The 119215-nt window shown below is 45.7% G+C and overlaps 1 protein-coding gene and 1 non-coding gene across 2 annotated transcripts; both read left to right on the plus strand.

Annotated features, from left to right (window-relative positions):
• Positions 1-1494: 1494 nt before the first annotated feature.
• Positions 1495-118458, plus strand: SLC22A3 (solute carrier family 22 member 3). The gene is made up of 11 exons (XM_038769981.1): positions 1495-1917; positions 69745-69848; positions 72745-72899; positions 79433-79601; positions 84542-84659; positions 94508-94605; positions 94857-95071; positions 109854-109962; positions 113183-113295; positions 115998-116097; positions 117930-118458. Exons 1-11 carry the CDS (start codon positions 1495-1497, stop codon positions 117982-117984), a joined length of 1659 nt encoding a protein of 552 aa, XP_038625909.1. The 3' UTR covers positions 117985-118458.
• On the plus strand, positions 95400-95532 carry LOC119924883. Its single transcript, XR_005449563.1, has one exon. It is a non-coding gene; the product is annotated as a small nucleolar RNA SNORA7 (small nucleolar RNA).
• Positions 118459-119215: the final 757 nt, after the last annotated feature.

Here is a 119215-nt window from a genome sequence, read left to right on the forward strand (position 1 = left end):
AGGAGGAGGAGGAGGAGAGGGTGGAGGAAAAAGAGTAGGGAGGAGGAGGAGGATAAGGAGGAGGATGAGGACAGGTAGGAGGATGAGGAGGAGGAGGATAATGAGGATTAGGACAGGTAGGAGGACGGCAGGGAAGGGGAGGACAGGTAGAAGGATGACAGAAGGGGAGGAAAAGGGGGAGGAGGAGGACAAGGAAGAGGAGGACAGGGAGGAGGAAGAAGACGGTAGGGAGTGTAAGGACAGGTGGGAGGATGACAGGGAAGAGGAGGATGAGGAGGAGGAGGGCAGGGAGGAGGAAGAAGTTAGGGAGGAGGACAGGGTGGAGGACAGGGAGGAGGAAGAAGATGGTAATAATAATGTTGGTGTTAAGTGCTTACTATGTGCCAAGCACTGCTCTAAGTGCTGGAGTAGATACAAGGCAGTTAGGTTGTCCCACATGGGGTTCACAGTCTTCATCCCCATTTTACAGATGAGGTAACTGAGGCACAGAGAAGTTAAGCCCAAAGTCACACAGCTGGCAAATAGGAGGACAGGGAGGAGGAGGGCAGGGAGAAGGAGGACAGGGAGGAGGATTTAGAGGGTAGGGAGGAGGACAAGGAGGAGGAATTAGGGTAGGGAGGAGGACAGGGTAGGGAGGAGGACAAGGAAGAGGAATTAGAGGAGGGTAGGGAGGAGGACAAGGAGGAGGAATTAGAGGAGGGTAGGGAGGAGGACAGGGAGGAGGAATTAGAGGGTAGGGAGGAGGACGAGGAGGAATTGGAGGAGGGTAGGGAGGAGGACAGGGAAGAGAGTAGGACAAGGAAGAGGAATTAGAGGGTAAGGAGGAGGACAAGGAAGATGAATTAAAGGGTAGCGAGGAGGACAAGGAGGAGGAATTAGAGGAGGGTAGGGAGGAGGACAAGGAGGAGGAATTAGAAGGTAGGGAGGAGGACAAGGAGGAGGACAGGGAAGAAGAGGACAAGGAGGAGGGATTAGAGGAGGGTAGGGTGGAGGACAAGGAGGAGGAATTAGAGGGTAGGGAGGAGGACAAGGAGGAGGACAGGGAAGAGAGGATGATGAGGAATCAGAGGGTAGGGAGGAGGACAAGGAAGAGGAATTAAAGGGTAGGGAGGAGGACAAGGAGGAGGAATTAGAGGAGGGTAGGGAGGAAGACAAGGAGGAGGAATTAGAGGGTAGGGAGGAGGACAAGGAGGAGGACAGGGAAGAGAGGATGATGAGGAGGGATTAGAGGAGGGTAGGGAGGAGGACAAGGAAGAGGAATTAAAGGGTAGGGAGGAGGACAAGGAGGAAGGATTAGAGGAGGGTAGGGAGGAGGACAAGGAGGAGGAATTAGAGGGTGGGGGGGGGTGGGCGGGGTGTGGGGAGGCGGGTCCGGGGCGGTCCCGGGGGCGGTGCCGGGGGTGCGGGAGCGGGTCGCGGGTCCCGGGCGGGTCAGTGGGTGAGTGGGTGGGTGGGTGAGCGGGCGGAGGGGTGCCGGGGCCCAGGGGGCTGCCGATGCCGTCGCTGGAGCAGGCGCTGGGGGAGGCGGGGGAGCTGGGGCGGTGGCAGCGTCGGGCGCTGGCCCTGCTGGGGCTGACGGGGGTCCCGTTCGCCTTCCTGTTCGTCAGCGTGGTGTTCCTGGGCCCGCGGCCCGAGCGGACCTGGTGCCGGGGCCCGTGGGCCGCCCGCCTCGCCCGCCGCTGCGCCTGGAGCCCCGCCGACGAGTGGCAGCGCGCCCTGCCCGGCCCCGCCGCCGGGGAGCCCCCCGACGCCCGCTGCCGCCGCTACCTGCTGGACCGGGCGGCCCCGGACAATGCCACCGCCGCCGACCCCTGCCAAGACCCCCTGGCCGCCTTCCCCAACCGCTCGGCCCTGCCCGTCGGGCCCTGCCGCGGCGGCTGGACCTACGTCCAGAACCACTCTTCCATCGTCAGCCAGGTGAGGACCCTGCCTCGGACCCTTTCCTCACCCCCTCCCTCTTATCCCTGTCCCCTCTGCCCCTTTCCTTACCCCCCAGCTCTTATCTCTCCCCCCGTGCCCCTGCCTCTGCCCCTTTCCTTACCCCCTAGCTCTTATCCCTGTTCCCTCTGCCCCTTTCCTTACCCCCTAGCTCTTATCCCTGTCCCCTCTGCCCCTTTCCTTACCCCCCAGCTCTTATCTCTCCCCCCGTGCCCCTGCCTCTGCCCCTTTCCTTACCCCCTAGCTCTTATCCCTTTCCCCTCTGCCCCTTTCCTTACCCCGTAGCTCTTATCCCCATCCCCTCTGCCCCTTTCCTTATCCCCCAGCTCTTATCTCTACACCCTCTGCCCCTTTCCTTACCCCCTACCTCCTCTGACCCTTTCCTTACCCCCTACCTCTTATCCCTGTCCCCTCTGCCCCTTTCCTTACCCCCCAGCTCCTCTTATCTCTCCCCCCGTGCCCCTGCCTCTGCCCCTTTCCTTACCCCCTCCCTCTTATCCCTATTCCCTCTGCCCCTTTCCTTACCCCGTAGCTCTTATCCCTGTCCCCTCTGCCCCTTTCCTTACCCCCCAGCTCTTATCTCTCCCCCCGTGCCCCTGCCCCTTTCCTTACCCCCTAGCTCTTATCCCTATCCCCTCTGCCCCTTTCCTTACCCCCCCAGCTCTTATCTCTACTCCTCTGCCCCTTTCCTTACCCCCCAGCTCTTATCTCTCCCCTCGTGCCCCTGCCTCTGCCTCTTTCCTTACCCCCTAGCTCTTATCCCTATCCCCTCTGCCCCTTTCCTTACCCCCTAGCTCTTATCCCTACCCCCCTGCCCCTTTCCTTACCCCCTAGCTCTTATCCCTACCCCCTCTGCCCCGTTCCTTACCCCCCCAGCTCTTATCTCTACTCCTCTGCTCCTTTCCTTACCCCCCGGCCCTTATCCCTACCCCCTCTACCCCTTTCCTTACCCCCCAGCTCTTATTTCTACCCCTCTGCCCCTGTCTCTGCCCCTTTCCTTACCCCCAGCTCTTATCTCTCCCCCCGTGCCCCTGACTCTGCCCCTTTCCTTACCCCCCAGCTCTTATCCCTTGCCCCTCTGTCCCCTTCCTTACCCCCATAGCTCTTATCCCTGCCCCCTCTGCCCCTTTTCTTACCCCCCTAGCTCTTATCTCTACCCCTTCTGCCCGTCTCTACCCCTTTCCTTACCCCAACTGCCTCTGCCCCATTCCTTCCCCCTCCAGCTCTTATCTCTCCCCCCCGCCCCTTCCTCTGCCCCTTTCCTTACCCCCAGCTCTTATCTCTCCCCCCGTGCCCCTGCCTCTGCACCTTTCCTTACCCCCCAGCTCTTATCCCTACCCTATCTGCCCCTTTCCTTACCCCCCCAGCTCTTATCTCTCCCCCCTCTGCCCCTGCCTCTTTCTTTACCCCTCAGCTCTTATCTCTACCCCTGCCTCTTTCCTTACCCCCCAGCTACTATCTCTACCCCCTCTGCCCCTGCCTCTGCCCCTTTCCTTACCCCCAGCTCTTATCCCTACCCCCTCTGCCCCTTTACTTACCCCCCCCAGCCCTTATAATAATAATAATGGCATTTATTAAGCACTTAGTATGTGCAGAGCACTGTTCTAAGCGCTGGGCATTTATCTCTACTCCCTCTGTCCCTGCCTCTTTCCTTACCCCTCAGTTCTTATCTCGCCCCCCTCTGCCCGTGCCCCTTTCCTTACCCCTCAGTTCTTATCTCGCCCCCCTCAGCCCCTGCCCCCTTCCTTACCCCCAGCTCTTATCTCGACCCCCTCTGCCCCTGCCCCCAATCCTATCTCTACCCCCATCCTCCTTTGATCGTTTGCATCCCCCTTGCCCTCCTCTGCCCCTTTCCTTCCTCCCTCCAACCGTGCCCCCATTTCTTCCTCTACCCCCCTGCCCTCCTCTGCCCTGCCTCTGCCCCTTTCTCTCCCTCCAGTCCTGCCCCTGCTCCTATTCCTAACCCCTGACCCTTCTCTGCCCCAGCTCCTCTCCCTCCCCCATGACTCTCCTCTGCCCCTCTACCATAAACACTCAGGACAGGCCCTGGCATGGGCTTCTATCATTCCTCAGACCTCCAGGCTGGCAGGTGAGCCACAGTCAGACACTGAGAACCCTTTCTCTGCCCACCTCCATCCTCTTCCCCCTCCTCCTCTTCGCCCTGGGGCCTTAGGGTTAAAAAAAAAATCAAAAACCCTGTTCTGATCTGAGTGGGGGGAATATCAATCCACTTTATTCTAAAGAGGGGATCCGGGAAATGATCGCCCAAGCCAGAAACTAAGGGAGCCAGTCGGGGTGGGGAGGGGGAATCTGCCACATGGCATTGGCAGCCGATCCGTGGGTGTTAGGGAAAACCCAATCTCCATCCTTCACATGGCGCAATCGGGCTACCGAGGAGAGTTCCCGGTTCCAGCAGGGGTGAGGGAGTGGTTGGGTGGGGAGCGATCAGAGCACGTTTTTCCTCATCAGAGAGCTTGGCATTATCTGGAAGTCGGTCAGTGCACGAGATTCCATTTCTCCCAGTCCCACCTGGGCTCTGAGGAAGCAGAGAAAGAGCGTTTCCACGTGCAGTTTTAAGGGGCGGAGCTTCTCAGCCAAGGGAAATTACATCGGGTAATCAGAGGCGAAGGAAAAAAATAAATCAGATGGAGTTTTTCCACCCGTAAAGAAGCTTCTCGGGATCGAGAGTTTGGCTGGAAATGAGATCGGAAAATCGGTAACTTCTGTCCACTTAATAATAATAATAATAATGGCATTTATTAAGCGCTTAGTATGTGCCCAGCACTGTTCTAAGCGCTGGGGAGATTACAAGGTTGATCAGGTTGTCCCACGGGGGGCTCACAGGCTTAATCCTCATTTTACAGATGAGGTAACTGAGGCACAGAGAAGTGAAATGACTTGCCCAAAGTCGCACAGCTGACAATTGGTGGAGCCGGGATTTGAACCCATGACCTCTGACTCCAAAGCTCGGGCTTTTTCCACTGAGCCACGTTGAAGTTCAGCTTGTTCTTATAATAATGATGATAGTGATGGGAAATTTGTTAAGCGCTTACTCTGTGATAAGCACTGTTCTATGTGATGATCGGCCGCTGGCTGAAACAAGAAGGCAACTGGAAATGGATATGTGTGGGAGAACGCGTGGTGAAAGGAAATCACAGCACAAAAGAGGAGACACACCCACATATATATTATATAATATATATTATATATTTTATATATATATGCGTGGTGAAAGGAAATCACAGCCCAAGAGAGGATACACACACACACACACACACACACACATATATATATATATATATATATATATATGTATACATATATATGTTACATATAGGAATAGCGGACTAGGTCATTTTAGTAATTGGTCATTTTCCCTGGAGGATTATGCATGCGCAGGGATAAACGTTTGTCGTTTCAGCTTAAAGGTAGAAAGGCCAACCCATTTTAGTCCAGATTTTAAATGTCAAGGAGCATCTGAGAACGGAGAAGTCGACCTAGGTTAAAAAAAAAAAAAAATCACCTTTGGAGAATATTTGTTAAGAGTCCTGAGCTCACGAAAAATCATTCCCTGAACGTTTGTACAACTCTACCTTTTTCAAGTGTGTTTTAATTTTAAATGAATTCCTCATGATAGTTGCAGTTACGGCAACCCAGGTGCAGAGGACACTCTAACAAAGTGAATTTTGGAACAACTCTGCTTTCTTCCCGTGGGCTATAAAAAAAGCACACTTCCCACGGGTGAATTTCACCTTGGGGGACTGGGGGCCGGGGTTGGGGGGGAATGGCCCTCTTCGAATTTCACCTTCAGTGACAGGGACAGAGGGAAGTCCTGATAAACGTGTTCTGATTTACCTCTGAGTTACCCACGGTTTGACCATCTATTCCCATAATCCAGATCCACAATATGGTGGGTGGATTTGGGGGATGGAGTCGTGGCTCTGAAAATCTAGACACGGGATGTTTAACGTCCAGTTGTTCACTTTTCTTCTGGCCAAGGTAGTTTCTATTTTGTAAAAAAAATAAATGAATAAACACATTTATTTATAGAGAAGCAGCGTGGCTCAGTGGAAAGAGCCCAGGCTTTGGAGTCAGAGGTCATGGATTCAAATCCCAGCTCTGCCCATTGTCAGGTGTGTGGCTTTGGGCATATTTAACTTCTCTGGGCCTCATTACCTCATCTGAAAAATGAGGATTAAGACTGTGAGCCCCCCTTGGGACCACCTGATCACCTTGTAACCTCCCCAGTGCTTAGAACAGTGCTTTGCACATAGTAAATGTTTAATAAATGCTATTTTTATCATTATAGATTTAGTGGGTAGATTTCTCCACCCCTCCTCCTTTCCAGACTCCTTCCCCAACCCCGACACGAGACCGTAGTAGAGATTCATGGCAATTGAGACTCTCCAAATGATATTTTGGCCTATTGAAGCTCAAGTCATTTGCTTGATCTTTTTCATTAAGGTTATGCTCAAAGATATCTGTTGACATTTTGGATTCTCGAGGAAATGGTGACCCTGAAGGCTTCTCAGAGGCTGTAAAGTTTTCTCTCTGATATAGTTGCCATTCTTTGAGTGACTGTGTTTTCCCTCCCTAGATAGTGAGTGCCCCCCAAGCCCCCCGCCCCTGCAGGCAGACTAGGCGGTTCTGTCTGAATGAATGGCTCAATGAATGGCTCTTTATTCTCATTCCCTCCAGCTCTCAATGGGGCTCTGCAATGGGTAAGCGCTTAATAAATGTTTGTGATGGTTGTTTATTCAGGTGCTAAAAATGGAATGATAACATTCGGCTGAAATGAATCTTTAAACTCCATTAACTGTAGTTATTTTTAATAATAGTAGTATTTGTTTAGCATTTACTCCGCGGCAGGCACTGTACCAAGCACTACATGTAGTTGGTGAAGCGGGCTGCCTCCCACCCGAAACAAGGATCCCACCTTAGTTTTTGTGTAGCCCTTTTGTACCCCCAAAGCCTCCTCCCATCACCTGTGTCATTGTTGGCCTGATAGGTAGGAAAAAAGGCAGATGATGTTATCCCTGTTTTGCTGATAAGGAAACTGAGGCAGAGAGAATCCAAGTTCACTCATTCATTCAGTTGTATTTATTGAGTGCTTACTGTGTGCAGAGTACTGTACTAAGCTCTTGGGAAGTACAAGTCGGCAACGTATAGAGACGGTCCCTACCCAACAATGGGCTAACAGTCTAGAAGGGGGAGACAGACAACAAAACGAAACATGTGGATAGGTGTCAAGTCGACAGAACAAAAATAATTAAAGCTAGATAATAATAATAATGATGGTATTTGTTAAATGCTTACTATGTGCAAAGCACTGTTCTAAGCGCTGGGGAGATACAGGGTGATCAGCTTGTCCCACATGGGGCTCACAGTCTTAATCCCCATTTTACAGATGAACATCATTTTACAGATGCACATCATTAACAAAATAAATAGAATAGTAAATATGTACAAGTAAAGTAGAGTAATAAATCTGCATAAACATATAGACAGGTGCTGTGGGGAAGGGAAGGAGGTAGGGCGGGGGGATGGGGAGGAGGAGAGGAAAAGGGGGGCTCAGTCTGGGGCAAGTGACTTGCCCAGGGTCACACAGCAGGCTGGTGACGGGCCTCGGCCTCAAACCCAGGTCATCTGGCTTTTGGGTGGACACTCTCTCAAAGACTGTCCATGCTGCCTCAGAAGGGGCTAGTGTTCATTCAATCATATTTATTGAGCACTTACTGTGTGCAGAGCACTGTACTAAGCGCTTGGAAAAGTACAGTACAGCGGTAAAGAGAATTAGTCTCTGTCCACAACAAGCTCACAGTCTAGAGGGGGGAGACAGACATCACTCCAAGTAAACAGGCATCAGTATAAATAAAATGACAGATATATGCATAACTGCTATGGGGCAGGGAGAGGGGGGGAAGAGCCACGGGAGCAAGTCAGGGTGAGGAAAAGTGAGGCTTCGGTTGGGAAGGCCTCTTGGAGGAGATGTGCCTTCAGCAGGGCTTTGAAGGTAGGGAGGCGGTGGGTGGGAGGAGGAGGAGGAGAAGAGTCATTGGTGGATTTGCGGAGGGAGGGCATTCCAGGCCAGAGGTAGGATGTGGGAAAGGAGTTGGAGGCAAGATGGAGCCACAGTGAGATGGTTAGTACCAGGGGAGTGAAGCATGCGGGTTGGACTGTAGAAGGAGAGAAGGGAAGTGAGGTAGGAGGGGGCAAGGTGATGGAGAGCTTTGAAGCCAATGGTGAGGAGTTTTTGTTTGATACAGAGGTGGACAGGCAACCACTGGAGATTTTGGAGGGGGCTAGGGATGACATGCCCTGAACGTTTCTGTAGAAAGGTAATCCGGACAGCAGAGTGAAGTATGGAGTGGAATGGGGAGAGGCGGGAGTTTGGGAGGTCAGAAAGGGGGGCTGATGCAGCCATCTAGGCAGGATAGGATGAGTGATCGTACCCATGTGGTAGCGGTCAGGATGGAGATGAAAAGGCAGATCTTGGTGACGTCGTGAAGGTGATATGTTGCCAACTTGTACTTCCCAAGTGCTTAGTACAGTGCTCTGCACACAGTAAGCGCTCAATAAATACGATTGATACCGACAGGATTTGGTGACGGATTGGAAATGTGGGTTGAATCAGAAAGCAGAGTCAAAGATGACACCAAGGTTATGGGCTTGTGAGATGGGAAACATGATGGTGCCGTCTACAATGACGGGAAAGTCAGGGAGAAGACAGGGTTTGGGTGGGAAGATAAGGAGCTCGGTTTGGGACGTGTTAAGTTTGAGCTGGTGGGACGACATCCAAGAAGAGCTGTCCTGAAGGCAGGAGAAGATGCGAACCTGGTGAGAGGAAGAGAGATCAGGGGAGGAGGTGTAGATTGGGGGTGTCACCCGCATAGAGATGGTGAGATGGTAGTTGAAGAATGGGAGCGAATGAGTTCTCCAAGGAAATGAGTGTAGATGGAGAATAGACCTAACCTCTTCTCCATGGTCCAACCTGGCTATTTTATTCTGTACGTGCTTCAAGGAAGACTTTTTAAAAATCCCGGTCTGCTGACTGTAGCATTTATTTACTGATTGAGCGCTTACTTTGTTCAGAGCAGTGTACTAAGCCCTCGGGAGAGTACAATACGACACGGCAGACACGTTCCCTAAAGTCGGCCGCTGAGTATTCCATTATGGTCTCTGTGGCACAGTGATAGTTTCGGGACATCGGTGACGGGGAAAGCAGAAATATCCCACAGGCCCCCCCTCTAATAACTGAAATTTGGAGTCACTGAAATCACCACCACTGTCAATCACTCAAAGGCATTTACTGAGCATGAACTGTGTGCAGACAATTCTATTGAACACTATGTTTTTTCCCATTAGGGGAATCTGATTGTTTGCTTTCGCATAGTGAAGACTGCACGGTTAATGATGATGATGATGATGATAATGGCATTTGTTCAGCACTGGGGTGGACACAAGTTAAACAGTTTGGACAGACAGTCCCTGTCCCGCATGGGCTCACAGTCCAACTATGCGGGAAAAAAATATGATTGAATGAATGAAACCCTGTTTTGTAGATGAGAAAACTAAAGCACAGAGAAGTGAAGTGACTTACCCAAGGTCACCCAGCAGACCCGTGGCAGAGCCAGGATTAGAATTCCGGGGGTCTTCCCGACACCCAGGCCTGGTGCTCTCTCCACTAGGCCACACTGCTTCCCAGTTCTCAAAAACCACAGAACTCAGAAGAGCACAGGAACAGATTCAGGGAATCTTGTGCTGCAGCAAATGGTTTCGTGCTCCCCAGTTTGTTTTATGGTAGTCGGGACTAGTCAGTTAGGTTGGGCATAGTCCCTGTCCAGTGTGGGGCTTACAGTCATGAGTAGGAAGTCGAATAGAGATTGAAACCCCACTTTACAGTTGAGGAAACTGAGGCACTGAAAGTTAGGTGACCCAGAAGCAACTGGCAGAGCAGTTGGCAGAGCCCTAGGATTCCCAGGTCTGTACTCTGTCTCCATACTCTCCGTGCTCCATCCACGCTGCTTCTCTCGGATCACAGAAACCCCTTTAGGGGTGGCTTGGCTTTCCACATGCTCAGTGTGAGTAGCTTCTAGCACAGAAGGGAGGCTTTTATCTACTTCTGAATTGCCCCCGTACAATTGGGAGGTACTTTTATTCAGTTGTATTTATTAAGCTCTTACTGTGGGCAGAGCACTGTATTCAGCCCTTAGGAGAGTACAATACAGCAATAAACAGACATATCTTATCAATCGATGGCATTCGTTGAACACTTACCACGTGCCAAGCATTTTTCCAAGCACTTGGGAAGCTACAAGACTACAGCGTTGCTCCTCATCCACTAGGAGCTTATCCTCTAGAGGAGGGGAAGCAGGCTTTGAAATCATTACGAATATGCACTTGGATCTGTAATCTTTGGGCACTTGGCATTCACCTCACCCTAAACCCCATAGCACTTGTGTACCTATCCATAACTTATTTCTATTTATGTCTGTCTGCCCCTCGAGATTGTAAGCTCACTGTGGGCAGAGAGTGTTTCTACCCACTGTCCTGTATTGTACTCTCCCAAGCCCTTGGTACAGGAAGCACTCAATAAAATTCCATTGATTGAGATGTACGAAAGTGCTCCGGGGCTGAGGGTAGAGTGAATATCAAGTGCTTAAGGGGTACAGGTACAAGTACATAGATGATGCAGAAGGGACAGGGAATACAGAAAATGAGGGCTAAGTCTGGGAAATTTTGTTGGAAATGATGTGATTTTAGGAGGGCTTTGGAGGTGGGAAGGTGGGGGGATGGCAGTTAGGAAGGAGGCAGAGAGCTGATGGAGTGTTTTAAAGTTGATGGCATGTCCTCTACAGCCACGATTTCCAGGGACTTCCCAGAGAGGAGAGAATCAAGCCAACCATGTAATTAAAAAAAACAACGAAAGCCAAGACTAAACCTCTTTATTTCCCTTCTTTTCTTGACAGTGTCTGGAAGGGAAAGTTAGTTTAAACGCTGAGAGGGAAGAGAAGGCTTCTGATGTGGTTTGTCAGAGATCAAAGTGATTGATGCTAAGTTCCAGCAATTGTTGATATTCTCCCTCTTTGAAGGATGAGTATGTCAACATTCCTTTATCGGATAATGACCAATGGCTGTTGTTTTTAGTTGCAGAAGGACACCCATACATATGTTTACCTTACATTCCTTATCTGATTTAGCCATTCTAGTATAAACATACAGAGACTGTGGTTTTTTCATTCAAAGACTGCTACTGCTACTTGTAGAAATGTGTGTGTGTGTATATATACATATATACACATATATAATCTATATAAATATATAAAAACACATTTCTACAAGTATATATATAATATGTCTCTGCGGGGGGGGGGCACTTAGTGTTGGGAGTTGATGTTGAAGGTATGGAAGGTGAGATTTTTATCAAGGTGTGCAGTGTGGCAGATATCTCTAACAAGTCTCTGAGACAATCCTTCCCACCTGGTAAGTCTGTAAAGTCTTTTGCTGTAATGTTGTGCTTGTTTCCCCCTCTTGGTGTCATGATGTTCTTGAAGGCTTTACTCTAAGAAAATTGGTCTCCTTTATACCACTCTTCACCAGGCCTCTACACTTTAAGCCTGTCCTCTAGAATGTAAGACCCTTGTGGGCAGGGAACGTGTCTACCAACTCTGCTATATTGTTCTCTCCCAAGTGCTCAGTGCAGGACTCTGCGCACAGTAAGTGCTTCAAATATAGATGTGATTGATTGATAAATCATCTGCTACTCCCTCCAGATTGCCCTGGCCCATGCCGCATCATTTCAGTTTCCCTTCACCGTATTTTATCAATCAATCGATTGTGTTTATTGAGCATGTCCTGTATGCAGAGCTCTGTACAAAGCACTTGGCAGAGGGCAATACGACAGAGTTGGTAGACATGTTCCCTGCCCGCAGTAAGCTTAGAGTGTAGCTGGGGAGAGAGGCATTGATATAAATAAATTAATTCATTAATTACAGAAATGTACATAAGTTCTGTGGGGATGAGGGAAGGGTGAATAAAAGGAGCAAATCTAAGTGCAAGGGTGACGCAGAAAGGAGTGGGAGAAGAGGAAAGGAGGGTTTAGTCAGGGAAGGCTTCTTGGAGGAGATGTTTTCAATCAGACTTTGCAGGTGGGGAGAGTGATTATCTGTCAGATATAAAGAGGGAGAGGATTTATTTGGTCTTCCCTGCATCATTTTGCTGTTTCATCTTAGAGCAGTGGTCTGGTTACCTTTCGATCACCCATTTTCCTCACATGTTCTGCCAAAAAAGGTATGACTTTGACCCTGGAGGACTGACTTCTTCCCAGCTTTGCAGTCCAATGGGCTCTCGATGCTTGAGCTTCCCACCGGACTGTAAGCTTGTGAATAATCAGGGTAATAATTGTGGTATCTAAGCGATCACTTTGTGCCGAGCACTGTACTAACCGCTGGGATGGTTGCAAGATCATCAAGTCCCACATGGGGCTAACAGTCTAAATAGGAGGGCAAACAGGTAACAGATCCCCTCTTTTACACATGAGGAAACTGAGGCACGGAGAAGTTTAAGTGACTGGCCCAAAGTCACCCAGCAGGGATGTGGCAGATCCTGGATCCAACTCCGAGGCCCAAGCTCTTTCCACTAGACCACACTCGTGGATGTGGTGGGCCGGGAATGTGTTTTCCAAGTCTGTCATATTGTGCTCTCCCAAGCGCTTAGTACTGTGTTCTGCCTGCAGAAAGCACTCAGTAAATACCATTGATTGATTGGTCGATTGACATGAAGGGCTGCACGGTGGTGTTGGTGGTTTTGTTTTGTTGTCTGTCTCCCCCTTCTACACCGTGAACCCATTGTTGGGTAGGGACCGTCTCTGTATGTTGCCGACTTGTACTTCTCAAGCACTTAGTACAGTGCTCTGCACACAGTAGGCACTCAATAAATACGATTGAATGAATGAACGAATGTGACAGATCCGTGTGGATGGTTAAACCCCTTAGTTCTCCTGCAGATCTTCAGTTTGGTTGGAATCTTGGTTCCCGATCTGTGCCACACTCAGTCATCCTAAAGACCTCTTTGCTTTCTGGAATTGATTTTCTATCTCTGTCACTTATTGCATCATTAGACAGCGTTAAGCGCCGAGTACAGTGCTCTGCACATAGGCAGCGACCAATAAATAGCCCTGATTGATGGATAAGTGTGCTGCCTAGGAAGTAGAATCAAGTGACCAGGTTGTGCCCTATCGCTGCTGACCGTAGGGTTGGCTTGCTGTGGGCTGGTGGATAATTTTGATCTTTCCTAAGCACTTTGAACAGTCCTCTGCATACATTAAGCACTCGATACATACTAGGGGTGATAGGGATGATCTTTCTCAGGTTTATTGTCAATCCATATACACAGCCGTTTGTGTGTGTGTCTATGTCTGTTTCCGAGTCCTGTGTTTGTGTGGGTGTGTACGTGCCTGAAGGGGAGTAATCACCTTATAGCAATTCCCAAGTGAGTGATTCAGGTGATGTTGAGAATAAAGAACGTGTTTAACCACCTCTGTTATATTCTGCTCTCCCAAGGGCTTAGTACAGTGCTCTGCACACAGTAAGCACCCAGTACATGCGATTGATTGATTCGTTCATTCATCGATGCTCTTAGCTTGTTAAGTGGGTCAGGGAATCTGAACTGTACTCTGACACTGGTCTCCAAATTGTTTGTTACGCACTTGAGCCTGGCTGCTTAGAATAAGTCGTACAGGATAGAATCCAGGACACAGAACCAATTTATCACAGAGGTGCCCCAAGTGTCAAGCAAGAAATCGGCCAGCTGGTGGCCTCAGATAGGGATTTGGCAAAACCCTTCCAATTCCGATGTTTCCGTTCTTATCATCCTGAGGTAGCCTTAGGTTATTCATGAACTTCCAGGGCACCAAACTTTTTTATATGTAGTAAAGTCACAGAAAATTAAAGATCAGCTCCTCACTCCTCCTGGGTGTATTGGGCAAAAAGATGATGTCTCCTGGGTCCTGCCTCTCCCCAGCGCCTTTTCATGTTCTGTCAGTGGCCCTGGGCAATATTCTTCAGTAGCTGGTCATTGGGGGCTCTGGCCAGGGAGAGCCCTGAGTGGCCTTTTCCTCCTGGAACAAGGAGACGGTGGCATTGTCTTTGAAGTGTTGTGGCACTGGCTTTCTAATTCCCGTGTACAAAAATAGCCCCAGAGAGCCCAGCCGAGCCTATCTTGGGCTTGGGTTGGGAGAGGGTGGATCCAAGGTGGGAAGGACAGGGGAATGGAGTGGGAAGGGAGTGAAGGGGAAGCAGAGGGAGGGCAGAGCAGGAGGGAGAGAGGAGATGGGAATGGAAAGGAAGGGGAATCAGAGTGGAAAGGAGGGAGAGAAGGGGTGGGGGAAGCAGGAGGAGGACAGGAAGCACTTGGCTCAGTGGTTTTGCCCCGCAAACCCATGCAGGTTTCCCGCGGGATCCCAGCCCCTTTTGTTTCCACAGGCCAGAGGTGGCAGAGTGGAAGGAGGGGCAGACAGGTGGCGGTTTTGCCCTCAAACCATTGGCAAAGTGCTCCTGCTGCAGTGGCAGGGAGAAAGAATGAGCATCCACGGCAACAACTTTTTTGAGCAGGAGCTGGAGTGAGCGGGAGTCAGAGCTAGCGATGTCATTGAGCTGCCTGACCGCCCAAGACGATAGATGAACCAAAAGCCATCAGTCAGGGGGTTTACTGAGAGACTTTCGAGCACCAGGCCCTGCCCTGAAAACCCGGGCAAATGCATCAGTAATAAGGCACACGCTCCCTGCATTTAAGAGCTAACGCTTCAATTGCGTAAACCAACAAAAGTTATTCAAGGACAATTAAAGCAAGTGGCAGAACAAGGGTAAAACAGGAAGCGGTACAAATGCATCCGGACAAAACTGCTGACTGAATGTAATTATTTATTATAAAGTGCCGTCGAGGCTTTTCCGATTCATAGCGACTCCATGGATATCCTTTCTCCAGAACATCCTGTCCTCTGCCATAATCTGTAACCCTTCTAATGGTTCTTCCGTTATCATTGTTATGGTCCCTGGCCATCTAGCTGCTGGTCTGCCTCTTCCACTTTTTCCCCGGACTTTCCCTAGCATTAGTGTCTTCTCCAGAGAATTAGTCTTCCTGATTATATGTCCAAAATACGCTTATCTAAGTTGAGTCATTTGGCCTGCCAAAGACCACTTTGGTTTAATTTGCTCTAAAATCCGTTTGTCTGTCTTTCCGGCAGTCCGTGGTATTCGCAGAAGCCTTCTCCGACATCACATTTCAAAAGAATCGATGTTCTTTCTATCCCGTTTTTTCACTGTCCAGCTTTCGTCGGATCTGTACATTGTCACTGGAAACACCGTAGAGTTGACAGTATGTATTTTTGTGGCAATAGTTACATCAGCACATTTCATGACTTTTTCCAGGCTCTTCATAGCAAGTCTTCCTATCATTAATCTTCGGCTTATTTCTTGGCTACTATTTCCTTTCTTATTGATTATCGGTCCCAGGAGAGAAAAATTGTCAACTACTTCAATCTTCTCTCTGTCCACTATGAATGTGTTAAAACTTTTATTTAGTATAAAACTATCTGGACTGAATGTACAGTTTTATATATAAATAAATGTATGCAGATGTACAAGAATGCTGAGGAGAAGAATACGATGCACAAATTTGAAGAGTAGGTATTGGGCTGAGGCAAATCGAGTGTTAAATCAACAGGGAAGGCTTGATGGAGGTGGGGTTTTTTTTCTTTCCCATCCCAAGTAGGCTTAACTAGGAGGGTCTTATTTTTTCCTGTCAATCAATCAGTCATCTTAGTGCTTAACCGTGTTCTTGGTCAAATACAAACAGGCTTCCATTGAGACTGAGCTCCTGTTTTCATTTCCCAAGGGGTTTCTTTTCATTACCACTTGTTGATATACTTTTCATCATTCTGTGTAGTTCTCAGAGGCACAATAAGAGCAGTGTACCCAGATTTCCGTTTCAGCGCGTTTATTGAATAATAATAATAATGACATTTGTTAAGCACTTACTATTTGCAAAGTACTGTTCTAAGCGCTGTGGGGTGGGGGAATACAAGATGATTAGGTTATCGCACATAGGACTCACAGTCTTAATCCCCATTTTACAGATGAGGTAACTGAGGCACAGAGAAGTTAAGTGACTTGCCCAAAGTCACACAGCAGACAAGAGGTAGAGTCGGGATAGAACCCATGACCTCTGACTCCCAAGCCCGGGCTCTTTCCATTAAGCCACGCTGCTTCTCTAAGAAGCGAGAAAGGAAATTGAAGGAAAATGAATGAAGGAAATGAAGGAAAAATGAAGGAAAAGGAAAATGAGAGGAAACTGAAGAGTGAAAGGCTTCCTTCTCTGAAGTATCTTTAATAATTTAGATTCCTAAAAACAAGACCTAAAAAGATGTGCCTGAACAGGATAGTGTACAGTGAATTACTTTCTTGCCATGTAAGAAATTGCCACGGGCACATTAAAATGAATCAGTGATACTGTCAACCGATAATAGCATTCTCAAGGAACCAAGCATTGGGCTAAATTCTGAAGAGAATCCATGGACACTTAATTCTGCCACAATCTCTGGTCCACAAGGGAGCTCATATCTAAAACAAGGAAAGACCCGTGGGGAGGAAATGAAAACACATAGCGCTTAACAGATACCATTATTACTATTACCTTGTATCTCCTCCAGCACTTAGTTCTGTGCTTGATACAGAGCAGCCACTTACCAAATGCCATCCTTCATTCATTAATAGTAATAATAATGATAACATTTATTAAGCACTTACTATGTGCAAAGCACTGTTCTAAGTGCTGAGGAGCTTACAAGGTGATCAGGTTGGCCCACGGGGGGCTCACAGTCTTAATCCCCATTTTACAAATGAGGGAACTGAGGCCCAGAGAAGTGAAGTGACTTGCCCAAAGTCACACAGCTGACAAGTGGCGGAGCCGGGATTTGAACCCGTAACCTCTGACTCCAAAGCCCGGGTTCTTTCCACTGAGCCACGCTGCTTCTCTAATAATAGTGTTCGTTAATGCTCACTGTGTGCCAGGCACTGTTCTAAGTGCTGGGGTAGATGCGAGGTAATCAGATCGGACACAGTCCCTGTCCCACAGTCTTAATCCCCAGTTTACAGACGAGGGAACTGAGGCACAGAGAAGTTAAGTGACTTGCCCAAGGTCACACAGCAGGCAAGTGGCAAAGTGGAATTAGAACCCAGGTCCTTCTGATTCCCAGGCCAGTGCCCTATCCCATAGGCCTCACTGCTTCTCTGTACTATCAATCAATCAATCAATCAATCAATCGTATTTATTGAGCGCTTACTATGTGCAGAGCACTGTACTAAGCGCTTGGGAAGTACAAATTGGCATCACATAGAGACAGTCCCTACCCAGTGCCCAGTGCTTAGAACAGTGCTTGGCACATAGTAAGCACTTAACAAATGCCATCATTATTATTATTATTATTACTACAGATGCTGTGAGCCCTATCTTGGACCGGAACCTGATTATCTTGTATGTACTTAAAACAATGACTTAAAACGTGCTTGGCACATTATAAGAGCTTAACAAAGATCACAATCATTATTATTTGTCACTTCCTCGTCAAGCTAGTTCCCTGCCATCCCCTCTTGCCCCTCCCACATAAATGGAAACCACCACAACTTCTCACCAATGTAGATGGAATGAAGGAGGTTCTCCCTAATTTAGGGGAAATGGGGAACTTCACTGTTGCAATGTTGTCTAGCTCATAATACAGTGCTGTGTGCACACCTTAAGTGCTCAATAAATGCGACTGATTGGATGGGAGAGGGTGATCTATCCATACCCAACTCCTCTCCGATCCTGTATTTTTGCTGCAACAGGAAATGCATTTGAGTGCATATCCCACCCTAAGAAGTAATGTGCTCACCCTACCCCGAGTCAGTCAATCATATTTATTGAGCGCTTCCTGTGTGCAGTGGACTGTACTCAATGCTTGGGAGAGTACAATATAACACATTCCCTTCCCACAAACCCAAAGCACTGATATCTGTGTTTTTTTACTTGGTAGCTAACCTAACCTATAATGTATTTTAGTGTCTCCGTTCTGTGCTACTCCTCAAGGGCAGGGATTGTGTCTCTACTCCTCTGTACCCTCCCAAACACTTAGTACAGTGTCCTGCACAAAGGAAACGCTCAATAAATACCATTGAAAGAAAGTGGCATCTTGCCAGAAAATACATCTACTTGGTTTCTTCCAGGCCCTCCAACTTTCTCATTTTTTGCGGGGGGGGGAAAACAAAACAAAACAACATACTGGATGTGAGGTGGCAGGCTCAGTTTCAAATTGAGGGAATCTGTGTGCCTGGATGAATGCCTTAGATCCAAATTTATCTAAAAGCATCCAAAAGCTTTCTTGATTTCCCATGTGTCACTACTACCTTGGCCTCGTGAAACGAGTCTGGGCTTGGGAGTCAAAGGACCCAGGTTCTAATCCCCGCTCTCCGCTTGCCTGCTGGGTGGCCTTGGGCAAGTCATTGAACTACGCCTCAGTTACTTCATCGATCAAATGGGGATTCAGTACCTGTTTTCCCTCCTACTTAGACTGTGAGTCCCATGAGAAGCAGGGAGTGTACCTGACCTGACTATCTTGTATCTTGAGAAGCACTGTGGCTCAGTGGAATGAGCGCGGGTTTCGGAGTCAGGGGTCATGTATACCTGTGTATATATCTATAATTCTATTTATATTGATGTCTGTTTACTTGTTTTGATGTCTGTCTCCCTCCTTCTAGACTATCAGCCCGGTGTGGGCAGGGATTGTCTCTCTCTATTGTTGAATTGTACTTTCCAGGTGCTTAGTACAGTGCTCTGCACACAGTAAGCGCTCAATAAATACGATTAATTGAAAGTTCCAGGCAGTAGTGTATGGAGATGGTTTCGGATTCTGTAGTTCACTAGTTCTCAGACCAGTGGCAGCCTGCTTGTAAGCTTAGACTGCCAGCTCCTTGAGGATCACCACGTCTTCCAACTCGGCTGTATTGTACTTTCCCAAGCTCTTAATTCAGTTCACTCATTCATTTGATTGAATTTATTGAGCGCTGACTGTGTGCAAAGCACTGCACTGTTTGGGAGAGTACAATATAACAACAGAGACATTCTCTGCCCTCAACGATCTGGCCTCCTACTTCATTAACAAAATTAAATCCATCAGGTCCGACCTCCCCAAAGTCTCTTCCCCCCTTTCTCCATCCCCCCGGCTCTCAACACTCTCTGCTACTCTCCCATCCTTCCCAGCGGTATCCTCAGAGGAACTCTCCTCCCTCCTCTCAAGTGCTACTCCGGCCACCTGTGCTTCTGACCCCATTCCCTCTCATCTTATGAAATCTCTCGCTCCATCCCTTCTCCCCTCCTTAACTTCCATCTTCAACCGCTCACTCTCCACTGGTTCCTTCCCCTCTGCCTTCAAACATGCCCATGTCTCTCCCATCCTAAAAAAACCCTCTCTTGACCCCACCTCACCTTCTAGTTATCGTCCCGTATCCCTCCTACCATTCCTTTCCAAACTCCTTGAATGAGTTGTCTACACGCGCGGCCTAGAATTCCTCAATGACAACTCTCTCCTCGACCCCCTCCAGTCTGGCTTCCGTCCCCTTCATTCCACGGAAACTGCCCTCTCAAAGGTCACCAGTGACCTCCTGCTTGCCAAATCCAACGGCTCATATTCTGTCCTAATCCTCCTCGACCTCTCAGCTGCCTTTGACACTGTGGACCACCCCCTTCTCCTCAACACGCTATCTGACCTTGGCTTCACAGACTCCGTCCTCTCCTGGTTCTCCTCTTATCTCTCCGGTCGTTCTTTCTCAGTCTCTTTTGCAGGCTCCTCCTCCCCCTCCCATCCTCTTACTGTGGGGGTTCCCCAAGGTTCAGTGCTTGGTCCCCTTCTGTTCTCAATCTACACGCACTCCCTTGGTGACCTCATTTGCTCCCACGGCTTCAACTATCATCCCTACGCTGATGACACCCAGATCTACATCTCTGCCCCTGCTCTCTCCCCCTCCCTCCAGGCTCGCATCTCCTCCTGCCTTCAGGACATCTCCATCTGGATGTCCGCCCGCCACCTAAAGCTCAACATGTCGAAGACTGAGCTCCTTGTCTTCCCTCCCAAACCTTGTCCTTTCCCTGACTTTCCCATCTCTGTTGACGGCACTACCATCCGTCCCGTCTCACAAGCCCGCAACCTTGGTGTCATCCTCGACTCCGCTCTCTCATTCACCCCTCACATCCAAGCCGTCACCAAAACCTGCCGGTCTCAGCTCCGCAACATTGCCAAGATCCGCCCTTTCCTCTCCATCCAAACTGCTACCCTGCTCATTCAAGCTCTCATCCTATCCCGTCTGGACTACTGCACCAGCCTTCTCTCTGATCTCCCATCCTCGTGTCTCTCCCCACTTCAATCCAGACTTCATGCTGCTGCCCGGATTATCTTTGTCCAGAAACGCTCTGGGCATATCACTCCCCTCCTCACAAATCTCCAGTGGCTACCAATCAATCTGCGCATCAGGCAGAAACTCCTCACCCTGGGCTTCAAGGCTGTCCATCACCTCGCCCCCTCCTACCTCACCTCCCTTCTCTCCTTCTACTGCCCAGCCCGCAACCTCCGCTCCTCCACCGCTAATCTCCTCACCGTGCCTCGTTCTCGCCTGTCCCGCCGTCGACCCCCGGCCCACGTCATCCCCCGGGCCTGGAATGCCCTCCCTCTGCCCCTCCGCCAAGCTAGCTCTCTTCCTCCCTTCAAGGCCCTGCTGAGAGCTCACCTCCTCCAGGAGGCCTTCCCAAACTGAGCCCCTTCCTTCCTCTCCCCCTCGTCCCCCTCTCCATCCCCCCCATCTTACCTCCTTCCCTTCCCCACAACACCTGTATATATGTATATATGGTTGTACATATTTATTACTCTATTTATTTATTTATTTATTTATTTTACTTGTACATTTCTATCCTATTTATTTTATTTTGTTGGTATGTTTGGTTCTGTTCTCTGTCTCCCCCTTTTAGACTGTGAGCCCACTGTTGGGTAGGGACTGTCTCTATGTGTTGCCAATTTGTACTTCCCAAGCGCTTGGTACAGTGCTCTGCACATAGTAAGCGCTCAATAAATACGATTGATTGATTGATTGATTGCATAGGGTTAGGGCACGGGCCTGGGAGTCTCAAGGTTTGCTGCCATTTGTCTGCTGCACAGCGATAGGGCATGGGCCCCACTGTTGGGTCGGGACTGTCTCTATATGTTGCCAATTTGTACTTCCCAAGCGCTTAGTACAGTGCTCTGCACACAGTAAGCACTCAATAAATACAATTGATGATGCTGATGATTTGTCTGCTGCATAGGGATAGGGCACGGGCCTGGGAGTCAAAAGGTTTGCTGCCTCACTGTTGGTTAGGGACTGTCTCTATATGTTGCCAAATTGTACTTCCCAAGCGCTTAGTACAGTGCTCTGCACACAGTAAGCGCTCAATAAATACGATGATACTGATACTGAAGGAGCTTACAGACTAGTTGGGGAAATAGACATTAACATAAATAAATACATTACAAATACCTACGTAAGTGCTGTGGGACTGGGAGTGGGGATGAATACAGGAAACAAGTCAGGGTGACGCAGAGTGGAGTGGGAGAAGAGGAAAGGAGGATTTAATCAGGGGAACTTCTTGGTCTGCACACTGTAAGAGCTCAATAAATACTACTGATTGATTGATCGATTGAAATCTCAAGGAAGCAATGAGGTTTACCACCACCCCTAGTCTCCCATCACCTCATCCTTGCTTGAAAAAGTCAAAGGCTTGGGTTTGGGGCCTGGGTTCTAATCCCGGCTCTGCCACTTATCCACGGTGTGACCTCGGACAAGTCCCTCAACTCCTCTATGCCTTAGTTCCCTCATCTGCAAAATGGGAATTCACTATCAGTCTTTCCTCTAATCACAGCTCCGCCACTTGTCTGCTGGGTGATGTGCATATAGCTTTAATTTGTGCATATAGCTTTAATTCTATTTGTTGTGACGATTTTGACACCTGTCTACATGTTTTGTTTTGTTGTCTGTCTCCCCCTTCTAGACTGTGAGCCCGTTGTTGGGTAGGGACCGTCTCTATATGTTGCCGGCTTGTACTTCCAAGCGCTTAGTACAGTGCTCTGCACACAGTAAGCGCTCAATAAATACGATTGAATGAATGAATGAATGATGTTGGACTTAATTTCTCTGGGCCTCAGTTGCCTCATCTGTAAAATGGGGATCAAGCCTGTGAGCCCCTCATGGGCCATAAACTGGGCCCAACCTGATTTGCTTGTCCCCACTCCAGTGCTTTGTAAAGTGCCTGGCACATAGTAAGCGCTTAACAAATGCCATCATTAATTAATTAGTTATTTAGACTTTGAGACCCATTTGGGACCGATTACCTTGTATCTACCCCAGCGCTTAGTACAGTGCTTGGCACAGAATAAGCGCTTCACATACTCCCCCTTCTAGACTGTGAGCCCACTGTTGGGTAGAGACCGTCTCTATATCATCATCATCATCATCATCATCAATTGTATTTATTGAGCGCTTACTCTGCGCAGAGCACTGTACTAAGCGCTTGGGAAGTACAAGTTGGCAACATCTAGAGACAGTGCCTACCCAACAGTGGGCTCACAGTCTAATGTTGCCAACTTGTACTTCCCAAGCGCTTAGTAGAGTGCTCTGCACACAGTAAGTGCTCAGTAAATGCGATTGAATGAATAACTCCACAATTATTATAATTTTCCTCTGCATGGATGATTCTTTTAATTTTTTCTTTCCACTGCCTTCCAAGGTATCCATCAGGTCTGTGGACTTTGAGAAGCATGTCCCATGTGGTGTTAGGTTTTATCTACTTCTTCCCACATGCATTTGTTGACTTTTCTTGGTCAGTGGCTGGCTACCACAACCTGAGACTCAGTTCCTACTTTGATTTCTCATAGTCCCATAGAGATTTTCTTCTTTTTCGCACTCCCCTTTTAGTTACCACTTTTCAGGCTCTTTTTTTCAGATCCCTTCACTTTTCACGGAGGCACATAGGAATGACGCACCCATCTTCCGCTATTAGCTTGCATACAGTAAATGGAAAAACTTATTTGGTGGGCATGACCCTGACAGTTCACATCTAGGTGTGTTATCTTTTTTCCGGTGCCTGATTCACAGCAAAATCTTGCTGATAGGAGAGGGGCTTCTTGTGTTACTCGTCAGGGGTGAGGCTGTGGAAAATTTCCAGAGGGAAATTTTAAGAGACAGAGGTACGTCGTTTCGATGCTTTATACCTCTCCAAGCTTTGCTTTTGAAAAGCCTTTTCGGTCTTAATGTCACTGTATAAGCTGCTCATTTTTTCCTCTTTTGGTTTTTGATGCTTTTAAGTATTTACTATGTCAGTCAATCATATTTATTGAACGCTTATAGTGCACAGAGTACTGTATTGAGTGCTAGGGAGAGTATAACGGACACATTTCCTTCCCACAGCCATGCACCAAGCACTGTACTAAGCGCTGGAGAAGTTCGATACATAGATGCAGCATGGCATAGTGGATAGAGCACAGGCCTGGGAATCAAAAGTCATGGGTTCTAATCCCAATTCCACCCCTTGTCTGCTGTGTGACCTTGGACAAGTCACTTCCTTCCTCTGTTTCTGTTACCTCTTCTGTAAAATGTGAGCCCCACTTGGGACAAGGACTGCGTCCAACCCGATTTACTCGTATCCACCCCAGCGCTTAGTACAGTGCCTGGCACATAGTAAGCACTTCACAGAAACCACAATAATTATTATACTGTTATTATTACACAGTCCCTTGGACTGTGGACGTGGACTATATGGGGCTAATAAGAAGGAACAAGGTTTGATCCATATTTTACAGATGAGGAAGCAAGGCCAATCAATCGGTAGTATTTATTGAGCGCTTGTTTTGCACAGTGCACAGAGCACTTTTTAAAATGGCATTTATTAAGCGCTTACTATGTGCAAACCACAGTTCTAAGTGCTGGGGTGGTTGTCCCACGGGGGGCTCACAGTCTTAATCCCCGTTTTCCAGATGAGGTAACTGAGGCACAGAGAAGTTAAGTGACTTGCTCAAAGTCACACAGCTGACAACCGGCGGAGCCAGGATTTGAACCCGTGACCTCTGACTCCAAAGCCCGGACTTTTTCCACTGAGCCACGCTGCTTCTCACTTGAGAGAGTACAGTACAACAGAGTTGATAGACAGATTCCCTGCCCACAACGAGCTTACAGCCTAGAGGGGGAAACGGACATTAATACAAAAAAATAAATTACGGATACGTACATAGCAGACAAGTGAGATTAGAACCCAGGTCCTCAGGCTCCCTTGTCTGTGCTCTGTCCCCTAGGCTACGCTGCTTCCCAGTACATTCAGGAGTCTAGACTGTGAGCCCGCTGTTGGGTAGGGACCGTCTCCATATGTTGCCAACTTGGACTTCCCAAGCGCTTAGTACAGTGCTCTGCACACAGTAAGCGCTCAATAAATACGATTGAATGAATGAGTCACATCCTGCAGTCAGCCCTAGACCAATTTCAGGAGCTGTAGATGTCGGCCCCGGCTGCTAAAGGAAAGATGGAGAGAAGCGGATAGAGCACAGGCCTAGGAGTCAGAAGGACCTGGGTTCTAATCCCGCCTCCTCCACTTGACTGTTGTGTGATGTCTGGCAATGTCAAACTAGACGGACAGGGAACGTTTCTGCCACTTTGGTTATACTGCTGTGTTGTACTCTCCCAAGTGCTTACTACAGTGCTCTGCACACATCCATTCATTCATTCCATTGTATTTATTAAGTGCTTACTGTGTGCAGAGCACTGTACTAAGCGCTTGGGAAGTACACGTCAGCAACCGTAAGTGCTCAAAAAATACCACTGATTGATTGATTGACCAAGGCATGCGTCTGCCACCTCTGTTGCATTTTTACTCTCCCAAATGTTTAATACAGTGCTTACTTAACTTCTCTGCCTCAGTTACCTCATCTGTAAAATGGGGATTAAGACCGTGAGCCCTTTGTGGGACAGGGACTGTCCCCTACCTGATTACTTTGTTTCTCCCCCAACCCTTAGTACAGAACCTGGAGCGTGGCTAAGTAGAAAGAGCCCAGGCTTGGGAGTCAGAAGGTCCGGGGTTCCTACTCCCACTCTGCCACTTTTCTGCTGTGTGACCTTGGGCAAGCCACTTCACTTCTCTGGGCCTCAGTTACCTCATCTGTAAAATGGGGATTAAGACTGTGAGCCCCCATGTCGGTCCGACCTGATCACCTTGTATCTACCCCCGACCCTTAGAACAGTGCATGACACACAGTAAGCGCTTACAAAATACCATTATTATTACATGATACCACACAGCCAAACATAACCGGCTCATTTAGGGATCTTGCGCCTTATCGGAAGAATCACTCCCACTCCTTTCTGCATTGCCTTGACTCACTCCCTTTATTCATCCCCCTCTTCCCAGCAAGCTGGCACTTACGTCCATATCTGTAATTTAGTTATATTAATGTCCCCCTCTAGACAGTAAGCCCACTGTGGGCAGGGAATGTGCCTGGCCTATTTAATGATGGCATTTATTAAGCGCTTTCTTAAGCGCTGGGGAGGTTACAAGATGATCAGATTGTCCCATGGAGGGCTCACAGTCTTAATCCCACTTTACAGATGAGGTAACTGAGGCCCAGAGACGTTAAGTGACTTGCCCAAAGTCACACAGCTGACAGTTGGCAGAGCAGGGATTTGAATCCCTGACCTCTGACTCCAAAGCCCGGGCTTTTTTCCACTGAGCCATGCTGCCTCTATTGTTGCATCGTCATCTCCCAAGCGCTTAGTCCAGTGCTCTGCACCTAGTAAGCACTCAGTAAACACGACTGACTGACTAACCCCAGAATGCGGAGTCTTTCCTCTGCGAGACTACCTGACAACCAACGATTAGGGAGTCTTTTGGACTCCTTCCACGCTAATTGGTTTGAGTGGGAGCAGAGGTGTTGCCCGGACCCTGTACCGGGAACTTCAATCAGATACCCGGATTTCTACAGCCGGAATTGTTTCAAAGGTGGCTCGGATAGAGATCCTATCAGCATGATGGCCCAGTTGTACGTCCCAATTAGGGTGTTTAGTGCAGTATCCGGCACATAGTAAGCGCTTAAGAAACACTGGGATAGATACAAACTAATCAGGTTGGACATTGTCCGTGTCCCACAAGGGGGTGGGGGGTCACGATCTTAATCCCCATTTTACAGATGAGGGAACTGAGGCACAGAGAATAAAATGAATTACCCAAGGTCACACAGGTCCTCCAAGTGGTGGAGCAGATTAGAACCCAAGTCCTTCTTAATTAATTAATGATGGCATTTATTAAGCGCTTACTATGTGCAAAGCACTGTTCTAAGCGCTGGGGAGGTTACAAGGTGATCAGGTTGTCCCACGGGGGCTCACAGTCTTCATCCCCATTTTACAGATGAGGGAACTGAGGCCCAGAGAAGACTTGAACCCGTGTCCTCTGACTCCAAAGCCCGGGCTCTTCTCCACTGAGCCACGCTGCTTCTCAAGTCCTTCTGACTTTCAGATCTGTGCTCTGCCCACTAGGTCATGCTGCTTCTCATAAGGGGTAGGGACAGGCCTTTTTTTTAAGGAGGGAAATCAAAATTTAAATTCCAGTCCCTTAGGGAATAAAAAGCGTATGAACTCGGGGTGCCAGTCTTCTTGAGCTCCAGAAAGCCTCTTGGCTTTGGGGAAAGGAGAAACCCAGAAAATGCTGATCCAGAATCTGAAGTCAGTGCTCAATAAATATGACTGATTGATTGATTTGTTCAGAGCAGCATGCTGAATTCACAATCTTTATGCTCTTCGTGATCCTGGAGTGCAGCAGTTTGGGGATTTCTGGTAGAGCATTCCAATCCTTTGCTAACAGAGAGGATTTTCCTCTGCATCGTGCCTAGAAGATAAAATGTTCTTTATCTGATCCCAATTTCTAGTAATTTCAGGTCTGTGGCATTTCTTTATCTGATCCCAATTTCTAGTCTGTGGCATTCAAGGTGGTCTGTAACCATTTGCTCACCAGAAAATTATGTCACTCCTCCGAGTCGTCACCACGCAAGAAAAAAGAGGGGAAGAGAGAGTGTCCAGCCCCAGGTAGGGAAGCAGTGTTGTCTACTGGATAGAGCAAGGGCCGGGAAATCTGAAGGACCTGGGTTCTAACCCCGATCTGCCACTTACCTGCTCTGTGACCTTGGGCAAATTACTTCACTTCTCTGTGCCTCAGCTACCTCATCTTTCAAATGAGGATTAGGACTGTGAGCCCCATGTGGGCCATGGACCACGTCCAATCTGATTACCTTGTATCTACCCCAAAGCTTAATACAGTGCCTGGCCCATAGTAAGCGCTTAACAAATGTCATTAAAAAATAAAGAAGAGAGAAAACCAAGCCTGGATCTCCCTAGCACGACTTGCTCTTGCCTATTTCTACTCCATTTCTCTTTACTTGCCTGTGGCCAGTTGCTTCTCTGCTTTTTTATTCTTGTATTGTGTGCCTCACCCCCAGCCCCCCAGCCCCGAGGTTCAGGGACCATGCCTAATTCCCACCTGGGTATTCTTTCCAGACGCTTAGTACAGTACTTCGCACACAGCGCTTCATCAATACCGTCACATTTCCAACTACCATGTAAAGCTACCCCTGGCATCGTCTCGCATTCCCTCCAGCTGCAGGAGAAGATCATGCAGTTTGGAAATTAAAATATTGTGGCGTAGTTCAACATGGTTTGATAGCAAAGCCCCTCTCCTGAGATAACTCTGCCAAGGGCCTCCCGCGTACTCGGCTCAGTGAAAAACCCAAAGGAAAAATCCAAACCGAAAAAAGGAAATGATGCCACACAAAAACACACCCGGAATAATAATAATGGCATTTATTAAGCGCTTACTATGTGCAAAGCACTGTTCTAAGCACTGGGGAGGATACAGGGTGATCAGGTTGTCCCACAGGGGGCTCACACGGTCAATCCCCATTTTACAGATGAGGGAACTGAGGCACAGAGAAGTCAAGTGACTTGCCCAAAGTCACAAAGCTGACAATTGGTGGAGCCGGGATTTGAACCCGTGACCTCTGACTCCAAAGCCCGTGCTTTTTCCACTGAGCCACGCTGCTTCTCTAAGTCTGTATCCCAGAAGCCAGAAATACAAAAGAAGTATTATCCCAAACATGGACAGACCCCCATGGATTCGCAAACACATTGCTACACACCCACTCACACAAAATAGGACTCATTTAACTAGATAGAGATGGCCTCTCTTTCTCTCTCTTTTCTCTCCCCGCCTCCTCACAAACACAGGACCATTTCGCCACAGGCTGAGGTGCCGAAATACACCGAGATACAACTTATCAAGGCAAAGACTAACAGAAAAGCCTGTAGGAAGACACGCAAACTCACACTCCTGCACACCCCAAAGAGGGAACTGCCACAAACAAACACAGACAAGTAGGCAGAGACGTATTTGAAGAACGGGTGAAAGTGGAGTGACCCCCTTTTGAGGGCACGCGGGTATTTGTTGAAGGCAGCAGAGATCCAGGGCAGCACACTTTTAGCTCCCCGGCTCTCCCTTTCATCATGCACCTCTTAACTTAACTGCCATTTTTTTCCCTGCTTATGTCTTAACATACGCAGGGCCTAGCTCTGATTTCATAGGGTTGATGCCAGTTGGAAAGGGTAAGCGACAGCATTAGATGAAAGAAAACATGTGCAGCCTGAGCCTGAAAGATCTTTAAGGGTTTTAAATGCCGTAAATTATTTGGTCTGAAAAATAAACAGAAGGACAGTAGGGGCCAGCGTCTTCTGTTCCGAAAGTGATAGTGGGTTCGGCGGGATTTAAGGGATTGTGAGGGAAAAGGAGTCATGTGTTTTATATGGAAGCCATTCATTCATTCATTCATTCAATTGTATTTATTGAGCGCTTACTGTGTGTAGAGCACTGTACTAAGCTCTTGGGAAGTACAAATCGGCAACGGAGACGGTCCCTACCCAACAACGGGCTCACAGTCTGGAAGGCATCATGTTAGTCAATCAAACAGTCGTATTTATTGAGCACTTACTGTGTGCGGTGCATTGTCTTAAGTGCTTGGGAGAGTACAACAGAACAATATAACAGACACGATCCCTTTCCAATGAGCTTAATCGATACTGAACAGATCTTTAAAAACAATAGCTCCTGTTTATTTTTCCATTATGAAACTGGATTTCAAAGAAAATAAGACTGTAGTGCTGCATGGATGGAAGTGGAAGATATTAGATATGTGGTGATCCAATCAGTCAATCAGTTGGTATTTACTGTGCACAGAGCTCTGTACTAAGCGCTTGGGAGAGTACAATACAAGTGAGTTGGTAGACATGTTCCCTGCCCATAACGACTTACAGTCTAGAAGGAATATTTAAAGTTAATTTGGAATCAATATCTAAAAATAAATGACGAAATTTGGCTATTCTAGAAGATTGGAAGAAAGTCATTAAATGTTATCTATCTACTGGCCTTATAGCCAATAGCAGGAAATGGATAGGTTCCATAAGTACAGGTAATAATAATAATAATGGGATTTGATAAGCATTTTTGTGCCACTGTACTAAACGCCGGGCTAGTTACAAGATATCCAGGTCAGATAGATACAGTCCCTCTCCCACTGTCCGGGGAGAGAGACAGCTATTTGATCCCCATTTTACAAATGAGGGAACTGAGGCCCAGAGAAGTTGTGACTTGTCCAAGGTCACACACAGCTGATTAGTGGGTTAGAACTCAGCGCTTAGAACAGTGCTTTGCACACAGTAAGTGCTTAATAAATGCCATTAAAAAAAAAACCTCAGGTCCTTTGGCCCCAAGCCCTGTGTTCTTTCCACGTGGCCGTGCCATTTATACAGGTTCTGAGGTGAGATCTCCTCCCCGACCATCAGAGAGGTGTTTGAGTCACCCCATTTTGGGGTCCAAGCAATTCCCACCTGGACGACGAGGGGCAAGGAAAGGCACACTACAGGGTGCGAGGGACTCATGGATGCCGGACACCACCGGCAAGGTTGTCTTGGAAACAGGGGACAACTCTACCACCATTGGCGGCGTGGCTTGTCCCCTTGGCCGTGAGGGCTACTTTTGGCCAGATGATTCATGGGGAGGAAACGACGGCAGCTTTTGGAGTCTGCGGGAGCTTGCCTGGTCCCCACCTGTGTCCGGGCGTCTCCGTTGGCCGGGCAGACGCACGAGGCTGCCTGTCTGGCAGCTGTCTACTGTTTCAGGGCCACACATCACTGTCACTGAGAAGAGCCCCAGCTGGCAAGGGGCCTGACTCCGAGGGTTTTCAACGGGAAGTGTTTTGGGCCCCTGAAAGAGCAAGGGCATTTTCTGGTGTCTTGGTTTCTCCCCACCCCAGACCCGGGTGTGAGGAACCATAGATCATTTCTGAGGTGCATATAGCTCACACTCACGCGCTCTCTTTTTCAGCTCACCTAGCTGAGCATCGCCCCCGAGGAAGATATCTGTAATGTCATGAAGTCAGAGCTGTGTGGAAAGAAAATGGAGGAAAAGGGGGTTCAGCGGATTAGATCGGTATAGCCAAAGTTTGGATGGAGAGAAAAGGGTGGATTTTAGCATTGTTGTAAAGATAGAACCGATAGGACTTGGTGCAGGTTGAACATGGAGGTTGATTGTGAGAGATGACTCGAGGGTAATGCCTAGATTATGGCTTGGGAGACAGGGAGCTTAGCGGTGTTGTCTACAGTGATCAGAAAGGAGGAGGACAGGGTTTGGGTGGGGAGATGAGGAGTTCTGGTGGAAATATGTTTAGTTTGAGGTGTCGGCAAGACATCAAAGTACAGATGTCTTGAAGGCAGGAGGAAACGTGAGACTGTAGAGAGGGAGAGAAGTCAGGGCTGGAGAGGTAGAGGCAGATTAGCGAATCATCCTCATAGAGATGGTGCTGAAGCCATGGGAGCAAGTGAGTTCTCCCAGGGATGCGGGAAGGGTAAAAGGAGAGAAGTGATGTGAAAGCGATTTGGAAAAATAGACGTGTTCCGCGTGTAAAAACATGGACCTTATGACTTACCTCTTGAAGAGGTTGTCTCTGGCAAAGGGTGAGTACAATGCTCTGAGCACAGTAAATGCTAATTAAATGCCATTGATTATTAGAGAGGAGTCCATGTGTCCCTTTCCGTGGCATTTTCTCTTGTAACAGCAAAAAATGGATCTGATGGTAAATATCATCTCCAAAATGCCAGATTGAGATAAATGAAGACGACACTTTCAAATCCAAATGGCCCGTTCATTTGGATTCCGTGCCGTAATTTAAAGGAAAAAAATTTTCAGGTACGTCCAGCTGAAATCGACCTGTGAAATTAACTGAACACGTACTGTATGCAGAACACTGTACTAAGCACATGGGCAAGTGTTCAGTATGACATTTTATTCCATTATCAAATCATGACGTTCTTTTGGACTGCAATATTTGTGTATCTAAGAGGCAGTTTAAGCTGGAAAAAGTCACCTCATCACCTTTTTAAGGAAAAGAGTTCTATTACCAAGACTCTACTTACTGCATTGGATCTTATTTTCTAAGATTAATTGTTTTGGCTTTGAAATTTTCAGTATTGTATGTAATTCCAGCCCTCTAGACTGTAAGATCATTGTGGGCAGTGGTTGTGTCTAACCAACTCTGTTATACTGTACTCTCCCAAGCACCTAGTACAGGACTCTTCACACCATAAGTGCTCAATATATATATCATTGATTAATTTCAGTGGAACATATCCCCCCCCAAATTGTTTCCTTTAAATTAACAGCAGAGGCAAAGTATCAGGCAAAACGGAAGTCAGTAACATCTGGGTTTTTTTTAAAGCAATTGTTAAGGGCTTATTATGTGCCAGGAACTGTGTACCAAGCAATAGAGTATCTTTTAAAACGTGGGGTTTTTTTGGTAGATGAAAAGTTCTGTAGCTTTAATCAGTATTCAAAACCTGGTGCCCATTAAGTGAAGCAACAGAAGGCTGGCACACTGATGATGATCAAGCTTGTGATTTTGATGACTTGACAGACTACGAGTTAAAGAAGCATTTCAAAATCCATGAAAGACTTGCCCTTATGTAATATTATTTTTATACTGATGAAGATCCAATGCAGATGAAGGGGAAAACCTGAGTAACAAATGATGAAATTGGAGGGGATTCTGGATTCATAGTGTATGTGATTCTTGGTAGATCATTTTTATCCAGATTCCACAACTTTTAAATTAAGGTGTTGTGATTATATTTGCAGACTTTTCTGGTGCAAGGTAGCTGGAGCCTTATAAGCACAATTAGTGTCCGAAGAAAATTCTCAATTTTGCCCAATTGGATTGGTTAAATGATAATAACTGTGGTTTTTTGTTAAGTACTTTGTGCCAGGCACTGTACTAAATGCTGCGATAGGTATAAAATAATCAGGTGAAACACAGTCCCTTGCCTCATATGGGACTCACAGTCTATGGAGGAAGGAAAACAGGTACTGAATCCCCATTTTACAGATGAGGAAACTGAGGCCCACAGAAGTGAGATGACTTGCCCAAGGTCACACATGGCGGAGTCAGAATTAAAACTCAGATCCTCTGACTCCTAGACCCACGTGCTTTCAACTGTATTTATTGAACGCTTACCGTGTGCAGAGCACTGTACTAAGCGTTTGGGAAGTACAAGTCGGCAACATATAGAGACGGTCCGTACCCAACAACGGGCTCCCAATCTAGAGGGGGGAGACAGACAGACTACAAAACAAAACATGTGGACAGGTGTCGTCATCAGCATAAATAGAAGTAAAGCTAGATGCACATCATTAAGAAAATAAATAGAATAGTCAATATGTACAAGTAAAATAAATAGAGTAATAAATCTGTACAAACATATATACAGGTGCTGTGGGGAGGGGAAGGAGGTAGGGTGGGGGGGATGGGGAGGGGGAGAGGAAAGAGGGGCCCAGTCTGGGGCTTTCCATTAGGCTATGCTGCGTCTCTATCAAAAAGCTATATCATAGTAAATCATATAATTGCCTCCACCGCTTAATTTTCGCACACCAGCTTTGGAGAAGGAAATAGAAAGATTATCTTTTCCACTATGTAATGGGAGGATGAAGGTCAGAACAGGATAAAGCTGTACAGCCAGCCCCCAGAAGGTGAGTTTTAAAAATCAAGAGTGTCTTTGGGGTAGGAGAAGGGTGTGCGGAGAACATACCTACCAACTCTGTTCTATTGTACGCTCCCAATTGCTTAGTACAGTGCTCTGCACACAGTAAGTGCTCAATAAATATGATTGATCGATTGAAGGGGGCAGGTGTTTATCATTGAGCATATGCAGCATTTGAGAGAGTGTAATGGAAGTCAGTCTCACAATTGCCCCCTTAGATTTCTTCCCCAGGATTCCGTTCATTCCGAGCAAGAATCTTCTAAAAACCCAAATCATCATTAGACGTGTAAGAAAATCGGAAACAGGATCCCAGAGTTTTGCCCTTTCTCCAACTAGGCACAGTGAATTGGACAGCCAATATAGATCAATCGAGATCCTAAATCCTCTTCCCAATCAGGTTGGGTGGGCACGACCAGCATTTCCAGAGTTTAATATGGTAGACCTTTAGTTTGTAGTGGTTGCGTCCCTGGAGCGGGCTACGAACCACCATCATCAATCAATAATACTATTATTTGTTAAGCGCTTCCTATGTGCCAGAGACTGTATTAAGCGCTGGGGTAGGTACAAGCAAATCAGGCTGCACAGAGTCCCTCACCTGCCTCGAGTTCCCAGTCGTAATCCCCATTTTCCATGAGGTAAGGGAGGCCCAGAGAAGTGAAGCGACTTGCCCAAGGTCAGACAGCAGACGAGCGGCAGAGCCGGGATTAGAACCCAGGTCCTTCTGACTCTCAGGCCCTTGCTCTGTTCATTAGGCCACAATCAATGGGGATTACCCAGACTAAGCCTCCTTTTCCCTCTCCTCCTCCCCATTCCCTGCCTCCCTACCTCCTTCCCCTCTCCACAGCATTTGTATATATTTTTGTACAGATTTATTACTCTATTTATTTTACTTGTACATATTTACTATTCTATTTATTTTGTTAATGATGTACATATAGCTTTAATTCTATTTGTTCCGACGATTTTGACACCTGTCTCCATGTTTTGTTTTGTCGTCTGTCTCCCCTTTCTAGACTGTGAGCCCGTTGTTGGGTAGGGACCCTCTCTATATGTTGCCGACTTCCCAAGCACTTAGTACAGTGCTCTGTATGCAGTAGGTGCTCAACAAATACGATTGGATTAAAGCACCTGTTCTCTCTCCCCCTTGAGACCGTAAGCCCGACGTGGGACAGGGACTGTGTCTGACCTGGTCATTTTGTATCCATCTCAACACTTAGTACAGCATGGTTTAGTGGATAGAGCCCTGTCCCGAGCGCTTAAGAGACTCCAACACAGCAGAATTGGTGGATACATTCCCTGCCCATAATGAGCTTACAGTCTAGAGGACCCCAAATGGTTTATCTTTGGGCTCTTAGGACTGAGTTAAATGTCTCTCCCTCTGTGGGCTTCACACTGGAAACAGACACCCACTGTCTACTTGATTCTGCCAGGGTAAGTCCTCCCCTTAGGCGTCCAAGTCAGGGCCTCCTTACGTTGGTGTTCAGAGCCCCATGAATGAAGCTGTCCGAGAGACACAGAGACCCCTTTGTCTGTTATGGGGTACCGAATCCTGTCTCTTTAAGTGCAATTGAGTTTAGTCACTTTCAGCTTTTTTATGCCACGGACCATGAAATAGCTGGCCGAAGGGATAATAATCGTAATAGCGGCATTTGTTAAGTGCTCGCTATGTGTCAGTAATAATTGTGGTATTCATTCAGTGCTTACCATGTGCCAGGCACTGTACTAAGCGCTGGGGTGGATACGGGTAAATTGGATCGGTCACAGTCCCTGTCCCACCTGTGAGTTGGTTGTGGGCAGGGAATGTGTCCATTTATTGTTACAATGTGCTGTCCCAAGCGCTTAGTACAGGGCTTTGCACGCAGTAAGCGCTCAGTAAAAATGATTGAGTGAATGAGTGGGGCTCACAGTCTTAATCCCCATTTTATAGAGGAGGTGACTGAGACCCAGAGAAGTGAAGCTACTGGCCACAGGTCACACAGCAGACATGTGGCGGAGCTGGGATTAGATCGTACGTCTTTCTGACTCCCAGCCCCAATCTCTATCCACTAGGCCATGCTGTACTAAGCGTTGAGGTGGATACAAGTTGATCAGGTCAGACTCAGTCTTTGTCCTACATGGGGCTCGCAGTATCACCTTGTATTCCCCCCCCCCCAGTGCTTAGAGCAGTGCTTTGCACATAGTAAGCGCTTAACAAATACCATTATTATTATTATTATTATCAAGGGGGAGGGAGAACGAGGGTTTTAAATTCCCATTTTACAGATGAGGAAACCGAGGCAGAGAGTGTAGTGGCTTGTATCTGATCTGCTTGTACCTTATCCCAGCACTCTGTGCAGTGCCTGGCACATAGTTAATACTTAATATATACATTAAAAAAAATGTATCTCTTGCTTCAAGGGGATTAGACTCCCAGGCACTTCCTTTTTCCACCAGGACATTCCGAGAGAGCGAAACCTTCAACAGAAAGCCATGAATGGTCGGCTTGCCTGTGTATTTGTTTCATCGTAAATTTTTTCCACTCTCCGATTTATGTATCTGTGTAAGTTAGAGAGGATGTTATGAACTGGGGGCCTAGCCTATTACCAACTCAGGCATTGGTTTGGAAATTTCCTCGCTGGAAGGAGAGAACAAATGTTTTGAAACAGTTGGTGGAACTGGTTCCCTTTCTGCTATTGCCACCCACGGCCGGGCATTCCAGTTCATTCCCGTCAAAACATTCTGTTGGCGGGAAGTCTCTCCACAGACTCGACAGCAAGGAGGATTTTCCTGAATGATCCAGCCTCAACCATATTAGTATTACGCTTCATCTCAAGGGGTACATCGGGCTTGATTTCTTTTTTACAGGTGGTATTGTTTGCCATGGTATCCAATTAATCGATTATATTTATTGAGTTCTGACTGTGTGCAGAGCACTGTACTAAGCGCTTGGGAGAGAACAACACAGTAGGAGTTGGTAGACTCAATCCTTGCCCGCAAGGAGCTTCTTGCCTAGAAGGGGAGACAGACATTGCCTTTAGACTTTAAACTCGTGGGCAGGGAATGTGTCTGTTTATTGTTGTATTATACTCTCCCAAGTGCTTGGTACAGTGCTCTGCACACATTAAGTGCTCATTCATTCAATTGTATTTATTGAACTCTCACTGTGTGCAGAGCATTGTACTAAGTACTTGGGAGAGAACAATATAACAGTATAACAGACACATTCCGTGCCCACAGTAAGCTTACAGTTTAGAGGGGGAAACTGACACTAGTAGAAATAAATTCAATAAATATGATTGAAGGAATGAACATTAAAAACAATTAAAGATTGGTGAAGTAGTAGAGTATTAGCAATCAACCAATCAGTAGTATTTATTGAGCACTTACTACATGCAGAGCACTGTACCAAGCGCTTGAGAGGACTACTGAGAGCTCACCTCCTCCAGGAGGCCTTCCCAGACTGAGCCCCTTCCTTCATCTCCCCCTCATCCCCCTCTCCATCCCCCCATCTTACCTCCTTCCCTTCCCCGCAGCACCTGTATATATGTATATATGGTTGTACATATTTATTACTCTATTTATTTATTTTACTTGTACATATCTATCCTATTTATTTTATTTTGTTGGTATGTTTGGTTTTGTTCTCTGTCTCCCCCTTTTAGACTGTGAGCCCACTGTTGGGTAGGGACTGTCTCTATGTGTTGCCAACTTGTACTTCCCAAGCGCTTAGTACAGTGCTCTGCACATAGTAAGCGCTCAATAAATACGATTGATGATGATGATGATGACTAATATGGTGAGCTATAGTGTCATTCATTCAATCGTATTTATTGATTACTTACTGTGTGCAGAGCCCTGTACTAAGAGCTTGGGTAGTACAAGTTGGCAACATATAGTGTCTTTAGTGTCAGACTAAAGAGTGTAAGAATATTTATCAAAGTATTATGGTTCTATGATGAGTATCAAAATACTTAAGGGTTACCCAGCCCATACATAGTTGCCACTGATGGGAGAGCAAATGGGGGAAATTTGGGCTTAGGGAAAGCTTCTTGGAGGAGATGGGGTTTTAGGAGGGTTTTGAAATGGTGGACCGTTGGATACGAAGGGGGAGGAGTGACAGTCCAAAGGGAGGACGTGGACAATCAATCAATCAATCAATCAATCGTATTTATTGAGCGCGCTAGACGTGATTGGGTTGCAGAGAGTAGAATGGTGATAGAGAACCAGAGCCTGTGAACTGGGTTGTAGGAGATGGGCATGTTCAGGTTGGAGGGAGAGCACTGATTGAGTGCCTTAAAGCTGATGGCAAGGCGTTTTTGTTTATCCTTCCCATTCTCACCAGTGCCAAATGTATAGCAACCCTACGAATGCCAGTGTGGCAAGAATTCCAGTCTCTCACCTCAATCTAGTTCAGCAACTCTCGCCCGTCTCCTCTGAAAATCCTTTCTCAATGAACTGGCAACTTGGCGGGGACTGATATCTCTCCACCTTACCTGGAAATGATGCTTACGTGCCGCACACCCCCTCAGTTGCCCACACAAGTATTCTGATAGATGTTTGTACCTTAATCAGAAACTTTATTTGTTTATGCAGTGTAGGGGATTGATTAATGTTTGTACGGTAGTTACGTATATGCCCTTGCCCATGAAGGAGAAGCAGTGTGGCTTTTGGAAAGAGCACGGACTTGGGAGTGAGAGGTTGTTGGTTCTAATTCCGGCTCTGCCATTTGTCAGTGGGCAAGTCACTTAACTTCTCTGTGCCTCAGTTATCTCATCTGTAAAATGGGGATTAAGACTGTGAGCCCTACATGGGACAACCTGATAACTTTTTACCTACCCCAGCACTTAGAACAGCGCTTGGCACATAGTAAGTGCTTAACAAATACCATCAGTATCATTATTATTTTGTTTTCCAACTTGGTTGGATTGTACTCTCCCGAAAGCTTAGTACAGTGCAACACAGTGAGCACTTAATAAAAATCGTTGATTCACTGATTTCAACGATTCACTGATGTTGATATCATCTGGCACTATCATAAAGGGAAATTCGGCTTCTCCACTCAGAGCAACGCCGGTTTCATTTTGAGTGCCGGGGCACAAAATAATGGGGTGGGATTTTAGAGGTGGTGGCGGAGACTGGAATGGGACAGGTTTCAAAGCAGTAAGAGGCCAGAGAACCACCACCTTGGGTCTTTTTGAACCTGACTGGAAATGCCAGGGTCTTGTCAGACTTGGGTGGTGAGGTTGGGGGTCCAGCTCAAAATAACTCCCTGGAATTAGCTCCTTTGCGTCTCAGGATTTTGTGTTCTTCTGAGTGATTACCGACTATCTTTCATCTTTGGTCCTGGTATAACTTATAACATGTCTGCTGTGTGACCTTGGGCACGTCACTGATAGTAAGTCCTTAACAAATACTAGGAAAAAGCAAATAGACTGTTGGACTGATTGATAGCAGGGAGCCCGAGGCAAGATTACTGGCCTTCTGAAGGGTTAACAGAGTCCACACTGTTCATTTGCAGAGAGGATGCGTTAGGTATAGGTCTTCAGGCCTATCCGAGCTGGTGTTATGACTACAGCAAGTTTGCTCCTGAAGAGCCCAGCTAGGAGAAACATGCTTGCATGCTGTACACCTGATAACAATCTAAGGAGCAGCTCTGGATTCTAGATCAGCATTTTCTTTCAAACGTCAGTTCCACATGAAATGCGTCAGCAGGGTACAAAAAACTTCTTGGCTTCCTTCTCTCCTCCCCGAGGCTATCAGGTTGTTCTTTTTTTTTTTTCTGTTTAGCATGCAAGAGAATGGAAATGCTATTTAATTCAACTTACAGTAGGGCCGATAACATTATTAACTATGGAAGTCTTAAATATCAATGGCAAAATGCTCTAATTTGTCAATCCCCAGAGAGTTTTCTTATAACTTGAAGCTGCTCGAGACCCATGCTTTGAAATCGGTGAGTTCAGAATCATTGTGTACTGGGAAAACCAACATAGTTAAAGAATGGAGACTGTAAGCTTTTTGTGGTCAGGAAACATGTCTGTTATAGCTCTGTTATATTGTACTCTCCCTAGTGCTTAGCACAGTGCTCTGGACACAGTAAATGCTCAATATATAGAATGGATTAATTGATTGATTTGCACACAGTAAGTGCTAAACAGATATGACCAGGCAAGTAGCAGGGCTTGGTGGATAGAGCATGAGCCTGGGAGACAGAAGGTCATGAGTTCTAATCTTGACACTGCCATTCGTCTGCTGTGTGACCTTGAGCAAGTCATTTGACTTCTCTGTGCCTCAGTTACTTCATCTGTAAAATGGGGATTGAGACTGAGAGCCACTTGTGGGACAGACCGTGTCAAATCCAATTTACTTGTATCCACCCCAGCGTTTAGTACAGTGCCTAGCACATAGGAAGAGCTAAAAAAAATGCCATATTATTATCATTATCATTACAAATGGGATGTAAGAATTCAGTAGATACAATTGATTGATTAATTAAAGACAATAGGCAACCCAGCATTGAATCCTGGACAACTCATTTGTTGTACGACTTCAAGCGAGTCATTGAACTGGTCTTTGCCTCAGTTTCCTCATCTGAAAATGGGGATAATGACACCCTACCTCACAAGACATGAGAAGAGAAATGTAGATTATTCATGAGAATGAGTTTGGGAATAATAAGGTTCTCTATAAATTCAAACTTGTCATTATGAATCCAAGGAGTCACAGCAAAGACCCTTTTCTGCTATTTTAAAGAAATGTGGGGCTTATTTATTAATAATAATTATTATTATTATGGTATTTACTAAGTGCTTACTGTATGCCAGGTGCTGTATCCCACTGTGCTGGGTTGGATACAAGCAAATTGAGTTGGACACAGTCCCTGTCCCCCAGAAGGCTCACAGTTTTAATCCCCATTTTGCAGATGAGGGAACTGAGGCATAGTGAAGTGACTTGCCCAAAGCCACACAGCTGACAGTTGGTGGAGCCAGAATTTGAACCCATGACCTTCTGATTCCCAGGCCCGTGCTCTATCCACTATTCCATGCTGCTTCCCCTAAAACTGTGAGCCCTATGTTGGACATGGACTGTGTCCAATCTGATTAGCTTATATATACCCCAGTGCTTAGTAGATTGCCTGGCACATAGTGAATACCTAACAAATACCATTAAAAAAATCCCAGTTTCAAGCCCATCACAGAAAAATGCCCTCAAAGATGCTTCATAAATACTATTTAATGAAAGTATCCATTTACTTTGAGGAACTAAATTGACTGCTAGTAAGTATATGAAGGATAATGTTCTTTTAAACATGTTTTTAATCATGCTTTTAAAATGCCCAAGATTGTCATTTTGTTAATAGTTTGAGAGCTTTAAAAATGCTATGTGAGAACATGTCCATTCACTATTACACGCCTCTCAATTTGAGTGGCGTTGTAATAATTCACAAATAGCCCTGACAGTTTTGTCTTGCCCCGTTCCCGCCCCCGGGTTCGTACGGCTTAAGAATGAGCTTCAGTCAATCTATCAGTGGTATTTATTGAGTGCTTACTGTGGGCTGAGTCCTTAGGAGAAGTTAATAAGGTTGATACTGTCACTTTAATAACGTCACTAGAGCTTTACATTCCCAATAGAAGCACAGAAGAACAAAAGTGAAATTGACAGAATTATTATGATTCTTGTGCACATTTTTCCCCCTTCATTTCCCCAGATAGTTAAAATGGTCACCCTACCTGTGCTCCCAACAATCACCCTGAAGAGCCCACATCTACCTGCTTTTTTCTCCTTGCCCTCAAGGAGTTTACAGTCTAGTGGGGCTTCTATTGATAATGATGTATTTTAGGTATCAGTCCTGACCCAACTCCTCCAGGGAAATATATGGGTACATAGGAAAGAATGCTAATTTCAAGTGCAGTGATTCTGATGATGGGAAGGTGTGGCCCTTAAGTTGATTAAAAGCTGAAATACCCAGATGAGACATCTTCACATGGACTCCTTTGTCACTTCTGCTGCCATGACACACCCAATTAATTCCATGGCACCTTGGGTCTTGGACCAGGAAATTCAGCAGACTCTTAATTATCTTGGTTTCCTTGTTGATGTGAGAATGTGTCTACCGACTCTGTGCTCTGCACACAGCAGTGTGGCCTAGCGGAAAGAGCAAGGGCCTGGGAGCTAGAGGACCTGTGTTCTAATCCTGACTCCACCACTTATCTGCTGTGTGACTTCTCTGGGCCTCAGTTCCCTCATCTGTAAAATGGGGAGCCGTATGTAATAATGATGCCGTTTGTTCAGCGCTTACTGTGTGCCAAGCACTGTTCTAAGCACTGGGGTAGATCAGGTGGTCCCACGTGGGGCTCACAGTCTTCATCCCCATTTTCCAGATGAGGTCACTGAAGCCCAGAGAAGTTCAGTGACTTGCCCGAAGTCACACAGCTGACAAGCGGCTGAGCCGGGATTTGAACCCAAGCCCGGGCTCTTTCCACTGAGCCGTGTCCAGGCCGATTATCTTGTATGCTTAGTAGAGTGCCTGACATATAGTGAGTCCTTAACAAATGCCATAAAAAAGTTAAATAAATACCACCGATTGATGGGTTGATGGATTGAATATGGCACAAACCTTATTTCAGGCCCGAAGGGGACCAGAGCTGGCAACAGCGCCTTCAGGACTGTGTCCAACCCGATCTGCTTGTAACTACAGCGGCACTCAGTACAGTGCCTGGCACATAGTAAGCGCTTGACAAATGCCACAATTATTAAAAATAGTTTCTTGAACTTGCCCCCTACTATTGCAGACGAGGCAAAGCTCACCCCACCCACCCCACCCCAAGATACGACTGTCACTTCAACTACTGAACTCCAGCTAATCTCTGTCCCAGTCCCAGCCAAATTTAGAAAAAACACATTGTTCTGGCAGGACTGGTAATGGGAACCTGTCCAATGAGGACTTTGTCAATGTCTTCCAACATATAAATATCAAATCTAAATCAGTAAAACTTAAGGACTTAATCCTGTGCACTTGGCATCTGGGATAGCATCTTATGCCCAGCCAAAGTCTTAAATAATTAAAAGGGGGTGCAATAATTGACATAAATCAAGACTTGTAGTTGCTAAAAAATTAGATTTTCACTAGCACATGGCTTAGTTTAGTAACAAATATCTCAGTTCGGGTAAAATGACTTTTTTCCCCCCTCAAATATTCAAATAATTTGCTAGTGTATAGCCTGCCACAGGGATAGATTTTAAAGCTGTAGTCATTGAGTTGAGTTTTTTATAGATACTTAATATCAGTTTAACCAAAGGGTATTTTTATCAATCTTAGCTGTCTGGTTTTTACTAGAGGAAATGCTGGGCTTTTCCTTTGTCATTAATGTTAACCAAGCCTCAACTTAATAATTTGCTTCAGTTTTATTTATCTGACTTCATTTCTCATGCTCCTGCTGAAATGGAGAAGCTATTTACAGGACCTATTTGTAGAGAAATTCACAGCATTTAAGCACATCTTTCTCTTCACTACTTTTATATTACCTCTGAAGGGAAATATTTACGTAGCGCAGTAAAAGGGTTACCGTCTCTCTCCATTTCCCCATCATCATTATCATCATCAGTGGTATTTATTGAGTGCTTACAGTGTGCAGAACACTTGGGGAGAGTACACTACAACAGAGTTGGTAGACACATTCCCTGCCTACAGTACAGTCGAGAGGGAGAGACAGACAATATAAATAAATGTCGTAATATACAATTTTTGGATATGCACAGAAGTGCTTTGGGGTGAATATAAAATGCCCAAAGGACACAGATCCAAGAGTATCTCATTTAGGAAAATATCTTGTGCCACTATAGAGCAACAACCAGTTCACCTACAACATGGGGGCTTTGTTATCAAAGAACCTCTTACTGGGGGAAGGGTGTGATGTAATAACCATTGATTTTAACCATTGTTAAGCACTTTCCACGTGCCAGGCACAAGCTCTGTGGTAGATACAAGCTAATCACGTTGGGCACAGTCCCTTTCCTGCATGGGTCTCACAGTCTTAACCCCTATTTTATAGCTAAGGTAACTGAGGCCCACTGAAGTAAAGTGACATGCCCAACATCACACAGCAGGCAAGTGGCAGAGCCAGGATTAGAACCCAGGTCCTCTCACTCTCAGTCCCGGGCTCTTTCCACTAAGCCACACTGCTTCTCCGAATTGATTCAAAGAGAATTAATGGGAAATGGGGTAGCTTTTTAAAGATGCCACATGACTGGCATTTTCCTATTCAAATGCCTATATTAATGTCAGTATTGACACTAGAAGAATGTTTTCCTCCTTTGGTACTCATGATCATTCTACTGTTTTAACTGTTGTAAAACTACAATACAATATTCCACATTCTGTAGTCCAGTGAGACTGAATCTGAGTCTGTAAACTGTATCAGCATCATGCCTTAACCAGTATCACACAAGTACATCAAACCTACTTCAACTGGCTTGTAGATAGTGTTCTGTCAGAACAGCTTCCTTGTTGTCGGGAGAACGTCCATTGGGCTATATTCCAAATCGTATAAGGAAAATATGTGTTATGAAAGAGCTGACTAAACCAGTGGAAATAATGAATGTGAATCCAGTCAGGTAGACACTGGACTTCTCTCTCTATCTTCCTGCTTTTCTCTCCCTATCACGCTCTCCTCTCGTCTCGCCAGTGCTCTCTCTCACCCCACATAACAGTAATAATAATGCTGGTATTTCTTAAGGGCTTACTGTGTGGCAGGCACTACTCTAAGGGCTGGGGTTGATACAAGCAAATCAGGTTGGACACAGGCCCTGTCCCATGTGGGCTCAAAGTTTCAACTCCTCTACTCCTCTTTCCCTATCCCACTGTCCTTGTTCCTTTCTGTATCCTTCATCTTCTGTTCCTGTCACTCTCTTCCCCTTCTTTCCTACTGGTTATTCTGTCTTCTCATTTTCCTCCACTCTCCCTGTTTCTGTTTTCCTTCACACCGCCTCCCCTTGTCTCCCCTTCTCTCCTCTTCCTTCCTCTCCTCTACCCCAATCCCTTCTCCCTTTTCCTCTCCTCTCCTGTCACTTACTCTCCTCTTCCTTTACTTCCCCCTCCTCCCTTCTCCCATAACCTTCCCTCCTCTCACTTCTCCCATCTCTTCTCTTCCCCTCTCCCCCTCTCCTTTTCTATCTGCTCCCCTGCTTTCCTTCTCCTCCCCACCCCTCCCTTCCCCTGCTCTCTTCTCTGCTCCTTAGCTGATTTTATACGCTATCAATTTGAAGTGCTTCCTAAAATGCTTTCACTTCCAGCAGGTTTTCTTTTCCTATTTTCATGTTCAAGGAGAAGTTATCTGCTCTCTTTCCATTTCCTGGCCAACCCATCTCAGAGTTTTCTTGGGATTACTTTCTACCGCTCCAGGTTTCCCCATCTCAGTTCCCTTTTCCTTCCAATTCAGCCTGCCTCTGTCCCCTGCCCAAACACACGTTTTTTTAAAATAGTAGTTGTGAAGCACTTACTATATGTCAGGCACTGTTCTAAACACAATCTCCATTGTGTGTTCCTGGGACAACTTGGGAGGGGCTCATCAGCTGTATTTTTTTAATTTGGATTTTCCTTCTGGTGTTTATTTTTTCCCTCCCCATCTCATTATAGTCTCCCTGCACCTGTGTTTGAAAGGGCCCTCTGAGTCCATCTGAACTTCCTGCCAAAGTGAGATCTCACTGGCCAGGATCTACCCCAGCCAGCTGACTTTTCTCATTCACTGAAATCTGGCTGCTTTTGTATTTGGCCGAATCCTCCTGCTCCTCTTCTCAAAGAGGAGCAGCAAGGCCCAGTGGAAAGAGCGCGGCAGAGCCAGGGTTAGAACCCAGGTCCTCTGACTGCCAGGCGTATGCTCTTTCCAGTCAATTCCCACTTACCTGCTGTATGATCTTGGGTGAGACACTAAGCTTTTCTGGGCCTTAGCTTCCTCATCTGTAAAAATGGTGATTCGATACCTGTTCTCCCTGATCCTTGGGTTTGGCTAGGAGAGGGCCCGCTTTCCCCAAATCCTTAATGATTATGGGATTTGATAAGCGCTTACTATATTACAAACACTGTACTGAACGCTGGGGTAGATATAAGACAATCAGGTTGGCCACAGTCCCTGTGCCCCTTGGAGCTCATAGTTGAAGGGGAAGAAAGAGCAGGTATTTGATCCCCATTTTACAGATGACATAACTGATGCAAAGAGATGGTAAGTGAGTCGGTCATGGTTGCACAGCAGGCTGCTGGAGGAGCCGGGATGAGAACCCAGGTCCTTCTGAGTCCCAGGCCCGTGCGCTATCCTCTAGGCCACACTGCTTCTCAGGTTCAGCTGACCTCAGGCTGCCTCGCCTTGTGTCTCCACTGTGGCCCCTTTGGCCTGTCCTTTACAGTTGGCACAATGAATTCATGCCAGTTTGCCCGCTTGCTCTGGCCCTGCCTCATTCCCAGGGTATGAATTTTACCAGGATCATCCTTTAATAATAATAATAAGAAGAAGAATGGCATTTATTAAGTGCTTACTATGTGCAAAGCACTGTTCTAAGCACTGGGGAGGCTACAAGGTGATCAGGTTGTCCCAAGGGGGCTCACAGTCTTAATCTCCATTTTACAGATGAGGTAACTGAGGCCCAGAGAAGTTAAGTGACTTGCCCAAAGTCACACAGCTGACATGCGGCAGCTTCCCGGCCCAAGTCATCCCCCGGGCCTGGAATGCCCTCCCTCTGCCCATCCGCCAAGCTAGCTCTCCTCCTCCCTTCAAGGCCCTACTGAGAGCTCACCTCCTCCAGGAGGCCTTCCCAGACTGAGCCCCTTCCTTCCTCTTCCCCTCGTCCCCCTCTCCATTCCCCCATCTTACCTCCTTCCCTTCCCCACAGCACCTGTATATATGTATATATGTTTGTACATATTTATTACTCTATTTTACTTGTACATATCTATTCTATTTTATTTTGTTAGTATGTTTGGTTTTGTTCTCTGTCTCCCCCTTCTAGACTGTGAGCCCACTGTTGGGTAGGGACTGTCTCTATATGTTGCCAACTTGTACTTCCCAAGTGCTTAGTACAGTGCTCTGCACACAGTAAGCGCCAATAAATACGATTGATTGATTGATAAAGCGGCAGAGCTGGGATTTGAACCCGTGACCTCTGACTCCAAAACCCAGGCTCTTTCCATTGAGCCACGCTGCTTCTCTTAGTCCTTTCAGCCGATGGTTTCAGTTCTTGCAGCCGCACTGGCCAACACTGAGCCCCACTGTGTTTTCTTGATCTTTTTAAAATGGTTTTTAGTGGATAGAACACGGGCCTGGGAGTCGGAAGGACCTGGGTTCTAATCCTGGCTCCTCCACATGTTTGCTGTGTGACTTTGGGCAAGTCACTTCACTTCTCTGTGCCTCAGTTACCTCATCTGTAAAATGGGGATGAAGACTGTGAGCCGCATGTGGGACAACCTGATTACCCTGATCTACCCCAGTGCTTATAACGGTGCTTGGCACATAGTAAGCGCTTAACAAATGCCATTATTATTATTATTATTTTCTCTTCTCCAATTCCCTTCTGCAATACCATTGCACTTGGATTTGCACCCTTTATTCACCCCACCCTCAGCCAAAAAACACTCATGTACATTTCTGTAATTAATTTTAATGTCTGTATCCTCTCTAAACTGTAAGATCCTTGTGGACAGGGAATATGCCTACCAACTCTGCTATATTGTACTCTCCTAAGCACTTAGTACAATGATCTGCACACAGTAAGCACTCAATAATACAATTGATTGATTTTGCTTCCTAAAATGTTGAAAGAAGCTCCAGTGAATGTCTTTGGGAGGGAAGGAGAGGGTGTTGACTGCCGGAGGACTTTCTACAAACCCTGAAAAGAACAATATCATTAGAGGAAAAGGTCACCTTAATAATGCAGTGGTTATCACTGCGTATCAGCCCCTTTCTGTTTGTCTACCACAAATTCCCCAGCCCTGTATCCCTGTCTTTCCTGGGAGATTTCAGACTGCCTGTTCATACCCTGGTTCAATCTCTTCTCTTTGTTTAAGAGTCACCATATGATAAGATTCTATTTGGCTAAGCATTTCTGTTTGTGTGTCCGTTGGGATGTCATAACAACTTGGGGCATGAGTTTGTGTGATCGTTCGGCACTTTCTTCTCTGGGTAAGCAAGCCCCGGCTTGGGCCATTATCAATCAATGAATAGTATTTATTGAGTGCTTACTGTGCGCAGAACACTGGAGTAAGCGCCTGGGAGAGTACAATATAACAGACATATTCCTTGTCAACAATGAGCTTACAGCTAGTAGATGAGCTGCCAGTCTAGAGGTCCCATATAAAGTGTGGTGGCTGTTTTTCTGGGTGGATGTGATTATGTACGAGCATTTTAATTTGTGGAGGTTGGCAAGGGGAATTTTTGGAATATTCTTAAGCAGCTATAAGCGAAACCAAATATGATAGGCCAAACATTCTTTTCTTTATAAACTGAAAGGACATTAGGGCATGCTCTTGGGGTTATGTCCATTTGGAGAATTCTCTCTGCATTGCGTCATGCTGAGCACTGGCTTTCATATTTGGAGGTGACCTGGGAGACTAATGATCCATGAGACTGGAAAGACAGATGTGTGCTCTTCTTTCCACTGAAAATGAATATGGCTCTGGCATTAGTGGCAGAAGATGCAGTTTTCAGAGTTTGTCAGTGTCTGGGTACTTGTAAGAGACTTCTTACTAATTTGAGACTCCAATCTCCCCCCTAACCTGCATATTCACATAGACCACAGATTGGATCATATTATTATTATTACTTGTTACTAAAGCCCCATGTTTTTCTGGTTTAAAGTGCTTACTATGTTATACTAAGGGCTGGGGTAGATACAAGGTAATTAGACTGGACATTGTCCGTGTCCCCCATGGGGCTCGCATTCTTAATCCCCGTTTTACAGGTGAGGTAATTGCGGCACAGAGAAGTGAAGTGGCCTGCTCAGGGTCACCCAGCAGACACGTGACAGAGCCAGGATTAGAGAAGCCAGGTCCTTCTTACTCCCAGGCCCAGCATCTTTCTCCTAGTCCACACAGCTTACCCTTTAGAGGGTAAGATCCTGGAAGGCAGAGAACATCTGTCATGCTTCTATTGTGATTTCCCAAGTGCTAAGTATCACTCTTCCCTTTCAGCAAATATCCATGACTGATTGACTGAGGGCTGTGACCTGGTGGATTTGGAACGGGTCGGAGTTCCAGGTTAGGAAGAACATGAGCAAAGGGGTAGAGGTGGGAAAGTTGAAGCTAGAAAGTGAGTTTGGGAATAATCATTCATTAATTCAATCGTATCTATTGAGCACTTACTGTGTGCAGAGCACTGTACTAAGCGCTTGGGTGAGTACAATACAATAATAAACAGGATGTATCTGATACATTCCCTGCCCACAATGAGCTTACAGACTACACCTAGTCTGATGCAGCTCCCAGATGAAATTTTCTGACTGCCTGGCAGGAGGGAATCTTCTGATTAAGACTGTAAGTCCCGTGTGGGACATGGACTATGTCCAATCCAATTAACTTGTATCTAACCCTGTGATTAGTACAGTGCCTGGCACATAGTAAACACCTAACAAATGTAATAATGATGATGGTAATAATGATAGTAATCTCCACCTTCTTGCCCTCCACCTTTCTTCCTTCCCATCCACAACACATATACAGAGGCTTGTAGTAACTAGCCCAAAGTGTTAAGTAGCCTAAATAGCCCCCCTAATGACCATGACCCCAACCGATCAGAATTGGGGACCACGTTGGCTTCAGCCTCAGGAAACCAGGCTCCTGGGCCCTCCTCAGTCTTCATTTGACCATGGCAAATTCATCTTCCTTCTCTTTGTTTCAGTTCCTCCTTCTGTAAAATGGAGAGAATAATATGTAGTAAAACAGTCAGTCAATCACATTTACTGAGTGTTTACTGGGGGCAGAGCACTGAACTAAGCACTTGGGAGATTACAATATAACAACGTAACACATTCCCAGCCCAATTTTGCCTCATAAAGGTATGGTTTGAACAACTCAGATGAAAATTTAAAAGCACTTATTGAGCTTAAACGTACGCTATTTGAATCCGAGGTGATATGCTTAACACGATCATTATCTTACCGCTACTGGATTCAAATGCTAACTTGAGAATGACCCTCAGGTTTTGTTTTCAAGTTGACTACATACAGTGGTTTCAATCAATCAATCATATTTATTCAGCACTTACTGTGTTTAGAACACTGTACTGAGTGCTTGGGGGAGTGCAATATAACAGAGTTGGTAGACTTCCATGCACACTTGGAGTTTACAATGTAGAGAGATTGATTATTTTAACTTGTGTGAGTAAAGAGCCAGTCAGTCTTTTCCCTGTCTTATAAGATTTGAGTGTCTTCCCTTCTTTTTCTGAAAGGTGGTTTTCCTTTGGGGTTTTGTTAAGTTTCCACCTGTTCTTTACTCCAAAAGTTCATCACACTGAAATGTTTGTATCAACTCCAGAGCTTATCACACCAATTAAGCATTTAATGAGTGCCAAAACTAACTACCCTGCTGAAAATCAATAAAAATCTGGCCTCAGTGCATTCCCACTTGTTCTTTATTCTTAAAGTTAGTAATACCAAAATATTTGTATCAACCCCAGGGCTTAGGTTAGTGTTTGGAACATGATTAAGCACTTAGTAAGTGCCATAACTGACTAACCTGTTGAAAATCAATAAAAATCTGACTTCAGTGCCATGACAAATGGGTTTTAATACTAGGCAAAACAAACTATTTAAGACATGAAAAATTGACCTAAAATAACTAATGTGGTCTTGAGAGCATGTAATGTGAAACAGAAGGAGAGAGATGGTAGGATGTGAGCTGGAGGAAAGGTAGTAATGGGAAGCCAAAATTTGGATGGATGGTAGTTTAAAAAATTACAGTTTTTCTGTGAGAGGAGCAGAACTCATGATATTTGAGTGGACTACGTTCAGAGAGGTCAGTCAGTAGTCGTGAGTAGATTGAGAAATTTCTGATCTCAGCACACAGCCCAAAACACGTACTCCCGTATAGCTCCCCAGAAAGCAGAGCTGATAGGTCGAAGTGGGTTTTACGATAACTCTAGTAAATTCTGTCTCTTAAATTAGTCTCCATCCTGTGCTGAAATATCATAACAGTACATTTTCAGGAGTATTTTTTGAAATTGTATTTGTTAAGCGCTTACTACGTGCCATCATCATCAGTCGTATTTATTGAGCGCTTATTGTGTGCAGAGCACTGTACTAAGTGCTTGGGAAGTACAAGTTGCAAAGCACGGTCGTAAACTCTGGCGTAGATACAAGCTAAACAGATTGTACAGAGTCCCTGTCCTACGTGGAGCTCACAGTCTTAATCCCCATTTTTCAGACGAGGTAACTGAGGCACAGTAAAATCAAGTGACTCGCTCTAGGTCGCATAGCAGACAAGTGGTGGAGTCAGAATTAGAACCCAGGACCTCTGACTCTCAGGCCGAGCTGTTTCCATTAGGGCAGCACTGCTTCTCTGAGTTGTTTTATAAAACAACCAGTTTGCTAGTCTGGTGGTTGGTATCCCAAAGCTTTCATTTCCAATGTTTTGTCCCAGTCTTCATCCACAAGCCCATGTGAAACCCAGAGCCTTTCTGTGCATGGGGCACTAGAGAATGAGTTAAACATAACCTCCTCTGCTTGCAAGGAGTTTATCATCTTGGGCAACATAAGGCCAATTGAATAAATGTTCAACAAGTACACACATTACTTATTTCCAAAATAAACATACACTCAGATGAATTCATTTTGGGAAAAGAGGAGTCTTCAAGGCACATATTTGGGCAGAATTGCCCTCTCCTCCAAGGGAGTTCCCATCGGGGTTTTTTCTTTTGTTTTGTTTTGTTTCCTTTTAGTGACTACCGTTACCAAATATTTCATGTTTTTGGACCACAAATTCAAACTAATGCAATTGTAGTTTTCAAACAAAGGATGAGTACATCCAGTGAGCTGGCCAACGGAGTTGGTTTAGAGTGTCAGGTCTTGACTTTTGTGAGGTCCGTGTAATAAATTTTGTAAGTTCCACACGAGACCACCAGTGACGTGTAGTGGAAAGTGCAAGGTACACAGTAAGCCCTTAACAAGTACTGTAAAAAAAACAACAACAAATAACCCCCCCAGAACTTTTTATGTTTAAGCTCAGAATTTTGTTTCTCTCCCCATTGTTCTTTGACCAAATGCCTAATTGGCATTCTGACCAAGTAATGCCGAGGCCTGAAAACACTGAGTGCTTGGTCAAGATTTTTGTTTTGTTTCGTTTTTCTGTTCTGTGGTCCGCAAATAATTTTTATGGCTCAGGTTTTCAGAAACTTTTCCAACCTGATGATGTTGCTTCTACCCCAGACCTTAGAACAATGCTTGGTACGCAGTCAAATACCATAATAATAATCACATTTAGCAAACATTCACTGGGGGCACTTTGGATGGGCGCAAGAAAATCGTGTTGGTCACAGCCCCTTTCCCACCTGGGGCTCACAGTTTCGATCCCCATTTTAGGGAACTGAGGCACAGAGAAGTGAAGTTACTTACCCAAGGTCACAGAGCAGACAAATGTATTGGGAGAGTCCAATACAGAGTCTTTGCCGTCCCTTCCCAGGTCTCCTAGCATGAATGTTGCATCCACGCTGTAGAAACCAGCAGCAGGAGTAGAACCAGTCAGGGGCTGGGCCGGATGAAAACCAGTCTGTGTAGAGTGTTATACTGGAAAACTGGACAGACACTTGAATTGGAGCTTGGAAGGGCAAGCGGGAAAGACGGGAAAAGGGGTCACGGGACATCTGGGAGCACTGGGCGTGTGGGAAAAAGAAGCTGGAGAACAGTGGAGGAGACCTCAAGTTGTTGTTGTTTGTACTGTCCACAGAGTTTAGTACAGTGCCCTGCACACAGTAAGTACTCAAGAAATATGATTGATTCATAAAGCGGACCTTTGTCACCTGATGGTGAAGGGGACAGAGAAGTTGAGCCGGGCAATTGGGGAAAGAAGCAGCGTGGCCTACTGGAAAGAGCTCAGGTTTGGGAGTCAGAGGACTTGGGTTCTAATCCTGGTTCCGCCACTTGTCTGATGTGTGACCTGGGACAAGTCGCATCGCTTCTCTGTGCCCCAGTTTCCTCCTCTGCAAAATGGAAATAAGATGGAATGTGAGCCCCAGATGGGACAAGGACTGTTTTGAATGTGCTTTATCGTGTGTCTCTCCCAGCGCTTATTGTGGTTGTAGAACAGAGTAAATGCTTACCCAATCAATTGTATTTATTGAGTGCTTACTGTGTACAGAGCACTGTATTAAGTGTTTGGGGGAGTGGAATACAACAGGGTTGGTAGGTCACTGCTCAGAAGGAACTGAACACATCTTATTATTGTCATCTTTATTGTTATTATTATTACGAGGGAGTGGCAGATGGGGAAACATTGAGGGAATGACAACTAGTATGTGTATATATGTTTGTACATATTTATTACTCTATTTATTTATTTATTTTATTTGTACGTATCTATTCTATTTATTTTATTTTGTCAGTATGTTTGGTTTTGTTCTCTGTCTCCCCCTTTTAGACTGTGAGCCCACTGTTGGGTAGGGACTTCTCTATATGTTGCCAATTTGTGCTTCCCAAGTGCTTAGTACAGTGCTCTGCACATAGTAAGCGCTCAATAAATACGATTGATTGATTGATTGATTGATAGTAGCATGGCCTATTGAAAACAACATGGGCCTGGGAGCCAGGAGTCCTGGGTTCTAATCCTGACTCCGCCACTTACCTGCTGTGTGACCTTGAGCAAGTGATTTCACTTCTCTGTGCCTCAGTTGCCTCATCTGTAAAACGGGGATTAATCCTATGTGGGACATGGGCCGTGTCCAACTTAATTGTCTTGTATCTTCTCCGGTGCTTAGAACAGTGCTGGGCACATAGTAAGCCCTTTGCCAGAGCCATAATTAGGTATTATTATCATTGTTAGAAGCAGCAGGGAAAGAGTCCGAGCGGCTAGCAGAGGTGAGTCAGTGTAAAATTCTGGAAGGCCCTGATCAGTGGAAGGGCCACCCAAACCAAACTTTTTTTTCCCCTTAATGGTATTTTTTAAGCGCTTACTACATGCCAGGCTAATCAGGTTGGGGTAGATACAAACTAATCTGAATTCACAGGGTTCACAGTCAAATTTGACCTTTCAGGCAGTGGGATGGTTCCTTGGGTCAATGTTTGACCTCTGTCTACTCTTCCTAAACGGTAAGCCTAGCTCTACCAAGCCCTTTCCCTCAGCTGCTCACTGGGGCTATATTAAGATGGGACCTTTGAACATTTGATGACCTTTGGACATTTGATATTCACCCCACCTCCAACCCCACATCACTTATGAGCATATCTTTAAATTATGTATTATAAATGACTTATTTGTTCATATTAATGTCTGTCTCCCCCTCTAGACTAAGTTCATCGTGGGCAGGCCACGTGGCCGCTAATTCTGTTGTATTGTGCTCTCCCAAGTGCTTAGTACAGTGCTCTGCACATAATAAGCACTCAATAAGTACCATAGATTGGGACAGGTGTGTAGTAGAGGGTGAAAGCAGGGGATGAGAGTCAGGCCAGAGGAGACCTGTGGGAATCTAAAGATGTTCCACATTCCTGGGAATAATAACTGTGGTGTTTGTTACTACATATGTAACTTAATAATAATGATGGCCTTTATTAAGCGCTCACAATGTGCAAATCACTGTTCTAAGTGTTGGGGAGGTTACAAGGTGATCAGGTTGTCCCATGGGGGGGCTCACAGTCCTAATCCGCATTTTACAGATGAGGTCACTGAGGCCCAGAGAAGTTAAGTGACTTGCCCAAAGTCACACAGCTGACAATTGGCGGAACCGGGATTTGAACCCATGACCTCTGACTCCAAAGCCCGGGCTCCTTCCACTGAGCCACGCTGTTTCTATATGCCAAGCATTGTTCTAAGCACTGGGGTAGATAAAAGCTAACGTGATCCTTTGGCTCATGTAGACTGTGAGCCCATTGTTGGGTAAGGATTGTCTCTATCGGTTGCTGAATCGTACTTTCCAAGCGCTTAGTACAGTGAGCTGCATATAGTAAGTGCTCAATAAATATGATTGAATGAATTGGCTACGGAGGACCTGGGGAGAAAGGGAAGTCAATTGAGCAGCAAACAGAAGCAACAAGATGGGGAGAGAAACAAAGAGAAAAGCCAGGAAGATTTGGAAAATGAGAGAAGAAAGGGGAAAAAGGGAAAGGAAATGACAAGGAGAACGCCAAATAGAGGGAGTGGCCGGGGTGTTTTATAGAGATCCCCGGAAGGCTTTGCAAACTCTAAAATCCCTAAGTAATCCTTCCCCATAAGGGGTAAATGAAGGCACCTTGGAGCTCCTCAGACCCTAGTTAGCGGGATTTATACAACTCTTCCGAGCTAGTAGGGAGGGAGGAAGAGCACAAACCGACAATAAATACGACTGAATGAATGAACGACCCTTGGGTCTCAAAGCTTCTTTAGACAGCTCAGGAAATCACGGTCAGCGTCAGGGTGAAGTTAAAGATGAAGGTCTCCAGCATCAGAAAATGAGGATTCGCTTGGTCTAAAAAGCCAGTGATGTAAACTGTGTAAGTTCCATAATGCTAGTAGTGAAAGATGCTAAGAGAAGCAGCGTGGCTCAGTGGAAAGGGTATTTATTACTCTATTTATTTATTTATTTATTTTACTTGTACATATCTATTTATTTTATTTTGTTAGTATGTTTGGTTTTGTTCTCTGTCTCCCCCTTCTAGACTGTGAGCCCACTGTTGGGCAGGGACTGTCTCTATATGTTGCCAATTTGTACCTCCCAAGCGCTTAGTACAGTACTCTGCACACAGTAAGCGCTCAATAAATGCGATGAGGATGATGAAAGAGCACAGGCTTGGGAGCCAGAGGTCATGCGTTCTAATCCCGGCTCCGCCACTGTCAGCTGTGCGACTTTGGGCAAGTCACTTCACTTCTCTGTGCATGTTACCTTATCTGTAAAATGGGGATTAAGACTGTAAGCCCCACATGGGACAACTGATCACCTTGTACCCCCCACCAGCGCTTAGAACAGCGGTTCGCACATAGTAAGTGCTTACCAAATGCCATTATTATTAGTAACAACAACAACACTAGTATTTAAGTGCTTGCTATGTGCCAAGCTCAGGAGTAAGTATTGGGATAAATACAAGATCAGATTGAACACGGTCTTGCCCCATATAAGGCTCACAGTTCTGAGTAGGAGGGCTAATTTCATCCCCATTTTATAGATGGGGAACCTTAAAAGCAGAGAAGTAAAGTGACGTGCCTAAAATTGTTAATTTTTTCTGCTATGTATTTGTTAATCACCTATTGTGTGTCAAACACTGTTCTAAGCTCTGGGGTAATAATAATAATGATGGCATTTATTAAGCACTTACTATGTGCAAAGCACTGTTCTAAGTGCTGGGGAGGTTACAAGGTGATCACGTTGTCCCACGGGGGGCTCACAATCTTAATCCCCATTTTACAGATGAGGGAACTGAGGCACAGAGAAGTGAAGTGACTTGCCCAAAATCATCATTATCATCATCTGTCGTATTTATTGAGCACTTACTATGTGCAGAGCACTGTACTAAGCACTTGGGAAGTACAAATTGGCAACATATAGAGACAGTCCCTACCCAACAGTGGGCTCACAGCACACAGCTGACAGTTGGCGGAGCCAGGATTTGAACCCATGACCTCTGACTCCAAAGCCCGGGCTCTTTCCACTGAGCCACGCTGCTTCTGTCCCGCATGGGGCTCACAGTCTACATGAAAGGGAGAGGCCGGGTATTGAATCCCTATTTTACTGTTGAGGAAACTGAGGCAGAGAGAAGTGATTGGCCCCAGCTCACACAACAGACAGGTGGCAGAGCTGGGATTAGAACCCAGGTCCTCTGACTCCCCCAGCCCCATTCTACTAGGCCACGCTACTTCTCATTAAGCAAGTGAGATGATGCCTGACACCATCAAATTGTGTTTTCCCTCCACATTAACCTGTGAACACCATGTGGAGGAGGGACTGTATCTGATCTGATTTTATTGTATCTACCGGAGCGCTTAGCACAGTCTTCAGCATCATCATCATCAATCGTATTTATTGAGCGCTTACTGTGTGCAGAGCACTGTACTAAGCGCTTGGGAAGTACAAATTGGCAACATATAGAGACAGTCCCTACCCAACAGTGGGCTCTTCAGCACATAGTAAGTGCTTAACCAGTACCAAGAAGTGGCACTTCCCAGTGGATAGAGACCAGCCCGGGAATCAGAAGGATGTGGGTTCTAATCCCGGCTCCGCCACTTGTCTGCTCTGTGACCTTGGGCAGGTCACTTCAGTTTTCTGGGCCTCAGTTCCCTCATCTGTAAAATGGAGATTGAGAACGTGAGCCCCATGTGGGACAGGGTCTGTGTCTACCCTGATTACCTTGTATCTACCCCAGTGCTTAGAACAATGCTTGACACAAAGAGAAGCACCGTGGTTTAGTGGAAACGGCACAGGCTTGGGAGTCAGAGGACGTGGGTTCAAATCACGGCTCTGCCACTAGTTTGCTGCATGACCCTGGGCAAGTCACTTCCTTGTGCCTCAGTTACCTCATCTGTAAAATGGGGATTAAGACTGTGCCACGTGGGACAACCTGATCACCTTGTAACTACCCCGGTGCTTCGAACAGTGCTTGGCACACAATGCTTAAAAAATACCCTTATTATTATTATAGTAAGCGCTTAACAAATGCCATCATAATGAATCCAGCTGTGCTAAATCATTTCAAGTTGCTGAGACAATAACAGGCCTTTTTCCCACGCAGAGGCCCAGGCCAGTTTTCTCAGCCCGTGACTGATTTTCAGTCGATGGTTGGGAAGTCGGCTGTGCCAAGATCCGTTCCAGTTTCTCGGTGCGACTCTAAAACGGAATTCACACATAAAAAGCACGTAATTCACGGTTCTGGCTTCTACCTCAGATTGAGGCCGAATACAGTTGGCCAGCGGGAAAGTCGTCACTGACATTCCTCCTTTCACAGATATTGAACTCCCGCTGAGAAATTCACCATTTGGAGTGGCGCTCTTTGGAAGTCATCCTTAGAATCGGTGGCTGAGATAAAGAGTCTTTCAGTTGCTGAAATTGAAAAAAATTCCCCGAATTTCCCTGATCCCTATCCTTCTGGTTTCTATTAACTCGTTGCCAGCATCTTTTATTCATTTTTTTAAGTGGTGCTTGTTAAGCATTTATGATGTGCCACACAACTTACTAAACGCTGATGTTGATACAAGCTGATCAGGTTGGACACAGTCCCTATCCCATGTGGGGCTCACAGTCTATTTTACAGACGCACAGAGAACTGAAGTCTCTTATCAGTGTCACACAGCAGATGAGTGGCAGAGCTAGGATTGGAAAATGGGTCCTTCTACTTCCAGGCCCATGCTCTATCCACTCGGCAACACTGCTTGTCATCACGTCCCAGTGCTTAGAACAGTGCTCTGCACATAGTAAGCGCTTAACAAATGCCATCATTATTATTATTATTATTAAGGAATGAACATACAGCCTGTTGTCAGAACCGGAGCTTCAGGGACTGGCAACAATCCCGCCGGGGCTCAAGTGATTCTCATGTTAAATAGTAAGAGCAGTAGCTACTTATCGAGCGCTGTTTGCAGAACACTGACCTAAGAGCTTGGGCGAGTACAATAAAAGAAAATTAGCAGACGCGTTTCCTGTCCATAGGGAGCTACAGTCTAGAGGATGAGATTACATTGTATGTGACGATGATGGTTGTATTTGTTAAGCACTTACTATGTGCCAGGCACTGTGCTAAGCGCTGGGGTGGATACAAGCAAACCAAGTTGGACACGGCCCCTGTCCCATATGGGGCTCACAGTCTCAATCTCCATTTTACAGATGAGGAACTGAGGCACAGAGAAGTGAAGTAAGTTGCCCAAGGTCACACAGCAGGGAGGTGATTAGAACCCAGGACTTTGTGATTCACAGGTCCGTGCTCTAATGACTAAGCCATGCTGCTGTTGATCCTCTGCAGACTGGAAGGCTCTGGTGGCCAGGGATCACATCTACCAACGCTGGTGTATTCTACTTTCCCAAGTTTTCAGTCCAGTGCTCTATACACAGTAAGTGCTCAATCAATACCATTGATTGATAGACTGATAAAATGCTTCTCCAGGGTAAGGATCGTATCAACTATATCGGACTGTATCAATCAATCAATCAATCAATCGTATTTATTGAGCGCTTACTATGTGCAGAGCACTGTACTAAGCGCTTGGAAAGTACAAATTGGCATCACATAGAGACAGTCCCTACCCGATAGTGGGCTCACAGTCTAAAAGTAATAATGATGATGGCATTTGTTAAGCACTTACTATGTGCAAAGCACTGTTCTAAGCGCTGGGGAGGTTACAAGGTGATCAGGTTGCCCCACGGGAGGCGCACAGTTTTAATTCCCATTTTACAGATGAGGTAACTAAGGCACAGAGAAGTTAAGTGACTTGCCCAAAGTCACACAGCTGACAGTTGGCGGAGCTGGGATTTGAACCCATGACCTCTGACTCCAAAGCCCAGGCTCTTTCCACTGAGCCACGCTGCTTCTCCTTATCCCATATTGATGTGTGATCTTAGGCAAGTCACTTTACCTCTCTGTGTTCATTTACCTCATCCATAAAATGGGGATTCAGACTGTGAGTCCCATGTAGGACATGGCCTGTGTCCAACTGGATGAGCTTGTATCTACCTTTGTGCTTAGTACACTGTCCTGCACATAGTAAGTGCTTAACAAATGTCATAAAAAAAACCAGTGTCAAGCACTGTTCTAAGTGCTGGGGTAAATATAAATTCATTAGGTTGGACACAATCCCTCTCCCACAAGGGGCTCACAGTCTAAGTAGGAGGGAGTAGGCTCTAATCCTTATTTTACAGGTGAGGAAACGGAAGCACAGAGAATTTAATTGAGTTGCCCAAGGTCACACAGCAAGCAGTTGGCAGAGCCTCGATTTAAACCCAAGCCCTCTGACTCCCAAGCCCAGCTTCTCTATCAAACTCTATTGCTCAGCTTCCCAACTCAAGTGTAAATCAGTCCTCAATAACCAAAGTAGATTCCCGAAGGATGCCTTGGGGAAGTTCCCTTGATGCCCCTGGTTTACATAAAGATTTTGAGCGTGGCCTAGTTGAAAGAACATGGGCCTGGGTATCAGAAGTCCTGGATTCTAACCCTAGCTTTGCCACTTGCCTGCTTTGTGACTTTGGGCAAGTCCCTTTACTCCTCTGTGCCTCAGTTACCTCATCTGTAAAATAGGGATTAAGACTGTGAGTCCCACGTGGGGCAGGGATTGTGTCCAACCTGATTAACTTGTATCTACCCCAACGCTTAGTACAGTGCCTGTCACAAAGTAGGCACTTTAATACCATTGGAAAAAAAAAGGGGATTTAGGTCCCTTAATCCCTTAAATCCAAAGGAAGGTAATTCTATAGGGAGCGGACATAGAGGCTTCATCTCTCCAGCCACAGATATCTTCAGTATCTTCAATAGAGAAGCAGCGTGGCTCAGTGGAAAAGAGCCCGGGCTTTGGAATCAGAGGTCATGGGTTCAAATCCCAGCTCCGTCAATTGTCAGCTGTGTGACTTTGGGCAAGTCACTTAACTTCTCCGTGCCTCAGTTCCCTCATCTGTAAAATGGGGATGAAGACTATGAGCCACCCGTGGGACAACCTGATCACCTTGTAACCTCCCCAGCACTTAGAATAGGGCTTTGCACACAGTAAGCGCTTAATAAATGCCATCATCATCATCATCATCATCATCATCATTCAATTAATCGGTTGTATTTATTGAGAGCTTATTTTGTGCAGAGCACTGTACTAACTGCTAGGGAGAGTAAAATGCAACAGACCCCTTCCCTGCCCACAAGGTTAGTTTTCAAACTCTTTTGCCCTCCCACCCCCAACTAAAATTATTATTTGAGTATCTGTCTCCCCCGCTAGATTGTGAACTCCTTGAGGACTAACTCTATGGTACTCTCCCAATGCTTAGTACAGTGCTTGACACCAAGCAAACACTCAATAAATGCTGTTGATGGATTGACTGATCCAAAAGTTTTAACAGTGATGCTACAATCCTTCAATTCTTGACTTCGACCAAACCTCAAAAGCACCAACAAATAAATGGACTTGCTTTGGGTTTTTATAATCAAGGCAGAGAAGTAAATATAATAAAATCTGTTTGTTGATTAACAGCATCCCATCAGCTGCCTAGGAGTAGAAGCCATTCAAGACTTTCTAGTGACCTTCTAGACTGTGAGCCCACTGTTGGGTAGGGAACGTCTCTATATGTTGCCAACTTGTATTTCCCAAGTGCTTAGTACAGTGCTCTGCACACAGTAAGCGCTCAATAAATGCGATTGATTGATTGATAGTGAGGATACAGTTGCTTCTACTAGAAGCATAATACAGTACCCAGCAATCTATTGCTGATGTTCCTTATGGGGTTAACACTCTGTTCTCTCCACTAAAGAGTGAGGTGTTCCCCTGAAATGATAGTAGCTCCACAAATTAATATTCCGTTGTGACATTCACTTAGGCTACAAACTCTCTTTGAGAGAGATAGTGTGTGTGTGTAAGAGAGAAAGAGAGAGCACGTGAATGTTTTCACTAAGATGAAAAGGAAAGCTTGTTGTGAGCAGGGAATGTGTCTGTATTGTGAGTACAGTGCTCTGCACACAGTAAGTGCTCAGTAAATGCCACTGAATGAATGAATGAATTTAATAACTAAGGCAGTAGATAATTTTAGAGCATGGCATATATTTGTAGAAATAAATACATAATTATTGCACAAAGTCTGGTTGTAATCTGTGGGTTAAAAGCAATGACTATTCTTATTCCATGCTTTTGGCTAATCATTTGCCTTTAATCTTATGGAAGAACTTTATGGCTATCGATTCCAGATGGTCCAGTGTGAAAATCTGAAGACTTTACGGTCTCTAGCTGTTCTTAATGCTGATAACTTTTTTCTTCTGAGAGAAATCTTGCCCTGATCAGTCCGTGTCACCAAATTACTTTATGCCAGGTGGAAGATGATATTTTTTTTTATGGGAGAGGGAAAAAGGTAACCTTTTTCAAATTAAAAACATAGTTTTGTTACCTCAGAATTCAAAGCCAGTTCTCAAGCCCACATGTCTCTGCAAAAGCAAAATGCTGTCTTAAAATATGATGTATTCCCTATTATCCATCTGGGAAGACTCAGCTATTTCAGTGTAACCCAATAGGCCTCTGGCACTAGGCTCCTCTGGTCTGTCAGGAATAGATGATGTCTTTGAAATTCCTTCTGGCTGTAGGTTCCGAGTTGGCTCTGAACATTGCCTTTGTCATTCAGTGGCCTATAGTTATTGAAGTATCAATTACTCCCAGCAGCTGTTATGTTCATTGAGGTTGTATTTTCAAACCTGGGTGGACTGACTGAGATTAATATTAGTTCTAGTCATGGATTGCTTATCCCTTTTGTGACGTCTGTTCAGGGAAGATTGCTTTCAAAGCACTTCCACCCGCCCTTTCTTAGGGGGTAGAGGCCGGCCTGGATTGTGTAGCATTTTATATGGTGATAAAAGGAACTCTGCTTATTCTGTCATATTGTACGCTCTCTAGCACTTAGTCCAGTGCTCTACATATAGTAAGCACTCAATAAATACAACTGATTGATTATTTTATTGGTGGAGCTGCTCTTGGCTCCATTCACTGTGGCCTGTCACTACCTCAGGCGAGAATCCAGCCAAAAGTCACAGCTGCATTGAATCAGAGCCTCTGCAAAACTGGCAGCAGCAGCAGCAGTTATTGAACTCCTACTGTGTGTAAAGCATTGTGCTCAAGAGAAGCAGCGTGGCTCAGTGGAAAGAGCACGGGCTTCGGAGTCAGAGGTCATGGGTTCGAATCCTGGCTCCGTCACTTGTCAGCTGTGTGACTATGGGCAAGTCACTTAACTTCTCTGTACCTCAGTTACCTCATCTGTAAAATGGGGATTAAGACTGTGAGCCCCCCATGGGACAACCCGATCACCTTGTAACCTCCACAGCGCTTAGAAAAGTGCTTTGCACATAGTAATTGCTTAATAAATGCCATCATCCTTGGCATCAAACAGAAACCCCTCACTATTGGCATGAAAGCAATCACCTCGCCCCCTCCTACATCACCCTACTGCTCTCCTACCTAGCCCGCACACTTCACTCCTGTAATGACAGCCTTCTCACCGTAGCTTCATCTCGTCTATCTCACCGCAGACCTCTCACCCATATCTGGCCTCTGGCCTGAAATGTCCTCCCTCCTTATATCTGACAGACATTTACTCTCCCCCGATTCAAAGCCTTATTGAAGGCACATTCCCTCCAAGAGGGGCCTTGCCTAAGCCCCCTTTTCCTTTTCTCCCCCAACTTTCTGCATCACGGTGACTTGGTCTCTTTATTCATCCCCCTCCCAGCCCCAAAGCACTTATGCATATATCTGTCGTTTCTTTATTTATATCATTGTCTGTCTCTCCCCCAGCTCTTTACTGTAAGCTCATTGCGGACAGGGAATGAGGCACAGAGAAGTGAAGTGACTTGCCCAAAGTCACACAGCTGACAATTGGCGGAGCTGCGATTTGAACCCACGACCTCTGACTCCAAAGCCCGGGCTCTTTCCACTGAGCCAGGCTGATGCCAAGGTGTGTGGGGAACCACTGGAGACTCTGAACACCATGTTCAAAACACTGTGCTGGATGCCTGTTGTTTGCAGAGCACTGGGCAGGGTACCTACTATCTGCAGAGCACTATACTGCACACCAATTAGGTGTAGAGAACTGTAATAGGTGCTCAAGATCATAAAATAAGAATAGAAGGTGTGGTTTCTGCCCGTAATCAGTGAATCAGTAGTATTTTTTGAGTGTTCACTGTATGCAGAGCACTGTATTAACTGCTCGGGTGAGTACAATATTAACAGTACAACAGACACATCCCCTGCCCACAGCAATCCTACAGTCTAGAGTAGAAGATATGATTCTTGCCCTCAATCAATCAATGGTATTTATGTGCAGAGTCCCTACTAAGAACTTGGGAGAGTACAATACAACAGAATTAGAATTAGTTCCTGGCCCGTAACGAGCTTAACGTAACAGAGTCGGTAGACGTGTCCAAGGAGATTACATTCCAGTGGGGGAGATTCATTCATTCAGTCGTATTTATTGAGCCCTTACTGTGTGCAGAGCACTGTACTAAGCGCTTGGGAAGGACAAGTTGGCAACATAGAGAGACGGTCCCTACCCAACAACGGGCTCATGGTCTAGAAGGGGGAAAACAGTGGACCCCCACCGTGGGAATGAAAGGAAAAATTAGATTAAGGTCTAAGTGTAGTTCATGGGCTGGTGGTTGACCATAATAATATAATAATGATAATGATGGCGTTTATTAAGCACTTACCATGTGCAAAGCACTGTTCTAAGCACTGGGGAATTTACAAGGTGATCATGTTGTCCCGCGTGGGGCTCACAGTCTTAATCCCCATTTTACAGAGGAGGTAACTGAGGCCCAGAGAAACGAAGTGACTTGCCCAAAGTCACACAGCTGACAAGTGGCAGAGTCGGGATTTGAACCGATGACCTCTGACTTCAAAGCCCGGGCTCTTTCCGCTGAGCCACGCTGCTTCCCTACTTCCCAAGCGCTTAGTACAGTGCTCTGCACACAGTAAGCGATGAGGACTGGTCAGCAAGTGTTCCACAGAGGAGGTGTTCCTGATGGGAAGGATTTTTGTTGGGTGGATTTGAGAGAGAAAAGAATTCTGTGCCCTTTGGAATTCCCATTCCTTCGCATCCTCTGTGCCCTTTGGAATTCCCATTCCTTCGCATCCTCAGAGACCAGGATGGTTTTGAGTCTGCTAAAGTGTCAGGTCTGCAGAAGGTCTCCTAAAAATAAAATAGGATTGTCTCCTGCCTCGTGCACAGCCCTGACGAGAGCTGAAGGGTTTTAGCCATGGTGGTTATTTCCCCAAGTTTAGGCCCTTTCCAGGATACTCAAGGGAGAGAGACTCATTTCTCCTGGCCTGTTTTGAGAACAGACAATTTGGTAAACACAAAATCTTGCCTCCACAGTTTGCTCCTTGGGGTCCCAGGGATGGGGTGGGAGATGAATTTCCCTCAAGGCATAGAGATGTATTGAACTGGAAAACTCCTTCCCTCCTCTGCTCCATGGTGGTGAGGCGGTGGGAATTAGGAAGGGTACTTGAGGTCTCAAGTCCCCATGGGAATGATAGATTTTTGGCAGATTATTGAGCTTGTACCTGAAGCCTGAGGCCTTGCCATAGACAAATGGGATCTGGGACTCATTGTGCCGAGCAGCGTTCCAGCACCACTCGCGACATGGTGGGATGTGCCCGTGGCTTCTCCTCTCCCGGGCTGTGATCTCTAAGGTCCTGTCCCCTTCAAGTCAGAATTGGGAGAGCAAAATCATTTGCCTAAGGTCAGCAAGTTCATCAATCGTATTTATTGAGCGCTTACTGTGTGCAGAGCACTGTACTAAGCGCTTGGGAAGTACAAGTTGACAACATTTAGAGACAGTCCCTACCCAACAGTGGGCTCACAGTCTAAAGCGAGTTGTGGTGAACTTCAGTCGGGAGCACTTGGAGTCGCAAACCCAGTGCCCGTTTCTCTCGCTACTAATTCTCCCCTAACATTGGTTCTGAGAAAAGGTGCACAGCAGACATTTTTCCCAACCTGGGTTACGAGCCGCTGTTAAATAGTTAATCACTTGGTAAAGGAAACACCCTCTTCTAGCTAACTCCAGGGCACTCATGAGGCCTATGGTTGGCCATGCTGGCAAAAATCATATTATTATAAAGGGGCATTCATACGGCACCTTTAAAATAATATGATTTTTGCCAGCTTGATAATAATAATAATAATGATGATGATGGCATTTATTAAGCCCTTACTATGTGCCAAGCACTGTTCTAAGCACTGGGGAGGTTACAAGGCGATCAGGTTGTCCCACAGGGGGCTCACAGTCTTCATCCCCATTTTAAAGATGAGGGAACTGAGGCCCAGAGAAGTGAAGTGACTTGCCCAAAGTCACACAGCTGACAGCTGGCAGAGGTGGGATTTGAACCCGTGACCTCTGACTCCAAAGCCCGGGCTCTTTCCACTGAGCCACAAAACCATAGGCATTTTTATGTTACTTTGCCAGTGGTTAGTTGTGTTTTCTTGGAACGAGCGTGGGCTTGGGAGTCAGAGGTCATGGGTTCTAATCCCAGCTCCATCACTTGTCAGATGTGTGACTTTGGGCAAGTCACTTAACTTCTCTGGGCCTCAGTTCCCTCATCTGGAAAATGGGGATTAAGACTGTGAACCCTATGTGGGACAACCTGATCACCTTGTATCCCCCCAGCACTTAGAACAGTGCTTGGCACATAGTAAGCGATTAACAAATGCCAACATTATATTCATTCATTCATTCAATTGTATTTATTGAGTGCTTATTGTGTGCAGAGCACTGTACTAAGCGCTTGGGAAGTACAAGTTGGCAATATATAGAGACGGTCCCTACCCAACAGTGGGCTCAGAGAAGTAGCGTGGCTCAGTGGAAAGAACACGGGCTTGGGAGACAGAGGACATTGGTTCTAATCCCAGCTCCACCACTTCTCTGCTGTGTGACCTTAGGCAAGCCACTTAACTTCTCTGTGCCTCAGTTACCTCACCTGTAAAATGGGGATTAAGATTGTGAGCCCCAAGTGGGACAACCTGATTACCTTGTATCTACCCCAGCGCTTAGAACAGTGCTTGGCACGTAGTAAGCGCTTAACAAATACCATAATTACTATTATTAAAATGATTTTATTCATTTTTTAATGGCATTTATTAAGTGCTTACTATGTACCAGGCATTGTACTAACCTCTGCAGTAGGTACAGGCTAATCAGGTTGAACACAATCCGTGTTCCACATTGGGCTCACAGTCTTAATCCTCATTTTAGAGATAAAATAACCTAGTCACAGAGAAGTTAAGTTACTTGCCCAAGATCACACAGCAGGCAAGTGGTAGAGCTGGTTTAGAACCCAGGACCTCCTGACTCCTAGGCCAGTGTTCCTTCTACTAGGCCATGCTGCTTCTCTAACTTATTTGAAAGGCTCAAAAAAGCCTGGGTGACTTAACAAGGGTTAATTACATAACCTTATATAAGATAAATAGTGGAGTTTGGTTTTAACTTGATTTATTTATAAAAGCTTCTCCAGCGCAAAATCCAGTGGCTTTCGAATCACTGAAAATCAGAAAGGCCTTTGTAGTCTGAGATGCAAAGCATTTGATTCATTCTTTCATTCATTCAATCGTATTTATTGAGCGCTTACTGTGTGCCGAGCACTGTACTAAGCGCTTGGGAAGGACAAGTTGGCAACATATAGAGACAGTCCCTACCCAACAGTGGGCTCACAGTCTAGAAGATTGTTCCGGTTTGATTCTGAGCTCCGAAGTGAAACTATATTGTGGTGTTTCTTGCTTCCAGACACATTATCCAGCTTGACTCTTCATGGCAGTCCAGTTGATAAGCTGACAGTTTGGCTTCCCCTGCATCTGCTTAAGTTTCCTTTCAATCAGTTCAGTCAGTGGCATTAGCACTTACTGTGGGCAGAGCACTTTACTAAGCACTTAGGAGAGTACAGTACAACAGAGATGGTAGACATCAATCAATCAACGGCATTTATCGAGCACTTACCATGTGCAGAGCACTGTAGTAAAAGTTTGGGAGAGTACAATATAACAGAATTAGCAGACACGTTCCCTGCCCAAAACGAGCTTACAGTCCAGAATGGGAGAAAGGTATTGATAAAAATAAATAAATTACGGATATACACGTAAGCTCTGTGGAGAAGAGAGTGGAGTGAATACCAAGTGCCCAAAGAGTATGGAACCAAGTGCACAGACGACACAGAAGGGAGAGGGAGTAGAGAAAAAGAGGAATTATTCAGAGTAGGCTTCTTGGAGGAGATGGGATCTTGATAAGGCTTTGAAGGTGGGGAGAGTGGTGATCTGGCTTATATGGAGGGGGAGGGCGTTCCAGGTGAGGGCGAGGACAGGGAAAGGGGTCAGAGACAGGATTCAGAGAGAAAGCTGGCACTTGAATAAGGTGTGCGGTGTGGGGCGAAATCTATAGGGATGTAGCAGGCTGCACAGATCCCTATAGATTTCACCCCACACCGCACACTTTATTCAAGTGCCAGCTTGAATAAAGTAGCAGGCCGCACAGGGGACCATGCAGAGCAAACTCCGTTGGTCAATCGGTGATATTTATTGAGCACTTACTTTGGGTGGATCACTACACTGCATCCGGGTAGGGACTGTCTCTATATGTTGCCAATTTGTACTTCCCAAGCGCTTAGTACAGTGCTCTGCACATAGTAAGCGCTCAATAAATACGATTGATGATCCTCGGGAGAGTACAGTACTGTTGGTGACACGAACCCTGGCCTCAAGGAGATGTCAGCAGTCTCACAATCTAAACCCCAGCTGAGATCCGGCCCACCGTCAGTAGCCTGTCAACTGCATCTCCCCTCCTTCCCCGTCCCAGCCACTTCCCTGCCTGGTGTGGGACTCTACACCAGACTGGGCTGGAATGGTTCCGTCGTACTCTCCCACACGCTTAGACGCAGCGTGGCTTGGTGGAAAAAGCCCGGGCTTGGGAGTCCGAGGACGTGGGTTCTAATCCCGGCTCTGCCACTTGTCTGCCGTGTGATCTCGGGCAAGCCACTTAACTTCTCTGGACCTCAGTTAACTCATCTAGAAAATGGGGATTAAGACTGTGACTCCCCATGTGGGACAACCTGATTACCTTGTATCTACCTCAGCGCTTGGAACAGTGCTTGGCGCTTAACAAAAACCATAATAGTAATTATTATTACAGCGCTCTGCACACAGTAAGCACTCAATAAATAGGACTGACTGCTCAGGAAAGCAGCAATCAGTTAATCAGTGGTATTTATAGAGCATTTACTGTGTGCAGAGCGCTGTGCGCTTTGGAGAGAATAATGTAACAGAGTTGGTAGACATGTTCCCAGCTCATGATGAGCTTACTGTCTAGAGGGATTAACAGGGTAGCAGTTGGGATGTAGAGGAGAGGACAGATTTTAGCGATGTCGTGAAGGTTGAAGAGTCAACAGTGTAGCAGGGAAGTCTCCTTCAAGCACGTACAACCTCATTCCACAGGATGTGTCGGAGAGATTCGGGCTCGGGGGGCTAACGGGTTCCCAGAGGTGCTCAGGGCCCCCCTTCCAAGTGGATCAGACTCCAACATGGTCCTGGCATCAGTCTCTTCCCTGAGAATATTCTCGACATCAGGGAGACCCCAGAGTTACCTCAGAGATCTCTCTGGAGGTGCCAGGCATCACTGAAGCAGCGTGACCTAGTGGATAGAGTATGTGCCTAGGAGTCGGAAGGACTTGGGTTCCAATCCTGGCTCTGCCACTTGTCTGCTGTGTGATCCTGGGCAAGTCACTTCACTTTTCTGTGCCTCATTTTCTCCCAACTGTGAAATGGAGATTCAGTAGGAGGGAGACTTGTTCTCCCTCCTACTTACAATGTGAACCCCATGTGGAACCTGATGATCTTGTTTCTACCCCAGTGCTTAGTACAGTGCTTGGCACATAGTAAGTGGTCACCAATATTATTATTATTATTATTTATTATTAATAAAAGTTAGGTTTAGGGACACCAGATGCCAGTCTGCTTGCTTGACTCACTGAAGGCAGTTCTACGAGATGTGCTGGCCAGACAATATCCAACACCTGGTTTTTCCTTAACAAAACATCAAGTTTTTTCTGCTGCTGCAGTTGCCCTTTTCTGAGATTTTTTTTTCAGCTCCCTGGTTTCTGTGTCATGCTGTTGGATGATCCTAATTTCAGGACTGTGTCCGGATTCAAGATCAAATGTCGAGCCACCTAAATCGTCAAACTGTGCAGCCCCTAATATTATTATTATTACTATTATTATTATTATTATTATTACTACATTTGTTAACGACTTGCTTACTGTGTCAATCACAGTTCGAAGCGCTGGAGTAGCTACAAGTTAATACGATTGGGCACAGTTCCTGTCCCTTATGGGGCCCACGGTCTTGATAGGGGGGAGAACAGGCATTTAATTCCCATTTTACAGTTGAGGAAACTAAGGCACAGAGAAGTGAAGTGACTTGCCCAAGATCACACAGCAGACAACTGGCAGGTCCTCTAACTTCCAGGCCCTTGCTCCTTCCACTAGTCTATGCTGCTTCTCCAGTGTGCACTGGAATAAAGCACTTTAAAATGATGTGCCCCTAATAGAAGCCCCTCTTTGGAAACCTTTATTCGGCTTCACCTAGTTGATGAATGGTACCCCCCCTAAGCACTTAGTACAGCGCTCTGAAAATATTTAAGTGCTCAATAAATACCATTGATGATGATATGATGATAGAGGAAGGGATGGAGTTTTTCTAGAGTTGATGTTTCGTGTTTCTGTCTGATTATGCATCTTGCTTGTTTTCACAGTTCCATCTTGTGTGCTTCAATGCCTGGTTGTTAGACTTCACACAAGCCATCTTGAATCTGGGGTTTCTGGTTGGCGCTTTTACTCTAGGCTACGCAGCAGATAGGTAAGTGGGCCTGAGACAATTTTAAGTCATTCAATCAAAACATAAGAAATGAATGAAATTAAAGAGATGAAATCATTTCATTTGAGGTTAGAGAAAAATGCTTTGGTTTCTTTATGTGTGAACTGGGAAGTCCAAATCTATTCTCCTTCCTACTTAGATTGTGAGCCCAATGTGGGATAGGGACTGTGTCCGAACTAATTTGTCTGTACCTACAGTGCTGAACACATAGTAAGCACTTAACAAATTCCTTAAGTAATCGTGGCTGATTTCGACCTTTAAGGAGGGTGCCTCAACTTACTTCTCTCCAAAATAAGACTTCCTATTTCCCCAAGAACATATTATTGTTATTGTTTTTATTTATGGAATTTGCTCAGCACTTACTATGTGCCAGGCACAAGGTCAGCAGGTTGGACCCAGTCCATGTCCCACATGGGACTCACAGCACTAATCCCCATTGTGCAGATGAGATAACTGAGGCCCAGAGAAATGAAGAGACTTGCCCAAGGTCACACGGCAGATAAATGGTGGAACTGGTGTTAGAATCCAGGTCCTTCTGATTCTCAGGCCCATGCTTTATCTACTAGACCGTACTGCTTCTCTCACTACTGAGTCTGAGGCTTTTTCCCTTTAAGGTTTGTAATCCAAGAAGCTTGTCTTCCCCAAGCTAACCGAACCTGGTTCTGTTGAGACCGGACAACTGATCACAACAAGATTCCTCCCCAAATCTCCAGGGCTTTGTGCCTAAGCACAGATTCCATGAAAAGCTTTGAATGTCAGAAGTCAAGCTATGTAAACCAGTGAACTGAAAGAAGTAGATGGAAAGCAACTTTGTTGGCTTTGTAATCATTGTACTAGAAAAAAATCAACCTTTCAATCCATCAGTGGTATTTATTGAGTGCTTATTATGTGCAGAGCACTGTTCTAAGCACTTGGGAGAGTACAAAACAAGATAATTAGCAGGGCACTTCAGGCTGCCAATCTCTTTTATGGAATTTGAATCCACATTCAAGTTAAATAAACTTAAATGTCAGTTCATTTGTTTCAGTGTACATTACAATCAACTCTTTTCTCCTGTATTGCCTGTTCTGGGCAGTAATAACTACATCTTGAAGTACCAGGAGAAAGGTTAGTTCAGTGAGGCAGATTTTGCTTTTCTGTGATTTATTTCAAATTTCCTAACAAAGCTTTTATAATAATAATGGTGATGATGATGGTGATAATAATTGTGATATTTGTTAAGGGATTACCATTGGCCAAGCACTGTTCTAAATGCTGGGGGATATACAGGATAATCAGGTAATAAAAGGAATAGTAATGATAATCGTGGTATTTAAGTGCCTTCTATATGACCAGCACTGTACTAAGCGCTGGGGTAAATACAAGATAATCAGGTCCCACTTGGGGCTCACTGTCCAAGATATTGAATCCCCATTTTGGAGATGAGGAAACTGAGGCACAGTGAAGTTAACTGACTTACCCAAGATCACACAACAGGTAAGTGACAGGGCCAGGATTGGTTCCCAGCACCTCTGACTCCCAGATGCATGCGCTTTCCACTAGGACATGCTATTTCAGTTCACACAGGGCCTGTCTGTTTCTTATAATTTCGATTCGTACTAATTGTCAACCATCATTCCCTTTAACTCTAATTGCGTCTGGCATCTCTCAAAGGCCTAAAAGAAGTCCTTTTGAAAGAATGCCCTAGTGTCACCCACTCCGTTGCTCCAAGCGAACGATTAAGGGTAGGAGAGGGCCGCGAGAGGAAGGGGAAAAAAAGAAGGGGTGTGAAGCAAGAAAATGGCTCCTTGCCTGAACTGGCAGCTTCTCAATTCCCTTATCCTTCTGCCGGCTCTCTGTTCTGCCAAAGACCCGATAGACTGCCAACAGTAATCAGATGCTCTGCCAAAGCCATCAGCTGAGCAGCTAGAGTGCTTGGGCTATTGAAACCAGGGAGGAAAAAAACAATCCTATTAACCTGAGCTGACGCTATTATAAACAATGAGTCCTAGAGGCCCCACCGTTATGGACTCAGCTGTGACTTGCTGAGTGACGATTTTGTTAGACTCCCGTGATCCTTAGGAAATGGGCCCATCACACATCTTGTCCCGGTGAGCCAGGCTCCGACCAGCGGTGTGGAGAGTTCTGTTGCTATTCTTCCTAAATGTTCACATAACCCCAAAATATATTCCGGCCATCTTCCTGGAACGATTTAGCAAAACTGCCGCCCAGCCTGGCTGCTGCTATCAGTCACACAGTGAAAATTGCCAAGTAGCCAATGACAGTGATTAGAAAGGAAATCTATTTGCAAAGTCCATCCACCATACAGAGCAGTGAGTCAAAAGTGTAGCTAATTAGCATTAGCTTAATCCTTCCATCAACCAAATAATTTGCAACAGGACATTTTACCTTGTTTATTTCTTTGTCTAAGTAGCTTTTAATTAGCTTGATTTTCTTTGCTTAGAGAATTAGAACTGAGGACCATGAAACACTTGGCTTAAACAGTCTTAACTTTCAGCTTACAACTGAGAAACAAAATGATCAGTGGTAGTTTTTATCAAGTGCCTATTGTGTGCAAACCACTGTACTGAGCTGGGGAAAAGTACATGGATGAGAATTAGACACAGTTCCCCAAACACACCAGGGTTTAACAGGGACAGGATTGGTGACTGACACCTGAAGAAAGGTGAAAAGAAAGAAAGCAGAAAAACAACATGAAAAGAGAAGAACAGGAAAAACTATGCTAAGTTCCAGTGTGTTTATTTGTTATGGCAATTCATTTCATATTTCCAGAAGGACTTATTTGTGTAAGCTTATGTCTATTTTAGGAAACTGTAATGTTATGTGTATATTCCCCTCTTCCACAGAACATTTTGAAATGATCTCTCTCTTTGTAAAGGTATGGCAGAATAATCGTTTATCTAATATCCTGCTTTGGTGTTGGAGTAAGTGGTTTGGTTGTGGCATTTGCACCAAACTTTACCGTGTTTGTGGTCTTCCGCTTCATACAAGGTGTATTTGGAAAGGGAACATGGATGACAAGCTACGTGATTGGTAAGAAGTTCAATTTTCTAATCTTCCCCGTTGGATGGAAGGGGCGGGAGTGGTGAGGAAACCCCTGACAGAACGGAAAGTTCTTCCCAATCAAACAAGAGTTCCTCTGAATTTGCAATATCCTTTCTGCGAGATCCACTGAGAGCATGCTCTGAGTTTCTCTGTCATCCTACTACATAGCAGGACATAGGGCTAGAGTGGCTGACAGTAATCGTTTTGCTTAAGAGCCAAACTCAGGTCTCGACAAAGAGTTTTTCATTACGTGGGGTTTTACTGGACAGAAAATCAACCTTATATATAGGTTGTTCCTATAACAGGGAAATCATATGGCAGTTTGAAAAAAGACACATGGAAAAGCTTCAGCCATGTAGCTGATTTGGCTAATATGGCTTCTGGGATATTGGCCTCATTTTCATCATCATCATTATCATCATCGATCATGTTTATTGAGCGCTTACTGTGTGCAGAGCACTGTACTGAGCGCTTGGGAAGTATAAATTGGCAACATATAGAGAGAGTCCCTACCCAACAGTAGGCTCACAGTCTAAAAGGGGTAGACAAAACCAAACATACTACAAAATAAAATAGAATAGATATGTACAGGTAAAATAAATAAATAAATAAATAGAGTAATAAATATGTACAAACATATATACATATATACAGGTGCTGTGGGGAAGGGAAGGAGGTAAGATGGGGGAATGGAGAGGGGGACGAGGGGGAGAGGAAGGAAGGGGCCCAGTCTGGGAAGGCCTCCTGGAGGAGGTGAGCTCTCAGTAGGGCCTTGAATTTTCCCACTTGGACTTCCCAAGCACTTAGTACAGTGCTCTGCACACAGTAAGTGCTCAATAAATACGACTGAATGAATGAGTGAATGAATGAATTTTCAATCCAGTGAAAGAGGAGTTGGCATTTTTTCAAGGAATTAAGCTGTCTAGCCAAACCTAAGTTGGGCTCAAGGGGAACATGGTAGTTATCTGTGTTATCTCAGTCAGTCAGTGGTATTTATTGAGCATTTACTGTGTTCAGAGCCCTTAGGAGAGTACAATATAACAGAGTCGGTCGGCACGTTCCCTGCCCACTTTGAACTAGGATCCTTTGTGTGTCTTTCCCGAATGGCTGGGGCAGCAGCATAATCTAGTAAATTGGGTTATTCTAATCTCGCCTTCCACCCTAGGGATCCCTCAGACCTCATCCCCTGCCACGCAATAGTGTCCTGTGGAATAATGGCAGGGGATGGAGCCACAGAAAGCCAGAAATGGCCTCCCTTGATCCGGTTGGCCTGCTGGAATTGGGGTGCCCCGGGGCAGCTTGAGTAAGATGAAGCTTCTGATGGGTGACCTTCTGGGGAAGAGCTGTGTCGAATCAAGCCGGGCAACCCAAGTGGGAGTTAGGAACTAAGCGACAATAATAACGGGACTTGTTAAGCGCTTACTATGTGCCAAGCGCTGTTCCAAGCACTGGGGTTAGATAAAATTTAATCACGTTGGTCACGGTCCGTGTCCCACACGGCTCAGTCTTATCCTCATTTTACAGATGAGGCAACTGAGGCACAGAATGTTAAGTGACTTGCCGAGATCATGCAGCAGGCATGGGACAGAGCCGGGATTAGAGCCCAGGTCCTTCTGACTCTCAGTCCTTTCCTCTCTCCACTAAAGCCTCGCTGCTCCTCAAGTTGACCACGGAGCTAGTCATGGCTGAAAACAGAAGTTTCTGTGGAGAAGTTTACTTGGGAAGAAAGTCAGTACCTTGCAGGCGGGATCACAGTGTGTTTTTCTTATTAAGTTGGCAAATATAAGCCTATGGACTGATCTCTGAGTTAAGAATGCTGAACGTTGCAGTTGGCAAAAAACAAACAAACCGTGGTTGCTAAGACTAAAGGCTTAGGGGTCAAATGGGATTAGGATGCCAGAATTCAGTCCCAACTGGTAAAGTTTGTCCATGTTTGGGATGGTCAGAAACATGCATGCTGTGCTGCTACTCAGCTTGAGAAGTATGAAATATAAAACAGTATCATTCGTTTTTGCTCAACTTGAATCCTTTCAGCTTGTTTTTGTAGGGCAAGTGCAGATTTGTCTAGAAAAAAAGTGATGAGGATTTCTCTGTCAGATAAGTTAACTGTACTGGTCCTCATCACCAACTGCTCAGTCACTTTTTGCTTGGTCATTATTAAGGGCGAGGCAAAAAAATTGGGAGAAATTGGGCGGGGGAAATGGGAATCACTGCCTTAGGGTCTTAATGGCAGCTGGAGAGAGCAGAATGGTATTTGCAGGGAGTACCAGGAAGGAGGGGTATTTCCTCGCTTCTTCCGCAAACCATGGCCTAATGGAGAGAACATAGGCCTGGGAGTTAGAAGGACCTGGGTTCTAATCTAAATTTAATCTAAATCTAATCTAAATCTAAATTTATTTATTTATTTTATTTGTACATATTCTATTTATTTTATTTTGTTTATGTTTTGTTTTGTTGTCTGTCTCCCCCTTCTAGACTGTGAGCCCGCTGTTGGGTAGGGACCATCTCTATAATGTTGCCAACTTGTTCTTCCCAAGCGCTTAGTACAGTGCTCTGCACACAGTAAGCGCTCAATAAATACGATTGAATGAATGAATCCCGGTTCTGTCACTTGTCTGCTGTGTGACCTTGGTCAAGACACTTCACTTCTCTGTGCCTCGGTTAGCTCATCTGTAAAATGGAGATTAAGGTTGTGAGCCCCGTGTGGGACGGGCCATGTCCGTCCTGATTAGCTTATGTCTATCCCAGTGTTTAGTACAGTGTTTGGCACATAGTAAGTGCTTACTAAATGAAATAATAATAATAATTGTGGCATTTGTTGAGCCCAATGTGCCAGGCACTATACTAAGCGCTGGGGTTGGATATAAGCAAATCAGAGTGGAGATTAGACTCCCAGGCCTGTGCTCTCCTGGCTCTGCCACTTGTCTGCTGAGTGACCTTGGGCAAGTCATTTTACTTCTCTGTGCCTCAGTAACCTCATCTGTAAAATGGGGATTGAGACTGTGAACCCCACAAGGGACAGGGACTATGTCCAACCCAATTTGCTTGTACCCATCCCGTGCTTAGTACAGTGCCTGGCACAGATTAAATGTTTAACAAATACCATAATAATAATAATTATTATTATTAGAAGAAAGAGCATGGACTTGGGAGTCAGAGGACGTGGGTTCTAATCCTGGCTCCTCCATTTGTCTTCTGTGTAACCTTGGGCAAGCCACTTAACTTCTCTGGGCCTCAGTTACCTCATCTGTAAAATGGGGATTAAGACTGTCAGCCCCACGTGAGACAACTTGATTATCTTGTATCTATCCCAGTGCTTTGAACAGCGCTCGGTACATAGTAAGCGCTTAACAAATAATAATAACAATGATGGCATTTATTAAGCTCTTACTATGTGCAAAGCACTGCTGGGGAGATTCCAAGGTGATCAGTTTGTCCCACGGGGGGCTCACAGTCTTCATCCCCATTTTACAGATGAGGGAACTGAGGCCCAGAGAAGTTAAGTGACTTGCTCAAAGTCACACAGCTGACAGTTGGTGGAGCCGGGATTTGAACTCATGACCTCTGACTCCAAAGCCCGGGCTCTTTCCACTGAGCCGCGCTGCTGTTATTATGATTACACCAAAACCTTGATCCTCCACTCCAGAGACCCTTCCCACCTAAGCAGACCTTTCACCTCCCCTCTCCTTTCCACTGTCTGGTAAAGCGGGGAAGGCGTACATGTGTTAATCATGGAAATTGCCCTGATCCCCAGGCTCCCATCCATCTTGCGTCTGATTGCGTCACATGATTGGCAAATATTCCAGTTGCGTCGTATGATAGGCAAATATTCCAGTCGAATCGGAGGTGGAGGCTAGCGTTAGGGGGTCGTAAATCAACCCCTTCAACTGGGTGGAGGGAGAAAAGACAGGGGGCCCAGGCAGGCCTTTAATCCAATCAAATGGCACCTTAAGCAATTCGCACCTCAGTCCAAAGCAACGGTGAGCCTGAGGCATTTAAACCCTGGGCATCCACCTGATCCGACAAGTGGAAATGCCCCGGGGCGCGAGCCAGAGTGTCAGTGATGGGAAATGGCAGGTGGGAGCCTGCTGGATCTCCAAGGAGGATGGTGTGGTCTCAAAGCTGTATGCCACGGGAGCCAAAATAGCGTATGGAGTAGTAGGTGTGGACATTCAAAACTGTGCTTGGGGAACCATGGTTTCCAAGACAAAGTAGGGTGGCTCAAATCTCCTTTATATATGCCTACCTGGCAAAAATTCCAGGCAGTCAGTCATATTTATAATAATAGTAATAATGGTATTTAATAATAATAATGATGGCATTTGTTAAGCGCTTACTATGTGCAAAGCACTGTTCTAAGCGCTGGGGGGGATACGATGTGATCAAGTTGTCCCGCGTGGGGCTCACAGTCTTAATCCCCATTTTTTCAGATGAGGGAACTGAGGCTCAGAGAAGTGAAGTGACTTGCCCAAAGTCACACAGCAGACTTGTGGTGGAGTCGGGAATCGAACCCTTGATGTCTGACTCCAAAGCCCGGGCTCTTTCCACTGAGCCACGCTGCTTCTCTGCGCTAACTAAGTGCTTACTATGTGCCAAGCACTGTTCTAAGCGCTGGGCGAGATACAACGTCATCAGGTTGTCCCATGTGGGGCTCACGGTCTTCATCCCCATTTTACAAATGAGGCAACTGAGGCACGGAGAACTGAAGCGACTTGCCCGAGGTCACACAGCAGACAAGTGGCAGAGCCAGGATTAGAACCCACAACCTCTGACTCCCAAGCTCGTGCTCTTTCCGCTAAGCCACGCTGCGGTGCAGAGCACTTTACTAAGTGCTTGGGAGAGTACAATAGAACACATTACCCGCCCACAAGAAGTTTACAGTCTAGAGGGAAGTGAAAGAAATACAAATTCCTTTTAGGACGGTAAAAGCAAGGATGAGAAGGTAGGTCTTCGAAAACAGGTATTTCCAAATTCATATGGACAGTAATTCTTCAAGATGATATCGTGGAATGGGGATGAAAATGATTCTGGACATTTCATTGTAGTTATACTTAGACTGGAGGTACTGTTAGGTACGTGTTTTGTTTATCTTGATATATTAAAACTTCATAACTGTGCTGAGTTCAGTGTGATTTTATGAGCCAGGAAATAACAATCGGAATTTGGACAGTGTTGTAAGTTAATGATAATAATAATGATCGTTGTGTTAGGAGCTTAATTTGTTCTATGCAATGTGCTAAACACTTGGATTGATACATGATAGGTTTGATCACCATCCCTGTCCCATATGATTATGGCATTTGCTTACTATGCGCCAAACACTGTTCTAAACCCTGGGGTGGTTACAAGGTAATAGGATTGGACACAGTCCCTGTCCCCAGTGGGGCTCACAGTCATAATCCCCATTTTACAGTTGAGGTAACTGAGGCAGAGAGAAGGGAATTGACTTACCCGAGGTCACACAGCAGACACGTGGCAGAGCAAGGATTAGGAAACCTGTTTGGTGACCTTGGACAAGTCACTTTAACGCTCTGTGCCTTCATTTCTTCATCTGTTCTATAGTGATAAAACACCTGCTCTCCTTACGTTTCAAGACTGTGAACTCCAAGTAAGGCAATGATGATCTGATCTCATTATCATTTATCTGGTGTAGTTATCTGCCCCAGTGCTTGGCACAAAAGTTAATGCTTAGTAAAGACCACGATAATCATAAAAAGGGTATTATTTTTGTTGAAAATTGGGAAATCAGGACACACAGCCTTTGTGATTCCCCTTCCTCTTGGCAACCGTGAAAGTGGGGGCCAGGGGAGAGAGGAGGGGTACAAAATGATGATATTCCTGGTCAGCCATATTAAAATCCCAAAAAGGCTGTGGTCCTAAACAGAGAATTCCCTAAGCACATCATCCTGGACTCGAAAGGGCAAAAATTTGAAGTGAGAGAAGGCAGCCTGTGGTCAGAACCAAGTGGACAGCCCAGTTTAATGAAGTTCCCGATCCTGGGATGCTTGACTATTTTTCTAAAATTACCCAGGAGAGCCTACAAATATAAATGACTGTCCTGGTTAAACCAGGATGTTTTATGGTCAACCTAAGACAATATGATAGTACTACGTTTGCACCAGGGAAGTGAATGTGGAAAATTGTTGGAAAAGCAGCATACCCTAGTGGATAGAACTCAGGCCTGGGAATCAGAAGGTCCAGGGTTCTAGTCCTGGCTCTGCCACGTGTCTGCTGTGTGACCTTGGGTGGGTCACTTAACTGCTCTGTGCCGCAGTTACCTCACCTGTAAAATGGGGATTTAGATCGTGAACCTCCTGTGAGACAGGGGCTGTGTCCAACCTAATTATCTTCTCAACACCTCAGCACTTGGTACAGTGCCTGACACGTAGTAAACACTTAACAAGTACCATTAAAAAGTTACTGAAGCTTACAAGGTAAAGTTCAAAGCACGTAGAGCATTGAATTGTCAGGCTAATGTCTCTTGCCTTTCCTTCACTTCTTTTCCCATTTTTCTCTTTCAGTGATGGAAATAGTTGGTTCCAAACAGAGGAGGATTGTGGGAATCGTGATTCAGATGTTCTTCACCCTTGGGGTCATAATTCTTCCTGGGATTGCTTACCTGATTCCCAAGTGGCAAGGAATCCAGCTGGTCATAACCCTGCCCAACTTCCTCTTCCTCCTCTATTACTGGTAATATGGTCATGGTGGCTGTGGTATTTACTGATTGGGTTTAGTAGTGCAGCTTTCTCAGAGTCCAAGGAGATTTTTCTGAATTCTTCAAGACAGTGTTTGCTTTGGAATCTCGGACACCAGCAGGGAATATTTGGGTTGGTCAGTCCCGACCAGCAGTTATTTCTGTAGTCATTTCAGCCTCACTGCTGCGGCCCAAGATGAGGTTTCCTGGACATTTCTAGCAGCAGAAAAAGATAACTCCTCTAAAAACAGCCATCTGAGTAATTGCCCTCGAGAACTCTGGTCTCTGAGCCTTTTCATTCCCTCTTAGCTGCCTTCTGCCTCCGTCACGTCAACTGGTGCTAAAAAATGGGGACAGAACCCAAATCACAGTGGACCAGAAAATTTAAAAGCCACCTGACTCACCTGTCTGTGCAGATCTCCAGCTCTTACTGTCTCCACTAGCTAAAATCAAAAAGGGTATTTCTTGCGCTCTCGCTGTGTGCAGAGCACTGTACTAAGCACTTGGGAAAGTACAGTACAACATAGTTGGTAGACACGTTCCCTGCCCACAAAGAGCTTGCAGTCTAGAGGACTTAAACTCTTCTTCTCTGCTTACTCTAGACACATGTGAGTCAATTGGTACAGTGCTAAGCACTCAGTACAGTGCGCTGCAAATAGTAAACGCCTAGTAAATTGAAAGAAAACAATTCAATGAATGAATTGAATGAAATGGAGTTAAATTTCAATGATTGAATAAAAACAAGGGATGGACTGTTGAAATAGAGAGGCAAGATCAAGAGAAGAGTAGCCAATTGGCTGGCTTGCATGCATCCAATTAAGAGGTCAGGAAGAAGCCGTCAAGTCTGAGAAGAAATTGCCATTGAACTGTATCGAAGTTTTAGTAATATGGCAGGCATGGCTCGTTCCTCTAGATAAGAATAATAATAATATTGATGGCATTTATTAAGCACTTACTATGTGCAAAGCACTGTCCTAAGCCCTGGGGAGGTTACAAGGTGATCAGGTTGTCCCAAAGGGGGCTCACAGTCTTAATCCTCATTTTACAGATGAGGTAACTGAGGCACAGAGAAGTTAAGTGACTTGCCCAAAGTCACACAGCTGACAATTGGCGGAGCCGGGATTTGCACCCGTGACCCCTGACTCCAAAGCCCGTGCTCTTTCCACTGAGCCACGCTGCTTCTCTTGATCATAAACTCATTGTGGGCAGGGAATGTGTCTGCTTATTCTGTTGTTTTGTATTCTCCCAAGTGCTTAGTACAGTGCTCTGGACCTAGTAAGCACCCAATCAATATCACTGATTGATTGACTGACCCAGGTCTGGGTTTTCCTACTGCTCTGGATCCCATTCCAGGGCCGGGAACGCAGGGCCTGGCTTCAGAGTTCACCACCCCGAGGCAGAGCAAAATTGGCATCCTCCTCCCGTTCTGACATTGTGGCATGCTGTGGTTTTTTGTTCTTTGTTTTTTTATGGTATTGGTGAAGTGTTTGTTGTGTGCCAGGCTCTGTACTAAGCACTGATACGAGCTAATCAGGTTGGACACAATCTGTGTCCCACACAGGGCTCACAGTCTTAATTCCCACTTTACAACTGAGGCCCAGATTAGTGATGTGACTTGTCACACAGCAGGCATGTGGCAGAGCCAGGATTAGAGCCTGTGCTCTATCCACTAGGCCATGCTGCTCCTCACTGGGTTTCACTGTACCCACGGGGTAACGTAATGACATCATCCGTAAGCCCACCTAAGCCCCCAAACGTAGAACAGTTCTGTGCTCTCCTCCCAGGTCCCTGGCAGCACAGACTCCATTTCCGAGTTTCAGATTTTCAACCACAGAGCCCTGAGGCAACTGCCTCACATCCTTCCAGGGCAGCAGCCGGGCCTGGGGAAATTGAACCCTCCCCATCAGACTGCCTCAGTCCCTGAAATGGAGAACCCAACGGGCCCATCTTCAGCCCACAGAATGGGCTGCAAGGGGGAGGCGAGAGGTCTCCCCCTTGGTCCCACCTCAGCGTCAGAGCCAGGCCCCCTTCCTAAGGTCAGAAAATGGATTGGCCCCTCACCTCATCTGGCCGGTGAGGTGGGGAGGAAGTAGAGAGGAAGGCAGCATAGCCCAGTGGAAAGTCAACCAGTCAGTGGTGTTTATTGAGCGCTTAACGCATGCAGAGCACTGTACTAAAGCCCTTCGGAGAGTACAATATTATAGCAGCCCAGAAGTCAGAGGCCCTGGGGTCCACTCCCAGCTCTGGCTCCTGCCTGTTGTGTGACCTCGGGCTAGTCACTTCATTTCTCCTTGCCTCAGTTTCCTCAGCTCTCAAGTGATATCCGATAGAGATATCTGATCTCTGCTCTACGGAGACTGGGAGCCCCGTGTAGGACAGGGCCTTGTGTCCAGTCTATTGAACTTCTGTCTCCCCCAGCTCTTAGAAAAGTTCTTGACACATTTGAAACGCTTCAACAAATGTCATCATTATTATTATTAAGATACTATACAGTGTATTTGATAGAATAGATTATATGGTAATATATCACACAATATATAAAAATACTAGGAGAATATGCAATATTGTTAAATGAATATTATTATCAGTAATGATAATAACTCACAGCATAACCGACTTCCACCCTGGGAAGTCACAGCATTCCAGTTGGCCTCCCGGGGAACAGAACGTCGCTTTTCACCGGGTTTCGAGACGGACGAACCCGTCGCGATCTTGGCTCCACACCGTGATCCGGTCCCGTTGACAGGGGCTGCTGACGCGATCTCCCCCGAGGCTGCCACAAAGCGTCACTCGGCAGACTCGGATGACCTCTGTCGTCTGTTGAGTTGCCCTCACAGCTGGCGGAGGGTTTCGGTTTTCTGCCCATCGTCGGGTTGGGGGGGGAAGAATGCACGGCAGAAGCCTGCGGCGCTCACCTCTGACCCATTTGCTCCCCTCTTGGCCAGAGCCGCGAAATCCTCAACGTTGGCTCGACCCTTTATCGATCAACCGGTGCTGTCGATTGAGCGCTCACGGTGTGCAGAGCATTGTAGTCGGAGCGTGGGAGAATACTATATGACAGGCTTGGTAGACACGATTCCCATCCACGAAGAAGCTTTCATTCTGGAGAAGCAGCAGAGCCCGGGCTTTGGAGTCAGAGGTCAGGGGTTCAAATCCCGGCTCCACCGGTTGTCAGCTGTGTGACTTTGGGCAAGTCACTTAACTTCCCTGTGCCTCATTTACCTCCTCTGGAAAATGGGGATTAAGACTGTGAGCCCCCCGTGGGGCAACCTGATCAACTTGTAACCTCCCCAGGGCTTAGAACAGTGCTTTGCACACAATAAGTGCTTAATAAATGCCATTATTTTTACTATTCTAGAGGGGGAGACAGACATAGAAATACATAATGGATATAGAGTATATAAAGGCTGTGGGGCTGAAGGAGGGGTAAATAAAGGGTGCTAATCCAAATGCACGGGCGACCCAGAGGGGGTCAGGGACATGAGAGCTCAGGTGGGGAAGGCTTCTTGGGCAGAGTTGTGGCCGGTCACATATATGAAGGGGGAGGTCAGAGCGCGAGATGAGATCGAGGAACGGTGAGTCATTTGCAGTGGAGGAGCCGATTGTGTGGACTGAGTTGGTTTCTGAGCTCACACTGTGTGCAAAGCGTTGTAATAATAATAATAATTCTGGGATAATATTACTGTGTGTCAAGCGCTGGGATAGATAAAACTAACCTTGTGACCTCCCCAGCGCTTGGAGCGGTGCTTTGCACATGGTGAGCGCTTGATAAATGCCATTATTATTATTATTATTATTAAACCCTCATTTTATATGTGCACTTGGATCTGTAGTCTTTAAGCATTTGATATTCAGCCCAACAGCACTTCCCCTGACTAGGCCCTCATTTCCTCTTCTTCTCCATTCCAAGTCACCCTTATACTTTGTACATATTTATTACTCTATTTATTTATTTTATTTGTACATATCTATTCTATTTATTTTATTTTGTTAGTATGTTTGGTTTTGTTCTCTGTCTCCCCCTTTTAGACTGTGAGCCCACTGTTGGGTAGGGACTGTCTCTATATGTTGCCAACTTGTACTTCCCAAGCGCTTAGTACAGTGCTCTGCACACAGTAAGCGCTCAATAAATACAATTGATTGATTAATCAGACTGGACACAGTCCATGCCCCATGTAGGGCTCACAGTCGTTATCCCCATTTTATAGGTGAAGTCACTCAGGCACAGAGACTGTGAAGTGACTTACCTAAGTGGCAGACAAGTGGCAGAGACAGGATTAGAACTCATGTCCTTCTGCTCCCAGGCCCTTCCCCTATCCACTAGGCCTCGCTGCCATACTGAGAACTTGGGAAGTTGCAGTACAGTAGAGTTTGTGGACATCAATCAATCAATTGTATTTATTGAGCACTTATTGTGTGCAGAGCACTGGACTAAGCGCTTGGGAAGTACAAGTTGGCAACATACAGAGACAGTCCCTACCCAACAGTGGGCTCACAGTCTAGAAGGGGGAGACAGAGAACAAAACCAAACATATTAACAAAATAAAATAAATAGAATAGATATGTACAAGTAAAATAAATAGAGTAATAAATATGTACAAACATATATACAGGTGATGAGGACATGAACTCTGTCCTCAGTAATAATGACCGTGGTATTTGTTAAGCACTTACTATGTGACAAGCACTGTTCGAAGAGCTGGGGAAGATACAAGGTAATCAGGTTGGACACAGTCCCTGTCCCACATGGAGCTCACTGTTTTAATCCCCATTTTACAGATGAGGTAACTGAGGCACAGAGAAGTGAAGTGACCTGCCCAAAGTCACACAGGAGACAAGTGGTGGAACGGGGATTAAAACCCAGGTTCTATGATACCCGGGCCCGCGGTCTTTCCGCTACGCCGTGCTGCTTCTCAAGGATGCTCCTTTTTGACAGGGTGATTCCCGAGTCTCCCCGATGGCTGATTACGCGGAAAAAAGGAGAAGAGGCACTGAAAATCCTGCGGGACGTTGCAAAATACAATGGGAGGTATCTGTCGCCATCCTACTCCGAGGTAATTTGATTTTCTTAAATTCAGGGCATTCAGAGGTCACAGAGTTTTTTAAACTCTGTTGAACTGTGACGGGCTAACACCACAAATACCGTATGTTTAAGATGGTGTTTTTAGAAAGCGACATTGCTGAATTGTCCGACTCAAATATTTTGGGCTTTTGGCTGACTGGAAACAGGAAAGGGTCTGGGAAATTGTAGCTGCTGTCAACCGGTGGTAGCAATCCCATGTTTTAAAAGGATTTTGCCAATTAATTTGAGCAACTCCAATTTACTGCAGAGAAATGTTCCAGTATTTCACCACGTTTCCTTGTTGGTTGTTCTGTAGAGTACACTGAACTCTGAGTTGACCCAGAGCTTCTAAGAGGTCACGTCTTTTTGTTTTGGCATTGGAAAAAATTCCTCTAAAGTGTACTGAAGGGGTCATAAAATAAAGCCAAAGGCTTGCAGATGGTTGTTGGGATAGTTGCATTTAGTAAGTTTCTCTCAGGGGTGTTTGTGTTCACTCAATCAATGGCATTTATTGAGTCCCTACTGTGTGCACAGCACTGTGCTAAGGAATATATTGCAAGAGAGTTGGTAGACACGTTCCCTGCCCATGAGGAGCTTAGAATCTAGAGGGGCAGTCAGACAGTCACATGAATAAATGAATTAGGGAGCGTGGCTCAGTGGAAAGAGCCTGGGCTTGGGAACCAGAGGTCATGGGTTCTAATCCCGGCTCTGCCACTTTTCTGCTGTGTGACTTTGCGCAAGTCACTTCACTTCTCTGGGCCTCAGTTCCCTCATCTGTAAAATGAGGATTAAAACTGTGAGCCCCATGTGGGACAACCTGATCACCTTGTAACCCCCCCACAGCGCTTAGAACAGTGCTTCGCACATAGTAAGCACTTAACATGCCATCAAAAAAAAAGTGCTTTGGGGCTGAGCGTGGGGTGAATATCAAGTGGCTAATCAGGTTCTACACGGTCCATGCCCCATGTGGAGCTCACCGTCTTAATCCACATTTTACAGATGAGGGAACTGGGGCACAGAGAAGTGAAGGGGGTTGCCCGAGGTCACACAGCAGACGTGTGGCAGAACTGGGATTAGAGCCCAGGTCCTCTGACTCCCAAGCCTGTACTCCTTCCACCAGGCCATGCTGCTTCTCCTGTTCCTCCGGATGTGAATGGAAAGAGGAGGAGTAACGTGTGGGTGAGAGGTTATCTGATGGATGTGGCTAACAGTGTGATGAAAGACTGTGACACTCCATCACTCTGTATCTAAATTGGGGTGGGGAGGGTTGGCATTGCCACAAAGGGCCCTAGTTGGTTTGTTGATGGCTCAAGTGCCAGCTGGGTGGGACTGGGAAAGGGGCAAGCCCTTCCCAAGTTGCCCCTCTTGCACTAGCTTCCATCTCTCTTCTTCTGGCCACTTCCCTGCCACTAGGCCACAGAAAGCCAAGATCCTGTGGCAAGGAAACCTCCCTTTCCCTCCCATTCATTCATATTTATCGAGCACTTACTGTGTCCAGAGCACTGTACTAATGCTTGGGAGCATACAATACAACAGTAAACAGATACATTCCCTGCCCACAATAAGCTTACAGTCTAGAGAGGGGGTGACAGACATTAATATAAATAAATTAATTGCAATTATCCTCCTTTCTCTTCCCTCCTGCCTCAAGGTGAGCCCTAACTGCTCCTCCTTTCCCCTCTCCTTATACTTTCCTCTGCAGCAAAGCTCACCCTCTCCCTTTCCTTTCCCCTTGCACCTCCCCAAAATGACAGGAACCCCACATCCTTTCCCTTACCCAAGCCTCTCCCTGCAATCGCCTTCCGTCCTTATTGTGGACATCTTCTCAGATGAGTAGAGGAGTCTTCCACTCTGCGGCTTCTAGAGTTTTTCTGTGCTGGAACTCAATCACCTTGATCCCCTCCTACCTTACCTCACTGCTCTCACTACAACGTAGCGTAAACACTTTGATCCCCTAATGCCAAACTTCTCACTGTACCTCAGTTTTACAAATCTCACCTCCAGCTTCTTGCTCACGTCCTGCCTCTCTCCTGGAACTACCGGAACTGGCACAGTACTAAGCGTTTGGGAGAGTATAACACGACAGAATTAGCGGGCATGTTCCCTGCCCATAACAAGCTTACAGTCTAGAGGGGGAGACGGATGTTAATATGAATAAGCAGGGAATTGATAATCCTTAAAGAGATGTACAAAATTGGGCTGAATAAAGGGAACAAATCCAAGTGCAAGGATGGATGCAGAAGGGAGAGGGTCGTAATACACAGTCAGCAAACAAGCTTGTCCTTCTGCAGCCTCCAGCCAAGATTCATTAAAAGTCCTCATTTATTTAATATTGTGGTGTTAAGCTTTGAATTACTTGAATAGAGATTCAGCAGTAGTGATGTGTATCATTATAGTATGTAGTCGAGGAAGAAATTTTGTTTTATTTTTCTAGAGGTTCTGGAATGGATCCTAATTTACAGTATGCAGAGCTATGTGAAAATGTATCCCATAATAAAATCATTCACAATAGAACCTCATAGGGACATAATTCCAGTATGCCCTGAGGTATCGTGGAGCTGTGGAATTTTTTTTGTATTTTATAATTAAACTATTTGTTTCTCATATTGATTTCTGTGCTTACAAATATTTTCTTATAATTGAATACTTTTGAGAAGCAGCATGGTCCAAGGGAAAGAGCACAGGCCTGGGAATCAGGAGACCTGGATTCTAATCCCGGCTCTGCCGCTTAACTGCTTTGTGACCTTGGACAAGTCTATTCACTTCTCTGTGCCTCAGTTTCCTCATCTGTAAAATGAACCCCATGTGGCACAGTGACTGTGTCTGACCAAATTATCTTGTAGCTATCCCACATAGTAAATACTTAACAAATACCACAATTATTATCATTGATCTCTGAACACAATGAGCGTTATAAGAAAATGATTATTAATTAATTAATGGTTAAGAGAGGGTTTTAATTTGCCCCCCATCAAAGTAAAGATATTTCTTGAAAAATCTAGTTCTAGCATAGTGGTTATTAATTAATTAATTAATTAATGGTTAAGAGAGGGTTTTAATTTGCACTCATTAGACCCCCATCAAAGTAAGGATATTTCTTGAAAAATCTAGTTCTAGCATAGTGGTTATTAATTAATTAATGGTTAAGAGAGGGTTTTAATTTGCACTCATTTGCACTCATATCTAAGTAAGGATATTTTCTTGAAAAATCTAGCTCTAGAATAGTGGTTATTAATTAATGGTTAAGAGAGGGTTTTAATTTGCACTCATTTGCACTCATATCTAAGTAAGGATATTTTCTTGAAAAATCTAGTTCTAGAATAGTGGTGGTTAATTAATTAATGGTTGAGAGGGTTTTAATTTGCACTCATTAGACCCCCATCAAAGTAAGGATATTTCTTGAAAAATCTAGTTCTAGCATGTTGGTTTTAGAATTTAGAAATTTTTTTTTTTACCCCTCCTGTACTTTTAAGACATGTTCAGAAGCATGACCCATGCTTACTCACATCTGCAACCATTTAACCTTTGTTAAGATCTAGTCTGCACTTTGAATCCATTTTGGCACCACTGGGATATATGTACTTTTGCTGTTCCAAGCCACAAAGCCCAGTAGAGTTTGGCTGCCGGAGGAGAGCTATTAGCTAGGGCTTAGTGCTCGATGACATGGTCCCCTTCTGTTCTCAATATACACTCACTCCCTTGGTGACCTCATTCGCTCCCACGGCTTCAACTATCATCTCTACGCTGATGACACCCAGATCTACATCTCTGCCCCTGCTCTCTCCCCCTCCCTCCAGGCTCGCATCTCCTCCTGCCTTCAGGACATCTCCATCTGGATGTCCGCCCGCCACCTAAAGCTCAACATGTCGAAGACTGAGCTCCTTGTCTTCCCTCCCAAACCTTGTCCTCTCCCTGACTTTCCCATCTCTGTTGACGGCACTACCATCCTTCCCGTCTCACAAGCCCGCAACCTTGGTGTCATCCTCGACTCTGCTCTCTCATTCACCCCTCACATCCAAGCCGTCACCAAAACCTGCCGGTCTCAGCTCCGCAACATTGCCAAGATCCGCCCTTTCCTCTCCATCCAAACCGCTACCCTGCTCATTCAAGCTCTCATCCTATCCCGTCTGGACTACTGCACTAGCCTTCTCTCTGATCTCCCATCCTCGTGTCTCTCTCCACTTCAATCCATACTTCATGCTGCTGCCCGGATTATCTTTGTCCAGAAACGCTCTGGACATATTACTCCCCTCCTTAAAAACCTCCAATGGCTACCGATCAATCTGCGCATCAGGCAGAAACTCCTCACCCTGGGCTTCAAGGCTGTCCATCACCTCGCCCCCTCCTACCTCACCTCCCTTCTCTCCTTCTACTGCCCAGCCCGCACCCTCCGCTCCTCCACCACTAATCTCCTCACTGTACCTCGCTCTCGCCTGTCCCGCCATCGACCCCCGGCCCACGTCATCCCCCGGGCCTGGAATGCCCTCCCTCTGCCCATCCGCCAAGCTAGCTCTCTTCCTCCCTTCAAGGCCCTGCTGAGAGCTCACCTCCTCCAGGAGGCCTTCCCAGACTGAGCCCCTTCTTTCCTCTCCCCCTCGTCCCCCTCTCCATCCCCCCGTCTTACCTCCTTCCCTTCCCCACAGCACCTGTATATATGTATATATGGTTGTACATATTTATTACTCTATTTATTTATTTATTTATTTATTTATTTATTTTACTTGTACATTTCTATCCTACTTATTTTATTTTATTGGTATGTTTGGTTCTGTTGTCTGTCTCCCCCTTTTAGACTGTGAGCCCACTGTTGGGTAGGGACTGTCTCTATGTGATGCCAATTTGTACTTCCCAAGCGCTTAGTACAGTGCTCTGCACATAGTAAGCGCTCAATAAATACGATTGATTGATTGATTGATTGACATCAAACTTTTTTTTTCTGTTTTAACTTCTCAAATCTGCTGGTGAGAATCATGTCTTTTACTTCTGCTGTGTTTTCCCTAAAACCTAGTTCACGACTTTGCACACTGGGGCCCATCGATCAGCGTTATCGATGATATTGATGACAGTTATTGCCGGTGAATGTATGCTCATTGTAAAAGGGATCCACTATGGCATGATAAAATCTGAGCGACTGTAACGTCTTTGTCAGACAGCCGATCGGCATTCATTGAGTGCTTACCGTGTGCGGAGCACTGTACTAAGCGCTTGGGAAAGTGTAATGCAATAGTTGACACGATCCTTGCCCACAGGGAGCTTACAGTCTAGAGGGGGAGATATATGAAAATAAATTACGGATAGGAGAAATATCCAGCAGGGAAGACGGTGGATGAGGAGAAGAGGTTTTAGTCAGGGAAGGCCTTTTGGTTTTGGAGTTGGTGATCGTTTGTCAGTTATGAAAGGGCAGGGATTTCCAGGCCCGAGGGATGTTGTAGATAAGTAGTCGGCCACAGGTTAGACAAATAGTACGGTAAAATTGCTCTCGGAGCGAATTTTAAGGTGGCCCTTCGAGGGAAGCTCTTGGGAAGCAGTGTGTGGTCTAGTAGAACCACACACTGAACCTGGGAATCAGAAAACCTTGACTGGAACGCCAGGTCTGCCACTTGGCTGCTGTGTGACCGTGGGCAAGTCACTTAACTTCTCGGTACCTCAGTTTCCTCATCTGTAAAATGGGGCTTCATCACCTCTTCTCCCTCCTACTAATACTGTAAGCCCGAGGAGGTACAGGGACTGTGTCTGAAATGATTATCGTCTATACACCCCACGCTTAATACAGTGCTTGGCACAGTGTGAGCACTTAACAAATACCGTTGCATTGTTTTTCGTACTTACAATCTGTTCATCCAGGAGACACGTGCTGCCTTATGCTTCAAACCCTGCAAGAATTCAATAGGTCTTGTGTGGAGTGAGTCCTTTTCTCCCAGATAATATTTACTCCCTTAGGTACTTAGAAGTAGGCCCACTATCAAATATCTTCTCTTTATCATCACCCCTTCTTTTTTTTTCTTTTTTTAAGGTACTTGTTAAATGCTTACTGTGTGCCAGACAATGTACTAAACACTCGGTAGATATGATATAATCAGGTTGGACACTGTCCCTGTGCCCCAGAGAGGGTTGGAATCCTTCTTCATTATTTTACTAGACTCTAAGTTCATTGTAGACAAGGAATGGATCTACCAAATCTGTTGTATTCTCCCTAGTGCTTAGTACAGTGCTCTGCACACAGGAAGCTTTCAATAAATACAGTTGATTTTACTGGACTCTGAAAATCACTCTCTAAGGACTAGTTTTTTTGCAAATTGCAAATTCAAGAATGAGGCTTTGTTGTGCATTCATTCACTTGGGCAGTCTTTCCTTCCTATAACATAGGGAGTACATTGGACTGGATGAGTGCAAGTGGAAAATGTTGATTTCTGTTTTCTTGGAAAAACCAAAACCATGCTTGGATGAGGTCCTACACTGACCATTGTCATTGTGACCTCACTGTACTTTCCCAAACACTTATAACACAGTTTTGCACACAGTAAGTGCTCAATAAATGAGGTTGAATGAAAGGCAGATTCCTGGAAACTCTTTTCCTCTTGATCTATCAGCCGATAGGAATTCAATTCCAATTTGGAATTCAAGTTCCTGCCCTGCTTCTCCCCTCCCACTTCTTTTCCCCTTCCCCCTTATCATTCCTGAGCCCTCAGCTCTGATTAAATTATAAATCTGACCTATAGGAAAGGGGTTTCTAATGATGCCCCCACTTCAGTCTCTTTTTTTCTTTTCTTTTGTCCATCCTTTTTGCTAGGTTTGCTGTCTTCGTCAAGGATTGTCAGGTTTTCCCCCAAACACTAAATTGAAAACCAAACATGTGCCACATTTTGAGAAACAAAGTCCTGGTGGTCAAACCTTTTTCTCTCTCTGATAGACCCAATCAAAATGTCCAGTTGAAAAATCAAAGGATAAGATGTAAGGAAATTCAGTTTGTTTGTCCCCCTTGTAGAGACCGTAATCTTCTTGGAATCAAGTTTTTCAACTCTCTTATATTGTATTTTCCAAAGCACTTAATATGGTGGTCTGCACAAGTTAAGCACTCAATAAATACCATTGAATGAATTAATCAGGAATATGAATAAAGGCTCTGGTACCCCATTTAGTTACCCCAGTTTAGTTTTGTTAAAACAGGTGTAAGCAGAAGTCTAAAAATGTAGAACGGAATACAGGGAAACGATGTTTTAATGACTTAGATAGGACCGACGAAATGAGTGTATTTATTGAACGCTTACTATGTGCAAAGCACTGTACTAAGCATTTGGAAGAATATAATACAACGGAATTAGCAGGCATGTTCCCTGCCCATAACAAGCTTACAGTCTAGAGGGGGAGACAGATGTTAATATAAATAAGTAGGGAATTGATAATATTTAAAGAACATAAGTGCTGTGGCTTTGGGGATTGGGCAGTTATCCAATGTAACTGAGTATATGCATTGAACTTTGGGGTCATATCCTCTAACGGGGTCATTCTAGATGGAAATTGCCACAGTATTTGTAGCTCTCAATTTTCTATTCATTCATAACCAATCAGTCAGTCAATCATATTTATTGAACATTTACTGTGTGCGGAGCACCATACTAAGCATTTGGGAGAATACATTATAACAGTAAAACAGACATATTCCCTGCCCACATCATGCTTACAGTCTAGAGGGGGAGACAGACATTAATATAAATTCAATAAATTAGAGATAAGTACAGATATGATCCCCAAAGCACAAATCCATTGTTCCTTTTGATCGTGCCCCCAAGATGTGAGAAGGCAGCCAAGTGAAGTTTCTGTTGAGTGGGGTTCAGCTGCTGTGGTCATATTTTGGCTTCTTCATTTGGCAGAACATTTCCCTCTTCTGTCTCGCTTTTTTCCATTACAAAGGATCACAGCAGTCCGTCGGCAGTCACGCCAGAGTTGCCAGAGGGACTGCTAATATTTTTCGGGAACTAACTCTAGCTCCTCTAGGTCTCTAGCCACCCAAAAACTGAGAGGGAAATCATTTTTCAGTATATCTGCGTCACTTGGAAGAGTCGGTCAGTAAATCAAAGGCCAGCTGGACGTGTCCTCTGAATGAGTTTTTTTATTGCCATGAACCAGAGAGAGTTGCACAGATTAGTTCCACCTTGTTGGTTGCACTCCTTTGGTTGAGAAAATATATTTTTCATTTTATGGGAGTTATTCTTTGAATAACACTTATTTGTAATCAGCGAAGCCTGGCTTTATTTTGAACGATTATGACGGAGGCCAACTCTATAAGAGTGAGAGAATTTGAGAACCAAGAGCGGAGGCCCAAATGATACTTTAGCCTCAGTTATCATCATCATCATCATCATCAATGGCATTTATTGAGCGCTTACTGTATGCAAAGCGCTGTACTCTTCTAATGTGGCATTTGTGAAGCGTTTACTATGGGTCGAGCATTGTTCTAAGCTCTGGGGCAGATGCAAATTCATCAGGTCAGGTACAGTCCCTGTCCCGCTTGGGGCTCACATTCTAACTTTCCTCTTGCAGCCAATGACGCTACCAGAGCCCACAGCCTCGGTGTCATACTTGGCTCCTTCTGTTCTTCAACTTTCTCCTGCCAAATTGTGTTTGTTCTTCGTACACAACATCCCTTCCTCTCCACCCAAACAGCAGCCACCCCGGTACAAATTCTCGCCATATCATGGCTAAGCTGTGGTAGCAGCCTCTTGACAGGTCTCCCTGCTTCCAGCCTCTCCCCCTGAAATCTATGCTGTACTCTACTGCCAATATCATCTTTGAGACACTGCTGAGCACGTCTCTGAGCACCTCGATATCCTCCCCTGGCTTCCGAACCTCCACGCGTCATACAAAAACTCCTCACAGTTGGCTTCAGATTTTCCCCCAACTCACCCACTTTTCATAGCCTGGCCCTCTTCAACTGCTGCTCCTCAGCACTATGACAATACCATTATTGTCAGTATCATCATTATTATGATTAGTATCTGTAAAATGAGGATTAAGACAGTGTGCCCCTTGTGGGACAGGGACTGTGTCGAACCGAATATGCTCACATCCACCCCAGTGCTTGGTACAGTGTCTAGTACTTACAGCCCCTCTCAGGGTCACACCTGGAGAGTTTCTAGTACTCTAGTAGGAGGAAGTCAAGCAGAAGCATACCCATTCCACTGCAGCTTGGGCGGTGGCTGGCCAGTGGAGATTAATCTGCTACAAGTCAAAATACCCCAATATGCTGGGCAGTAGTGGCATGGGAGAGAATGAAGGGCGGAGACCCAAGTTTACTACACAGAAGGAGGCAATAGTAAACCACTTACATATTTTTATGAAGAAAACTCTACGGCGATACTACCAGACTGATTGCCGTCGGAGAGCGGGGCGTTCTGGGAGAGATGCGTCCATGGTGTCGCTATGGGTCGGAAACGACTCGATGGCATAAGAAAAGACATGCACCCATTGGGTGTTCTTAGAGAAGCAGCGTGGCTCAGTGGAAAGAGCACCGGCTTTGGAGTCATTCATTCATTCATTCAATCGTATCAGAGGTCATGGGTTCAAATCCCGCCTCCGCCACTTGTCAGCCGTGTGACTTTGGGCCAGTCACGTAACTTCTCTGGGCCTCGGTTCCCTCATCTGTAAAATGGGGATGAAACTGTGAGCCCCCCCACCGTGGGACAACCTGATCACCTTGTAACCTCCCCAGCGCTTAGAACGGTGCTTTGCACATAGTAAGCGGTTAATAAATGCCATCGTTATTATTATTATAGCTACTATTAATAATAGCACTGGCATTCAGTACTGCCTGTTGCTTCTAAGCCTGCTTCTCCTTTCCAGATAACAGTCACGGATGAGGAGGTCACCAATCCCTCCTTTCTTGACCTGGTGAGGACTCCACAAATGAGGAAGTGCACGCTGATTCTGATGTTTGCTTGGTAAGTCCCAACCGTGCGGACTCTAGCAAGGCCTTGGGCTCCGCGGTGACTTCCAGTTTCACCCCAGCCGCCGATTTCTTGTTTCACCCTGGCCGCCTCCGGCCTCCTCTGACTTCCCGTTTCATCCCGGTCACTGTTGGCCTCTACTGACTTCTGATTAACCCTGACCGCCTCTGGCCTCTTCTGACCTCCCGTTTCACCGTGGCTACTGGCGGCCTCCACTGACTTCCCGTTTCACCTTGATGTTTCAGGTTCACAAGCGCCGTGGTGTATCAGGGACTGGTCATGCGCCTGGGAATCATAGGAGGAAACCTCTACCTGGACTTCTTCATCTCGGGAGTTGTGGAACTGCCAGCAGCGTTCCTGATTTTGTTGACAATTGAGCGGTTTGGCCGGCGCCCTCCCTTCGCTCTGAGCAATTTGGTAGCGGGAGTCGCGTGCCTTGTTACTGTATTCTTGCCAGAAGGTAATTATTTTCAGATTCTGCCGACTCGTTCCGAAGTATTCAAAACTAGGAGAACCCACACCTCCTGTGTTGAACACCGCTGTCTGAGAACCGGGGTCTCAATAATCGATCAATCGTATTTATTTAGCACTTACTGTGTGCAGAGCACTGTACTAAGCGCTTGGGAAGTACAAGTTGGCAGCATATAGAGACGGTCCCTACCCAACAGTGGGCTCACAGTCTAGAAGGGGGAGACAGAGAACAAAACAAAACATATTAACAAAATAAAATAAATAGAATAGACATGTACAAGTCAAATAAATAAATAATCAAGGGTAATGGTAGCTAGCCCCTCTCAAGGTCACATCTGGAGAGTTTCCAGTACTCTACCGGTCTCGGCTATGGGAGGGAGAGTCAAGCAGAGGCATTTCCATTCTTAGCTTGCGCAGTGGCTAGTGAGTGGAAGACAATCTGCTACAAGTCAAAAATCCGCGGAGCCGGGCCGCAGCGGCATGAGAGAGAGTCGAGTGTGGAGACTCAAGCTTACGGTGCAGAAGGCGGCAATGGTAAATGACTTCTGTATATTTAATCAATCAATCGTATTTATTGAGCGCTTACTGTGTGCAGAGCACTGTACTAAGCGCTTGGGAAGTACAAGTTGGCAACATATAGAGACGGTCCCTACCCAACAGTGGGCTCACAGTCTAAAAAAGAAAACTCTAAGGATGCTCTACCAGAACGATTGCAGATGGAAGTGGAACATTCTGGGAGAGATGCGTCCATGAAGTCGTTATAATAATGATGACATTTATTAAGCGCTTACTATGTACAAAGCACTGTTCTAAGCTCTGGGGAGGTTACAAGGTGATCAGGTTGTCCCACGGGGGGCTCACAGTCTCAATCCCCATTTTATAGATGAGGTCACTGAGGCCCAGAGAAGTGAAGTGACTAGCCCAGAGTCACACAGCTGACAAGTGGTGGAGCCAGGATTTGAACCCATGACCTCTGACTCCAAAGCCCGGTCTCTTTCCACTGGGCCACGCTGCTTCTATGGGTTATGGTCGGAGACGACTTGACAGAATAAGACAAGACGAGATGGTAGCTAGTGTTTTTTGCCCCTCAGCAGGTGATAATAATAATACTTATTGAGTACTTACTAGCCTTGGGGTAGATATAAGATAACCAGAACCATTCCTTGTCTCACATGAGGATCACACTCTAAGAGGGAGAGCAGCTGTTTAATCCTTATTTTCTTAAAGAGGGAGAGGAGTTGGCAGTGAGATAGATGAGATGAGGGCACAGTGAGTAAGCTGGCACTAGTGAAGCAAAATGTGCAGGCTGGGAGGTAGGAGGAGAACAGCGAGGTGAAGTGGGAGGGGACAACCCAATCGGGTTCTTTAAAGTCGACGGTAAGATGTTTGATGTGGTGGTGGACGGACAACCAGTGGAGGTTCTTGTGGAGTGGGGAAACGTAGACTGATCGTTTTTGTAGAAAAATGATCTCTGTAGCCCAGTGAAGTATGGAGTGGATTGGGGAGAGACGGGAGGCAGGGAGGTCAGCGAGGAAGTAGATAATAATAATAATAATGATGGTATTTGTTAAGCACTTACTATATGCAAAGCACTGTTCTAAGCGCTGAATAATAATGGCATTTATGAAGCGCTTACTATGTGCAAAGCACTGTTCTAAGCACTGGGGAGGTTACAAGGTGATCAGGTTGTTCCACAGGGGGCTCACAATCTTCATCCCCATATATAGATTAGGGAACTGAGGCCCAGAGAAGTTAAGTGACTCGCCCAAAGTCACAGAGCCGACAAGTGGCAGAGCTAGGATTCGAACCCATGACCCCTGCCTCCAAAGCCTGGGCTCTTTCCACTGAGCCTCGCTGCTTCTCATAGTCAAAGCATATAGGATGAGTGCCTGGATCAGCGCGGCAGCGGTTTGGATGGAGAACAGAGGGTGGATTTGGACGATGTTGCGAAGGTGGAAATGACGGGATTTGTTGACAGATTGAATCTGTGGTTTGGATGAGAGAGATGAGTCAAGGACAACATCAAGTTTATGGGCTTGTGTGATGGGAGGATAGTGTTATTGGCTACGGTGATGGGAAGGCAAGGGGAGGGCGGTGTTTCTGGTGGGAAGATAAAGGAGTTCAGTTTTGGACAGCGTGGCTCAGTGGAAAGAGCTTTGGAGCCAGACAAGTCCCGGCTCTGCCACTCGTCGGCTGTGGGACTTTGGGCAAGTCACTTCACTTCTCTGTGCCTCAGTGACCTCATCTGTAAAATGGGGATGAAGACTGCGAGCCCCCTGCGGGACAACCTGATCATCTTGTAACCTCCCCAGCGCTTAGAATGGTGCTTTGCACATAGTAAGCTCTTAATAAATGCCATTATTATGATTATTATTATACGTTCCTGACCTGCCTTCCCTTCACGCCTGTCTCAGAACACTGAGACCCCTCTGACCCCATCCTCACTGAAGGCCTGCCTCACTCTGTGACATACACAGATGTCCAGAACATTTCCTGCAAGGGCCCAGGTTGGGACACAGGAAGAGAGGGAGTCATCCCCCCAAACACACATACAATTCCTGTCTTGGCTGAGCACTTTGCTGTTATAGATGGAGACTGTGGGAACGGAGTTACCTCTATGGTCTTGGAGACAGAGGGAGGGAGGGCTGAAAGGGCGAGGCCCAGAGGGGAGAGATTTACTCTGTCTGCATTTCCGTAGGAATCGTGGCTCTTGGCATTTCCAGCCCCTTCTGTAATTAATCACCAGGAGTCTCCTAATTCCAGAGATCCGCAATCTCAGCGGGGACAAGGAAAATTGGCGTGCCTATCAGAGTATTTGCAAGAGGGCGGGGCAGAGACAGGGGAAGTAGTAGTAGTGGTGATGGAAGTAGTAGTAGTGGTAATAATAATGAAAATAATAATTATGGTATTTGTTAAACGCTTACTATATGCCAAGCACTCAGCGCTGGGGTGAACACAAGCATATCGGGTTGGACACAGTCCCTGTCCCACATGGAGCTCACAGTCTTAATCCCCATTATACAGATGAGGTACCTGAGGCCCAGAGAGGTGAAGTGACTTGCCACTTGGCTGTGTGACCTTGGACAAGTCACTTCAGTTCTCTCAGTGGGCCTCAGTGACCTCATCTGTAAAACGGTAATTAAGACTGTGAGTCCCAAGTGGTTCATGGAGTGTGACTGACCTGATTGGCTTGTATCTACTCCAGCGTTTAGTACAATGCCTGGCACGTAGTACATGCTTAACAAATACCACAATTATTATTATTATACTTCTCTTGGAAAGTTTACTTTTATTCCAGGGATCCTGGAAGAACACATCCCCATTCCGATCCCGAACTGTATGAGGGGAGGAGAAGGGAGCTGAGGGGGTGAGATTCAGGCCTGAAATTAGCTGAAGTGAATGGTTCCCCAGAGCCAAGGATTGTGTAAATTCTGTTTTCAGAATTGCTGTATTTTGGGCAGGGGGAAAGGGGGTGCTTGGGGTGTTCCCCTTCCCTGTAGCTATTCCTAAGCTGACCCTGCATGAATTACTGAAAACGGTTCCTAGCGGAAACCCCAATACACAGTGAGTGAGTCTCTGTTTAGAATGGATACCGTTTATGTGTCTGAAGTGTCTGTGTAATTGTTCTAATTGTGGCAGTGGAAGTTAGGATTGAGGGACGAATACAGAAAAGGGGAGGAACCTTAATAGTAACAGGAATAATAGCATGTATTAAGCACTTACTGGATGGAGAGCCCTGTATGAAGTGCTGGGAAAGCATTCATTCAATTCATTGTCATATTTACTGAGCGCTTACTGTGTGCAAACCACTGTACTAAGCGCTTGGGAGAGCACAATTTAACAATAGGCATGGCTGGGACTTAGACCCAACCCCTGACCTTCACGGGGCTCACAATCTATGTATAAAGAAGGGGAGAGGGAATTGAGGACTAATATGTGAAGAGGGATGAAACAACACAAGTATCTAAGACAAGAAAAAACGCACACAATCGATCAGTCAATGATATTTATTGAGTGCTTACTGTGTGCAGAACACTGTAGTAAGTGCTCGGGAAACTACAATGTAATAGAATTGGTAGACATGCTCCCTACCCACCAGGACCTTGCAGTCTACTAGGGGAGACAGATTTAAACTAAATTACAGATCCGGGAAAGAGTAGAGTTATAAGGATATGGCTGTAAGCCTGTTATGAGCAGGGAACGTGTCAGCCAATTCTGTTTTACTTCAAACTGCCAAATGCCCAGTATAGTGCTCTGCTCATAGTAAGCGCTCAATAAATATGATTGATATGAACATAAGTGCCTTGGGGCTGGGGTGAATATCAAAGAGCTTAGGGAAATAATAATAATAATGATAATTATGGCACCATATACCAAGCACTGTGCTAAATGATGTATATATGTATATATGTTTGTACATATTTGTTACTCTATTTATTTATTTTACTTGTACATATCTATTCTATTTATTTTATTTTGTTAGAATGTTTGGTTTTGTTCTGTCTCCACCTTTTAGACTGTGAGCCCACTGTTGGGTAGGGACTGTCTTTATATGTTGCCAACTTGTACTTCCCAAGCGCTTAGTACAGTGCTCTGCACACAGTAAGCGCTCAATAAATACGATTGATGATGATGACGATGGGGTAGTTAGAAGATAATCAGGACCCACGTGGGGCTCTTAGTCTGAAGGGGAGGGAGAATGGGTATGAAATCCCAGTTTTGCAGATGAGGGAACAGAGGCACAGAGAAGTTAAGTGTCTTGCCCAAAGTCACACAGCACGGTAGTGACAAGTGGAATTAGAATCCAGCTCTTCTGACTCCCAGGCATGTGCTCTTCCCATTGGGCTACACTGCTTGTGGACAGTAAAACCCCGAAGTAAAATCAAACAAAACAAAAGCCAGAAGCGTCTTGTGCCGGAGGGGCAGAGGTTTGGGTTCCACGTGGCTCAGATCCAACGGCCACAACCGCAGCCCCAGGGGCCACCACGGTTCCCAACGCTCTGTGTTTTGTGAGGGCTTCGCACGGCCTCCGCTTCATCATCAGGACAGAATATTAGCTAGAAGCGAATATCATCATCATCTTCATCATCAATCGTATTTATTGAGCGCTTACTATGTGCAGAGCACTGTACTAAGCGCTTGGGAAGTACAAATTGGCAACACATAGAGACAGTCCCTACCCAACAGTGGGCTCACAGTCTAAAAGGGGGAGACAGAGAACAAAACCAAACATACCAACAAAATAAAATAAATAGGATAGATATGTACAAGTAAAATAAATAAATAAATAAATAGAGTAATAAGTATGTACAACCATATATACATATATAATATCATGTTGAAAAGGACAACCCGTCTCGTTCTGGGGAGTTTTGTATTCTTATATTCTCTTTTACCAAATTGTAATGTGTAATATTGAAGCCTCTGGATCCTTATGAGCAGGGCAGACATTAGAAGGAAATGCATAACAGAGGGCCTTGTTAATTGTCAGGTCTTCCAGCTTCAGAGATATTTCCATCTGAAGCCACTGGGATTGCTGAATTAACATGAGAAAAGGCTTTTCCCTGGCAGTCAAGGCTGACTTAATCCCTGGCAGTAATAATAATAATGGTAGCATTTGTTAAGCTCTTACTATGTGCAAAGCACTGTTCTAAGCGCTGGGGAGGATACAAGGTGATCAGGTTGTCCCATGGGGGGGGCTCCCAGTCTTAATCCCCATTTTACAGATGAGAGAACTGAGGTGCAGAGAAGTGAAGTGACTTGCCCAAAGTCTCACAACTGACAAATAATAATAATAATGGCATTTATTAAGCACTTACTATGTGCAAAGCACTGTTCTAAGCGCTGAGGAGGTTACAAGGTGATGAGGTTGTCCCATACGGGGGCTCACAGTCTTCATCCCCATTTTACAGATGAGGTCACTGAGGTTCAAAGAAGTTAAGTGACTTGCCCAGGGTCACACAGCAGACACGTGGCAAAGGCGGGATTTGAACCCATGACCTCTGACTCCCAAGCCCGGGCTCTTTCCACTGAGCCCCGCTGCTTCTCTAGGATGTGACAGTGCTGAATAGCCTTGTGGAAACATCACCTCCGAACTCTATCTCCTAGGGAAGCAGTTTAGCCAACCGTCTCCTTCACACAACCCCTTTTTCCTAAAGGGAAAAGTAAAAGTAAGTGTGAAAAGTAAAACTGTGCCTTCTGGGGAAAATCAGCCGTTTTCCTGACTGTGGAGATATCCCTCACAGAGACCTCCCGCCTCTTGGCTCCCACCACTTAATAATAATAATGTTGGCATTTGTTAAGCGCTTACTATGTGCAAAGCACTGTTCTAAGCGCTGAGGGGGTACAAAGTGATCAGGTTGTCCCACATGGGGCTCACAGTCTTAATCCCCATTTTACAGATGGGGTAACTGAGGCTCAGAGAAGTTAAGTGACTTGCCCAAGGTCACACAGCAGACACGTGATGGAGCTGCAGGCTATCATGCCCCATTTGGATTACTGCCTAACCTCCCTTCGCGGTGCACTCAGTCCTCTCCACCTCACCCAACCCCTCTGCCCCCCGTCCCTTCGTCGAACTCGCGTCACCATCCTGCAGCCCCGGATCATGTCCGCAGTCCGCTTCCTCTGCTCCTGTGCTTGTGTCACGGAACGCTGCCGGCGGAAATCCTCATCCATTTCAAACTCATAATAATGGCAGTGGTATCGGTTAATAATAATAATGATGATAATGATAGCATTTATTAAGCACTTACTACGTGCAAAGCACTGTTCTAAGCGCTGGGGAGGTTACAAGGTGATCAGGTGGTCCCACGGGGGGCTCACAGTCTTAATCCCCATTTTACAGATGAGGTAACTGAGGCCCAGAGAAGTTAAGTGACTTGCCCAAAGTCACACAGCCGGCTATTGGCAGAGCTGGGATAAATGTATCCCAGCTTAAGTGTTAAGCTGTAAGTGTATCATCCTCCTTCTTGACCTCCCCGTCTCCAGTCTCTTCCCACTCCAGTCCATATTGGATTCTGCTGCCCGGATCGCTTCTCTGAAACACCGTGCTGTGCACTCCTCTGAAGCCTCCAGTGGTTACCCGTTCCTCTCTCCATCTAGCAAAATTCCTGACCGTCGGCTTCAAGGCACTCAGTCAGCTCTCTCCCCGCTCCCTCTCCTCACTTTTCTCCCGCTACACCCCGGCACGCACCTACTGTGCCTCATTCTCATCTCTTTTCCCGTCAGCCTACTTGCTCACCTCTCCTATCCTGGCCTGGAATTCCCTCTCCCTTCCCATCCGGCAGACCACAGCTCTCTTCGTCTTCTAGGTCCTTCTATAATCTGATTTCTTCCAGGAAGACTTCCTGGATTAATGCCTCATCCAACCATCAGTGGTATTTATTGAGCACTCACTGTGGGCAGAACAATGTACTTGGGAGACTACAGTATAACAGAGTTCATTCAGTCGTATTTATTGAGCACTTACCATGTTGCAGAACACTGTACTGAGCATTTGGGAGAGTACAATATAACAGTAAACAGTTACCTTCCCTCCCCACAAAGAGATTACATCATCACACCCTATTTTCCCATCTGCCGCTTCAATATTGCACTTGGCTACTACCAACCGCTACCACTGCATTTATGTACAGATCTTTTACACCCCGTTGTTTCCGGTAGGAAACCGGTAATTTATTTTAGTGTCTATCTCCTACTAGATTGTTAGTTCCGTAAGGATAGGAGTCATGACTGGTAACTCCAGCTGTACTCTCCCAAAGTGTTCAGTACGGTGCCATGTACAGAGGTAGTGCTCAATAAATACTATAGGTTGAATGATTGTACCCTTCTAGACTGTGAGCCCACTGTTGGGTAGGGACCGTCTCTATGTTGCCAACTTGCACTTCCCAAGTGCTTAGTACAGTGCTCTGCACACAGTAAGTGCTCAATAAATACAATTGAATGAATGATTGAAATAACAATGTGCAACCTGGGAAAAAAGGAATGAGTCAAAGTGAAAAGGGGGTTAGGGACGTTGGTTCAATCAGTGAGCTTATCTGGGATTTCCTTGTGAGGGTGAAAATTTCACCCAACTTTATTTCTGAATACAGAATAGGAGTTATTTGTAAGTAAGCCATTTTACATCCTGGACTCTTTTCCTCAAGGAGCTTACAGTCTAATGGGGAAAGTCTTATGCTGTAGAGTCATCTCCAAACCACAGCAACGCCATGGACACATCTCTCCCAGAACCCCCCTCCTCCATCTGCAGTCATTCTGGTCGTGTTTCCATAGAGGTTTTTTTGGTAAAAATAAGGAAGTGGTTTGCCATTGCCTCCTTCTGTGCGGTAAACTTGAGTCTCCTCCCTCGACTCTCTCGCTTGCCGCTGCTGCCCAACACAGGTGAGTTACATGTGAGCCCACTGTTGGGTGGGGACTGTCTCTATATGTTGCCAATTTGTACTTCCCAAGTGCTTAGTACAGTGCTCTGCACTCAATAAATACGATTGATGATTGCCTGGCACATAGTAAGCGCTTAACAAATACTGTAATTATTATTTTGACTTGTAGCAGACTGCCTTCCACTGGAGAGCCACTGGCCAAGGTAGGGATGGGATGGGTATGCCCCTGCTTGACTCTCTCTCCCATAGTTGAGACTGGTAGAGAACTGGAAAATCTCCAGGTGCGACCCTGAGGAGGGAAATGGGGAAAGCAGGCACCCAAAAATTAGCTATAAATGTACCGACAATGTGAGGCAATTGCTGGCCCACTTTACTACCTGATTGCCAAGATCTGTGGTCCGGGAGGGAAGTCGCCCTGCCCCAGGTGTCATCCAGATTTCCACCAACCCCTGTTCCGGGTTTGGAGCTGCCTGAATGCCTTAAAGCCGATGGTCAGGAGTTTTGCTAGGTGCAGAGAGGAACAGGTGATCACTGGAGGCTTCAGAGGAGTGCCCAGCACAGTGTTTCCGAGAAGCAATCCTGGCAGCAGAATCGAATATGGACTGGAGTGGGAAGAGACTGGAGACAGGGAGGTCAACAAGGAGGTTGATACACTTAGCAATGCAATCAAAACTTCCCTTCAACCCCTGGCTGAAGCAGCATGAGTCACCCTTGCACTTGGAGTTGCACCCTTTGTTCGTCCCTCCAGACTGTAAGCTTGCTGTGGGCAGGGAATGTGTCTGTTAAATTGTTATATTGTACTCTCCCAAGCATTTAATACAGTGCTCTGCACACAGTAAGCACTCAATAAATACTATTGATTGACTGACCCTTCCCTCCGCCCACAACTCTTATATTCATATCCATAATTTATTGATTCATTTTAATGCCTGTCTCCCCCTCTAGACTATAAGCTCACCATAGGTGGGGAACATGTCTATCATCTCTGTTATATTGTAATCATAATAATAATAATAATTTTGGTTTTTGTTAAGTGCTTACTATGTGCCAAGCCCTGTTCTGGGGGAGATACAAGGTAATCAGGTTGGCCCACATGGGGCTCACAGTCTTAATCCCCATTTTACAGATGAGGTCACTGAGGCCCAGAGAAGTGAAGTGACTTGCCCAAAGTCACACAGGTGGTAAGTGGCAGAATCCATGACCTCTGACCCCCAAGCCCGCACTCTTTCCACTGAGCCTCGCTGCTTCTCCCAGGCGTTTAGTACAGTGCTCTGGTCTCAACCTTTAGAACGCAGGGAAGTTGCAGTTGCTAGATTATAAGATCCTTAAGGGCAGGGATCATTCTTCCTAGCTCTGTTGTACTCTCCCATGTGCTCGGTGAAGTGCTCAGGATAGACTGACTGCAGGATCCAAAGTCCCCAGGCTTCACAGTATCTTCCCCCGCTATACCCCTCTGCCATGGCCATAGCTGTGGCTCGCTCATTCATTCATTCAATCATATTTATTGAGCGCTTACTGTGTGCAGAGCACTGTATTAAGTGCTTGGAAAGTACAGTTCGGCAGCAGAGACAATCCCTACCCACCAACAGGCTCACAGTCTACGAGTCCTTAGGAACTGAAACTTTGCGTCACATTCTGTGGGGAAGCAGTGTGACTTAGTGGAAAGAGTCCAGGCTTGGAAGTCAGAGGTTGTGAGTTCTAATCCCAGCTCTGCCGCACATCTGCTCTGTGATCTTGGGCAAGTCACTTCACTTCTCTAGACCTCAGTTACCTCATCTGTAAAATGGGGATTAAGAGTGTGAGCCCCATGTGGGACAGGGACTGTGTCCAGCCTGACTACGTTGTATCTAACCTAGGACTTGTTAAGCGCTTGCTATGTTTCAAGCACTAAGTACCGTAATTATTATTCTCTAGTCACAGTACTGTCACTCTTATTATATTTATCATTTTCTTTGTCTTTTATGTGGTTTGGGGTTTCTTTTACTGTTTCATCTTTGCTTATGGGTGTGAATGTTTCCTCTTAGTCTCAGCTTATTCTTATTGTTTGATCCCCCTTGGTGGCAGGGGCCATGTTTAATTCTCACCAGTGTGTCTTTTTCACAGTGCTAAGTACAGTGTTTTGCACATAGTAGGTGCTAAATAGTGAGAGCAGGAGGAGAGCAGGGTACAAGCAAGAGTGTGGAACGATGAGCTAGATGAAAGTGTGTGTGTGTGTGTGTGTGTGTGTGTATTCCCCTTTGCATGAAATCAATCAATCAATCAATCATATTTATTGAGCGCTTACTGTGTGCAGAGCACTGTACTAAGCGCTTGGGAAGTACAAGTTGGCAACATATAGAGACGGTCCCTACCCAACAGTGGGCTCACAGTCTAGAAAATCTCCACATGAAAATGAAATGAAAATCTACACATGAAAATCTATACATATCATGTAAAGAAATAATCTCATAGAAGTTAGCAGTCGTTTCACATTTAAAGGAATGTTCATTACACGTGTCCTATGCTCAGAATTTAAATTCTGCGTCACTACAAATCAAGTCCCCACTCTCCGTTGTATACTTACAGTGTTTATTAAATGCTTACTCTGTGTTGAGCCTGCTAAGGTCGATAGAAGATAATCAGGTAAAACACAGTCTCTGTCCTAAACAGGGTTCACAGTCTTCCCTGATGCCCTCCTGGAGAAAAAGTGAAATGTAAAATATTCTCAATCCCTTAGCGCAAATGATACACCCAACTGGCTCCCGTTGGAAATCCATTTTTTTTTACTTTGTATAAAGAGCATTAGAGCCAAGAGCTCATGCCTGGATAATGAAATCATTTTCACTCCAGCAGTCAGTCTCCTCGATCCCGGCCAAGCTTGTGCTGTCTGAATGTGATTTTAGGAAGCTTGGCAACACTATTCACCGTCGTTAGCCCACACCTGGTGTCACACTGCCTGCTTCCCCGAGGCGAGGCCTGAGATGGTTTCATCGCCCCTGCTCAATTGGCTTGGTGGAAAAGGAAAGGAGCGAATAACACACATGTTTACCAGTCCATCGGTGCCAGAGCAGATGGCAGACCAGAAACGTCATTCGGTTCTCGTGTTACTTGCCATCTGAGGTAACCGCTAATGGGAGAAGTACAGGTGTAATTCTAGGAAAACAGAGAGGGCACTGGGCAAGCACACTGGACGTTCTCAATTGCACGCGCCAAGCGTCGACAGCTGGAAACCCTTAAAAGTGTTGTTTGGGGTTTTCCGGGTCTTCCGTCTTTCTGCGGCCGCGGTTCTATTTAGTGGTTTTAAATCTTTTCTTCACTCCCCGACGGTAAGCCGCCGCCACCCAGAAGCCCGTGAACTATTTGACACGGCTAGGTGACCACATCGTGTGGGACGCGGGAACGAGAAGCCGAAAAAGTCAGAGGCAATTAAGCTTCCTTGGAAGCCGTTCGTATTTATGCCCGTGGCTGTTGCTGACAGACGCTGAAAGCGGGCAGCACTCTGCAGCTGACAGAGGTTTATCCAGTGGGACTCTGAAACCGCATCGATTGGCTTCGGTTTTCTGAATCTTTGAGGGCGGGAAAGTCAGTCGGCTCTTGTGCTGGCACGACCCTTTCAATCGTGCTTCCCCCCTACCCCAAACCCCTGCAATAATAAAGCCCCTTCCTTCCTCTCCCCCTCGTCCCCCTCTCCATCCCCCCATCTTACCTCCTTCCCTTCCCCACAGCACTTGTATATATGTATATATGGTTGTACATATTTATTACTCTATTTATTTATTTATTTATTTATTTTACTTGTACATTTCTATCCTATTTATTTTATTTTGTTGGTATGTTTGGTTCTGTTCTCTGTCTCCCCCTTTTAGACTGTGAGCCCACTGTTGGGTAGGGACTGTCTCTATGTGTTGCCAATTTGTACTTCCCAAGCGCTTAGTACGGTGCTCTGCACATAGTAAGCGCTCAATAAATACGATTGATTGATTGATTGATTGTTCATCAGTCCATCGTATTGAGTCCTAACTGTGTGTGGAGCACTGTTCTAAGCACTTGGGAGAGTACAGTTAGAGTTAAGAGCAATAATTGTGGTATTTAACTGCTTATTGTGTGCTTGCTTACTTAACAAATACTATAATTATTATTACTATGTGATTAACTTGTTTCTACCTCACTGCTTAGAACAGTGCTTGGCACCTAGTAAATGCTTAACAAGTGCCATTGTTATTGTTATTATTATTGTGTGCCAGGCACTGTACTAAGTGCTGCCAATGGATATAAGCAAATTGTGTTGGAAAAAGTCCCTATCCCACATGGGGCTCACAATCTGAATCCCCATTTCACAGATGAGGTAACTGAGGCACAGAGAAGTGAAGTGACTTGCCCAAGGTCACACGGCTGACAAGTGGCAGAGACAGGATTGAAACCCGGGTCTGTTCTCTATCCACTAAGCCACACTGCTTTGGTAGACATTTCCCCTGCCCACAGCAAGCTTGCAGTCAAGAATTTTACAGTCTAGAGGGAAGTGATTACTATGTGCTAGGCATTGTACTAAGCACTGGTGTAGGTGTAAGATCATCAGGCCAGGTACAGTCCCTGTTCCACATGGGGCTCACGATAGAAGGGAGGGCAGGGATTGAATCCCATTTTGCAGATGAGGGAACTGAGGCACAGAAAAATTCAGTGACTTTCTCAAGGTCACCCCACCCTCCTTGTGGATGCTTTCTTCTAGACTGTGAGCCCGCTGTTGGGTAGGGACCATCTCTATATGTTGCCAGCTTGCACTTCCCAAGCGCTTAGTACAGTGCTCTGCACACAGTAAGCGCTCAATAAATACGATTGAATGAATGATTGAATGAATGAATGAAGGTCACACAGCAGGCGAGTGGTGGTGCCAGGATTAGAACCCAGGTCCTCCTGTGCTATTGCCACTGGTATACACTGCTTCTAAGTGATTAGGAGGCGGAGAAGTGCTGACTTGGCAGGAGAGGGGTCTAAAATGGGGAGATAGCGATTACTTGGGGAAGCTTTTATGAAACAGATGTGATTTCAGGAGGGCCTTGAAGATGGGCCCTGCTGAAAGCTCACCTCCTCCAGGAGGCCTTCCCAGACTGAGCCCCTTCCTTCCTCTCCCCCTCGTCCCCCTCTCCATCCCCCCATCTTACCTCCTTCCCTTCCCCACAGCACCTGTATATATGTATATATGGTTGTACATATTTATTACTCTATTTATTTATTTATCTTACTTGTACATTTCTATCCTATTTATTTTATTTTGTTGGTATGTTTGGTTCTGTTCTCTGTCTCCCCCTTTTAGACTGTGAGCCCACTGTTGGGTAGGAACTGTCTCTATGTGTTGCCAATTTGTACTTCCCAAGCGCTTAGTACAGTGCTCTGCACATAGTAAGTGCTCAATAAATACGATTGATTGATTGATTGATTGATGGGGAGAGCTGAGATCAGTTGGATATGAAGTGGGAGGGCGTTACAGGCAGTGGGGCGAGAGAGAGGAGAATGACACACATTAGTAAGGTGAGTTCCTACTATATGCACGGTACTGTTCTATTTGTGAAAATGTTTGGTTTTTTTTGGTATTTGTTAAGCTCTTGCTATGTGCCAGGCACCATACTAAGCACTGGGATAGATAATATACCACCAAGAAGATAGAAACTGAAAGCCGTCTCTGATCTCCAGGATTAAATTCCAGCTTTACCGCTTGTCTGCCACTTTCCAGGCTAGTGTGGGGAAGACGAACAGAAACAACTGCAAAACTAGAGAACTAGTTGTTTCTAGAGAAACTAGACAAGCAGCATGGCCCACAGCGTTGCCTAGTGGACCTGGGGATCAGAGGACATGGATTCTAATCTTGGCTCCGATATTTGCCTGTTGTATGACGTTGGGCAAGTCATCTAACTTCTCTGTGCCTCAGTTACCTCTTTGGAGGACTCAATCCCTTTTCTCCCTTCTACTTAGACTATGAGCCCCTGGTGGGACCTATCTTGTTTCTACTCCAGAACTTGGCACATAAGGAGGACTTAACAAATACTATTATTATTATTAATCAATCCTATTTATTGAACACTTACCATGTGCAGAACACTGTACTAAGCGCTTGGGTCAGTATACTATAAAAGAGCTGGTAGATAGTTGCCCACAGCCAACTCACAGCTAAAAATCAACATCAAAGTTGTATATGGGAGCAGTATCTCCTTGCATCTGCCCCTTCTCCCTCCCGCCCTCCCGCCCTCCCCCATCCCAACAATTTAAAATTTTTGGCTTCTGCTTTATGTATTCTACTGTCCGTTCTTGGATACCCATCCCATATGTGGGCCCTTAGGCAGTGCTCTGAGTTATCTAGTCTGTTTAGGATTTTCATCAATATAATCTGATGGATTTCTCCCACACTTCCCTCTTTTCTAGGGCCGCCGTGGCTGAGAACTTTAGTAGCCACTCTAGGAAGGCTGGGAATCACCATGGCCTTCGAAATCGTGTATTTGGTGAACTCCGAATTGTATCCTACTACACTGAGGTACCGCTGATTGAATTCTTGTGGTTTTTTCCTCCGTGCCCTAGATCAATCAATCGTATTTATTGAGCGCTTACTGTGTGCAGATGTCTTCTGGATCCAACTGAAATTCTGTGTTTATCTCAGGGGTATTTCAGTCTGCCTGATTTCATACCGGTGACCTCAAGACTGAAGGCACCTTAGCTTTTGGACCCAAGCCCCTACTGTGGCTTATTCCAAAAATGAGTCTCTTAGTAAACGGCAAAAATGTAATTCTTCCCGGAAAAACTGGGTGCATAAATGCACAGAGAGAGACTTCACACAGGGTAAATTAAGAATCTCTGGGATCTGTCTCTCCTTATTCATTCATTCATTCAGTTGTATTTATTGAGCGCTTACTGTGTGCAAAGCCCTGTACTAAGCTCTTGAGAGAATACAATATAACGATAAATGGACACATTAGAGAAGCAGCGTGGCCTCTTGGTTAGAGCTCGTGCCTGGGAGTCAGTAGATCATGAATACTAATCCCCGCTCAACCACTTGTCCGCTGTGTGACCTTGGGCAAACCACTTTACTTCTCGGTGCCTCAGTTCCCTCACCTGTAAAATGGAGATTGAGACTCTGAGCCCCACGTGGGACAAGGGACTGAGTCCGACCCGAGTTGCTTAGTACAGCGCCTGGCACATAGTAACCACATAACAAATACCAGTGGCTCTGTGGAAGGAGCCCGGGCTTTGGAGTCAGAGGTCATGGGTTCGAATCCCGGCTCCGCCACTTGTCGGCTGTGTGACTTTGGGCAAGTCACTTAACTTCTCTGTGCCTCAGTTACCTCATCTGTAAAATGGGGATTAAGACTGTGAGCCCCCTGTGGGACAACCTGATCACCTTGTAACCTCCCCAGTGCTTAGAACAGTGCTTTGCACATAGTAAGCACTTAATAAATACCATTATTATTATTATTATTCCTGCCCACAATGAGCTCACAGTTTAGAGGGGGAGACAGACATTGCTATAAATAAGTAGATAAGTGAATAAATTACAGATCTGTAGAGATATATGCATATGTGCCGTGGGGTGGGAAGGAGGATGAATGAAGGAGCAAGTAAGAGAGGAGCAGAAAGGTGTGGGAAGAGAGGAGAGCTTGGTCAGGGAGCTTAGTTTGGTCTTCATTGGGATCTCTAGACTGAAAGCTTGTTATAAACTGGGAATATATCTGCCAATTCTGTCCTATCGTAGGCTTCTAAGTGCTTAGTATGGTGCTCTGCACATAATAAGCACTCAATAAATATCACTGATTAATTGATTCATCCAGTATCAATGATCTCCCCTCTGCCTGAATTTCTGCTCATTTCAGGGGCTCTGTCTAAGCAATGCAATGGGTTTTAGTGTCCTCTTTGGAGGACAGTGGTAGGAATTAGGGAAAAATCAGTTTATCAGACAGTGATATTTATTGAGCATTTACTGTATGCAAGCTCTTGCGAGAGTACACTGTAGCAGAGTTCATACCTTTCACCTTCAGGGAAGGGCAGCCACACTTCTTACCAAACTACCTGACAGAGGCTTTGAAGATTAACTAAGGATCCCTTTGCTGAAGAGTTGGTTTGGATTTTCAGAGGAATTTCCCCCAATTTTCCTAAATAATCTCTGCAGCGACCCCCTCACCTAAAATAAAGTGAACTTGTCTATGGATGTGCCAGTTCAGGTCTTGTTCCCTCTGCGTGTGATTTAGTCAATCAATTAATCAATCAATGCAGAGTGTTAGGGAGAGTACCGTGCAATTGAGGTTTTTTTCTTTGTTTTTTAACGGTATTTGTTAAGCGCTTACTTTGGGCTAGTCACTCTTCCAAGCGCTAGGGTAGATACAAGCTAATCGGGTTGGATAAGTCCTGTCCCACATGGGGCTCACAGTCTTAATCCCCATTTTACAGATGAGGGAACTGAGGCACAGAGAAGTGAGGTCACTTGCCCAAGGTCACACAGCAGACAAGCAGTGGAGGCGAGATGAGAACCCAGGCCCATGCTCTATCCACTAGGCCATGCTTCTGAGTGATTGGCACAATCCCTGACCTCAAGAAATTTACAGTTAAGGGGTTTAGTGAGCCTAACTCTCCCTGCAAATATTGCCAGTTCATGGTCTAGCTACTCTTCCTTATCTGGCACTCCCTTCCTCATTGCCCCGACATGCTCCCTTTGTTCTTCCCCCACCTCCCAGCCCCACAGCACTTACGTATACATCTCTAATTTAATTTATTTGTCTTGATGTGTGTCTCCCACACTCTAGACTGTAAGCTTATTGTGGGCAGGATTGTTTATTGTTGGATCGTACAGTCCCTAGCACTCTGTACAGTACTCTGCACACAGTAAGCGCTTAATAAACATGATTAAATGAATGCATGAAAGTACTCTAGAGGATGAGGAGAAGACCCTGAGTGTGGAGACTGCTCTCGGCATCCTCTGAGGATTCCCAGGGGAGAATTGAGCTGTTACTTTGCCTTCCTGGAAAAAAAATCCCTTCGTAATTGGTTGAGAAATATTTCTGAAAAGAAAATTTCCAATGAACGATGAATGGAATTTCTTAAAGGGGTGAGAGGAGCAGATGCTTCTGCTCAATCAGGTAGAAAAACATTCTTCCTGATTCAGACTCTCCCTCCTCCTTTCTTTCTTTTTTCCTTTCTTTTTCTCTTTCATTCTCTCTCTCTCTCTCTCTCTCTCTCTCTCTCTCTCTCTCTCTCTCTCTCTCTCTCTCTCTCTCTCTCTCTCACTCATACAGGGCACTGTACTAAGCCCTGAGGTATAAGCTAATCAGAGGAAACACAAAGGGCTCACAGACTTTATTCTCATTTTTCAGATGAGATAACGGAAGCACAAGAAGTTAAGTGACTTGCCCAAGGTCACACAGCAGAGAAATGGCTGAGCCAGGATTAGAACCAGGTCCTTCTGATTCCCACTAGGTCTCACTGCTGCTTTCTCTTGCTTCAACCGCACCATTCCTCAGGGAATAGTGACACTTGTCCACATGCAGAGTCCCTCTACAGCTCTACACGGAGGGGGCGTGGGAAAAAAAAGTGTTTTCTCCCTAGTTTTCACCGTGAGAGATGGGAGAGGGAAGGACATATGAAATCTGGAACCTAGGTCTTCATCGGAAGATTTCTCGAATTTCTACTGCTAGGTCTGTTCATGGCAGTTTCTTTGACTTTGCCAAATTCCTGTCCCTTAGAATAAACGGATTCTTTTTGTTTTTCAGAAACTTTGGAGTTTCGCTGTGTTCGGGGTTGTGTGATTTTGGGGGTATCATAGCCCCGTTTCTGCTTTTCCGGTTAGCAGCCCTTTGGCTAGAACTCCCTCTAATCATCTTTGGTAAGAAATCTTTTTTTATTTTATTTTTTATAATGGCTTTTATTAAGCGCTTACTACCTCTAATCATCTTTGGTAAGAAATCTTTTTATTTTTTTTATAATGGCATTTATTAAGCCCTTCTTATGTGCAAAGCACTATGCTAAGCGCTGGTAGTGTGACTCACCTTACCGGTCTTTATCTTGTGAATCTAAGTCAATACTAATGACGAGCTTTGTTGGAGCGGTTGAATTCATCTCATGTTTCCCAAGGCTTTGTTTTTGAGTGGCTTTGCTGGAAAATGACATGATTTGGTTCTGTGAGTGTGAAGTCCCAGAGTGCCTTAGGTTCCAACTGAAATATTATTTTAGGAAGTTGAAGCTATCTAAGGCACGTAGACAGGGATAATGCCATTGGTGCCTTCTTTCCAAGCCAGCTTCAGAGTTCATTGGGGGACCTTGTTTTCAGCATATTGGCCCAATGTGTACGTACAATTTCATATTTTCTAGCCTCAGATTCTTTCCCCCGAGTCTATTAGCCCTCTTGAAATCTTCAGAGCAGCTGCTCAGAGATCCTGCAGGCTGGCAACATGGAGTTCCCAGGATTCCCAACAGGATCCTTCGATCAGTCCATCTCCCGAGACCGGTAGACATACGCAATCTTGTGGCCGATGATCCCAGCCTAAACAAACTCCACATACCACAATTAATTAATTGACTATTTTTTAAAGTCCTGGCATAAATATAAGATGATGAAATTCTAGACCACCACCCCGGTTTTGGCAGGGATTGTCTCTCTTTATTGCTGAATTATACATTGCAAGTGCATAGTACAGTACACTACACATGGTAAGCGCTCCATAAATGACCGAATGAATGAATCAGATCAGAAACAATCCCCGTCTCCCATGGAGCTCAGAATCTAAGGGGGAGGGAGAAGTAGTAGTAGTATTTATTAATAATAGTACTTATTAAGTGTTTATGATGATCAGAGCACTCTTCTAAACACCTAGTACAGTGCTCTGCACATCTTTAAGTAAACACCACTGATCATTAAAGCCCCTTGGATTTAGCATTAGATAGTGACCAATGTATTTGTCATAGATCATCCGTACCATTCATTCATTCAGTAGTATTTACTGAGCGCTTACTGTGTGCAGAACACTGTACTAAGCGCTTGGGAAGTACAAGTCGGCAAGATATAGAGACGGTCCCTACCCAACAACGGGCTCACGTTTACTGAATAAGACATGTGACATTTTGAAAATTAGATATTTACATTGGCACCTTTTTAAAATATCTATTTCAATGGTATTACATTTTGTATACCTTTCTATTTCTATTTGATCAGGTAATTTGTTTTTCATAGCTTTTTAAAATATATTTTTGTTATTCGGGCCCTTTTGAGAGGTTCTGGGAACACAATGCACTTTAAAATTTTTGTATAGGAAACTACTTACTTTAGTCAAACCTTTATCAATAACAATCATAATTATGACATTCATTAAATGCTTACTATGTTCTAAGGGCTGGGGTAAATACAAGGTTAATAATTGTGGTCTTTAATTAAGTGCTTACTATATACCAAACCTAGGGCTCCTGACCCACTGTCTATCATAGCCCATTTTATAGGTGAGGAAACTGAGGGCCAGAGAGGGTATAATTTCCCCAAGGTCAGGCCAATAGCAGAGGATGAGATGTAACCAGAACTTTGCTCAGGTTCCGACAGTGAGCTCATTGTACACAGGGAACCTGTCCCCCAACTCTGTCATATTGGACTCTCCCCAAGTGCTTAGTTCAGTGCCCTGCACACAATAAGCACCCAATAAATACCATGGATAAATTGTCAGGGATGATAGCAACCACCCCTTTGCCTGTAGCATTCAGAGGGAGAGGTTCCTGGCATCTCATTTCCATTGCCTTAAAATTGATTGGACAATTTGCATCTGCATTTTGGCTTTGGCTTGTCAAACGAGTGGGGCAAGGTGGCCTAGTGGATAAAACACAGACCCGAGATTAGAACCCAAGTCCTCTGATCCCCGCTCTGCCTGTGCCTGCTGTATGACTTTGGGCAAGTCACTTAACTTCCCTGTGCCTCATTTTCCTCAACTACAAAATGCGGATGAATTGACCGTTCTCCCTCCTACTTAGGCTGTGAGCCCCATGTGGAACAGGGACTGTGTCTGGCCTGATTAACTGTTTTTTTTCAAAGTACTCATAAAGTGCTAAGCACTGTACTAAATGCTGGAGTAGATATAAGTAAATCGGGTTGGACACAGTTCACGACCCATGTGGGGCTCACTGTTTTTATCCCCATTTAAGAGATGAGGTAACTGAGGCACAGAGCAGCGAAGTGACTTGTCCAAGGTCACACAGAAGAGAAATGGCGGTGCTGGGATTAGAACCCAGGTCCTCTTACTCCCAGGTCCCTGTTTTTGTAATTTGTACTTCCCAAGCGCTTAGTACAGTGCTCTGCACACAGTAAGCACTCAATAAATACGATTGATGATGATGATGATGTTTTTACCATTAGGTCACACTGCTTTTCAGTATGTCTAACCCAGTGCTTGACCTGTAGTAAGTGCTTAATAAATACAATTAAAAAAAAAAAACTGTGGGAAGATTTTCATCAAGGGAAGCTGTTCATTGCCAAAAAGGACACCCAGAATGAAAACCAATTGTTTCTCTGTTTGCACAATGTTTTGATATGTTTCCACTGCTCCCCAGGGATTCTTGCATTGCTATGTGGAGGCCTGGTCATGCTTTTACCAGAAACAAAGGGAATTGCTTTACCGGAGACAGTCGAAGATGTAGAAAAGCTTTCCAGGTACCGTACTGTCATAGTTTACACCCCCCCTTCTCATCTTCTGGGTAGGTTAAACCTTCTTGGAATCCTGGAAATCCTCCCTCTTAATGTGGTTTCCCCCTCAAGATGGTATTCTTAAAGATCAGACTTCAGCAGACCTTTTGACAGTGTGGGATTTATTTAAGGAGAAACAGACACAGATCAGGGAACAGACGTCCGTGGTCATTTGCTCGCAGGCACCAGTTTTTCAGTTGGAGAGTTGGGGGTAAAAGAGGGGTAAGGATTTGGGATCAAAGCAAACGAATCCAACCGGGGAGTGGTGGGCTGGCTTCAGATTGCTAGAGGGTCAGAGATGTCCAGTTGGGGATGCGGGGGGGCCTTTTCAGCCCCACTTGGAAATGCTTAGCTCCGTTTCAGCCCCGTTTTGTTTTCACGATAATGCTATTCTTCGTTCTCTGAGCATCACATCCCTAAAAAGATCCAGGTGAAGACTGGGCATTTCTATTGCAAAAGATACCATTTATCCGCCATCTAAGAACTACTTAGCCTGTCCCTGTGGAAGGAGCATGGGTCCGGGAATCAGGGGATCTGGGTTCTAATCCCCGCTCTGCCAATTGTGTACTGTGTGACCTTGGGCAAGTCGCTTACCTTCTCTGTGCTTCAGTTTGCCCAACTGCAAAATGGGGATCCGATACCTGTTTTCCCTCCTACTTAAAATGTTGTGAGCCCCATGTGGGACTGGCAGTGTGTGGGATAAGTGCAAATCAACGTTTAGAACAGTGTTTGACATATAGTAAATCGCTTAACAAATACCATGAAAAAAGGAAGTCAAGCTAGGCACACCTGGAGGGAAATTTCAGGAGCCAAGAGGTCAGTCTTATGGCGAGTAACAATGCTGCTTAGTGCTACACAGTTTCTATCATTCTCTCTCCATAGAATTGACTTTAACAATAATAGTAATAATAAGAAGATTTGTGGTAGCTATCAGAAGTTTACTATGTGCCAAGCACTGCACTAACTGCTGGGGTATGATCTTGACCAATTATAACATTCATTAAGTGCTTACTACATACTAAGAGCTGGAGTAGATACAAGGATAATAATAATAATCATGGCATTTATTAAGCACTTACTATGTGCAAAGCACTGTTCTAAGCTCTGGGGAGGTTACAAGGTGATCAGATTGTCCCACGGGGGGCTCACAGTCTTAATTCCCATTTTACAGATGAGGTAACTGAGGCACAGAGAAGTTAAGTGACGTGCCCAAAGTCACACAGCTGACAATTGGCGGAGCTGGGACTTGAACCCATGACCTCTGACTCCAAAGCCCGTGCTCTTTCCACTGAGCCACGCTGCTTCTCTGCGTACAAATTACGATATTTGTGAAACGCTTACTGTAAGCCAAGCATAGGGCTCCTGTCCTATGGGACTGTCCCACATGGGCTTACTTTCTGAGGAGGAGAGCGGACAGACATTTCATCCCCATTTTACAGATGAGGAAACTGAGGCTCAGTGATGTAAAGCAACTGCCCCTAGGTTACACAGCAGACAAGTGGCAGAGTCAGAATTAGAACCCAGGTCCTCTGAAGCCCAGGCCTGTGCTGTAACCACTAGGATCACGCTGCTTCTCCAATCCCAGAAAGGAGCTTCCTGCTCCCAACAGTGGGAAAACCAGCCCAGGCAAGCCCTGAGGACTGGCTCCGGCTCAAACAGTAGCGTCAGAGAGAATGAATGTTTCAGACCCAGCCTCCGGCTCAAGAGTCCCGACTGTTGATGGGAAAATCTTCCCCATTCTCAGCCGTGGGACTTTTCACAGCATTTTCTCCTGTCTTTTTTTTTTTTATTACTCCAAGTCCCTTCCAGTGTGGCAAGAAAAAGCGGAGTCAAGTTACGAGCTCCCACGACTGATCCAGCGCCAAAGACCGAGGGAAGATGGCTGCATGTGAAGTCACCTCAGCCGGCCTCCTTGGGACCTGCTTTCCAGACATCTGAAAGGCAGAGCTTACGGAGACACGGCCCACCTGCCGCCTCAAGCAGTTCCAAGTATTTTTAGACACTCAAAATATCCTATGCCTTTTTCATCACTCGGGCACGGAGATGCTTAATAAGAGCGAACCACCGCGGGCAAAGGATTTAGGGAAAAGCCACTTCCCCCGGCAGCTCCATCTGAGCCGGCGAATGCTTTCTGGGGTTCGGACAGTCGACTCAGTCATGGTGTCTTGATCTGGTCGAATTTCGGAAGCTCTTCCTATCGAGGGACTGCTGCGACGATTTGGGTGGGAAGGCAAGAAATGGATTGTCTTTGAAGTGAAAGGAATTAGCAGGAAAATTAGGAGAGGAGCAGATGCGGCGATCGTGAAAAAGCCACTCGGCTTCCTAAGCCTCCCAACTCCGCACCTCTCGATTAGCCCCACAAAGGGCAACTTTTGAGGAATCCTGAACACAAAGACTGTAAGCTCGTTGTGGAAAGGGAACGTGTCTATGCTCTCTATAGTAGTGTAATAATAATAATAATAATAGTAGTTGTTAAGCACTTACTATGTTCCAAGCACTGTTCTAAGCTATGGGGTAGATACAAGGTAAACAGATTGTCCCACGTGGGGCTCACAGTCTTAATCCCCATTTGACGGATGAGGTTATTGAGGCATAGAGAAGTTAAGTGATTTGCCCAAGCTCACACAGCAGATAAGCGCAGATCCGGGATTCGAACCCATGTCCTTTGACTCCCAAGGCCGTGCTTTTGCCACTAGGCCATGCTGCTTCTCCCAAGCACTGAGCACTCTGCACACAGTAGAAATTCAAAAAACGCTGTTGCTTGGTGGATTGGTGAAAAGAAGATACATTTGAAGAAAAGCGGAGAGTACGGTACCAAACTTTTATCTTCTCTCTTCATCTTTAGCTCTTGAGGAAATATAATACTGTTTAGCACTTATTCATTCCCTAAGTCTTCTGTCCACTGCCCCCACCTGTATCCAGGATTCCTCTGAATGATGAGGGTTGTATCTGAAAGTGGAAGTATGTTTATGAACAATAATCGTTGTGGTAGTTGCTAAACTCTTACTGAAGGAAGAAGCTGAGTGAACTGCCTGATATCACATAGCAGGCAAGTAGTGGAGAGGGGTTTAGAACCCAGGTTTCC

The sequence above is a fragment of the Tachyglossus aculeatus genome, chromosome 2 (genome assembly GCF_015852505.1).
Source record: "Tachyglossus aculeatus isolate mTacAcu1 chromosome 2, mTacAcu1.pri, whole genome shotgun sequence".
Classification (NCBI taxonomy): Eukaryota; Metazoa; Chordata; class Mammalia; order Monotremata; family Tachyglossidae; genus Tachyglossus; species Tachyglossus aculeatus.

Coding starts and splice junctions, on each gene's coding strand:
- SLC22A3 (XM_038769981.1), top strand. CDS start 1,495: ATGCCGTCGCTGGAGCAGGCGCTGGGGGAGGCGGGGGAGCTGGGGCGG. Junction 79,602..84,541: donor CTCTTCCTCCTCTATTACTG/GTAATATGGTCA, acceptor CCTTTTTGACAG/GGTGATTCCCGAGTCTCCCC. Junction 109,963..113,182: donor TTGTATCCTACTACACTGAG/GTACCGCTGATT, acceptor TTTGTTTTTCAG/AAACTTTGGAGTTTCGCTGT.